Genomic DNA, 121,503 nt, shown 5'->3' with positions numbered 1-121,503 from the left:
TTGATTTTTTATTTTTATTTTTATTGCATCAATTCTTTAGGTTGATGAATTTTTTTGTTAATTAGAATTCTACTTTGGGTTGATGCAATTTAATTTTGTGTTTTAAGTTGTTATCTTTTATATTCTCTTTGTTTAAATATTATCCTACCGCATTATACATATAGTATATAATAATATAATGTTATTATATTATATAAAATGACTTGGATAATTTGATATTTATTGCTATATATATTTTTTTTTACTCTTTTTTCCTCTCATATTATTTTATTCAACATTTAAACCCAATCACATCCTCCATACTATTAAATTATGTAGCACAAATCAAGAAAATGGCTAGACACAAACTTGCCTTCCTTTACCATACATTGGGGGAATCAAAATATTTGTGTGATAAACGATCATATAGTTTATAATTTAGATAGCACCCTTTGAATGTGTCTAGGCCATAGATTGAGCAATTTGTAGACTTAAAAGGCTATTGAGAATGAACTTTTTGAATCAAGTCTAAAAAAAATATGAACTTCTATATATCATTTAGAAAAAAACTTTTATCATAGATACATTAATATATTTTTTGCCACAAATTTAAATCACGCAAACTTAATAATTTTATATTATGTGTTAGCATCATCTCTGCTTCTTCTTCTTCTTCTTCTCAAAAATCTTATGTATCATCTTTAAAGGATGCCAACAATATTGATCTTATGGGAAAAGTTACATAAATATTGAGAAAAGAAAATTTTATATTACAATCTACTAAAAATGTTTTTTAAATATTTAAACCTTTCTATTTTTCATATCACTGGCGTGTTTTACAACTACCACATGTGTTAACTTAAGTCTTAATATTCTTAAGTTGTTTCATCAAAAATTAAAAAATAAAATAAAACAAAGGTTGTCACAAAAGAGGAGTTCATGTACAGTTTTTTGCAAAATGAAATATTTGTTTTGTAAGGCCACCAAACTTGATAATTTGCACTTTCTCAAAAAAAAAAACTTGATAATTTGCAAATGATGGAACCACTCACAATAATATTGGCAAAGTTATATAGAATCATGTATACTTTTAGTTTTCAAAAAACACACATCTACAAGCGGTTAAACGTTCATCTTGGGTAGTTTTAACTTTTCATATAATTTTATCTTTACATATTCATCTATTTTAATTTAGATTTTTTTTAAAAAAAACTTTAATTTAGATATTTATAAGTAAACAATGAAATAATGATTCATGAATTAAAATAAAAAAATTATCTATACATATTTATCTTGTGCAGTTGTAACTTTACATATAATTTTACATTTATATATTCATCTACTTTAATTTAGATGTTTATAACTTAATAATGAAATCTATAAACAAGGTAATTAAAGCAGTCATATTTCTACAATTCAAAAAGTCACAATTTCTTTTTTCTAAAAAAGGCCTTTTACATTTCCTTGGAATTATTTTTAATTTTTTTTATAAAACCTTTGACATGCCAATAACCTAACCACTTCATACATTAAAAAAAAATTTAAGGCTCATTATTATTTTCGTTAATATATTATGGATATCTTAATTAATTGAGACCAAACTAGAGAAATGCCTTTTATATTTCCTTGAAAATTCATCAAAAAAAAAAAAAACCTTTAACATACCACTAACGTAACTACATTTATAACTATTTAAGCCATCCATGATATTTATTTTTTACTGATAGCCATAAAATTTACAACAAACAAGGGAAGAAAAAAAGAAATGAAATCAAACGTCAAGTAATAACCATTATTTGGAAAATAAAAAGGTGGTCAAGAGGAATAAAAAATAAAATAGAGATGGCTATATAAAAGACATTGAAAACTTTTTAGTGCAGTAAAATCAACTATTACATTCACTTTATTAAATCAATAATTAACAATTAAATATAATAATACAAAATTTAAACTTAAAACTAATCAAACTCTAACTAGGGAAGTTATATATATATATATATATATATATATACAATCATAATCTTCATAATGACTTAAAAAAAATTTAATGAATAGTTCTACATCTTATTTAATGTCTATGTTATACAAATTATCAACCAATAAATATACGATAATGGTAAATAATATTATAGACAAAATTATGAAAAATATGATATAACTATTAAAAAAAACTCTTTATAAAGTCTAGGGACTAAAATAATATTTTATTTCAAAAATTATCACGCGTAATGCGCGGATCTGCAAATAGTGTATTATTAATTAGTCACCAAGCAAGGTTAAAGTCATCTCTCTTATATGCTGGTCATTTTAACTGAAACTGAAATTACTAGATTTCTAGAAATAGTTTTGCTGTTTGCTCCGCCTGAGCCATTTTTTAATTGTGTCGAAGAAAAAGTCATTTGAAGGATGAATCTAAACAATATGCAAGATAACTTTCAAGTAAACGAATAAGATAATATTGACTAAATTTAATGTTTCTTTTCTTAAAAAAAAAAAAGAAAAAGAAATGAAAAATCTAGGATGAACAATTTACTGATCTGTTTATAATAAACTTTAAAAAAAAAAAAGAAAAAAAAAAAAAGAAGGTGTTTATACTAAAGTTAGATTTGCGTTCTGTAGACGTGCAATTTGCATGACGTTGACAGCCGTGTCGGATTGATTGTGATCGATATGTTTTTTTTCAAGTCAGTACCCAAGTGTGATAATGTTGATAGTTGGTCTTAGTCAACAAATTTAAGCAAATAAAATTTAGACACATGTCAAGTCCCTTGCATTGTCCTGAACTCACAAAAATGATACGTGTCACAAGCCAGTTGAAGCCATATAGTGGTATGAGATTTACATAGAAAGTTTTAATTAAATCCAAGACCAAATTCAGAAAAAAAAAAAAGAAAAAAAGAAAAGAAAAGAAAAAGAAAAAAAAAAGTGCAAGACCAAATTCTAATTCAAAATTCATTATTAAATCTCATTAAATATTGGAAAATTCTATATAAAGTGCCCTTAACTTGTTTATAAATAGTTGTTTATAAATAGAGATTTCTTATATAAGAAAAACACACACGTACACTAAGAGAGAGAGAGGAAAAAAAAAATATTGGCATTTTGAGAATCATCTCTAAGCCCAAAAGAAAATTTTGATCATTCAAAATCAAAGCATATTCCTATATACTTCAAATCAAAATAGGAATTTTTCCTTCAATTTTCATTTGATTTAATTTCAAATCAAGTTAGCAGACCTCAATATTAAAGCAATTACTTCAAGATACACATTCAACCTCGGAAACATTAAAGCAGGATTCAAGATCAAGTTTATAGCCCTTTGGATCTTAAAGTGATGCAAAGATTGAATAAGAGGAATTCATTGTATGCTCTTCTTGTAAATGATCATACAGAGAAATCTAACATATATCAACACAAATTGATTATTTGTTACATATTTTCAAGAATGTGTGATTTATTAGTGTGAAATTTGTGTGTACAAAGAAAAATTTTCTACCATGATGTTCAATAGGGAATTTATAAAAAAGAAAAGAAAAAAAAGATATGCATGACAAGAGATACAGAGTATGAAAACACTTTCCTAAAAAAAGAGAGAGTATGCAAACAGTTATATTTTAAATGTAAATGAGTGTTTTAAGAACATAAGTTCAAAGATAATAAATATTCAATTATGAATTGTAATACAAATTTTGTAAAGAAAAATATACTTGTCAAATAATTTGGTAGTTTGTATGCAAGATTACTAATGATTGTGTACATTTTTCTTGATATATGTGGCAATTTGCTTTATATTTTTGGACAATATATAAAAGCATCATTTGAAATATTAAATTCAACTTAATGACGTAGGGCATCCAATGCATTGACTTCAACTAATATTAGGTGTTGAACTTGATTCCTAAAATTTTAAAATTTAGAGTAGTGATATAGGTAAAGTATTTTTACAAAAAATTCTAATTAAAATGCATTTACTACTTCTCATTTGAGCACATCATTAACATTATTATTATTTTATTTATCGTTAATATATAGCTTGCGACTTAAACTTTATTTTAAAATTATTAAAATATGATGGCGTAGCTTTATTGAAGTTTTTATCCTACTTGGTACTAATAGCCTAATTCCAAGCAATCCTAAGCACGGATACTGAGGTTTATTCTATTTTTCCTGTTCTTGATTTTGTTTTTCATTGTTCTTCTCTAGGTTTGCCTGGTAGAGAGAGAACTGGATAGTGTCCTGTGCTATAATCTTCTCTAGTTCTCAATCTGTAATCATGGCTTAAGTTCAATAATCAAATGTCACTTTTGATGATGCAATAAGAACTTCTCAGGGCACTACATGTTGTGCCATGTGCTTTTCTATCTCCTTCTTCATCTCCCTTTTGACATCTTCAGAATCGAATCGAAGCTTTGCTTTAGAATTGGTCACAACTGATTTATTTTCCTTTCATTAAAAAAAAAAAAAAACTGATTTATTTTGCTTACAACATATTTTTGCACAAAGAATAAAGAATTCATATTGATACAGAGGAATCAACAATTGAATATACAGGCCAATTTAGCCTCTCTAGAGGAACCTTGATCGCTTGCATTCGGCTGGGAGACCTTGAGGGAAACGTTTAAAGTCATTGCAATAGTTGTAAATCATGTACTTCTGTTGCACCCATCTGATTCTGTTCCTTTCAGCTGCATTAGGAGCTCGATTCTTCCATTCACTGGTCTGCAAAGAATTGGTGGACAAGGAGACACAGGATGACTCCGAGGACCAAACACAAGCATTGGCTTTGAAGTTTCTGTAAGAAGCTGTAAATGGAGCTTTTGTCCAGTCAGTCTTTACAAGCCCACCTCTTGTTGCCCAGTCATCAGCATTCCAGAGGCTTGAGTAAATCCTCATGGGTTGGCTTTTGGGAAATGGAATACCAATTGATTCCAAGTTGTTAAACACTCTTATAGGAATGTTATCCACCAAGAACCTGGAAAGCAAGAAGTTGCAAATATATTATTAATTTACTCATTCTAAATGAAGTTATATGAAAGTTTAATGGATATAGTGTCTATTATATATTACATGATGCGTTGAGTGTTCCAGACGATGGAGTATGTGTGGAATGCCATTGTGGGATCAAACCAGAGATAGAATTGTTGCTCCCTATTGCCTTTTCCCTGTGAGAACACATTGGTATGGAGTATATATGGATCCCCAGACACGTTTCCCAAGAACTCGAAGTCAATCTCATCGTGTGTAGGTCCTTGAGAAGATAACTGCAAAGAAGTTCAATAAAATGAGCTATGAAACCTTAAATAATAGGGTTAGTGTTTGCTTGATACAACTTATTTCTCAACTTTTTGATTAGGATTGTTTGAAAAAGTTATCGTAGGTAAATGTGAAATGTACTTTGAAATAGTGCGATTTGAAAACACTTCACAAATTTGGAACTAAGTGATGTTGAAGAGGAAGCCAGACTTACGTAATAAGCAGTGACAGTGCCTGCTGAATTACCAGCTACGAGCTTGATTTGCATGTCAATCCTTCCAAATAGGTACTCATTCTTGGACTGGAAACCTGAGCCGGAAATCTTATCTAGGGAAAGAGTAAGAAGATTGCCTCCATTAAGTATCTTAGCACGGTTATCTCCCCAAGTGATGTCAAAGTCTTGATAGAAGTTGCCAGCTGAGACAGCCACTAGAGAAGTAAGAATGAACAACGAAAGCAGCAATGAAACTTGGAGAGAAGAAGAGGTTGTAGTAGACATTGTTGTCACTTTAAGAGCTCTAGAGAGGAGGAGATAAGTTGCTTGTGAGAGAGATGAGGTTGTGATGAAACTAGTTCAAGTTTGAAGCCTATATATAGGTGCAATTGGAGCTTTAAGCCGTCGAGTAGTGCTGGCAAAGCCAGGTTGTTATCAATTAAACTAAAGGCGCTTTGGCAAAAGTCAGCTCAAAACTGGAGACAGGTTTGCATAATGATGAAATAAAGAAGAAGAAGCATAGGAAACCAGGAAGTTGGTGTGATGGTTGAGATGGGATATTTTAGCGATAGAATTATTATTAAATTCATAATTTCTTATTATTTTAAGTTTTTGAAATAATTTGTAATTTATCACGGTAAAGAATATGATATTTTGAGTTCAATCATGGCCTTCAATTTATCTCTCACTTTCCCCACAAATCAACACTCTACTTCTAATTTAAAATGTTAAAAAGCTTCACTTATTAAAAAAGAGTTTAGGCTCACACATTAGAATTATGGTTAAAATATTAAATTTACAATTGTTTAAGAGTAGTGTTATTACATACAAACTGTTTTACAAAGTTTTATAAGTAACAAATTTATCCAATTTTCTAATAGTTTAAGCTTTTGGAATAATTGGTAATTTATCGTATATAATTGATCACGTATTCAAAACTATAATCAGTCAACTAAAGGAAATTCAAAGCTATAATCCGTTGACAGAAAGGAACACCAGACCAGGGTGTGTGAAAGAGGGCATGGTGGTTGGAGTACCAAACAGGCTGCATAGAGCTGGCAAAGTTGAGTCCCCCCGCAATTTTTGAACTGAAAAGATGATATACGCGTTTGGTGGTGATATACATATACTTGGTCCTACCCCTGCTGGAACGATGTATGCTGGTTGCACTTAGCCTATGTTATTTTATTTAAATTTAAGAATATATTTCTAACTTTTTATTAAAAAAAATTAAGAATATAAATACTGATGTTCTATGCAGTTTCCCATTAGCATAATGATAGTGAGTGATTTTTTTTTTTTGGGGATTTTATTTAGCATATTACAGCCTTTTAATTAGAGCTGGACATCATTTATTTTTAGGTACAAGCGTGTATTTTTATTCCAAACACCTAGCAATTCTTTGTGTGTTTGGATCAGTATTTTGTCGAAAATTGGAAAAATTACAAGTACCTAAAAAAAAGGTGTAAGTTTTAAAAAATTATACACAAGCTTAGAAAAATTTTCATATAATAAGAAAATGGAAATAACAAAACATAAGTAATCAACTTATCACTACAAAATATTTTTTAGGTGCCGTGTACTTGATTCTTGGCAATGCTAAGTTAATAGTGTACTTTTTATTCCTTTAAGGTTTTTTTAATTTTTTTAAAGGACTTCTACTTATAATGCTAATTATACTTCTTCAACCTCGTAGTCTCACATTCCACTCCAATACGGTGAGTGTAGACTGAAATAGAACTGTGCTCCTGTTTTGGGATGTCAATAGATTTTTGGATTAGTTTTGGGACGTCACTAGATTTTTGGATTATAAGTAGGCTTATAAAGGATTTGAGCAGAACCGAGTATTAAATTTTCAAGTTTGTTCATTTATTGTTTTTTCGAACATGAGCTGAGCGCAAGCTTATTATCATACAAGATTTTATGTTCAAGTTTGACTCACTTTCTTGTCAAGAAAGATCGAACTTGTTCACGAGCTACCTAATTTATTTATTCTTTTCCTATATAGTATGAAACCATGGCTGTGGGGACTGTGGCCCAAAATAATGTATTGGGCCTTGGGCCTTATCCGAGGACACTAATAAGTCTGAGGAAAGAAACATGACTTAGGTGATCTACTTTACAAGCCTCATCATTGGGAGACAAAAGGAAGAAAGTCCGAGGAGGAACTTCTCCTCGGACATGGCAAACCCGGACCAAGTGTATATTTAAGCGGTTGAAGTACGCCCCCTGAACACGTGAAAGAGAAGAAAACTCAAAATATCTAAGGAAAAGCTGCCACCATTATATTAAATGCACTGCAGCTACTTTTCTGGTCGCATTAATGTGGAGAAGACCCCTGAACAGTGTTGCCTTGGCTACCGCAACTCACAAAGGACTGAAAGGGGTGTCTGATGGGATGGGTGCTCAAGTGGGGGTCCAGATGATCAACAAGTGTAAGGTCCAGATGATCAGGAAGAGCCTATATAACGTAGAGAAGCCCCCATGAAGAAGGGGGCAAAAAAAAGGAGAGGATAATACTGTAGCATGCAAAAGAACCCTAATGTAGTGATCTGTATTCATAAATAAAATTCCAAGTCTCCTCGGACAGAAGGTCCTTTGATCATAATAGCTTTTATTCTTGTATATTTGTTCCTTAATCCCATGTAAGCCATTGCTCAACTCATCTAAACCTAGTTCTTTGACCCATACTTTACAAAATTCATTGTATTGGACTTTTTGGACCAGGATTCCATACAGTTCGGGCTTAGACTCCAAACTTTGTCCTTAAAATTGGCGCTGTCTGTGGGAAAGAACTTGGGTGTTAGTGAGTGCGATGGTTAAACATGGTAAGGTCTAGAGGTGTGTGCGGTTCGGTAAGGGCGGTTGTTTTCCAAATTTATTACCGAACCGATAAAGATCGGTTTTTTCATAATTGAAACCGATGCACACCGTCTAGGGTCGGTTTTCCGACCTATAGCGGTGCGGTTTTTTGCGGTACAATTTAGCCGGTTTGGTCGGTTTGAAATATTAAAAAAAAAACAATTTTTTTAATAATAAAAAAATTGGGCTTTCAAGCCCAATATCAATATATCAACTTGTTCAAGAAACCTATGCCAAATAATGTATTTTTTCATTTCATAATGATCACATAATGATCCAAACAGCCAAGCCAACCTTAATAGTTTATATTATATTATTATATATATAAGCATCCGTGTATAATATATAATGCTACAAACTCTCAAACAGCCAACCTTACACTGTGTATTACTGTATTATATATAATATATAATATAATATTATATTACTTGGAGTTGGACATGAATATACTGTGTATCTAGCTTCGTGTAGCAGCCAACCTTACACTGTGTATTATATATAATATATATATAATATTAATATAATATTATATTACTTGGAGTTGGACATGATTACAATGTGTATCCAGCTTCGTGAATGATAAAACTTTCAGGCAGCTCACATTAGTCCAACTTGGACCCCCCACAAAATAGAAAGACACAATACAGACACAGTCACACTCACACAAGCTTTGCTTTGAGAGACACAGTCACACAGTCACACAGCAATGGCAATAAAATCATTCTTGCTTTCAGCTTTCCCAAACAAATGAAAATGAAAAAAACAGTAAAACACGAAGACAAACTACAAAACTGAAAACACGAAGAAGCTTACGGCTTACCGGTGTTCTGCGTCAGGCGAGACTTGAGTAGAGAGGCGAGAGCGAGAGAGAGAGTTAAAAGATACTGAGAGAAACATACGAACTTATATACCCCTGAGAATCTGAAAACCTAGCATAAAACGCACCGTTTTGCTTTTTTTTTTTTTTTTTTTTTTAATAACACCCATACATACGATGTCGTTTATCAGCTTCATTAAAAAAAAAAAAACAGAACGACAGAACAGATCTTGTATCGGTTCGGTTCGGCCACAGCTCGGTTTCGGATTTGTCAATTCGGTGATTTCACTGCACCGGCATCGGAATGGAGGACGAAGTTCGAATGCCGGCCTCGGCTCATTCGGTCGACGCAACAGTCGGGACGGTGTCGTCAGCGGCGGTCGGTTGGGTCGGTTCCGGTGAAGTTTTGCACACCCCTAGTAAGGTCAAGTCCACACCAAGAAAACCCACGCCAAACCGATCCCTAATGGACAGAACCCATTGGGCCTCAACGACAAAGTAATCCTCCTGACCCTGAGCGAAATCAGGGCAATGAAAGGAATCAAGAGGGGAGTGTGCATACTACCCAAACGAGCCAAAGCCATTCCCAAGTAGGCAGTCGCATATCCCAAAGACAAAGCAATCGTCAGGCCATGCAGCGAGAGATCCATGACTTGAAAAGGAGATTACGCCATACACAGCAAAGGCGGTCCCCTTCCAATTTCGATATATCCTCTAATGAGGAGGAGGACGTCAGTTACAGGTGGAGATCAAGAACTCCCCCAAGCGAAACCTTCTCTTATGAAAAAGAGCAGCGTCATAGACGGAGACATAAGAGCCCATCTGGTAAGGGCTTGGGTAATGATGCCATGAATAAAGCTCTGGATCAGATCTCTAAGTCACCCTTCACGCACAAGATAGAAGGGGCTAGACTACCTCGGCGTTTCCACCAACCTACGTTCACCATTTATAATGGCCGAACAGACCCTATGGAGCATGTGAGCCAGTTTAACCAAAGAATGACCATCTATTCTCGAAACGAGGCTTTGATGTGCAAAGTTTTCCCGTCCAGTCTAGGACCCGTGGCGATGAGGTGGTTCAACAGCTTGAAAACGAACTCCATAGATTCCTACAAGCAGCTCACCCAAGCCTTTGGCTTTCGTTTCATTACGAATAGCAGGGTTCCTCAACCTCTGAATTCATTGTTGTCATTGTCCATGCGCGAAAGGGAAACTTTAAAAGCGTACTCAGACAGATATTGGGAAATGTACAACGAGATGGACGGTAATTACGACAACGTTGCCATCAGCACGTTCAAAAGCGGTCTCCCCACCGAGCATTGTTTAAGGAAATCCCTAACTGGCAAACCTATTACCAGCGTTCATCAACTTATGGACCGGATTGACAAATACAAAAGGGTGGAAGAGGACCAACTACAAGGGAAAGGAAATGAGAAGATCATCCCTCACAAGAGGAATGATTTCAGGTTGGAATGATACAACAATAACCATCCGAGAAGAGATTTTATAGGGCAATCTGGATCAACCAACACGCAAACGGTTAACGTCGTATTCAGAGAACCGGTACAACAGGTTTTGGAGAAAGTCAAGAATGAGCCATTCTTCAAGTGGCCGAATAAAATGGCCGGAGACTCCTCAAAACATAACCAGAGTCTGTATTGTCAAGACCACCAAGACCAGAGACATACCACCGAAGACTGCAGGAACCTATGGAATCACTTGGATCAGTTGGTCCGAGAAGAAAAACTGCGGTACCTTTTACATCCTTCCAGCAGTCATCTGGGCCATGTAAACCAAGAACCCCGGAGAGACATATCTCTGAGACCTCCCATGAGTACGATAAATGTCATCCTTGCCGCTCCAGGAAGAACCGGCTCTTTTCCCTCCAAGGTAATGTCTGTGGCTCGGTTTTCCACCGAGGACAATGATTGGGAATCCAAAAGGTCTAAGAAGGGAGCTTCACCTGTGCTGGGATTCTCAGATGAGGATAAGATTGGAACCATCCAACCCCATGATGATGCTTTGGTAGTTACACTTAGGATTGGGGGGGTTTAACGTGAAGAGAGTACTGGTAGACCAGGGCAGTGATGTGAAAGTAATGTACCCTGATCTGTACAAGGGGCTGAACCTAAAGCCCGAGGACCTAACAGCATATGACTTTCCTTTGGTAAGTTTTGAAGGGAAGATTGTTACACCAAGGGGATAGATCAGACTGCCTATACAGATCGGTTCAGACGTGGTGGAGGTGGATTTCATTGTGGTCGACGCCTACTCACCGTACACAACCATAGTGGCCAGACCTTGGCTCCACGCCCTAGGAGCCGTTTCTTCTACACTTCACTAGAAGGTAAAATATCCGTCAGAAGGCTGAGTAGAGGAGATTGTAGGAAATCAAGCCATGGCTAGACAATGCATGGTGGCTACCATTTCATGCCAATCCAATGCAGAATCCTTAGACTCTATAAGAAAGGACTTATATCAATCAGCCACCTCGGCAATACTCGTTGATGAGTCAGCCGAGAAGGTAAAATGCGAAAGTCTAGAAAGGGTTACTATTGACAACGACCTAGAGAGATTCTTTCAAGTAGGCTCGGAACTACCCCTCCGAGAGAGAGAGAGAGAGAGAGAGAGAGAGAGAGAGAGAGAGAGAGAGAGAGAGAGAGAAATTGATTGGGTTTCTGAGGGAAAATGTTGATATATTTGCATGGGATGCCTACGATGCCCCAGGGGTTGATCCGAATCTCATTTACCACTACCTAAACGTTAACCCATCCTCTATTCCCAAAAAGCAACCATCCCGATGCCCATCAAAAGAGCATGCCGACGTTGTTAAGGATGAAGTAACAAAGCTGAAAAAAGTAGGGGTTATCAAAGAAGTATTTTACCCCGAGTGGTTGGCGAATACAGTGCTGGTAAAAAAGAAGACTGGGAAGTGGCGAGTCTGCGTAGATTTCACAGACTTGAACAAGGCGTGCCCAAAAGACCCGTTCCTGATGCCTTGGATAGACCAGTTGGTAGACGCAACTGTAGGCCACCCTCGGATGAGCTTCTTGGATGCCTTCCAGGGTTATCATCAAATACCACTAGCCTTGGGAGATCAGGAAAAAACGGCATTCATGACTCCTATCGGAAACTACCACTACAAAGTGATGCCTTTCGGTCTAAAGAATGCAGGGTCTACCTACTAAAAGATGATGACCAGAATGTTTGAATCACAACTAGGCAAGAGTATTGAAGTCTACATAGACGACATGGTAGTAAAAAGTAAAGTGGTATCCGAGCATGTGAGAGATCTCGAAGTCATCTTTGGCATCTTAAGAAAACAAAAACTGCGTTTCAATGCCTCTAAGTGCTCATTTGGTGTCGGATCTGGCAAATTTTTGGGCAACATGGTAACTCACAGAGGAATTGAGGTGAGCCCAGATCAAATCAAAGCAATTCATAATTTACAAGCTCCTCAGAACCCAAAAGAAGTCCAGAAACTCACTGGAATGATCGCGGCATTGAATTGGTTTATTTCCCGATCTGTAGATCGGTGCCGTCCTTTCTACCTCTTGATGAACAAATGGAAGGGATTTGAGTGATCCGAAGACTGTGCCTTAGCCTTTCGGCAACTTAAAAAGTACCTGTCACGGCCACCCATCATGTCTAGCCTTGAGGCTGACGAAGTTCTGTTCGCCTACATAGCAGTGGCCCCTCACGCTGTGAGCTTGGTGTTAATACGGGTTAACAACGGCGTATAACGGCCAGTTTACTATGTGAGTAAATCGTTACATGAGGCCGAGGTGCGTTACTTACCATTGGAGAAGACAATTCTTGCAGTAGTGCATGTTACACGGAAACTCCCCCACTATTTCCAGGCACACACAGTCATTGTCCTAACTCAACTTCCCCTCAGGTTGGTACTTCCGAGCACCGATTACACAGGAAGAATTGCCATGTGGAGCACGCTCCTAGGGGCTTTCGATATTAAATACATGCCTCGGACCTCCGTTAAGGGCCAAGTTCTCGTTGATTTAATAGCCGAATTTACCGAACCCCTAGTAGAAGCCATAGCAGAGGAGGAAAACATGGATGAAAAATCGGTTGGCATAATCTTTGCACAAGGAGCTTCACGGTGGAAAGTCTACGTTGATGGCGCGGCAAACCAAAGGGGATCCGAGGTAGGGTTGGTTCTAATATCCCCCGAGAAGATTACCATTGAAAAGTCATTGAGACTAGGGTTTTCGGCTACAAACAACGAAGCCGAGTATGAGGCTTTATTGCAAGGAATGACCATGGTGCAGAAAATGGGGGGGGAGGGGAAGGCATTAGAAGTGTTCTCGGATTCCAGATTGGTTGTAGGTCAGGTGAGGGGCGAGTTGGAAGTTAGGGATGTAAGAATGCAAGAATAACTTGGTCAGTCAAGTGCTTGCAGTCGGACTTTGAATTTTTCAACTTGACACACGTCTCTAGAAGTAGGAACACACATGCGGATTCATTAGCCACTCTTGCCACGTCCTCGGAGCAGGGTTTATCTCGAATCATCCTCGTCGCGGATTTGTACAAGGTAGATGCAATAAAAAAGGACATGGTTCAAATCCATCAAGTCAGAGTGAGTGTGAGCTGGATGGATCCCATAGTAAGTTTTCTCAAGGATGATGTATTGCCCGAAGAGAAATCAGAAGCCGAGAAAGTACGAAGAAAAACTCCTCGGTTCTGGTTGTCAGGGGATCACAAGCTGTACAAGCGCTCCTATTCTGGGCCATATCTATTGTGCGTGCACCCAGAAGTATCAGAGATGTTACTCGAAGAATTGCATGAGGGAATTTGCGGGAGTCACACAGGAGGAAGATCGCTGGCACACAGACCCCTCACTCAAGGGTACTGGTGGCCGGGCATGCAGAAAGAGGTCCAAGAATATGTCAAGAATTGCGACCCATGCCAGAGGTTTGCCCCATATATCCACCAACCGGTAGGAGTCCTTAATCCCCTCTTCAGTCCTTAGCTGTTCGCTCAATGGGGTCTGGATATTGTAGGCCCTTTCCCGAAAGCAGCAGGAAACAAGCGATACTTGATGGTCGGTACAGACTACTTCACCAAATGGGTCGAAGCTGAACCCCTGGCCAACATCAGGGACGTGGATGCAAAGAAATTCATCTGGAGGAACATCATTACATGCTTCGGAATTCCCCATACCCTTATCTCGGACAATGGCCTTCAATTTGATAGTAAGACCTTTAGGGAATACTGCTGCGACCTAGGAATTACGAACCGATATTCCACTTCGGCCTATCTTTAAGGAAACGGGCAAGCCGAGGCTGTAAATAAGGTCATAGTTAATGGGATAAAAAAGAGATTGGATGATTCAAAAGGAAGATGGGTGGAAGAACTGCCACACGTCTTATGGACCTATCGAACTACGCCACGACGATCAACGGGAGAGACTCCTTTTTCTATGACTTATGGGGCCGTGGCTGTACTCCCTTTGGAGACTAGCTTCCCAACGTTGAAAACAGGCACCTTTACCCTAAGCAACAACGACGAACTGCTAGAAAGGAGTTTAGATCTAATCGAGGAGAAAAGAGAAAAAGCAATGATCCAGTTGGCCTATTACCATCAGAAGCTCAAGCAGGGGTATGATGCCAATGTAAAACTACGACCACTAGGACCGGGAGACCTATTGCTGAGAAAAATTTTAGGTAATGCCAAGAACCCATCCTGGGGAAAGTTGGGACCCAACTGGGAAGACCCATACCACATCACTTCAGTAGCAGGAATAGGTGCATATTATTTGGAAGACTTTAGATGAGAAAGCTGTACCCCACCCATGGAATGTAAATAACCTAAGAAGATATTATTATTAATAAAAGCAGTTTTGCTTACACTATATTTCATGATAACTACGCATCTTCAGGCTTATTACTATCCAAGTTTTAAACAGAACCTAAGTTCTACATGGCTATTCGGACCACAGGTTTAGGGGAAATTAATAACTCGTGGCATCTATCCAGTTTTAAACAGAACCTAGGTCTTGCATGGCAGCCTTCACTGCCTAAAATTCATTGCACAGTCCTACTCTTAACAGTTGGTTGTATTGGTGAAATATTGTTGTAAACTTCAACAAAAGGCACAGTCACATTGACTTGGAACAATGCGATAAAATCCAATCAACATCAAGCGGAAGAACAAAGAATGAAAGAAAGAGCATTTATATTAAGAAACGAAGAAAATACAATACTATTGGATAAGAAATCTTTGAAAACAAAAATATAATACAACTCCTCTTCAAAATGATACAAAAAGGAGAAAGAGAAAAACCCTAGGTGCTAAGCCTCAGTAGGGGGATCTACTTTTTGCTCTGGCTGAGGAGGAGGAACATCCTTAGCTTTTGGGTCAACCCCATGACCCTCGGCCTCAGTAACTATCTCTTTAGAAGGATCCTTGGATTTGGAGGAGGGTTTCTTCCCTTTGCCTTTCTCCCTCTCAGCATCTTCACTTTGGACGGTGACCTGGCTAGAGCCCTTAGTAATTTTGGCTACGGGGATGGCATTAGGGATAGCCGTAGGCTGCTCAGAAGCTTCAGGGGCATCGGCAGGGACCTCCTGGATCTCTGGAGGATAGAAGACGTTTTCGGGCAGCCTCCAAGAAAAATTTGCAGGGACACTCACAGCATTGAGAGCCTTATCCCATGTAATGCTGCAGTAGTCCCTACATACTTTTGACAATTCCTCGGTTAGCCTTGCTTCCGTCTCCTCCATTCCAAGCTAATAAGCAACCTTCTTCTCGGCCTTGGCTGCTTCCTTGGCTAGCTGGACTTCTTCCTTAGCTTTCTGCAACGCGGCTTTGAGATCCAGAATGGCTTGTTTCTCGGTGGCAAGGTTGATCTCAGTCACATGCAGCAGCTGGTGTTGGTCCTTTGCTTGTTTCTCAATGTTTTTCAGGCCAGCCTCAGCACTCTTACGGCCTGACTCCACCTCCTTGAACTTCTCAACCAGTTCATGCTGCTCCTACTTGAGGGCCCCTAGTGTGTTCTCTACCTCGGCACGAGAGATGGCTTCAGCATCAGCCATCTTGCGAGCGTTGAGACATCACTCCTCGGCCATAAAGACCTGCTGAGTAATCTATCCAAAAATCACAAAATAACATGAGTTAGAGCAGAGTATGGCTCAATAATTATGCTTGTGAGAGGATAAGTTGCCTTACCATCGCAAGGTCCCTCTTCAGAGACAGGAAGAGTTCATGCTGCGAAAAGTGCCTGTAAGCTTCCATGTCCCTAGGAAGGAGCATGGGTTGCTCCAGGGCTTTAGCGATGTACCCTGCTCGGCCCCTTTTGGTACTTTCGGACTGAGGCATTGTAGGGAATTGATGCTCCGTCCACCTCGAGTCGAGGGCTCCAAGTACGCGGTGGGACGCGCACTTCAGCCCTTTCCAGCTCATCTCGGCTCTTCATCGATGGAGCCCTTTTGTCCCGAGGCTCTCGGGTTACTTTTTGTTGTTTTGCGCCCTGGCGAGGACCCACCTCGCCTTCCTCAAGGGACTCACCGACCTCTTCTTCTTCAAGTTGAGATTGACTTTCAGGCCAAGGTCGGCGGGGACCTGTGGAGGAGCAGGAGGAAGGTTGGAGAGAGCTTGGTACTTAGTAGGCGCCCTCGAGGTTTGCCCTTTACCCCGAGCGGCCATAAACTCTCGCAAACTTTTATTGCCTTTGTTTGAGGCCATGTTGTCCACCTCTTCGTCGGAGGAATCGTCTAAGCAGGCAAGAACAAGAGGAGGAACGCAAATTGCAGAGTTTTTATCCGGTTCGCCCTCGACGTTCAAGAGTTCAATTAGGGGAGCTTTTGGGTTATCCTCCTCAAAATAGAACTTGTCTATCTCCTCCTCTAGTGAAAGACGAGATGACTCAGTCTCCTCTTTAACAAATGTTGCAGCTCCGGGATTGTCTTGTGGAGGTAGCTGTGCAACTAGTTGAGGATTTTGAAGAATTGGCAAGGTAACCGGCGGAAGGTCCCTTCGAGCCAAGAATCCCGGCTTCGATACGTCGATTCGAGATAACCTCGTACTACCAGCTTTTATTGATTGGCCGACGTCCAAAAAAGCGCGGGACAAGGGCTCGTAACCCAAGATCAAGTGAGCGGCACGCAATTGTCCATCCTCGTGAACAAAGATCTTTGACCTCAGAAGGTAGTTGAGGGCTTGAACGTTTATATGGCTGAGTTGAGGAGCAATGTGGGCTCTATCTGCAAAATAGCCGAGAAGGGAATTGTAGTCAGATCGTTAAAAAGATATCTTCTTTAAAAAAAAAAAGTTTGAATTTCCAAGTGAAAGGGATAAAACTAAGGGGTTAAATCCCCTTCCCAAGGGATTGATCCTAAAGGTACCGCACCTAGATCTCCTGCCCAAGTTGGACAATGAAGACCGTCACTCCATTCCCCCGAGGCAATCAGGTAGTCATCCTTCATACCTTTATTGGACTTAGGAAGACAAGAGATTGGCCTAACAACCTCAGACCGAGATTTAAGGTAGTACCCCGCTTTGGCAAGATGGTGGCACTTGTACATGTGAACCACGTCGTGCCATGTGAGACCTAAGCCCATCTGCTTGTTCAGGGCATCTATGCTGCCCAAGACCCTAAATAGGTTGGGGGTGCACTGATTAGGTGTCAACCTATGGTTAAGCAAGTAATCCCGGGTGATCCTACGCATGGGAAGCGTCATTCCTCCCTCTATGAAAGCAATCATGGGAATGACGACTTCACCCACATTTCTATTGGTCAGTACTCGGTCCGGGGGACAATACTCCAAAACCACCCCCTGCAGAATGCGGTACCTAGCTCTTAAAGCCTCCATGGCAGCAGGTGTATCTACTAAATGCTTGAATTTACCCATCTAGATGAACTGAAGGGCTGAGGAGGAATGCCAAGATGAAAATGGGGAAATATAAAGGAATGAGAACTTACAGGTATTTGTCCAATAATCTCTGAAGCTTTCAGAGATCTTCTTAAGGAAAAACTTCTTATAGGAATGACTACGGAAACTCAAAGGTTTGGTACGTTTTATAAAGACTGGGCGCTGAAATTCTCTGAAGTTCTTGGATGTTCGTAAAAAAAGAAAGGCAAAAGAGTTTCTTCAAGGCTTTATATAGTAGGAGAGGAGGGGAAAGGTTGCTCCCGCTCAAAATTCTAGGAGGAATGCCAGCCGTTGGATCTACTCTTCGCCGTTGGATGTGGGGAACACAAGGCCACCTGGAGCAATTAATAGTGCCTCGTAATCTACGACGTGTCAGAAGCAACCACTCCTGCACGTGTGAAGTAAAAATTAATTTATCTTATCTCTCCAAAAAAATCAAAACCTCGCTTTTCTCCTCGGAGGGAGAGAAAAATCGGAGTTTTAAGGGGCTATTGTGGGAACTGTGGCCCAAAATAATGTATTGGGCCTTGGGCCTTATTCGAGGACACTAATAAGTCTGAGGAGAGAAACATGACTTAGGTGATCTACTTTACAAGTCTCATCATTGGGAGACAAAATGAAGAAAGTCTGAGGAGGAACTTCTCCTCGGACACGGCAAACCCGGACCAAGTGTATATTTAAGCGGTTGAAGTACGCCCCCTGAACACGTGAAAGAGAAGAAAACTCAAAATATCTAAGGAAAAGCTGCCACCATTACATTAAATGCACTGCAGCTACTTTTCTGGTCGCATTAATGTGGAGAAGACCCCTGAACAGTGTTGCCTTGGCTACCGCAACTCACAAAGGACTGAAAGGGGTGTCTGATGGGATGGGTGCTCAAGTGGGGGTCCAGATGATCAACAAGTGTAAGGCCCAGATGATCAGGAAGAGCTTATATAACGTAGAAAAGCCCCTATGAAGAAGGGGGCGAAAAAAAGGAGAGGATAATACTGTAGCATGCAAAAGAATCCTAATGTGGTGATCTGTATTCATAAATAAAGTTCCAAGTCTCCTCAGACAGAAGGCCCTTTGATCATAATAGCTTTTATTCTTGTATGTTTGTTCCTTAATCCCATGCAAGCCATTGCTTAACTCATTTAAACCTAGTTCTTTGACCTATACTCTACAAAATTCATTGTATTGGGCTTTTTGGACCAAGATTCCATACAGTTCGGGCTTGGGCTCTAAACTTTGTCATTACAATGGCTAAAATGTTTTACCTTTTCACAATTTTATAAATTTTGATTATGTATAGACTGTTTATATTATAATATTAATAAGCGATAAATAATTATTTAGACAAGTATATATAAAATCAAATTTTAGACAATGTATTCATAAATAATATTATATGAACCTATTAACAAACTTATAAATCAAATTTTAAGTCTATATAAATATATTTTTAGACAAGTATACATATAAAAATATAATATTATATATAGTTAAATCGAACCCCTATATTCACAAGCATGTTTACGAACACATTATTTTGTTTGAGTTTGGCTCGTTTAATAATCGAGTCTAAACTTAAGGCTCAAATTTGACTTATTTTCTAAATAAACGAACATAAACAAGTTTTTTCTTGAGCCGAGCTCAAGCTGTTCATAAACAGTTTAGTTCATTTATAGCCTTAATTATAAGTGGTAGCTCTTATGCTTTTATTTTTAATTGGAACTGATGAAATCAATTCTCAAGCTCTAGTGGTTTAGAGAGCATGACTTCAAATAGAATATGTTACAGAAAAAAAAATACCTGTTGCTTGTTTTTATTAGGTTGTTGAGACTATATAATCGAATCTATAATTAATTTTGAGACTAAAACTTAGTTGTTATTGTATTTATTAAGGACAAAGAATAAACATTCTTCATTATCATTAAATAACATGTTGCAAACTATAGAAAAAAAACAACTTTATTGATAGATAATACTTTACAAGTATTATTACACTCAAAAAAGGAAAAAAGAGTGAAATTTTTTTGTAAATTTTTTTTCTTATATCTATACATAAATCGACGTATAAAAATGATGAGATTGAGTTTTTAAGATAAAACAAACAAGCACTTTAATCCACGGATTTTGACTCTCTACAGGAAGCTTTATCTCTTGCATTCTGGTGGTAGACCTTTAGGGAATCGTTTGAGATCAGTGCAATAGTTGTAAATCATGTAATTCTTTTGCACCCATCTAAGTCTTTCCCTGCCCTTAGGACCAAGTATTGCTTTATCCTCAGCGAAAACGTTTTCCGCTGCATTGATGGACTTGTTGCGACATGGCTTCCCAGATGTCCAAACACAAGCATTGGCAATGTAGTTTCTATAAGTTGCTGTGAAAGGTGCTTTGCTCCAGTCAATCTTCACAAGTCCTCCTCTTGTAGCCCAGCTATCACCATTCCAGATAGTAGAGTAAACTCTCATTGGTTGGCTTTTGGGAAATGGAACACCAATGGATTCCAAGTTGCTGAACACTCTGATAGGTATGTTATCCACTAGGAATCTGAAAAAAGGCAAAAAGGAATTCACACATATATATATTAAAAATTAATCATCAGAATGAGAAGTCGGAAAGTTTTGAAAAGATTGAAGGTGAATATTTTATGTTACATTATCTTTCTGCGGTTCCAAATGGCTGAGTAAGTGTGGAAGTTCTTTGTGGGGTCAAACCATAGATAGAATTGTTGTTCCCTGTCTCCTTTTCCTTGAGAATATATATTTGTACTTAGTATATATGGTTGTCCAGACAAGTTCCCCAAGAACTCGAAGTCAATCTCATCGTGGGCTCCTCCTTGTGAAGATAACTGCATGCATTAATCATAAATCTAATAATTAGAGGCTTGTGTTATTTGCAAAAGAGTTGTGCACAAAATATTGTATATAAATTCTATCTCAATTGTATAAAGAAAAGTAGGTTACGTATATAGACAGACAGACAGGGTTTATATATATATCCTAGAATTATATTAGCTATCCAAGCCCTAGAAAAAAAAAAGGACAAATGAAATGCAAAGAGAGTTACACACATATAACGTTGTCACAGTGCCAGCTGAGTCCCCAGGCACTAGCTTCATTTGCATGTCGAATCTTCCAAATAGGTACTCATTCTTGGACTGGAAACCAGACCCAGATTCGTGGTCAAGAGAAAGCGTGAGAATTTGGCCGCCGTTGCGTATGTTCGCACGGTGATCACCCCATGTAAGATCAACGTCGTTATAGAAATTGCTGGCGAAGGTGACCATAACAACACTCATGAAGATGGAAAGCAAAAACCTCAATGAAGCCTGGGAAGAGGAAGACATTTTCTCTATTTTCACATAGAGCTGTAAAAAGGAAGAGATTTTTGCTTAAAGAGATATATGAGGTTGTTTGATGGTAGAAATTTGAGTTATGCAGCCTATATATATAGATATATGTATGTATGGTTGCCCTTGGAATAGATAGCCTTTGAATATTATTGCTGGCAAAAATCAAAGTTCAGAACTGGTAACAGGCTAGTAAAATTAAGACACGGTTTTGTGTGATCGATAAAATTAGTAAACAATGGAATGGATATTCTTGCTCCTAGTAATAATGTCTTTAAATAGGTTGTCCTTGAATTAGGAAGCTGTTAACTCTTAAATCCAAATCAATTTCTTTTAAAAATAAAAAATAAAAAAAAAATAACGAGAACTCGAACTAGAAATACAGGTTGTTAGTCTATGGTGGGTTGTTGCTAGCTTCACTGGCATTACAGCCTTTATGGCTATGTGAAATTGTGAACTCAATTCATTTGGGTTTCTGAATTAATATGACATAAGTGGGGGGAGAAGGAAATACATTGCTCTCAAATTTAAATGAGGCATGAGGAAGCAACATAGGAAATTAATTATTTATTTATTTATTTTTTTTGAAAATGCCAACATTACTATCAATTTTACCATAAAAAACTTACAAATTAATTGATATCATAATGAAAATGATTGAAGTGAAATCTAAAAACTAATAATAAATAAATGCCAGTTTTCTTAGTATTTCTTAATGTTTTTATTAAAGACGTCTAGAGTTCAAATCTTCCCAATTCCCTCTTGTAAATATCGAATTTTTTCAAAAAATAAAAATACTTATTATCTTTTATGTTTTGGGTTTAACAAATTTGATACATTAGTTTGGAAAAAGCAACCGAAACTTTAATAGGTTTGTCTTTAAATTTGAATGTTAATGAATGATCTAATTAAATTCACCATTAATGGTGTTTCCTCAAGGCTTACCGGTGGGCCAGGTTGCTTGCTGATCACAAAGGTGCCTTCAGGGGCCTGAATGCTTGCTGGTGGATCCACTATTAGCAAGGATCAGGTTGTTCTGAACTTGAATTCAAAACAAGAAACATCATATATAACATAGAGGCTACATCAAGAGGAAACTTACGTGTTGCATTTGACACACATCTTGGATCTTGTGACACTTGTTATATTGATTAGCCATAAGAATTTTCAAATCCCCTAAACCCCTACCTCTAAATAGGACATATATTGTATGATCCATCGTGTGGTAGTGGGAGCTTAGGACGAGGCCTTGGGCTGTGACCGTGCCAAATGCACTTCACAACCACGTCTTGTTTATGCGTGAGTTTTATTTCTGGTATGATATCGCTTGTCCATGTCTCGAATTCCCTCCTTGGTGCACAAAAATCTCTTTAAGTAACTATTCTGGTCTATTTACATTTGTTTGCGTACTCTTTTCTAGCATTAAAACATGTCTTCCTTCTGTACTCATTATAAAAATAAAATGCAACCTCATTTGACCTCCATCTCTTTAATTTAATGGCGTAAATTCAATGGACTTAATATTAAGAGGAACAAGTACTTTCATTGAGGCATCCATTGTTATCCCTAACAAAATACTCAAAATGAATTTGTTAAGAGTTCTATTTGTCAATTTTTTTAATATATTTTATTTGAAAAAGAAACGATATTTACCAAGTAAACAAAAACTCCAGTACTATAAACATGGTGTTGGATCTAGTTTGATAAGAACTATACAGGTAAGACATATGTATGAAATAATTCTTAAGGTGCACAGATCATAACTAGTTTGATAAGAATAAATTCTAGTTTGATGAGAACTATTTAGATTATAACTATACAGGAATGAATTTGATAAGAACTTTTTTTTTTTTGGGGAGGGTGGGTGTGGGGAATAAAGGTCGAAACCTTATTGATATCAGTATAAGTTAATTTACAAAGAAAGTTCACTATTAAGGAACTTTCCCTCATTAACTTAACTGCATAAATTTCATGCAACAATAGCATAGGCACTCAGCTACCCATGCTGTGTATTTCATGCAACAACAACATAAGAACTAATTTCTAATTTCATTCCCTCGATAATTTGACCCAATCCAAACGTCAACAATCCCACATTTCATATGTCAAAATCAAATCTTTATTACTCATTCATCTTTCCCCAAATATGATTTCTATGACATCTTTAATTAACCAATCCAAACATAAAGAGATTAAATTTTACAAGGACTTGGTGTAAATCCTTTGGTTCACAATCTTTAATGAGGACATGCCACATTATCATACTAAAACGTAGATACATATGATCACACAAAATAACATCATATAAGATGTTATTAGGTGTGGTAGGATATATTAAATTTTAAGTAAAAAACTGATGTGACAACTTTTGTAACAACTCTCCATATGGTTGATTGTGATTGGTAAAAAAAAAAAAAAAAAAAGACGTTGAACACCTATAAAAGTGACAAATAACTAGTCAGAGTCACCCTCACTAGTTAATATGTTTTAAACTTGTTTTTGAAATAATTGAAAACAATGTACAATTTGCGTAGATATGATAAAGATTGAAACTTTAGGCATTACCATTTTTATTATTATTCTTTACTATTAAATCAAGACATTGATGAATTTCATTTTTTGGTGTAAGCAAGATTCGAATTTAGATCACTTATTCGATTACAATAAACTTTATCAATTAAACTAATTGCCAATTGGAACTATTTTATCCTATATTATTTTATTTACAGTGTGATCTTGGCTACTAGTTTTTCAAAATTAAAATAAAAAACTCCCTACCAAATAGTGACTTCAAAACTGTTTTTTTTTTTTTTTTTTTAATATTTTTGAAAGCTTCTAGTTTTTATTTTTAAAACTAGAAAAAATTTTAAGAACTTACTATTAATTAGGCACTGACAGAACGAAATGGATAAAGTAATAAATTGTAATTAATTTACTGGTACATTTTCTTCTTGAATAGGTTTAAGATTCAAATTACTCTAAGAGCAAAATTTGTGAGATTTGTTGGATTATATGTGTGGGGTCCAATAATTTGTGGCCTTGGCCCATTTTTACATTGGAGCTCAAGGCCCGAGCCGAGGAAGGTTATAGCTGAGGATAGGTAATAAAAGTCCAAATAGTTTTGAGACACAGCCAAGGATGATTATGTCTTCGGCATATCCGAGGTTTCCCTGGAAGGAAGGGCAAAAACGGTATAGGAACAGTTTGGGAAAAAATCTAAAATATCTAGGTCAATAGAGAAGGGTACGCTGGATAGTATAACGACCAAGGACAAAGGGAAAGCTGCCATTACTGCCATTCAATACTCTGCACCTGACAGAGCCATACTCTTCAGCTTTTACAACCACCCCCAACCACTTTGGGTATGGGCTGATGGGACAAGTATCAGTCCTGAAAAATCGAACCCACACGTGGACGTTGGATAAGGGATACAAGCTAGTATAAAAGGAAAAGTAAGCAATCCGGGGAAAGGTGGCTGGGAAAAATGGCCAAAAACCAGAGCCTCTCAACCCGCTTCCTAGAGAAAAACTCATAGAGCGAACACGATTTAACTATGTATGAACACCATGAAAAAACCACCGTCTAGTGACCAAGACCTAGCCTTTTTAACCCACGCTCTATAAATGATATTGTTTGGGCCTTTTTACGTTCGAACCCAATATTATTATGGGTCGTTACAAATCGTGTCCTTACAATTGGCGCCGTCTGTGAGAAAGGCTTGTGTCTTGGCCCAGGTGATGGGTTGAGACAATCACTCGCATCATTTCAAACAACTGGTGTAGTTTTTTAGTGTAAAGTTCCACTAGGGGCTATGTTTCTTCACTAGGGGCTGCATTTCGTAGCGTCAGCAGCACGGATGGTTCTAGGGGCTTGGCAGAAGAGCTAACCCCCCAAAACTAAGGTCCCACGCCGTAGTCGAGGGGTTAATTCTCCCAACTACTTAGAAATCAAGTTTTGGACAGAACCAATGTATTGCATGGTCCTCGGACTCAAACCTATGGGGAAACCAACTACTTAGAAATCAAGTTTTGGATAGAACCAAGGTATTGCATAGTCCTCGGATTCAAACCTATGGGGAAACCAACTACTTAGAAATCAAGTTTTGGACAGAACCAAGGTATTGCATGGTCCTCGGACTCAAACCTATGGGGAAACCAACTACTTAGAAATCAAGTTTTGGACAGAACCAAGGTATTGCATGGTCCTCGGACTCAAACCTATGGGGAAACCAACTACTTATAAAAATCAAGTTTTGGACAGAACCAAGGTATTGCATGGTCCTAGGACTCAAACCTATGGGGAAACTAACTACTTATCAAAATCAAGTTTTGGACAGAACCAAGGTATTGCATGGTCCTCGGATTCAAACCTATGGGGAAACCAACTACTTAGAAATCAAGTTTTGGACAGAACCAAGGTATTGCATGGTCCTCGGACTCAAACCTATGGAGAAGTCAGCTACTTAAGAAGAATTCTAAGTCGCTCAGTTCTCGGACCAAATACCAGAAAAGGTTAAGGCTATGAAAGTTATTAGGAAGATGGCGAAACGCCTTATTACTCAGCAACCTACAAGGGCAGTACATTTTTGGGTTATATATCCTCAGATGATTACTTCCTACATGGCATCGAGCATTCAGCCATCACCTCGTTCAAATTTGGGGGATACAACCCATTTTCATGTCGGTCTTATCGTACACGATACCTCTAATAAGTTCATAATAACATCTTTTTTCTTAGTAAAGGATTTCGGCCCTAAGTATTGTATTCTCAGGTCGGCGTCATTATGCCAGACAGCCCTAATAAGCTCATCATAATGTCTTTTTCTTTTTCTTCTTAGTAAGGATTTCAGCCCTAAGTATTATTTGTTCGATTCGGTATTATTATGTCGGATAGTTTCAATAAGCACATAGCAAGATCTTTTTATTTAACTGGGATTTTGGCCCTAAGCATCATTCAGAGTATAGAAATAAAAAAAGAAGTCGCAAAGTAGTACGTCTATTTACGACATAACCATTTCAAAAAGAAGAGATAGAATATACGAAATAAAGCAATGATGACTTTTATTAATATAAAGAGGTATTACAGCGTACAATGAAGGGCTTAAACAAGCCTATATAGAAAACGAGTTACAAAAACAGTAAAAAAAAAAAAAAAAAACAAACAAATAGCCAGAAATCTTTTTAAGCTCTGCTCCCAAGTCTTTCCAAATTCTGCCCCAGTAGCACCCATATTGAGAGGAGGACCTTCCTTGATGGGAGAGGAGAAGAAGAGGAAGAAGGAAAAGCACCAGGATGGATCTGGTGATGGGAAAGAAGAAGAAGGAGAGGCAAAAGGAGGCACCAGTGAAGGAAGAGAGGAAAAAGCAGGGATACTTTGTCCCTGTGTCAGTCCTGACTCCTAACACGTTGGTGCCATGTTAGCTATGTTCATAAGAGAGCGGCTGGTATTGATAATGGGTGACCCCAGCTCAGTCGCGCCAAAATTTTGACGCGACGAGCCCTTGCTTCGGATTTTGGCTGAAAGGAGGATGAGAAGTATCTTGAGTCTCTGCCATCCCTGCCCTAACCGAGCCATTTTGAGCTTCACAAGAACGTAGCATTTCTGGGAAGGGTATGGTCTCTTCATTCCCGCTCCTATCTTGGACGTATCACAATTCAAGGTATAAGCGAGTGGATAAGGGAAACTCTAGGGGAGGCTAAGGGTTTTCAGACTTTAAAAGGATCGAAAGGTCTCTGTATAAGGGAGATAACCTCTTGCTTTCCTTCTTATATGAAGGGAAAAACATGAGGCATTTAATATGTCCAAATTTCCAAGAAAATCTGTAAACGAGAATATGCCCACTCCACTTCCCCACGCCATCAATAACCGTCGAATTTAAATGGTCTTGTAAAGGGAAATCATTAAAGGCGCGTTTCGGATAATGAAGCGGCAGGAACGCATCATGAATGAATTCAAAGGAATGTCTCGTAGTCCGGTATGTTTCCTGGATAGATGAAGAGACACCCACATTGATGAAGGGCAGATCTAAGCAGACCGCAATAAAGGCGTGGCATTACCGAAACCCTCCTCTCCGACCAAGAGGTCGGACAGTAGGATTTTGAGGGGCTATTGTGGGGTCCAATAATTTGTGGTCCTGGTCCATTTTTACATTGGAGCCCAAGGCCCGAGCCGAGGAAGGTTATAGCCGAGGATAGGTAATAAAAGTCCAAATAGTTTTGAGACACAGCCGAGGATGATTATGTCCTCGGCATATCCGAGGTCTCCTTGGAAGGAAGGGCAAAAACGGTATAGGAACAGTTTGGGAAAAAATCTAAAATATCTAGGTCAATAGAGAAGGGTACGCTGGATAGTATAACGACCAAGGACAAAGGGAAAGCTGCCCTTACTGCTATTCAATACTCTGCACCTGACAGAGCCATACTCTTCAGCTTTTACAACCATCCCCAACCACTCTGGGTATGAGCTGATGGGACAAGTATCAGTCCTGGAAAATCGAACCCACACATGGACGTTGGATAAGGGATACAGGCTAGTATAAAAGGAAAAGTAAGCAATCCGGGGAAAGGTGGCTGGGAAAAATGGCCAAAAACCAGAGCCTCCCAACCCGCCTCCTGGAGAAAAACTCCTAGAGCGAACATGATTTAACTATGTATGAACACCATGAAAAAATTACTGTCTAGTGACCAAGGCCTAGCCTTTCAAACCCACGCTCTATAAATGATATTGTTTGGACCTTTTTACGTGCGAACCCAATATTATTATGGGTCGTTACAAATCGTGTCCTTACAATATGCATACGGGATGAGTAGTTATTTAATGTTTCGGGAGCATAATAAATATGTGCTCTCTCTTCTCAACATAATATACACTAAGTTCTACCAATTAAATCTATAGTGAAATTCATTATTCATATGAAAGGGAAGAGTACACATCTATTGTATTCCAAAAGCACTAAATAATTGCATGTTCCAAATGCATCTATCATTTGACTATTTAATACAAACAATTACTTCTCATAAAAATGACATTGTTTTGTGGCATATTTGATGTTTGAGATTAATTTTGGCCTTTACACATCCCAGTTTAAATTAAAAGAATTTGGTTTATAATCACTTTTGAATTACTAAATAGTTTAATTCATGAGATCCGTTCTCAACCACTGTGCAGGGTACGTAGTGTTGGATCCACACTCAGTTGATCAGAGCCAAGAGTTTATAGAAATTCAAAATCCTTGGTGAGTGTACTTGGCCATGGAGGAAGATATTGAACCTTCGACCCAGGACTCGAGGAAATTTCAAATTTCGGGTTGGTTTGATAATTGATACCCACTTAGGTACTACGAAAGAAGAAAGGATCATTTACTGTTTGAGTAGAAACCAATTTCAATAAATTAATTCTTTGCCCCCAAATCTACAATTCTAATTCTCATGAAATGAAACGGTCTCATAAAATTATCTTCTTATAACAGGTGGCCGGGACTCACATTTTTGTAGTGTTAAATTATTATACAAATGAAATGTTATGTGGGTCTCAAATATGTGGTTAGATTTTGTATTTTTTTTAGTAAATATTTTGAATTATTAAGCTTTTATATATTATTTGTTTAAATTTAAAGTTTAAACTAAAATTCTTACTTGCAAATGGCGCGTTGACCAACAAAGATATAGGGCTATTAGGTTGTGTTGTTTAAATAAAGTTTTCGTTGTTCAACACAACGCGTATTTCTACAACACAATTTTATTCGCATGTATTTTTACAGCACTTAAATAACGTTATTAGAACAACATTACTAAACGGGCTCATAATAGTTAACAGGCAATTATAGAATTACTTCTGATGGTATCTATATTACTATTTAAGAAGTTTCCCTCTTTTTGAGATCCTCATTTTTTTGGTTAAAAAATGCCCTTACATCTCTATATTTAAGTAGAGACAAAATTAAAAAACAATCTGGTAAAAATACAACTCTAACTCTTACTAAAACATTACCTGAAAAATAGGGCCACTCTCCTGGTTTTTTTGTTACAAAATAAACGTGTAATATTTGTTCATTTTTTGAAGTTAACTTTATGACACTCTTAGTGGTATTAGTAGCTTTAAATGCGTAATATTAATGAAAAAAACGTGTAAACCTCAAATTGGAATGAATGAAAAATTATGACATTATAAAAAAAAAAAATCCTCATTGCATGCACGAAGTGCATGTGATGATGCTAGTTTGTTATTATGGAGGAGATATTTTTCATATTATTGTTGTTTTTATTTTCTTTCATAAATTATATGGGTAATTGTTAGTATACAATGAACTCACGGTATACACAATTTATCTTTTGAATTGAAATCGTGATTTACGTATACACGTTTCAATTTTGAATAAAAATTGTAATTTGAAGTCACGATTTTAGTTTAAAAATTGAAATATGTGTACGTTATGTGTAATAGACATTATTACTCTATAATTATTATGGAGTATTTCATTTTTATTTTGAAAATTATAAACTTATAATAGGGAAGGGGGGCATTTCACATTTGAAATATTTTAACCTTAGACCTCCATTAGAAACATTAAAAAAAGTACTACTATTAGAGATTAAAAAAAAAAAAAAAAACTCTTGGAGTATTTCCTTTTTATTAAGACAATGTTATCCTTTTTTTTTTTTTTTAAGAGGAAAAAAAGGCAATGTTATCCTGTTTAACATAAAAAGAAAAATTTCATCTCTAAACATACAATAGCAATTGCTAAAAAGAAGAGGAGAAAAAGAGGAAAAAGCTTAACTCAAAATATGTTTGAAGCCACTCACTAATAAAAAGAAAAAATATATACGGTCATATAATTATATAAGATAGTATTCATTTTATTTTTTCTTATAGGTGGTTGGAGGCTAGTGTCTAGAGCCAAACCTTAACTGAGAAAAAAAAAAAAAAAAAATCGAAAGAAAAAATTCACGCCAAACAAAAACACAGAAAACGAAAAAAGAAAAAGAAAAAAACACCGGGTGTGGATGTGTGGGCAAGTTAGCCCAGCCCAGGCCCGCCATCCACCCTTGATTGAGGAAGCCCATCAGTATTCAATAGCACTCCCAAAATGTCGGTGGTACCAAAATTAACAATGCACTTCTTTACCCCTAAAAATTAAAAAAAAAAAAGAAAAAAGAAAAAGACTTACTACTTTTTTTTTTTTTTTTTTTTTGCTAATAAAAGACTTACTACTTGCTTACTAGTAATAATTAGACAATATTAAAAATAAAAAAACAAAAACAAAAACAGAAAATGCAGGCAACCTCCTTTGCTCCAGTCCCCAACTGCTGTTACCCCATTATTCCAAACCAGTATTTACACTTCCAACCTCTCCATCTCAAGAGACCAAAACCCACTTACCTCTCCCTCTCAAATAACCAACACATCATCACTGCCCTTACTCTAATTCCAACAACAACTGCCACCAAACCACTACAAAATACTAATAACAACCCTGACCCAGATCTCAACTCTTCACTCTTTCCACAGTTTTACTCTTGCGTTGCCACTGACAAGGGAAATAACCAAAACCCAGATACCCAAAACCAAAGAAAAGAAGAGAACTACAGAGATAAAGTGACCAAAAAGGACTGGGGAATTTTCACAAACATGTGGTGGGCAGAATTAAAAGCAGCGATGGGCCAGAGAATTAACTTCGAAGGTATTGCTAGTTCAACTATGGTTGTAGTAAAGGACCATCACTTGGCTTTGCCGCACGTGGCGGTGCCCGATATAAGGTATATTGATTGGGCTGAGCTGCATAGGAAGGGTTTTAGGGGTGTTGTGTTTGATAAGGATAATACTATCACTGTACCTTACTCATTGACTTTGTGGGGGCCTCTTGGTTCGTCTCTGGAGCGGTGTAAATCAGTGTTTGGCCCGGATATTGCCGTGTTCAGCAACTCTGCTGGTAATTTGGGCATGACCCATTTGCAAATTTTTTGCTTATTTTACTGTTGGTGGTGTTGTTTTTGTCAATGTATTGTCTTATGTTCTTGTTGTTATGGTTTTAGGGCTGTGTGAATATGACCTTGATGGTTCGAAAGCTAGGGCACTCGAAGGGGCTATTGGAATTAAAGTAATACGGCATAGTGAGTGTTTCTTTCTTTTTGTTAAGTTTAAATTTTGCAAAAATGTTACAGTGACCACATTCTATAGCTTTATAAAATACTATGCTAATTGTGCAAAATAGTAGCAACTCCATGTCAAAGCATTAGGCGTATTTTTAGCTTTAAAACTTTAGTTCCCTGCTTATTACTTGCTGAATTCACTTAGTTAATGTGGCCTATTGATGTAAAGTCACTATTAATTTATGTGAAACGTGCCAAGTTTATATAGCATTGATTTCATGTTCTGTATGTTATGCTCTAGGGGTGAAGAAACCTGCTGGAACGGCTGAAGAAATTGAGAAGCACTTTGGTTGTAAATCCTCGCAACTTATCATGGTAGATAAGAATTCACTGAACTACTTGAATATATGGTTTTATTTTTTGTTGCAAAAATATTTGTATCATAATTATATTTGTGGCAGGTTGGTGATCGGCCGTTAACGGATATTGTGTACGGGAATAGAAATGGATTTCTGACTATTTTGACTGGACCTTTAAGTCTTGCCGAGGAGCCATTCATTGTTAGGCAGGTTGGTTATTTTTATAGTTTCATTTCCTCTTTGTTGCACTAAAGGCAATTGCTATGACACTCTTGAAAAAGAATATGGGATGTAAAGTTGGAATGTAGTGTCATTCTTGAGATATGCTCAACTGAGTTTTGACAGCTCGATACATTGCCTCACAGATGAGTGTAAGATGGGAATGGGCCTGCTGATTTATTCTATCCTGCTCTAGAAACCCCTGATTTCTTTCATTGTCTTTGGTATCAGCATGCCAGTAATTCTTGAATTTGCAGTGTCCTTGGCCACATTCCTTTACAAAACTCTTTTTCTTTGTAATTAATTTCCACTTGACTGTTTAATAGACTTATATTAGAGTTCCGTCTCCCTGTACTGCAGGGCAGCCTTGGAATTTTGATTTTATGCTCTCTCGCAAATGGAAGGTAGCAGTTATAAGGGTTTGTGGATGGGTTTTGAAGTAGATAGGTCATTGGAATTAGAAATAGGTATTTTAAAATTTTGTGCTGAAACAAGTTAGGACTGTCTGTTTGAGAGTTGCCCTGGAGGTGGAGAGATGTTTTAGGGTATCAAAATTGGATTTTCAAGTTTTAAAAATAAAGGAACTAGATATTTTGGAACAATTGGAGAGTGCAGAGAATTAAATGGGAATAGAGGATGAGAGAAGTAGAAGAAAGAGATGAGAAGAACATGAAAGAAGGAAATCATATACTCAAACAGAATACACATTCAATTGTGCTTCAAAAAGAGTTGTAAATGATACTGCCCTTGTCTATGCTTGATGTCTCCTATGCTTCCTGGCCTTCAGCATTTATTTCCTGTTTGTATTGTTTTTCCTCAACAAAGGGAGTATTAGAAAACCATTCGGACATATTTCCCTTCACTTTCGTTTCATCCTATTTTTGTTAAGTATATGTATTGCATCCTTTTGTGTTTGGTGTTCTGTTTTCACTAAATGAATTACCTTCAAAATATCTGAGGTTGATCTACTCCACATCTTCACAAATCACATGAAAGACTTCAAGTCAAAATTTTTGTGATGACTATTTTGATGGTAGTTTTTTTCCTCCTGAATACTAAACATCCCATCCAACCCCCACCTCCCCACCCCCCCCACCCAACACCCACACTGCCAGGGCAAAAGAAAAAGAAAGAAACATTATTAACAGCCTTGTTCTTTGTTCCCTTTTCAAATCTGCTATACAAAATATGGTTTTAAAATACTTATTAAAAAAAAAAGGTTTTAAAATGGCATTTTACATGAAAAGTAATACATGAATTTGGTTGTTCACTTAAAAAGTACAAAAGATATTGTTGGCTTGTTGTCAAGGGCGATTTGGATGACATTGGAATATAGAAATTTGGCTGGTGGTTCCACATTGTTTAATGCGGTGTCTTTGGCAGGAGAGGAATAATTGTCACTTTGAGGGCTGTGAAAGGACTAGTTCGAATCTGAAGTTGTTCATTAAATCATTGTATGAGTGGTTGCTAGATTTAGACTGCTTTTCCTTTCCACCATATTGGATATGCTTGATCATTGTACTCTTCGACCTGAAACTTGATGTATCTGTGGTATACACCTTGTGTACAAGGGATATATTTCTGATGAATAAATTTTGTTACTTACCAGAAATAAAAAGTAAGAAGATATTGACCATGAATGAGAAAGAGCAGTACGGAATTCTGGTTCAGTGGTTTATACAATCTTTTAGAGTGAGGTATTCTTAGCTTGAGGGTCTTCTTCACAATGCTTGGATTTTTTCAATGTGTAGAAAGTTGTCCAAATACTTACTCAGGACATGTTTTTTGGTTGAAATGCCAATTGGCAAACCATAGGAGCAAAAGAAACTGATATAATGTGTTGGAGAAATCGCCCTGCATGTGTAATGCATTGGCATGTTTGTATAATAAATCATGTGAATCAAGGACACGAACTTAGAAAGATATGTAGGTAGTTTCTTTGCATCAATAAAATTCTGTTACATAAAGAGAGAGAGAGAGAGAGAGAGAGAGAGAGAGAGAGAGAGAGAGATTTCCTTCCGATTTAGAGTGAATTCATTCCATTTTAGGTTCAATTTTGGAGAAAAATTGGTTTGTTAGTTTAATTTGATTACCTTCACACCAATTTTATTATACTTAGATACAATAACAACAGCAAGCCTTAATCCCAAATTTTTGGGGTTGGCTATTGATCCTCAACAAATTAGTCAGGGTTGGTCTCATGTATTTCCTCCATTCTATTCTATTTGAAGTCAAACTCCATTCATAATAAAGCGACTAAATTTTACGCTTGCTATCGGCCTATTGCAATTGTTCTTTTCTCGGGCGTGAGATTTGTTGTGAACAAATATATTACACTAAGCACGGACACAGGAGAAGTTTTTATTATAATCAGATAATAATATGTAAATTACAAGTATGCCCTCACAACAAGGGGAAAAAAATTACAAACATAGATAGTGTCTATACTATGTAATATGTATTCTAACACCCCCTTGAGTTGAGGTGAAGATATTGAACATGCTCAGCTTGCTTAAAATAGTATTAAAAACTCTACGTGAGACTCTTTTGCTTATGATCTGCTAGTTGCTCTCTGGTCTTCAAACTTGGAGTACAAATAATGCCACCATCTAGCTTCTAATGAAATGTCAATCAATTTCAACATGTGTAGTCCAATAATATTGTACAAGATTGTGAGAAACATTAATAGTTGCCTTGTTACCACAATATAATTGCATAGGTTCCTGCGTGTTAAACCCCAGCTCTTTCAACATCTTGTTCTTCCTGAGTTACAAATACCATGAGTCATTGCACAAAATTTGGCCTTTGCACTGGAGCTGGCTACAGCTGCCTGTTTCTTACATATCCAAGTGACTAAATTTCCTCACAAAGGTACAATACTCTAAGTTAGACCTTTTATGAGGAAATCTGCATAGTCTCCCATGGCACAATCTTTTGAAGTTCCAATGACTGTCCAGATCCTGTCAACATAAATTGAGAAGTTGGACTCTAGGTTTGATGCCTTGGATGCCCGACTAGGATCCATGGAGTATTCTATCGAAAGGTTGCTTAGTAACCTTGAAGGTAAAACTTTACATACTGGAGATGATAACATTGAACCACCAAAACCTTGTGTTGATAGAGAAATACAAGTGTCAGCATATGTTGCTTAAATGTTTTTGCAGCAAGAACATATTGTAGACCCTAAAAAACAAGTGAAATATTTGAACCATGTGTAGTAGATTTAATTTGGCCTGTTGAAGAGTCAAATATTTAGCTTACTTTTGATAAGCAAGATTTCACATTACCTGATAAGGAGAAAGTTCAACTACTGAGCAACAAATAAGAGGGTACACCTGTTGTGAAAAGTGACTTTAACGCATCTATTGATCCACCTCCTCTATGGTGCATGAAGTTAAAAAGGTTGATGAAGTGGAAAGGATTAATACAATGGTACTTTTTGTGGATCAAGATAAGGTTGTGTCATTTGTAAGATTAATTCCACACATTAAATTTGTTTTGTATTTTTTAGAATTATATATATATATATATATATATATTTATATATTATTATTTAAGTGGGGGAAGAGGGATTTGAATCCTAGACATCTCTGTTGGACATACTAGACCATGCTATTGAGCTACGAGGCTCTTGCTATTATTTTTGATCTTCAATTTGTTGGTCCATTCGTTTTGGTTTTGTCTTGCATCATGTACGTTGTGATGAATAGAAATAGAAGATTATTGAGACACAGAGGAATCATATATACGTAAAAGATTTTGATAAGAAATGTAATTTGATATGGGATATTGTGTGCAAGAACTAACTCCCTTATGAAGGGCAGTAGGAGTATTTACATTATCATACTTATCATGATTTGAGGTAGGAATGAGATTAGAGACAACTTGAACCTAAGGAAGTTGGTTGACGTGGAGTAGGCAGTGCGAGGAGAAAGATATTGCTATATAGATGTGAGATCATTCCATTTCCTTCTGTTTAAAGATGAGGGACGTTGATTTACCTTTTAATTTGTAATTACACACGCACTTGTTGGGTCTTTAACTTACAATCTCATCCTCCAACTTACACTCACAAGGGGAGGAGGTGTTCATTGGTAGATGAGGGACTTCTATTTGGTTTTGGCTAATATTATCTTGCTATATTTTGCTGTGTAAGTTCCTTAAAAATGCAATAGAGTTGAGCTCCTGAGGTGTCCTATTTTAACTAACATCTTTAGGATTTCATTAAATGAAATCATGCGCTCTATTGTTGAACCAGTGGCGAAGGATGCAATTTTTTGTGATGATTTTATATATTTCTCTGGCCCATGTTCTGAAGAATGGTATATGCCTTCCATTGTCACAGAAAACAAAGTGAAAATGTTAATGAGATGATTTTGACGCTTGATATATAGAACTCGTTGATGAGATGGTTTCTTTTACTTCTATCTAATACATTTCGATCCTAATTGCAGGTGAGGAAATTTGAAACATCCCTTGTCAATCGCTGGGTTAGGAGAGGGTTGAAGCCAATTAGTCATAGTTTATTGTCAGATCCCATGCTTTGTGTGAAAGATCTCCCACCTTTGTGAGAAAACAAGTGTGGATATATATAAAAGGGAGATTATTCTGGAGCAGCATGAAAAGTTATTGCTTTTGTCCAGTAAATTCGTATTATTATTATTATTAATTTTTTCCTTATAAAAGTTAATTTTGTATTATCTGGCGAAAGTCTATATTGAGAAAGGGGATGTTAAAAATGTGATGCAAAATGCCGTGGTACCAAAGAGGTTTTCATGTATAATGGGCAACTGGTATCGCAGAAAAGGATGTGCAATGCTGCAAGTCCAAAAGGAAAAATGATTCAGGATTTGAACCTTAATGTCTCTGTTGGAAATACTAAAATGTACCAATTGAGCTACTCTTGATGTAATAGGTATTGAAGCCCATTATAGCTAAAACATAAGTTAGTTTGCTTGGATTTTATAGTCTGGAAAGAGCCAAGATTTTGACACAATAAACATATGTTGAATCCTGTTCATAAGCTTTTGGTTGGCTCAATTGGATCCCTTGGGTGAGATTACTATTTTGTAATAAGAAAATCCGATGTTAATTCTTAAAAGGATCTAACAATCTGTTTTCCTTATTCTCAACACTAGCCTTAGCATTTACAATATGTGACTTGCTTTCTTTGAAAAAAATCCATTCTTGATTCTTGTTTCAAGAATTTTTGGAAGTAAAGGGTGTAGCAATTTAATTTGTTGCACATATACAAAACTTTGATAAGGCATGCACGCTGTTGCTAGAAGATAGTGATCCACACATTTGGACATTGAAAGTTAACGTCAAATTCTTTCCTTATAATAATAATTAATAAAAAAAGAACAAAACAAAGAATAAAAGGAAGTGGATATGTTATTTTGAAAGACAACATAGCTATCTATTGCTTAGGCATTACATTATATAAACATCAAGATTACAAGCCATTGTCGAGATACATGCCTTATACTTGCTGAATATGTCGAATGTACAAAATAAAAACCTTTTTACAAACCAAATATATTTAATTTTGGTAACATCTACATAAATCCCAACTCCAGCCTTATATTATATATAAAAATAAAAATAAAAATCTATTGTTGTTCATGATTTTTATTAACATTGGATTAATGACTAGCTTTGCTAAGGTATGTTGATACATTCATCGTTGTTGGTCTCTACATTGAATTTCATCTTTGTTTTGGCATATTTAGTAGATAAGCTATCTAAAATCTATGCTAGATTGTACTGTTCAATAAATTATTGTTCAAAAGATGACTATATTATATTAAATCCATCTATCCTAAATCTTTACTATCTTTGCTTGTTGAAACATATATTATTAAACAATGCGAACCAATGTGTTGAATGAAACACATCATTCTCGAGGCTCCCAAACAAAGCTTATATAAAGCTAACAACCACATTGCCAACTCTAGCTAAGAACTATTTAATGTGTTCAAAGAAATGGAGATTATCTCAATACAAAGTGCAAACAACTATTACCAATTCGTGTTTCACAACACCAAGGCGGGTTGGAGGGGTTAGGTGTTGGTGTATAAGTCAAGCGAGACATGAAGGATCCAACTTTGTAGCAAAAGGAATAAGAATTAAGTTGGAAATTGCACACAAACAGTGGTTTTGGAACTAGTTGGATATGTCACACGGCCAATTTAATAATTCAGTTGCCAAAGCTTTAATGCAATTTATTTTTCGAATGAGAAAAGTAAAAAGTTAAAAGAATACTTTAGGGGTATTGGTTTAAGAAGTATTTTTTTTTTTTTTTATAGAAAATTTTTATGGAAAAAGAAAAAATTAATTAATTTTTTTAATAGCTTTTTATATTCCTCTTTTCCTAAAATTGTCCATCAACAAATGCCCTAAGGGCACCCCTTAACTGGATTCATAAAAAAAAGACTTCCATCTTCTTATTTTTCCCAATAGAAAAAAAAAAAAAAAAAAAAAAAAAAAAAAAAAAAAAAGAAGAAGAAGAATGCAGGCACTAGTTTTGGAATTGTTTTTTTAAACTTTTTATGGAAAAAGAAAAAAAGTAATTAATTTTTAATAGCTTTTTATATTTCCCTTTTTCTAAAATGGTCCATTAACAAATGTTCTTAGGGCACCACTTGATCGGATTCATAAAAAAGGACTTTCATCTTCTTATTTTCCCCAATACAAAGAGAGCAAGAGAAGTTGTTAGTTTGGAATAATCAAACTAATATTTTTAGAGTCGTGATAATTTTTGTATAATTTTTAGAGCAGTGGGAATTTATTATTTCACTTCTCTCTCAATTTATTAAATATTACTAAATTTGTTATATCAACTCTCTTTCAATTTGTTATATTACTAAACTTATTATATCACCTCTCTCTCAATTTATTAAGTATTAGTAAATTTGTTTTCTTTGCTAAATTTACTTGTAATTTATGAATACTTCATTTGCATGGGAATTTACTAAAATAATTAAAAGTGATTTGTTATTTAATCAAAATGATTTCTACTTAAAGGATAATTATACAAGTTTTTTTTTCATGCTTATTTATGCTGTATTATTTCCTATTAACTTTATACTATCATGAAAATTTATTTCAACATTTTTTCAAATATTTTTAGTCAATTTTGTTAATATTTACAAATTTAATATACCTTTATTTTTAGTTTAATTAATTTCTAAATTAATTATGACATCATCATAATTCAATCTCGGTCAAATCTCGATTCAACCTTAAAAATCTTAAACCTCTCTATTTTTCGATTTTGTGAACAGTCCAGATTTAAAAACCATACTCTCTATAGTCTCAGTTCTCAAAAATCCTCAAAGAATACCAACAATTTATCTTTCTTTGATGTAGCTTGAGTAAAAAAAAAAAAATCTTCATTTTCTCTTTTTTAACTCTCACTCACTTCTTCAGTGTGGTTCTCTTTATTTTCGGATTTCCCTCTCACTAAAGCTTTCTATGTGTTTCTCTTACTCCTTCTCTCGGACTTCAAACAATGGCCGAATGGCCTAAATGTTTCTCAAAGCTCCGTTTTCTTCTTTAGCGCGTTTTACATGTTTAGAGCCTGTACCCAAGAAATAGCAGGAAACTTCTGTGTCTTGCCAACAACCTCATTTAATGTGGTCTCCTATAGAATGCGGGCTGGGCCATAACGGTGCCATACACTCAATAAGATGCAATAAAAATTTGTCAATTCAAATGTTTTTTTGAAAAATATTGTGAAAATTTTGTATATGTAACATTATTCTAATTGAAAAACCATCATTACATAGAAGATTATTGATATTAAATTCTTTAAGGCTTTAATGTAAAACTTCCCCATTTACATAAACCACCAAAATATTTTCACATAAAAATTTTCAAATAAGAAAGTATGGAGGAGTAACACTACCACACACAATAACAATCCTATTAAAATTTTATTCATTCTATGATTATAAATATTGTATGTCGTGCTCTATTTGTTTCGATATTAACATTTTCTGAAAAATGAATTATTTTTCAGAAAGCATCTTCTAGAAATTTATTTCATTTTCTTATGTTTGGTAGTAACATTAAAATGAGTTAGAAAATCATCTCTTATTTAGTTTCGTGTGAGATTTAATTATTTTTCTTATTTAGTTTCACGTGAGATGGAGTTATTTTTTAGAATTTTTAGCGAAAAACAACTTTATTTCATGCTTAACTAAATAAGAGAAGTTAAAAAATAAATTTCATCTAATCTATTTTTTATGATACGACCAAATATAGAAAAATACGGAAAATTATTTTCACATAAAATCTTTCGTGGAAACAAACGGAGTGATAGGAATAAAAAAACACGTCATTTATGAAGAAGAATAACATGTCATTGGTGCTGCTAACCCTATTGGAGAAGCCGCCCATACACCAACATCGTCAAATCATGGGATTTAAAGAGCATACCAACCTCGTCAAATCGCAAGTGCACCAAGCACCAAAGTGCAAAGCCCACAACGTGTTATCCTCTCTGCCTTCATCACTAATTCAGCAAGTGGATTTTTATTGTAAACCTGAAAAGATCGACAACAGTAATATGGTCAATAACAATACGTCAGTACCAAGTTACCAGCATGTCAAATACAATTTATCAAGCTTAGAAGATAGTACTGTGGAAGCAGGGGACATGGCCAATTGAATTGCCTAATCCTTCTAGGTAAATAACAATCTTGTGGTAGGAATCCTTGAGACAAGTGGAAGAAAATGGTGGTGATGCTTATAAGTTTAAAATCAATGTTGATTGTTCTTGGGATGTCAAGGGAAAGTTTATCTAGACCGTCTTATTAAACCCTTTTTTTTTTTTTTTTTTTTTTTTTTTTTTTAATGTGTGAGTCCCACACATATTGATCTCACATATTATGAGTGAGAAGTCTCATAAAATATCTTTTTGTGTCGAGAATGCTTCTTTAATAGATTCCTTTAAACCAAATTGTAGCTAAACTTTATTATTTTTATTTTATTTAATTTTCATTTTACATGTTGAACTTTTTTTTGGTTAAAATTTTACATGTTTAACTTGTTATCTTAAACATGGTAAATTGAAAATACCACCCTTGTACGTTATTCACGAGCACATATCTTTAATGAGAAGTAGGGTATAAAGTCTTTAGCCGTAATAAATCATTAAAATAAAATTCATAATTGTTGGAAAATAGTGAGGTCTAGTCAAACTGTAGAGGTGAAAGCAATTAAGTCACCACAAATATATAATTGTTGGTGAATAGTGAGTTCTAGTCAACCTGTAGAGGTGAATGGAAACAAGTCACTGCACATATCTATCATAAGGCATTTTGACTATGCTTAAAAATTGGGATTACACAAGATATCCACCTAAAGGGAGTAATAGCCACTAACCATAGTCTAGTTCTTAATCATGGTTATCACTATGACCCTATTTTGTGGCATAATTAATTGGTTTTTAATTGTAAATACTCTACCATGCACCAAAGTACTCAAGGCATGGTGGACATTATAAGTAGTTGTCTTGCCTATATACTACTTCCATCCTATATTATAGTTCTTGTTTAAGCTCATTTGGGGGGGGGGGGGGGGGGGGGTGTCCGTAGTTTCTTCCTTGAGTCCAAACATTTTCAGTTAGTTTTAGAGGAAGGGGGTCGTTATTTTAAGTTACAGATTTTTGAGAGGGGCAAATTCTTTATGAGATCAGTTTTTTTGGGCAAGAACGCAGCACTTTGGTTGATGTTTAACATGGAACACATTGTGGTTGGGGTGAGCCCCAAACAGTTTTTTACTCTTAGAGAAGGAGACACAGCTTTTACTCTCCAATGGAGTTCCAACTCCTCTGGCCAGTTCTTGCTGTTGACTGAGCTCAAAACAGGTGGGTCTAGGAGGTCGATTATTATACCGGAAGGTAAAGAGAGATATGGCTGGAGGGCTTTTGGCCTTGAACTTAGAAAAGTGTTGAATCCTTCTCATTATGCAGTGGGAGAAAATGGTCCCAAATTCATTCCTCAGGTGTGGAGGTTCAACCTGGAGGCTCATTCTAGAACTTTTGCTGAAGTTGTACAAGGCTTTCATGGAAGAACAGAGGATAGAAAGAAGCCTATGCAACCAGGAGTCTCAGCCAAGGGGAAGATACCACATAAAGGAGAGGAGAAGAAGGGGGAGAATTTGAGAATCATAGGTGCAAAAGTAGGGGATTTTCCGGTGAAGTTATCTGATAAGATGGAGGGGGTGGGAGGGGTTAGGAGGGAGAGCTGCATTCTTGAGGTGGCAGAGGGCGGTGAGCAAACTTTGGCAGACCCTAGGATCAGTGTCCCTAGCAGTAGTTTGAATTCAAAAGTTTATGACAAAAGGAAGAAGAGTGACGTTTGGAGTTCTGGCTGGTCAAGGAGACGTCTTGTCGTGGAAGTTGATGTGATAGGAAGGAGGCGGGTTTTTTGGGAGAGAAAGAGAGGGGGTGGTACGAAGCGCAGAGTTGTTTCTCGGGCAGTTGGAAGGGAGAGTATCACGGAAGTTTCTAAGTCTCTTAAATGGGTTCCTAAGGGCTTCAAACGGGCTGTTGTTAAGCCATATTTGGGCCTTGGAACAAGTCCAGAGCTGACTGACCCAAGTGTGGGTTTCCTTAAACCATTGTTCTCTAGCCCAAGTACTTTTGAAGTGGGCGAGGGCTCGTTGGCTGGTGGTGGAGGCTCAGCCCAGGCCTCGTTGATGGCTGTTCCTGAGATTGGAGTTACGGCCTGGTGCGCTAAGTATTTGGTTTATGGGTGTGGTTTATGGAGAAGTATCCAGAAAGGCTGGGAGGTGTTTAGCAAACACATTCGGTTTGAGGTAGGGGCGGGGGATAGGGTGAAGTTTTGGACGGATCAATGGTGTGGGGACTTAACCTCTCCATCTATCCTTCTCGGTAGTGTATGGGATTGCTATTAATAAGGAGGCATCTGTAGCCTCGTCTCTCGAGCGGCTGGGAACCGAGGCCTGGAGAAGTTGGAAGGTTCTCCTTCGTAGAAATCCGAATGATTGGGAGTCGGGTGTTGTGGATGATTTCCTTCATTCCCTGGGTTCTAATTTACCTCTTTCTGAGCAAAGAGATCGTATGATTTGGAAACTGTCAAAGAAGGGGGATTTTGATGTTCGATCGTTCTATGATAAGCTTTGATGTCCCTTGCCTATTATCTTTCTTTGGAAAGGTGTTTGGAAGGTTAAGGCTCCTACGCACGTCTCCTTTGTTTGGTCTGCAGCTTGGGAAAAGATTCTTACAGGGGACATTCTGCGGTGTAGAGGCTTCGATTTTGTTGATTGGTGCATTTTGTGCCACAGTAATGGGGAGACAGCAAATCACTTGCTTCTTCATTGTGGAAAAGCTTTTCAGTTGTGGAGCCTGGTGTTTAGATCTTTTGGGATTTCTTGGGTCTTGCCAAGATCGATTGCAGATACGCTTTTCGGTTGGTGGAACTGGCTCGGAAAGCACTCTTCTAGAGTTTGGAATCTAGCTCCGTTGTGCCTAATGTGGTGCATTTGGAGGGAGCGAAACTGGCGTACTTTTGAGGACAGGGACAAAACTGATGACCAACTGCTCGCTTACTTTAGTGGCTCTCTTTTTGATTGGTCTAGGGCTTGGGGACTCACCTTTAGTGATTCTATCCCTATGTTCCTTAGTTCTCTTCTTTGTATTTAGTTCTTTGTTGGCTTTGCTTGTTTTCTTGTTTTCTCCTTTTCTTCTCCCTTTTTATGTTTCCTTCTCTGTACTCTCTGTTCTTCCTTTTGTTTTCTTGAGGTTTTTTAATATAATTTTCTTACTTATCAAAAAAATATTATAGTTCTTGTTTAAAAATTCAATTTTTTTTTCAAAGAATATCATTTTTCGTGTTATATTTTATTTAAAAATTTAGAAGTTCCAAAAACTATTCTCATTAATTTAAACCCTAGTTTAGTGAAAGAATAATATTGAATTTTTAAATAAAGTTAAATGTAAATTAGAAAATTTATTGATTGACTTTTTGTTGGTGCAAATTCAATAATAATGGAAATAACATAAAAAGAAACTGAATAATACTTTTGAATATTATTGTAAGGACCAGATTTGTGGCTCGGTCCAGGATGAATGGACTTAGGCCCAAAAAGCCCAAAATAATGAATTTGTAGAGAGTGAGTCAAAGAACTAGACGCTAATGAATTGGACAATAGCTAATATGAAATTAGATGGCAATCATGCACAAATAAGAAGTATTGATATGAATGAACTTCTTGTCCGAGGAGGCAAGTGTTCATATAAATCAACTAAATAGAGTACAAGTGCAATTTTGATTGCTACAATGTTTTTTCTCTCTATTTTTCCGATTTTTTTCCTCATGGAGGGTCTCTTACATTATATAGCTCCTTTTGGACCATCTTGATCCTACACTTGTTGGTCATTTGAGCCCTTATCTGAGTACCTGTCCCATTAGACACCCTTTTTGGCTTTCTGTGAGTTGTGGTAACCAAGGTAGCACTGTTCAGAGGTCTTCTCCACATAAATATGGTTAGAAAAAATAGCTGTAGTGCATTCAATGCGGTGGTAGCAGCTTTCCTTTAGATATTTTTGAGTTCACCTCCTTCTTGTATGTTCATGATGCATGTCCCTATCACTGGAGTTTCATGGAAGGTCACTCTGATCATTGGAATAAATATTTGAGTTGTACTTATCGTATTCGAGGAGATATTTCTCTTTGGAAACCTTCCTATTTGTATCTTGCTCATTAAATCATGAGCCTGAACCATTCATTATCATTCGTTCCTCCTCAGATCACTCACGCACTCAGCCAAGGCCCAATATATAATTTGGGCCCTTAACCCTACAATTATTATATTTAAGAAAAAAACTACACAACACTATTTAGACTGAGGTGTGATACTCGCTCTCTTTAAAGAGATTCAAACCCTTAGTTGGCTAAACTTTGTAGCCAGTGTAGACGGATACAGCAGCCCAACAAATGTCTTATGATTAGAACAACTTCCGCACAAAGTGTTCAAGCCCAAAACTCCACAAGAAAGAACACCCTTCTTTACCAAGAACCTCTCTATTTTTTCGCAAGGCTCAATGAGCCTCACGAATTTACTACCAAAATTAATCTGATTAATTAGGTCCATTATTCTTATGTAGTGGGTATTACAACCTCCTCTCTTCACCTCCCCCTTGTGCACGTATCTAGCTTAATATCTGGATCAATACATATTAGCTCATTTATCACCACAATTAAAAGGAATAAAATAATCTCTCATTTTCAATGTGAGATTAAACATTTTCACTAACTCCTTATCTTCCATATCAACTCCCACATCTTTTCATTTATGTTGTAATATAGATCAATTTTAATTATATAATATTTGATATCGCTCAGAATCAGTAAGGTGGATGATCTAGCTTCGGTGGGCTACTGAAGCGGTTGAAGGCCTACAAAAAGCAAGCGCAATCAAAGAGGAGACCGGAGAAGACCGGCCGAACCCCCTCCGATGGCAAAGTTAGTCTCACAGAAATAATGAAGTTCAAAGTATTTGGGAGTAGTGTCTCAGAAAAGTTCTTACCTTTCACGGGTTTAGACCGGTCCTTTATATAGGGATCCTGGGGACGGTTATTTGTCCAATAACCTCCTCAAGATTTGTGGAAGCCAATGAGTCCGGAGTTAACGCGGTTACAACTTTAGTAGCCGTTGAGGAAGTTAACTCATTTGAGGGATTCATGGCGATAGATACGGTTTTAGAAACTGCTAAAGTTTTCTAAGTGTTGCATGTTCGTCCGTCTAGTGCAAGATGATCTGGTCGTCCATGGATATCTGATGATTGTCCATGGACGGCCTTCATGGACAAATTTTATTGTCCACGGGAGACTTGACTCATCGAGTACTATTATCGTCTATGAACATATATTCCTCTTCTGGGGTGATTCTTGGTCCAACCTGCTCTATTGGCTCTGGACGAGCCATTTGGACGAACTGGAGATAAATTATTTTCTACTTCTCCATCAATATTAAAATGATCCAACACTTTTCATAGAGGACACATTTTGGGGATATCCTAAAATGAAATACAGAACCAACAATATAAGATAAAAAAAAGTATATGTTTAGTATGCAAATACAAGCATCATTTTATGATGGTTAATATGATGCGTTAGTGCTATATGTTAGGATTGCCAGATAATAAAATAAAGTGAGTAGTACATCCATATGAAAGTAGATTAGGATCTTCTTCATTACTTAAAATGTGCCCTTTACGCTTAAAATTTCATTTTATACGTAACATTGTATGTATTATCACAATGTTATAGCTCTTATATATGTATATACATAAAAGTAATAAATTATTCACATTCATAATATTACATAGAGATAGAATATATTTGGATTGGTTTTTTCTTCTTCTAAATTTAGATACATGACTTTGCATGTAAATATAATTTACACATAATTAGTATATGATTAAAAGGATTGATATTTGACATAATATATATTGGAGTGTATTTAAAATCTAAAGAGTGGCATCAAATCATAAAACTATTAGAAGGAAGCTTGACTCGAAATTAGAGTGTAATTAGAATATAATTTAGATTCTTGACTAAGCATCCACTTTATTATTATATATGATGAGAAAGGGAATGCAATAGATAGCAGACACTTGACCCCACGATGTCTTCCTCTTGAGCTTCCATATACATTCCTCCATCACCGAAAGGTACTTTCGTCCACTACCAAAAGGACAGGGAGTGTACGTTTGAGGGTGGCTTCTGCAACAGTTTTTCTTCTTCACAAATGGTTTTTTTGCCCCCTAACATGGAATATTATAATCATAGAATAATAAGGTTATAATAGGATTTAAATGTTGTGTGGCAGTCCCTAATTTTTTATTTGAAAGTTTTGATGCGAGAATATCTTATTGGAGGGTGTAATAGGGAGTTTTATTTTGAATCCTAACATAATATAATTCTAAAGTGATATAAAATATATGGATTCAGTATAAAACTATTATAGTGTGAAGTCTATATTTTCCAATAGAAGATTAGATAGTAAAACACTTGCTTTTATTTATTTATTTATTCGATTACACTATTTTGCAAATATTTTATTTATGTGACCAAAATTGAAATATATTAGTTATGTGACCACTTTTAGAACTCAAGTTTTCTCTAAAACCTTGAGTTCCACTAGAAATTTTAAAACATATAATATTCATGATTTTCTCCATGGACTTGAGTTCTCCCCTTGGAACAACTCGAGTCTCAGAGACTCGAGTTTCAAAAGTGGTCATATAACAAAAATGTTTCAAAATCGGAGACATAACTAATATGTTTCGAAAATTAGCCTAATAGGCAAAAAATACCTAACGCACAATTGCAATCCTATTAAATGATAGGATTTTGGCTTATCTATGTACTAAATACTATAGGAAAGGTCTGGATCTAGTGTTTTGTGTATTGAAACCGTTTAGGATGTGAACATGTAAGAAGTGTTTGACACATGTCTTAATGAATTCAGTGCATAAGAATGCTGAACCCAAGCCATTTTCTACTATTACTGAGTGTACAGTCTCATGCTACCTAATTACAAGGAATAAGTAAAATAAAATAACGTTAAAGCCCTCATAAAAGATTCTCACAGTGAGGAGAATGTTTATAAATACTACTACCGTAGCCCTACGTAAACATAAAGCCAATCGTTTTCAGTCTCAGATCACCAAATTTCTTTGTTTTTGTTCTCTATCAACAATCCATATCATTGCAATGTCATGATATCCATTGCAGTGACACCGCTTTCCTATTGTATTTGTCTAAGTCGAGTCTTGTTGATCACCACTGTCTTTATCATCATTGCCTTCACTTCTTCTTTTGCAACTTCACCTTCCAATATAGGTAAAGAAGCAGAGGCTCTTTTGGAATGGAAAGCAAGCCTTGACAACCAAAGGCAGTTTCAGTTGTCTTCATGGGTTGGAAACATCACTTGCCAGTGGGTTGGAATTTCTTGCAACAACTTTAGCAGCATCTCTCATGTCAACCTCACAGGTGTTGGTTTAAAAGGTACACTCTACTCTTTCAGCTTCTCAACCTTACACAGCCTTATAAGTCTTAATCTCAGCTACAACTTACTCTACGGTACCATTCCTTCCCATTTGGGCAACATTTCTGAGCTAATCTACCTTGATTTATCTGCCAATCAACTCTCTGGAATAATTCCACCTGAATTATGCCAACTAACAAGCCTTGTAATACTAAATCTCAATGAAAATGACATCACTGGATCCATTCCTCATCAAATTGGAAAGCTACACTTGCTCAATGAGCTAAATTTGTTTAGTAACAGTCTCATAGGTTCAATCCTGTATCAATTGGAAACTTGACCAACTTAATCTTTCTACGCCTTTATGTTAACAGCCTTTCCGGTTCCATTCCTCATGAACTTGGAAATCTAACATCACTTAGGACACTCTCTTTGCACCGCAACATCCTCACGGGCTCAATACCCGTGTCAATTGGAAGCTTGGGCAACTTAACCATTTTAGCTCTTAGTGAAAACAAACTTTCTGGATCTATTTGTCATGAAATTGGGATGCTTGCATCTCTTACTTGGCTTAATTTTTATAACAACAATCTCTCAGGTTCAATTCCTACTTCGATAGGAAATTTAGGCAACTTGAATGTTTTATGCCTTGACAGTAACAAACTTTCTGGATCCATACCTCAAGAAATTGGAATGTTGGGATCTCTTCTTGTATTTTCCTTGACTGACAACAATCTCTCTGGTCAAATCCCTGCATCTGTAGGAAACTTGACTAAGCTCACCAGATTGAGGCTTCGCATAAATAAGTTATATGGCTATATCCCACAAGAAATAGGAAAGCTCAAATTTCTTACCAATCTATACCTGTCCATGAATGATCTAAATGGCTCAATCCCTTATGAATTTAATAATCTTACATATCTCGAGCATTTCGAACTGTCTTAAAACATGTTGTCTGGCTATCTTCCACAAAATGTTTGTAATGGTAGATCACTCCAAAACTTCATCGCATTTGACAACTATCTCATAGGCTCCATTCCAAAAAGTTTGAGAAACTGCACCAGCTTAATAAGAGTGAGGCTTGAGAGAAACCAATTAAGAGGAAATATATCGGAAGACTTCGGCATTTACCCGAATTTGAAGTACATCGATTTGAGTGATAACAATTTCTATGGAGAAATTTCTACAAAGTGGGGGCATTTCCAAAATTTGCAAAGCATGAAAATCTCCAATAACAAAATTTCTGGTGTAATACCTCCTGAGCTTGGAAGATCCACTCAGCTACGCTTACTTGATCTCTCATTCAATCATCTAGTTGGGCATATTCCAAAGGAGTTAGGAAGGTTGGCATCATTGTTTCACCTTAATCTAGGTGATAATAAACTTTTCCTTTGGAAATTGGAATGCTATCCGAACTACAATATCTTATTCTCTCAGCCAACAATATAACCAAATCAATTCCTGAACAGATAAAAGGGTGCTCGAAATTGTTAAACTTGAGCCTAAGCAAAAATAAACTTAGGGGGAGTGTTCCCTTGGAGATTGGCAACCTACACTTTCTTGAAATGCTCGATTTAAGTGGGAATTCACTGATGGGGAAAATACTAACAGAACTTGGAGGACTGCAAAGCTTGGAAATATTGAATCTCTCCCACAATGAGCTCTCTAATTCTATTCCAACCACTTTTGATGAAATGTCAAGCTTGATCATTGTCGATATATCATATAATCAATTGGATGGTCCTCTCCCAAACAATAAAGCCTTTCGTGAGGCTCCATTTGGAGCATTGAGAAATAATAAAGGTTTGTGTGGTAATGCTTCTAGTTTGAAGGCCTGCCCTTCCTCCGTTACTTGGAACAAGAATCCTAGCGAGACAAAGAGAAATAAAGTGTTGATTTTCTTTATTATTCCCATCTTAGGAACAATGTTTCTCTCATTGATTGTAGCTGGGATTCTTTACACTCTTCTCAAGCGCCCCGGGCTGAGGAAGAAGCTAAACAATCAAAGAGAAGTACAAAATGGTAACATGTTGGCAATTTGGAGCTGTGATGAGAAAATGCTATATGAAAACATCATTGAAGCAACTGAGGAATTTGACTCCAAACATTGTGTTGGAGTGGGAGGGTGTGGAAGTGTTTACAAAGCAGAGTTGCAAGCAGGTCAAGTTATTGCTGTAAAAAAGCTTCATTCAGTAGAAGACGGTGGAAGTTCCAATGCAAAAGCTTTCGAGAATGAGATTCATGCTCTACTAGAAATTAGGCATCGCAATGTGGTAAAGCTTTACGGTTTTTGCTCACATCCACGACACTCATTCTTGGTTTATCAGTTCTTAGAAGGGGGAAACCTGAAAGAGACACTGAGCAATAAAGAAGAGGCAGTTAATTTTGAATGGATCCGAAGGGCAAATGTTATTAGAGGCGTGGCTGATGCTCTATCCTACATGCATCATGATTGCACACCTCCAATAGTTCATCGAGACATTTCAAGCAAGAACATCATGTTGGATTTGGAATATGAAGCTCACATCTCTGATTTTGACACAACTAAGTTTTTAAAGCCTGAATCGTCCAACTGGACTTCATTTGCTGGAACATTTGGATACACCGCTCTAGGTATTCACCCACCCCCCCTGCCCTCCCCCTTTTGGCATGCTTTTCCCTCTTGAAATACTTGTCTATCTCTAGCAACTCTCTAGTTCGTGTAATTAAGTGCCCATCATAGTTCATAGTGGTAAAATAGGTTTATCATCCGTTGCCATTTCATTCTCCAAATTTTCATTTCTGTTGAAGTATTACCATAAAGGAAAACAAAAAAATCACTGTTAACTCTAAATATTTCTGTGTTTAGTTCCAGGTTTTTTTTTTTAATGTTTTTTTGTTTAAATATTAATTTTATCAGATTGTTAATTGCTAAGTGATAATTGTTTGAACTTTGAATACCATATAACATGATAAATCAAACCATTTTATGATAATTAAGCTTTACTATGAATTTAGTTTATTGAATGAGTACCAGAGTCACAATTCTTTTTCTGGAAGACCAAATGAAATATATCAATAATTTAAAAATCTACAAATAATACACATTAATATATATATATATATATATATTAATTAAACATTAAGTATGTTTATTCAGCAAAAAAATAAAAAAAATTAAGTATTACTTTTATATGTTTTAACATCTACAATGTAATATAAAATAAAGGGTAAAAACATAAAATGCTTTGACACCCTGCGCTTTGGGATAGTTATAGTTAGACTCTCTGAAATTTTCTCTTAAATAATTTAGTACATATATTTTAGTATTCTAACAAACAGACCCCCCTTACATTTTTTAGCTAGTTTAATACATAAATTTTGGTATTGTAATCAATAGACCCCCTAAAAGGGTGAAAAATAAAGTTAAGTACAGTACCAAAGTTTATGTATTAAATGACTAAAATAAAAAGTTCAAGGGTGTACGTTGAACCATCATAAAGTACAAGGGGATGTTAGGAAATTTTTTCCTGAAAGAAATATAACAACAAAATGAAATCTTTTCTTTCGTTAATAGATGACAAAGAAGAAGATGTTAAAAACTTTTAACTATCATAGCATCTATTCCTCTAATGGAAAGAGATTAAAAAAAAAAAAAGAATCAACATTAAATCAATGACTCTCTAAATACAAAATAAAAAAGAGTTGGACAAAACACAATATTCGTTTCTAAGCTTTACTTTTAACTATTATAGCATCTATTCTTCTAATGGGAAAAGATAAAAATTTTAAATAATAAATAATAAATATTAAATTAATGACTCTCTAAACACAAAATAAAAAAGAGTTGGAAAAAATACACTATTTGTTTCTAAGCTTTATTTTATGATTGGTTCAATCCCTTAAAGATTAAAGTGATCTCTTTTATTCTCTTAATTATGTGGCCAAACTCAAAACTAACATGTGATCACTTTGCTATACACAATAGGAATTAAAAGCAATCACTTTAAATTAGCGAAAGGCGATTAACAATGTCTTTAAAGTTTGTTTGGGACTAAAATGATCATTTTAAGTTTGTAAGGGAGTGAAAGGCATCATGTTAAACTTAATGGACTAAAATCAGTCATATGCTAACGTTTCGAAAACATATGCTTAAAATGTCTCTAATTTATATATAGCCAAAAAAAAAAATGATTATTAAAGAAAAAAAAAATTGAGACATTAGTATTAAAATGAGTATTTGTACCTTTTAAATTTCCTCTCTCTCTCTCTCTCTCTCTCTCTAGATACACACATACACAAAGGAGGAATGGAGGAATTTGAAAAGCCAGGGGCCATTGCACCCCACTTCCACTCGTGCACCAAAAATATTTGTGTTTAAATATGAGCTTAAAAGGGTGTCTTAGCCTAAAAAGGAAAAAAAAAAAAAAAAAAAAAAAAAAGGTTAAATAGGTATGCATTGTAAATTATATATGCATTATGCATCATAAACTTCAAAATTTTACGATCAAAACTGCATTTCAATGTTAATACGCAATTTCCATTCCATTGGCTAAATTAGTGTTAAAAAAAAAAACCTTTATCGGGCAACTATTCACCCTAAACTATGATAGCACTATTAGATATGTGTAACCTTATGTGACCATTTGCAATGTGTAACCCTAAACTATGCAGCCATTTTCAATATGCACCAATAACTTGGACTCTAATTTGAATGGTGGGTGGATATCACAAATTATTCTCAAATCAAGGTGTTGATTGCAAAATTGTGAAGTTTAGAGTACTCGTTTCAAATTTGGTATAGTTTGGGATATATGGATACTTGCAATTAAAAAGGCGGAAAAAAAATTTACGAAGGTAATTATGTTGAACAACACCCAAGATTTCCATGGTACGACACCAAGTGTTGGATATATAAGATTCTTCTATTTTGCAGAGTTTGCATACACAATGGAAGTGAACGAGTAATGTGATGTTTACAGTTTTGGAGTGTTAGCATTGGAAGTGATCATGGGAAAGCATCCAGGAGAACTCATCTCGTTTCTGTCATCATTATCAACAATAGCTTCAACTACCCATAATATACTGTTGAAGGACATGTTGGACCAACGCCTTGAAACACCTAGAAATCAAGTTGCATTGAAGGTGGTCTCTATTGCAAAGCTTGCATTTTCATGCTTGGAGACCAATCCAAAATCTAGGCCAACCATGCAGGAGGTTTCCCATGAGTTATCTATTGAAAGAGCACCTACGTCAGAGGTGTTCGACACGCTTACCGTGGGTTCACTGTTTAACGGTGCTTGATGTAGCAATTATGTGCTTCTCTTATTTGTTTTTTGTTTTTTGTGATCTTACCTTCTTCACAGTCCGTCAGTTTGCTTAAGTGTATTGCATTTTAATCCAAAAAAAACCAATCTGAATCTAATTTTATTTGTTTTGCATCAGAAAGTAATACTGAATAGCTTATTTTTGGAGCAAATATATTCAATTTATAACTTTAAGAGGTATACGCGTGTACACTTCTTTGCACTGACTCCAAGCTCTTATATATACATGGATATTGGATACACTAAGTAGTGACACCCACTCTCCTTTTGTGTGCCTGACTAGAGAATTTGGCAAAAATAAATTCTTTTATCTAGTCATGTTGTAAGAGTGATCTTTTTGGGTGCACAGAGGTTTGAATTTTTTATTTTTATTTTTGGTTATTATAATCTTCTTATTTTCTAAGTCAAAACTTTTTCCTTGACTCAACTAGTATATGTAGGCGCGCGTTAGGGATATGAAATCAGGGATTTTTGTTTGAGGAACAAGTTTGTTTGTTTGTTTTTTTTTTTGATGAAGAGGAACAAGTTATTGTAATAAAGAGAAACCACACACATATGTACATTAATTTTATAATTATAGAGTAAGCCATAATTCATAAATATATATATATATATATATATATATATAATAACATAATATTGGTTATTGGTAGTTTTATCCTTGATGCATTGAAGGCAAGATGAGCAACATTTAAGTCTGAGGGCAACGCACGTGTACCCTAATGTTGTAACCGCCTGTTTTCTTGAAATTTTCAAGAAAAATGTATTTATTTTTGTATTTAAAATTTCATATTCAGCAATGACATATTCATATTTCTTAAAGTATCACATTACGAACTTAATATAAACTAGTCGCTAATCTGTGCAATGCACGGGAAAACTATTGAGTATATGAAATATTATTTAATTTCGGTTTATTTACAACAATCATCATATCATAAATGCATAGTATACTTAGAAACATGAGGTAACATTAATAATATACAAATTATTTTATATAATTTTATTATATAATTATTTTATAAAATTTTATATAATAAATTAAGTTCTATCTAGCAAATATTTTAACTCTTTAAGTACTATCCGGCAAATATTGTAACTTTTTTGGGAATGAACGTTATATGAGCACAATTTTTAATTTATTTTTCTAAGATGTATATGAATGTTTTGCAAACATAACTTTCGTTGATTTTTGTAAGAATATTTAAACAATTAATTTTTTCTTCTTCTTTGATTGCAAAGTAGGATTTCAATCTCAAAAATTCCTAACCTCAATATAAAAAATTCAGTTGCTAAATAAAAAATATCAATTAATAAAAATTATGATTCTAGTCCTTAGTATCCTCAATTATCCAATAGATGTTGCATTGTTAAAATAACAATTTGTTTTTTCAACAATTATTGTGATTTTGTTGCATGACATACCTAAACGCAAGGCATTAATGATGGAAGATATGTAGCATGCAAGCTATAGAGATATAAAGATTTATTAGAAAGTCTCTTTAGAAGAAGTTTATGTTTTTATTTTTGATTACTTGCCTTCGATAAAGATAAAAATAAAATCAATCATCAAAAAGATTTTTTTTTTTTTTAAAGTGAATAAGAGAGAAATATATAAATACAAAATTTTTAATATAATTACATATTACAAAGTTATAATTTATAATCTATATATATATATATATATATAAGCCAAAAAATAGCTAATGAAATAATCTCTGAAATTAATATGAACAAAACTCATCACCATGATCATTTAACAATATGAAAGAAAGAACACAAATAAACACATAGGCTATAAAAGTAAAAATATAAAAGACAAAAGAAAGAAAAGCTACGAAGAGAAATTTACATACCTAGAAGACAAAGAGTTTGTAGAAACAAAAGAAAGGGCATAGAGGGTTTTCGTGTGGTGCCATCGGTCAAACCAATTAATAATTAAATAATTTTAAAAATAAAGCAAAAATAAAATAACTCATAATATTTATTAAAAATTTATCCAAGGCACATAAATAAGTTTAAGTGAGTATTCAAACCTCATAATACTAAAAAGATTATAAATAATCATATTAACATTATGAAAAAATTTATTTTTATGACAACTTTTTTTTTTATATGTTTTACAATGTAATCAAAAGGAATTAATTGGTCTCCAAGATTGAATTGAAGCTTTTTTATTTTAATAAGAAATTCAAGCTATTTTAATGTTTAGATACAAATTGTTCTATGTTTAGAGTAAATATATATTTAATATAATTGATTGCTTTTTACTAACATCATACAAATTACAAAGTTTTACAAACACAATATGAGAGAGGGAGAGAGAGAGAGTGAGAGAGAGGAAATGATAAAAAGAAAAACACCAAAACCAAAGTGTGGCAGACAATGTACATGTGGTAAAATTTTATTATTTTATAATATTTTTACCACTCATTAGAGAAAGAGAAAGTGAGAAACCTCTTTGTAAAATAAAAAAAAAAAAAAAAAAAAAAAAAAAAAAACCATAAGAGAAAGAGAAAGTGAGAAACCCATTACAATCGGTGAAGACAACACGGTGTGCATCAATCAGTGAGCTCCACGTCCAGTTTTTTGTGGCCTCTGTCATTGTAGTTGATGCTGACTTAACAAATTTGACTTAAAAACCAAGTGAGGTGTGAAGAAACTTCTTATCATGTTTCCTGAGCTTTTTTTTTTTTTTTTTTTTTTTTTTTTTTTTTTTTTTTTTTTTTTTTTTTTTTTTTTTTTTTCGCACAATCCTTATGGCTGTCATAGGTAAACAAATCAATATTATATATATAATTTGTTTTTTCCTCATGTTTTCCGCGGGGAAACAATGGAGAAGCTGAGAGAGTGGGACTTGGACTACTTTGCTTTATATGTATAAGAGAGTGTCCTAATGATAATGATAATGAAGAGTTTTAGTTTAAGTTGGATTTGTTAGAGAGATAGAGTTTCACCCCTTATTAAGTTTGGTTTTATTTTTTTTGTTTTATTATTTTTTTTTTAATATTGTGCTGACGTGGAAGATTGTGAGAGCTTCAAAAGTTTCGGTTTTATATACATATATAGATAATAAAAAAAAATATATGACACAATTTGACCACACATGATCCATCTGAGAGAAACCAAATAAAAAGACTTGTTCAACTTTAAGCAAAGATATATTTTGACTATTCTTTATTTGATTCTCATACTGTAACTATAAAGTAATTGGTTAGTTGCTAAAATCTTAGGTCACTTAGATAAGATAAACATGCATATATAGTTTTATATTTAGTGTAAGTTGAAACAGTTATGCTTCCCTCAAGAAAAAGAGTGCTTAAATTTTGTGTTACAATCAGATGACGTGGTACATAGGATAGTAATTGCCTAATAGCTCAAGGTCATAAAAGAGTTATTATTATAGGTGTATATATCCACTGGAATTAGACACGACTTTTCTTTTCTTTCTGCTAAAAAATGTATGAGGGAAAGGCTTTTCTATTTAGAATATAACGAAGAATGTGGCAATCAATTCTCCTTGTGTCGTTGTAAATGCTATCAAGCCAACCCAGTAATTCCATGTCAGCTCGAAGACATTGATCCACAAAGTGGGCACTAATAAGGATGTCAAAGATTTAAGTAGGGTGTTTGTGATGCCTTAAATTGATTAGATATTGATTGAAAATAATGTATTATGTGTGTGTGTGCTGAGTCTTATATTTGACATATGTTGGGTTTTAAGACTTTAGGTTTAAATGTATTAGAACTTCATTTTGTAATGTTGGCAAACCATGATCAAAATGTTTAGTCTTGTTTTAGGCTTGCTCAAAGTATGTTTTATGTGTAAAGTTGGAATGGAGTGTACTGCAGGTTTTACTGTGTAAATCTGCCTAACTCAATCGATCAAGAATTAGACTCGATCAATTGAAACTCATGCAAATTGTTTTTCTGCAGAATTTTCCAACTCAGTCCAAGCCGTTTGACGTGTAGGGTTTTATGTTTTGCCTTAAGTATAAAAAGAAAAACCCTAGCCACGTTTTGTTGTGGTTGTTTATGCTGTGTATGTGAATCTCTTGTGAGATCTAGAGGTATTTGCCTTCACATATACTTAGGGTTATCAAGAATCAAGATTATGTCAAGAACTTGATGATCAGTTCGGTTGCTACATAAAGAACTTAAAGATACACAAGCGAGAGTGCTTGTACTTGCTGTGAATCCAAGAAAGAAGTAGTCCGTGGACTCGGAGCTATCATGTGATCGTAGTAGTAAGTTTCCTACTCGAGGTAGCAATCGGATGTTAGCGGTCTAAGTCGCTATTGTGTAAACTTCAATTCTTTCATAGTGGATTTTTTTTACCTTGAGGATAGTTATGTTAAATCCTCCCCAGACTTTTTTACCGGTTTGGTTCTCCTGAGTCATCATATTGTTGTGTTCTTTATTTTCCGCATTTTATAGTGATATAATATATTTGTGTTAAACTAAATTTGAATAATTTGACTAAGTAATCACTTGACTAATTAACTAGATTAATCTGGTTGTGTCTTAAGAGATCTAAAAATGTACAACATATACTAGGTTGATCTAGGCTTATTAACAACTATAATAAACCTTAATTTTGACTAAATTAGTCCTTTTGGGATATCGCACAAATATGCTCAGCTGTTTTTCTTGTGTTGTTATTTAAATTAAGCAATTTGGGCTAGAAAGTCGTGATCATAATATCGGTGCCTTCCTCAAATCCATTATTTCTTTTACACTCAATTTTTATGTGTTGTGTTGTTATTTAAATTAAGCAATCTGGGCTAGAAGGTTATAAGGTATTAATTCTTGCAAATCGGTGCCTTCTCCAAATCCTTCATTTCTTTTACACTCAATTTTTATTGTGAAGTAGTCATGGGAACCAAAAATGGTGATGGCGAGATGGTTCCTACTCCTTACGGAGGAGAGAAAAGTTGATGATAGTGTGCGATATCGATGTTCTAGCTACTAAAGAAGACCAATTGGAGGATGTTGTACCATAAGTGTAGGTCCAATTCGATTTATCTCGGATCAATTGGCTCTCTCTCTCTCTCTCTCTCTCTCTCTCTCAAACTAGATTTGGGAAAATGATTTTCATTGAATAATTAGAATTACAGAGAAGTTAATCTATATATACAAGCCTGAGTAAGTAACTAACTAGCCGAAAAGGTGCTAACAGAAAAATTAACACAAAACTAACTCTAACACATGTGTCACGTGTGAACACTAAGTGTCTGCTTGGGATTTGCTTATTTTGCTAAAACTTTTTTTTTTTTTACTAAAAGTACTATAGTTAAAGGTAAGAGTTGGCTGAAATAGTATAGTCGACCCATAAATAGTATCAAAAAGTATAGTGAGACCCATGAATAGTAGCAAAAATAAATTGAATAGTAAAATAAGTTGGTAAAAATATTTTTTGCCAAACACACACTAAGTAAGTATATACAAAGAAGCTAAACTACAAGTTGTTTTCATTGAGCTAAACTACTTGCCGTTCTGTCTAGATTTGGGAAAATGATTTCATTGAATAATTAGGAGTGTGTTTGGATACCGCTTATTTTGCTGAAACTGAAAACTTATTGTTGAAAGTACTGTAGATAAAGGTAAAAGTTAGTTGAAATAATACAGTGGGACCCATGAATAATACCAAAAAATACAATGGAGCCTATGAATAGTAGCAAAAATAAGCCGAATAGTAGAATAATTTTAATTTTTAATCGGTTTAGACTCACACTATAATTACAGAGAAGCTAATCTATATATACAAGCTTGAGCAAGTAACTAACTAGTAGCAAAGGTGCTAACAGGAAAACTAACACTAACACATGTGCCACGTGTGAACACTACAAGTTTTTCACTAAGCTAAACTACTTGTCGTTCTGTCCACTTCTTCTTCTTGCTTACCTCTGTTTCCTTACATGAATAGCTTCATCTTCAGTAGCTGTTCTAGCTTAAAAATTTCTATGGAGAACTTTCTCAAAAGTGGGGGTAGTGCCAAAGTCTACAGAGCTTAAAAATTTCCAATAATAGAATTTCTGGTGTAATACCTCTTGAGCTTGGAAGATCCACCAAGCTACAAGTACTTGATCTCTCCTTCAATCATCTAGTTGGGAAGATTCCAAAGGAATTAGGAAAGTTGACATCGCTGTTTCTCCTTCATTTGGGTGATAATCAACTTTCTGGTAGTATTCCATCATAAATTGGAATGCTATCCAATCTGCAATTTCTTATTCTTTCAGCCAACAATTTAACAAGATCAATTCCCAAACAAATATTGGTGTGCGAAAAATTATTGAATTTGAACTTAAGCAAAAATAAAATTAGATGGAGTATTCCTACTAAGTGTGCATTTAGATACTACTTATTTTGTTGAAAACTGAAAACAATAAAAAAAATATATTTCGGTTATTGTTCATTAATGAAATCACTGTTCATTTGCCTGTTTGTGCTGTTCATGTCTCATGAATAGTGCAAGAGGCGCTGGACTTAAAAAAAAAAAAAAAAAAACACAGCTTACCAAAACGTAAATGTAAACGGAGCTTTAGATTGACAATATACAGTTATTCAAATGCTTGATTTGAGTGAGAATTTGTTGATTGGAAAAATACCACCACAGCTTGGAGAATCGCAAAGCTTAGAAACATTGAATCTCTCCCATAATGAGCTATTTGGTTCCATTCTAGCCACTTTTGGTGAAATGTAAAGCTTGACCAATGTTGATATATCATAAAATTGCTTGGAAGGTCCTCTACCTAACAATAAAGCATTTAGTGAGGCTCCATTCGAAGCATTAAGAAATAATAAAGGTTTTTGTGATAATTCGTCAAATTTAAAGGCTTGTCCCTCTTCCATTACTTGGAGCAAGAATTCTAGTGAGAAAAGGCAAAATAAAGTTGTGATTATCTTTATTGTTCCAATCTTCAACACAACGTTTCTCTCAATGATTGTATTTGGGATTCTTTATGTAGGTCTGAAGCGCCCAAGACTAAGGAACAAGCTAAACAATACTAGAGAAGCACAAAATGGTAATATGTTTGCAATCTAGAGCTACGATGAAAATAGTGTATGAAAGCATCATTGAAGCAACAGAGGAATTTGACTCCAAACATTGTGTTGGAGCAGGAGGGTGTGGAAGTGTTTACAAAGCAGATCTACAATCAAGACAAGTTGTTGCTGTGAAAAAACTTCATTCAATACAAGATGGCAAGATTGCCAACACAAACGCTTTCGAAAATGAGATTCATGCTCATCTAGAAATTAGGCATCGAAATGTGGTAAAGCTTTTTGGCTTTTGCTCACATCCATGACAATCATTTCTGTTTTACGAGTTTTTAGAAAGGGCAATATGAAAGATTTATTGAGCAATAAAGAAGAGGTAGTTAGTTTTGATTGGATCAAAAGGGTAAATGTTGTTAGATTTGTGGCTGATGCTTCATCCTATAAGCATCACAATTGCTCACCTCCCATAGTTCATCGAGACATATCTAGCAAGAACATCTTGTTGGATTCAAAATATGAGTCACATATCTCTGATTTTGGCACAACTAAGTTTTTCAAGCCTGACTCATCCAATTGGACTTTATTTGCTAGAACATTTGGATACACAGCTCCAGGTAATATAATTTTTTCCTTATTGACATGCTTATCCAATATGCCTTTCATTTTGCAACAGTACAAAGTTTGACTACAAACTTGGTTGTAACTAATGGTTACAACTCCCAATATAAAAATTAATATGGTTACATATTTGGAAAATCTAATTGATAGATTGTATATTCTTTATGTTCTTATCATGCATGTTAAATTTTGTGCCAATTGGATATTATTTATTATTGATCTTTAAACTTAATTCTTTATGCATAATTTTATATTACAAAAACTTGAATAGTTCTTTATGTTCTAATCATGCATGTTAAATTTCGTGTCAATCGGATATTATTTACTATCGATCTTTAAACTTATTTCTTTATGTGTAATTTTATATTACAAAAACTTGAATTTAACAATTTAATTGATAACATAGCTATTAATTTTTGATCTTCTGGAAATTTTGCAACTATGGAGGATGTAAGAAGAAAGTGTAATCAAGTTTGTAGCTAAACTTTTTCTTTTACTATATTCTATGTTGTAGCCATTTCATTCTCCATATTTTCATTTTTGTTGAAGCATTGTCATGAAGGTAAACATGAGGATCATAGTACACTCTAAATATTTATCGCTTATTTAATAGCTAAGTGATCAATTTATGAATACTTTACCAACATTTTCAATATGAAATGATAACTCAAAATAATTTTTTAATAATTACAAATTACTATGAAATAAATAATTTACAAAACAGTAACGAAGTCATAAATTTTATCATGGGGTCAAGTTGTATGTATCAATAATTTTTAAATCAACAAAATAATATATATTTATATATATATATATATTAATTTATTAATGTATAATCTATATTTAAAGCATATCTTTAATATGATTTCTTTTAATTATATATAATATTACTTATATAAAATAAATTTCATCCAATCAACTCTATATATTGCAAGACAAATATATTTATCTCACTAGTTATGAATAATTTTCCTTTAATTAAATGTATTCACAATTAATATTCTTTGAATATTATAGATTAATTATTTTTAGTTAAATAAATTAAAGATTACATATTATAATAATATTTTCAGAAAACACAAAATGTATAAACATCAAATAATTGCAAATAAATTAAATAATAAGTGTGTCTTTTAAATGTCTTCACACTTATCCAACACAATATAAGATTTTTTTTTTTTTTTTTAAAGGGAGTTTTAACTTATGATGCCCACTTCATCAGATCAAGACACCAATCTGTTTTTGGTGTGGGCAGAATTAAACCTCAATTTTTTTAAACGTCATTACATATATTGTTTTAATGGAAAAAGATAAAAGAATTAGTTCATACATACCCCTAAGTCTTTAAATACAAAAGGAAAAAAGACTTGGACAAAAAGTACATTATTGTTCTAAACTTGGCTGTTTGGTAATGTTGTTCTAGTAAAGTTGTTTGTATTTTTTGGAAATATTTATGGGTGAAAAAGTGTGTGGAAATAAGTATAATGTTATTTAAACACTGAAAATTGTTGCTCAAAACACCTTACCAAATAGCCATGATAATTAGTCATTGAAATTTTAAACTAATCTCTTTTAGTCCCTTAGATGGCATGGCTGACTTAAAATTGACATGTCATCACTCCAATAAACATTAGGAACTTAGTCAATCACTTATATAGAAAATAGAAAAGATTACTTATAAATTTGTTACAAAAAATAGTAATTTTAAAGTATATGGAACTAAAAGTGTTCAATTTAAGTTTTAAGAACTAAAATAGGCTAAGAGTTAAGGACTAACAATATATTTTGAAAATTAAAAAGTTCATTGTTGTAAACTCCATGGTTTTAAAAACCGGACCAGACTAGCTGGTTCAACCAATTTAACCAGGAACCTGACCTTAATTCAATTCGGTTATTATTAAAAACAGAAAAAATAGAAAAATCGCCAGTTTAACTGGAAATCGATACAGTTAAACTGGTTTTAAGCTACACTTTAGCCACTGTGTTTCTGACCAAAAATAAATAAATAAATAAGAGATTTTGTTTCAAATTTAAGAAGAAGAGAAATTTTGACTTTGAAGATGCTGTTAAGTCTAAAGCTGTGAAGCCTAAGACACCTACATTGACACCAAAAGTATCAAATTTACTATTTATGACTTGACACAGTTGAAAAATAACCGAGGAAACCCAAACCAAAGAGATGCAGATATGCAGGTACAATTTGTCCTCTTTAGTTCAAGAGCTTTTCTTGCTGCTCTTGTATTTTTTTTTTAATTTTTTTTTTTACTGAATAAAAAGAATGAGAAAAATCTTGTTGCTGCTCTTATAGACTTGCACATGCACTTAAACGTGGCAAAATGGGCGTGTCGGGTCAGGTCAATCGGGTTTGCAGGTTAAATGGGTCATAAGTCAAAACGGGTCATTTTTAAACAGGTTAATTGGGTTGCGGGTCGGGTCGGGTTTACCCGTATTTTTCAAACTTTTTTTTTTTTCCAATTACAAAAACAAATCAATGACAACCTGTTTAGTGAGAATGAATAAAATCAATTAAGCAAATGAATTGCACTTAATGCCAATTGTTAATATCCTTCCAATTCTAATAGTTTTGAGCATGACAAAAATTATTTATAGTCATAAATTCATAATGGAAAAAGTCTTTAATGTTAATAGTTCACTGTCAAAATGCATATAATTACAAGTTTACATTTTCAAAAAGAGTTAGATCTTAAAACAAACAAAACAAGTAAGCCAGCAAAGTAGCAAGTTATCGGTCTTCAATAGTGCACATGTTCTGTTGCATTTAAAATAATAGTAAAGTTAGATTACTTAGAAAGATAAACTAAACAAAAAAAAAAATTTAAAAATAAACATAACATATTAAGTAAAGAAGAATAAGTAAATATTTTATAAGAATTACACCTCAATCTCAATCTATTCAACGTTAGTAGTAGATTCAACATTGCAAATATTCATACTTGCAAATTGTAGCTCAAATTTGCCAATTTCGTTAGCATCTTTATCTATAATACAATATTTTAATATAACTTAATGTACCATGAAAGTAAATCAATAAAGAATTAAAATTATATAATTATGACTACAAAAAATTAAATTACCTTCAAATCCATATAGCCAACTTTTAGTACACAACATAGCTTTCACATTCTCAGGTAAAAGACTTGATCAATACGGAGTAAGAATTTTTTTCTTAGTGCTAAAACTTGATTTAGAAGCAACAATGATTATCAGAATGCTCATGAGATCCTGTGCGCAAGAGAAAGACTGAAAGAGTAGAGAAACTGGGAAAGGAAGCTTTGTGGGTTTCATTGGTTTGGTTTAACTCAACTTTCATCTTTGCCATTTGTGGCTTTGTGGCTTTGGTCCTTTGGAGTTTGGACAATGCACTACAGCTCAGCTGAATCCTGAATGATATATATATATATATATATATATATTTTAATGGCTGTCTTGATTGATGAGTGATGACTCTTGACAATCTTGGCCCTTGTGTAACGTGTTGTAGGCAATTGGCATTGGCAAGTACAGATGCTAGGCTAGCTAGCTCTTATTGGTACTTTTGATGATTTTTTTTTTATTTTTTTTTTGCTTGGTGGTACTTTTGATTAATTAAATAGTCATTCTCTAAAATATATTAATTATTAGTTTTGGTATTTTGTGCTTTATGCACCTAGTATCTGAACGTAATTAAAATTTTTTTTTAGCGAACTTTTTTAACAGGTCGAGTCACGGGTTATCCGGGTCAGGTCGGGTTGACTCGCAAAAAAATCAGGTCGGGTCACGGGTCAACCTATTTTTGCTTCAGGTCAAAAAAATCAAGTTTGGGTCATGTATTTTTCAGGTCGGGTCGGGTCGAGTCAAAAAATTCTGACTTGTATTGCCATGTCTACATGCATTGATGCTCATATATTGACGAGAGAGAGAGAGAGAGAGAAAGAGAGAGGGATGAAAAATTAGAAAAAAGTAAAAGAAGAAACTAGTACAGAACTTTTACTTAACCAAGGTGTGGATGTAAGATTTCAAAATATTTTAGACCAAAAAAAAAAGATTTCAAAATATGTGGTAGGTGGAGTATCAATGTGTAAAGGACTAAAGGTAGGATATGTGGTGGAAAAGAAATATAAGTGGGTAAAGATATTGTTACTCAAGGGTGACTTTTTGTTATTCGAAAAATGAAAGAATAACTAAAATAAATTTTGTAGTGGGCTTGAGTTTGGCTGTCTAATATATAAATAAAGAGAGATGTTATGTCCACAATATTTTTATAATATTTTCACAATAAATTATAAGTAGTTAGTTATTATTGATTCAAATTTTAACTTAGTACTAAGATTATTCTTTTGCCCTAACAATAACAACTAGTAATAACTTGCCACTTAGGATTTGTTGTAAAAATGTTGTAAAAATATTGTGGACATATCATTTCTTATAAATTAAAGTTAAGGTTTAATGTTTTATTGTTATTTAATTTATTTTTTTAGTTAAAATATTAGTTATAAAATTATTTATTTATTTATATTTTATAATTATTAATTAATTATTTATGACATCATCGGTTCGACCATCGGTCTGACCTCGGTCCGATCATAAAGTTGAGAACCACTCTTCATTCCAGTTCTTTGACCGTACCGGTTTTTAAAACCATGGTAAACTCACATCAACCGGCTTTGTGACTCAGAGAGAGAGAGAGAGAGAGTTGGAGGTTTTTTTTTATAGTTGATTTTAGACTTTGCAAAATATAATATTTTAGGACTCAGAAGATTTTATTAGAATTAATAGAGTAATGGAATTGAGGTATTTGCTCATTTCTTACTCAATATCTTTTCATTACACTACAATCATATGGTAAAAATTTAACTACAAAAATTGGTTGTAATCTTACACTACAATTTTATTCAATATCTTTTTATTAGATGTGAATTTTGACAAATCCACCATTAGATTACATCTTTTTTTTATATTCTCCATGCTTGTAAAATTTCTAAAAAATTAAAGATCAATAGTTATGTTATCAATAAATTGTTTTTTATTTTTTTATTTTTCTTATTGGAGTTATCAATAAATTGTTTAAATTGCAAATTCTTGTAGTTTAAAATTATGCATAAAATATAAGTTTATAAATCATATAGTAAATAATATTTAATTGACACAAAATTTGATAAGTATATTAAGAGCGTAAAGAATTTGCAATTTAACAGTTAGAATTTCAAAATATGTAGTAATGTTTATTTCATTGAGTAAGATTGTAAGTTTAAGCTACATCCAATTTTGTAGTTAAACTTTGTCAAAATAAAAATAAGGGTTAATTATAAGCATCCACATAAATTATATGAGTATATGCATCCTAACTTTCAAAATTTTACAATCAACACTGTTTCACTGAAAGTAATTTTGTATAAATATATAGTAAAAAGGGTGTGTTAGCTCAAAAGGAAAGATAAAAATAAGGGTTAATTAAAAGCATCCACATAAATTATATGAATATATGCATCCTAAATTTCAAAATTTTACAATTAACACTGTTTCGACATTAAAATGCATTTTCCACCAAATTGTCTAAATTAAAACACTATTGGGTAATATCCACGCCAGACTTTAATAGCATTAGAAATGTGCACCCTAAACAATGAGACCATTAGTTTACACCACTAAACTAATTTGGATGGTTGATGAATATCACAAATTATTCTTGAATGAAGGTGTTGGTTGAAATATTATGATTTTTAGGGTACACATCACAAATAGTGTTTTAATTTAGGGTGGATAGCTACAATTAAAAAAAAAAAAAAAAAGTTTACATGGGAAGGAAAAATGAACTACACTTGAGGTTCACATGGTATCATACAAAGTGTTGAATAAGTTAGACTTCAACCACCCAATTGAAGGACATTTTAGATCGATGCCTCATATCTCCTAGAAATCTAGTCGCATTCAAAGTGGTCTTGATTGCAAAGCTTACATTGGCATGCTTGGCAACCAATCCAAAATCTAGGCCAACCATGCAAGAGGTTTCCAAGAAGCTATCTATTGAAAAAGCACCTACATTGGAGGTGGTCGACATACTTACCTTTGGTTTACGATTTAAAAATGCTTGATGTAGTAATTATGTGCATCTTTTCTCCTTTGTTTTTTTTGTTTTTTGTTTTTTGTTTTTGTTTTTGGGTAATCTGTTAAGGTTAATTGCGTGTTGGAAAATTTGGTGTCAATGTTTCTAATCTACACTCTGTTTGTTTCAATGTAAAATATTTTCAGGAAAATATTTTCCAATTTTATAGTGTTTTTTTTGCAATAAAATATTTGATCAAAAGTAAAATTTTTCAGTCAACCAAATCAATCTAAAGCAAATTTATGTAAAATATTTTACACTTAAAATTTTGGGAAAACATTTTACATTTGCTCAATCCTTCATACCCCGATACTTATCACTCCTGCCCTTTCGCGCTAAAACTCTCCTCTCGTATATCTCTCCAAAAAAATCCAGCCACCCTCTCAGATTTCTCTCCAAAAAACCCAGCCACCTTCGGTCCCCTCTCCCGCCAATCTCCGGCTCCAAGGTCCAAGGCACCATCGGCTAGCTCCAGCTTCCGCCGGCACCGCCCATCGCCGGCAAAACCAGATACTTTTTTGCCTTTTTAGATTAGATTTCTCATTTTCTTTTTGTTTTTCTTCATCTCTAACCCTTCTCTGGGTTTTCTTAGGTTCGATATGGTGTGTCGTATGGTTTTGTTTCATTTTGGCTTTTGTGCTTGCTTCTTGTTACTGGGTTTGTGGTTTTTGATTTTTAGTTAATACCATGTGTGTGCCTATTTGAATTTTGCCTGTTTAATTCTTTAATACAATATGTGCGTGCACTTTTAGTTAATATTTTCCTGTGTTCATTTTATTTAACTTGTAATTGTATTGTGTCTTTGAGGTTAAGCTGAAAGAAGTTCAAAGTGCTACGTTGAGAAACTTGATTGACCAAGCTTTAAGGGAACATGTGAGAAGACAAGCGAGATTATCGTGATTTGAAATTCAGTTATCAATAACATTGGTAGAGCGAGATTTACCATAACTTTCCATATCAAGTTTTCCCGTTTATATTAGCAGCCAACCAACCCATAATTGTACTCAACATAGAAACGGCAATAAAACCTATATTTAGTTAGCAAATTTTGAGAATACCAAAACCCATCCGTTTCTCTTCATAGTTTCCAAGACGGAATAAATTTGAGACACTAATCACCAATGTGATCTCTTTCTACACTTAACGTCACTTGAAATATTTGATCAAGGTCTCTGCGCCATATCATTCTATTAGAAATAGGATGGAAGTAAGGCGGAAATTTTTTCTTTATATAAGGTCGTGGTTTGTGTGGTGTAATGTGAGATGAGGATATTCAACTGGGCCAGTTGGTACGATGCGCGCTCGTACTCTTGGGCCTCCTCCGAAGGGAATAAAAACAACGGTGGATGGGCTCTTTAAATCTACTTGGATTGAAACTTAGTGGATCTTGAAAACAATCACCATTATAATGGGTTCTATATGTTGTCCACCAACCACAGCCAAATGTCAATTAACTTGTTATGGGAATTTCAAATTTTTAGGTCCCTGATTTTTGTTATGATTCAAGTTTTCAGAGATTTGCCAATTTGTTCATGTCACATAGAAACTTGACAAGATTAGATTGTACCAACATATATACGCACTATTCTTGGATATATTGTTTGAGTTATGTGTTGTGGATGTGTGATGAGTTCTATATTGGGTTGATTTACTTTTTATTAATAACTAGTCGCTAACCCGTGCGATGCACGGGAAAACTATTAGAAAATAATAAAGCATGCATATATTAAAAGACAATTTAAGTTCATGTGTGCTTGTAAGGGATACATACTTAAATAGTTCTTGCGGTAGAAATAAAAGCCTTATCTTTGAGATAAAGATAAAAACATAAAACAAATTAAAAAAAAAAAAACATAAAACTGATGTCACATGAAATTCAGCCACATAGTAGTAATATATAAATCTCTTAAAACCTAAATCTAAACATAAGGACTAAATATATAAACAAACTAACCTTACAAAGCTGAACTTTATAAGCTAAAATCTATACCGTGCATTGTAGATCTTGAATGCTTTAGGGCTTCCTACGTCTGGAGAGAGAGAGTTTGCAAAAACCGTGGTTTTATATTTCTTAACTTGAGAGAGGGGTAAGGTTGCTAGGGTTTTGTAGATCTTGAATGCTTTAGGGCTTCCTACGTCTGGAGAAAGAGAGAGTTTGCAGAAACCGTGACTTTATATTTCTTAACTTGAGAGAGGGGTAAGGTTGTTAGGGTTTTGAGGAGTTATAATTTTTATTTATTTTTATTTTTTATGCTGACGTGGAAAATTGTGGTGCCAGCAAAAGTTTCGGTTTTATATATATATATATATAGATTACAATGAGTTTCAATTGTGATCACTAAAATAATTATTTTGAGGTATAACATTGATTTGACTAACGCTTTTCCTGGACGCCCAAGATTTGATTGGATATATTGTTTAACTGTGTTCTCTCTTGAGCACATACCATTTCTGCAATTTCAATCGTTACCAAGGAGTCATCCTGTTCCATAATTCCATTTAGAATCTAGATCCATTTCACATTTTGTTCAAGCTTTCCTATTTCTTTTCACAAACATATATATCAATCATTATCTAATGGGTAGAAGATATGCATGGGGCATCAAGCATTTCTTTTAAGTGGAAGTCTAACTTAAAGCTTAGGTAAGCTAAAAAGTCCAACTATTCCACGTGATTTGACGACGACGACCACCTGAAAATTTTGCCTTTAGAATTTTAATATTTCTGTTTCCTTGAGGGATACCGTTTTGAATATTTTTTGTTCTTTATGTGTAACTTCACTGTAATAGAAACATTGTGATTACTACCGCTCATTCACTATATAAGTATAAGTACTTATAGGGTGTGAGTTGTGAGAGGGACAAAGACTCGATGTTTAAGTTTTTAGAAGAGAGCTTCACATATATATACACTTGGATTATACTAAAGTAAAATTTATATGTTGTAAAAATACAAAATTTAAATATAAACAAAAACATTGTGACCATGTTTTTTGCTTCGACATTGTAGATTTTATTATTATTGTAAGGACCTAATTTAGACTTCTAGCCCAACGGATATATGGACTTAAACCCAAAACAGTCCAAAACAATAAATTTGTAGAGAGTGGAGTAGAAAACTGGGCTCTTGTGAATTAGGTAACAGAAAAATAGGTTTTGATGCTAAAAAGAGAAAGATAACAAAAGTTTATTAAGGAATAACGTTCTCGGATTAGTCCGAGGACACTGATTCTTAAATATTTACTCTTAAAGCTTTATTATAGATTTGTTTACAGTTTTTCCTCCTATTTTCCCTTTACATCATCCAACCTCTTCTTGAGTCCATTCACTATGACCTTGTTAACAACCTCAACTACTCCATTCCCTTGGGGATAGGCTGGGGTAGAGTATCTGTTCTTGATTCCCAAGTCACATTAGTATCTCCTAAAAGATTTGCTATCGAATTGAAGGTCGTTGTCCAAGATGAGGGTATGAGAGACTCTGAATCGGGTGACAATATTTTTCCAAACAAACTTCTTGGCGTCCACGTCCTTGATGTTTGTCAAAGGCTCGGCTTCAACCCATTTGGTGAAGTAGTCCGTACTGACTAGCAAGTATCTCTTGTTTCCTGCTGCTTTGGGGAAAAAGCCTACAATGTCTAAGCCCCATTGCGCGAATGGCCAATGGTTGGACAGAGGATTGAGGAGTCCTCCTGGTTGGTGCATGTTTGGCGCGAACCTTTGACATTGATCACATTTCCTTCCATATTCCTGTGCTTCCTCTTGCATTTTTGGCCACCAGTAGCCTTGAGTGATGGCCTTGTGTGCCAAAGATCTACCTTCGATATGGCTCCCGCAGATCCCTTCGTGTAACTCCTCCAGTAGTAATTCAGTTGCCTCGGGGTGTATGCATAGCGAGTATGGCCCGGAAAATGAGTGTTTATATAACTTTTGGTCCTCGGACAACCAAAATCGACAAGCCTTCCTTCGTACCTTCACTGCTTCTGATTTTTCCTTAGGCAGGATGTCGTTCTTCAAGAATGATATTATGGGGTCCATCCAGCTAGGCCCTACCCTGACTTGGTAAACATGGACCATTTCTCTTTCCACCCTTGCGGTTTTGTACAAATCTTCTATAAGGATGACCTGAGGCAGGCCCTGTGTCGAAGAGGTCGCAAGCGTGGCCAGGGAATCAGCATGGGTGTTTCCATTTCTAGGGATGTGCAAAAGGTTGAAAGATTCGAATCCTGATCTAGGTGTCCCACTTGACTCAAGTACCTCTGCATTCTTTCGTCCTTCGCCTTAAATTCTCCTTTTACTTGGCCAACAACTAATCTTGAATCTGAGAGCATCTCTATTGCCTTCTCACCCATTTTTTAAACCATGGTCATTCCCATTAGCAGGGCCTCATATTCAGTCTCGTTATTTGTGGCCAAGAAGTCCAGTCTTAGTGACTTCTCAATAGTGATTTTCTCAAGGGATACTAATACTATCCCCACTACAGACCCCTTTTAGTTTGCTGCACCATCGACGTACACTCTCAAAGATAGGGGTCTTATTGGGAGATTAGGCCAACCGATTTTTCATCTATATGTTGTGCTTCTGTCACTTCTTCTAATGGGGGTTCAACAAACTCGGGTACAAGGTCCGCGAGGACCTGGCCCTTGACAGAGGTACGAGGCATGTATTTGATATCAAATGCTCCTAGGATTGTGCCCCATTTAGTAATCCACCCCGTGTAATCAGCACTTCGAAGTATAGCTTTTAGTGGAAGTTGAATAAGGATGACAATTATATGTGCTTGGAAGTAATGGGGAAGCTTTCGTGTACCAAGCATCACCGCCAAGACGGCCTTCTCTAGTGGTAGATAACGAACCTCGGCCTCATGTAATGATTTGCTTACATAGTAAACTGGTCGTTGTACGCCATTGTCAACCCGAATCAACACCAAACTTACAGCGTGAGGGGCCATGACGATGTAAGCAAACAAGACCTCATCCACCTTAGGACTAGAAATGATAGGTGGTCGCGATAGATATTCTTTAAGTTGTTAGAAAGCCAACACACACTCTTCGGTCCATTCAAATCCCTTCCACTTTTTCATCAAGAAAAAGAAAGGTCTGCACCTATTTACTGACCGAGAAATAAATCAATTCAGGGTGTCAGCCATTCCGGTAAGTTTCTGGATCTCTTTGGGATTTTGGGGTGGTTGTAAACTGTTAATGGTTTTGATTCGATCAGGGTTGACCTCGATACCCCTGTGAGTCACCATGTATCCCAAGAACTTGTCTGATCCAACACCAAACGAGCACTTGGAAGCATTTAGGCGCAACCTATGTTTCCTTAGGATTTCAAAGATGTTTCTGAGGTCTCTAAAGGACACCACCTTGCTCTTTACCACCATGTCGTCTATGTAGACCTCAATACTTTTGCCCAACTGGGGTTCAAACATTCTTATCATCATCCTTTGATAAGTTGACCCTGTGTTTTTTATGCCAAATGGAATCACCTTATAGTGGTAGTTTCCAGTGGGAGTCACAAATGCTGTCTTTTCTTGATTGTCCAAGGCAAGTGGTATCTGATGATACCCTTGAAAGGCATCTAAGAAACTCATCCAAGGATGGCCCACCGTTGCATCCACCAATTGGTTTTTCGAGGCATAGGGAAGGGATCTTTTAGGCAGGCCTTACTCAAATCCGTGAAGTCCACACACACTCGTCACTTTTTGCTCTTCTTCTTCACTACTACGGTATTGGCCAACCATTTAGGGTAGAAGACCTCCTTGATAGCCCCTGCCTTTTTGAGCTTCATAACCTCTTCCCTAACAACATCTGCATGTTCTTTAGATGGGCACCGAGGTGGTTGCTTCTTGGGAGTGATGGATGGGTTAACGTTCAAATGATGACAGATGAAATTCGAGTCCACCTCCGGGCCCTCATAAGCATCCCATGCAAACATATCAATGTTTCTTTTGAGGAGTACTAATAGCTCTTCCTTCTCTTGAGGAGGCAGCTAAGCCCCGACTTGAAAGAACTTCTCCGGATCATCATCTATGACAAATTTTTCCAAATCCATGCATTTCGGCTCTTCGGCTGGTCCATGGCATGGCAACTCCAGAGTTTTTGATTGCTATAAGTCCCTTTCGGCAGTGGCTGAGGAGCTAGCTTGGTATCGATGTGAGATGGCGAAAACAAGGCATTGCCGAGCCATAGTTTGATTCCCCACAATCTCTTTGATGCGGCCCCCCGAGGGGTATTTCACTTTTTGGTGTAGGGTAGATGAGACAGCTTCCAGAGCATGGAGCTAAGGTCTGGCCACAATAGCCATGTAGAGGGAATAGGCATCCACCACGATGAAGTCTATCTCCATCACTTCTGAACCAATCTGTATAGGTAGTCTAATCTGGCCTTTTGGAATAACAGTTTTCCCTTCGAAACTAACCAGAAGGGAATTGTAGGTTGTCAGGTTCTCGGGTTTTAACCTCAGCCTCTTGTATAGGTTGGGGTACATGATCTTGACAGCGCTACCCTGATCTACTAACACTCTCTTCACATCATATCTCCCTATCCTAAGTGTGACCACCAAAGTATCATTATGGTGTTGGATGGTTCCGATCTTATCCTCGTTTGAGAAGCCCAGGACGGGTTGGATTTCTATTCTGGCTCTTTTAGGCTCCAAATTATTTCTTTCGGAGGGAAATCGAGTTACAGACATCACTCTAGAAGGACAAGAACGGGTCCTACCGAGAGCAATGAAGATGACATTGATCATTCCCAAGGGCAGTCTTGAAGAATCATCCTTCCTGGGTTTTGAATTTGTTTGGCCCCCCCGGCCATTGGAATGGTGCAACAGCTGTTTCAGCTTCCTTTCTCGGACTAGCTGGTCCAAATGGTCCCACAAATTCTTGCAATCCTCCGTAGTGTGCCCCTGGTCCTGATGGTACTGGTAATAAAGGTTCTGGTTGTGCCTCAGGGGGTTTCCAGCCATCTCGTTTGGTTATTTGAAGAATGGTTCACTCTTAATCTTCTCTAGAACCTGGTGCATCGGTTCTCGGAACACTGCATTGATCGCTTGAGTATTGGTAGATCCTGACTAACCAACAAAATCTCTCCGTGGCCGGTTGTTATTGTATCGGTCCAACCTGAAATCCCTCCTTTCCTGAGGGATAATCTTATCCTTTCCTTTACCCAGTTACTGGTCTTCCTCGACCCTCTTATACTTGTCAATCCGATCCATGAGTTGGCACAGATTGGTGATATGTTTTCCCATTAGGGACTTTCTTAACCATGCTCGGTTGGGGCTCTTGAAGGTACTGATGGATACATCTTCAAAGTTACCGTCCATCTCATTGTACATCTCCCAATATCTATTTGATTATGTTTTCAGGGTTTCTCCCTCTCTCATACTCAAGGATAGTAGGGAAGATAGGGGTCGAGGGACTTTGCTACAAGTGACGAAGCGAGAACCAAATGCCTGGGTGAGCTCCTTAAAGGAGTTTATGGAATTGGCCTTTAGACTATCAAACCATCTTATTGCTACAGGTCCTAGGCTGGATGGGAAGACCTTGCACATTAGGGCTTCATCTCTAGAATGGACGGTCATTCTCTAATTAAAGTGGCTCACATGTTCTATGGGGTTTGTCTTGCCATTATACATGGTAAACGCGGGTTGAGTGAACCGTCGGGGGAGTTCTGCTCACTCAATTCTACGTGTGAAAGGTGACTTGGAGATTTGATCCAATGCCTTGCCTATAGCATCGTTTCCCACACCTTTTCGAAGGGGGCTCTTATGCCTACGTTTGTGGTGATGCTTCTCTTCGTAGGAGAAAGACTTGTTGGGTTGTCTGTAGCTACCATCCTCTTCACCATCAGGGGAGGCGTCCGGGCTGGAGGAGGCTCGCCTTCGCTGTGCATGGCACAGCTTTCTCTTCAGCTGGTCGATTTCCAATTGCAGTGCTCTGGCATTCTCTTTTTGAGAGAGATGACCCTTTCCTCGTGACTGGCTTCTTCCGGTCCGGGCATTATGTGCACTCCCCTCTCGATCTCTTCTTCACTCAAGATTGACAATAGGATTTTGACGATAGGATCCTATGGATTTTTCCTGTCGTGGATCTGAACCTACCATAGTTGAACGTTGCGCTCACTAACACCCAAGTATTCCTTCCCATAGTCGGCGCCAATTGTAAGGACTAGATTAACAAGTATAAGAGGGTCGAGGAAGACCAACAACTAGGTAAAGGAAGGGATAAGGTTATCTCTCAAGAAAAGAGGGATTTCAGGTCGAACTGATATAATAACAATCGGCCACGGAGAGATTTTGCTGGTCAGTCAGGATCTACCAATACTCAGGCAATCAATGCAGTGTTCCGAGAACCGGTGCACTAGGTTTTGGAGAAGATTAAGAATAAACCGTTCTTCAAATGGCCAAACAAGATGGCTGGAAACCCCTTGAGGTGCAATTAGAAACTTTATTGCCAGTACCATAAGGACCAGGGGTGCACTATGTAGGATTGCAAGAATTTGTGGGACCATTTGGACCAGCTGGTCCAAGAAGGGAAGCTAAAACAACAATTGCACCATTCCAATGGCTGGGGAGGCCAAACAAATTTAGAACCCAAGAGGGATGATTCTTCAAGACTGCCTTTGGGAACGATCAATGTCATCTTCGCTGCTCCCGGTAGGACCGATTCTTATCCCTCTAGAGTGATGTCTATAGCTCGGTTTCCCGCCGAGAGCAATAATTCGAAGCCTAAAAGAGCTAGAATAGAAATCCAACCCGACCTAGGCTTCTCGGATGAGGACAAGATCATCCAACCCCACGACAATGCTCTGGTGGTCACACTCAGGATAGGGGAATATGATGTGAAGAGAGTGTTAGTAGACCAGGATAGCGCTGTCGAGATCATGTACCCCGACCTATATAAGGGGCTGAGGTTAAAACCCAAGGACCTGACAACCTACAATTCCTCTCTGGTTAGTTTCGAAAGGAAGACTATTATTTCAAAAGGTCAGATTAGACTACCCATATAGACTGGTTCGGAAGTGGTGGAGGTAGACTTCATCATGGTGGATGCTTATTCCCCCTACACGGCTATTGTGGCCAGACCCTAGCTCCATGCTCTGGAAGCCGTTTCATCTACCCTACACTAGAAAGTGAAATACCCCTTGGGAGGCCGCGTCAAAGAGATTGTGGGGAATCAACCTGTGGCTCGACAATGCCTTGTTGCCGCCATCTCACATCGATATGAAGCTAGCACCTCGACCACTGCCGAAAGGGACTTATAGTAATCAAAAACTCTGGAGTTGCCACCCTATGGACCAGCCGAAGAGCCGAAATGCGAGGATTTGGAAAAATTTGTTATAGGTGATGATCCGGAGAAGTTCTTTCAGGTCGAGGCTCAATGACCTCCTCAAGAGAAGGAAGAGCTGTTGGTATTCCTCAAAAGAAACATTGATGTGTTTGCATGGGACGCTTTTGAGGCCCCGGAGGTGGACCCGAATTTCATCTGCCATCATTTGAACGTTAATCCATCCATCACTCCCAAGAAGCAATCGCATCTGCGCCCATCTAAAGAACATGCAGACGCTATTAGGGAAGAGGGGATGAAGTTCAAAAAGGCAGGGGCTATCAAGGAGGTCTTCTACCCCTAATGGTTGGCCAATACTGTAGTAGTGAAGAAGAAAAGTGGGAAGTGGAGAGTATGTGTGGACTTCGCGAATTTGAATAAGGCCTGCCCAAAAGACCCCTTCCCTATGCCTCGAATAAACCAATTAGTGAATGTCACGGTGGGCCATCCTCGAATGAATTTCTTAGACGCCTTTAAAGGGTATCATCAGATACCACTTGCCTTGGACGATCAAGAAAAGACAGCATTTGTCACTCCCACTGGAAACTACCACTATAAGGTGATGCTATTTGGCTTAAAAAACGTAGGGTCAACCTAACAAAGGATGATGACAAGAATGTTTAAACCCCAGTTGGACAAAAGTATTGAAGTCTACATAGACGACATGGTGGTAAAGCGTAAGATGGTATCCGAGCAAGTTAGAGACCTCAGAAACATCTTTGAAATCCTCAGAAAACATAGGTTGCACCTAAACGCTTCCAAGTGCTCATTTGGTGTCGGATCAGGCAAGTTCTTGGGATACATGGTGACTCACAGGGGTATTGAGGTCAACCTCGATCAAATCAAAGCCATTAACAGTTTACAACCACCCCAAAATCCCAAAGAGGTTTGAAAGCTTACCAGAATGGCTACTGCCCTGAACCGGTTTATTTCTCGATCAACGGATAGGTGCAAACCTTTCTTCCTCTTGATGATAAAGTGGAAGGGATTTGAATGGATCGAGGAGTGTTCGTTGGCTTTCCAATAACTTAAAGAATATCTATCGCAGCCACCTATCATGTCCAGTCCTGAGGTGGATGAAGTCATGTTTGCTTACATCACCGTAGCCCTTCATGCTGTAAGTTTGGTGTTGATATGAGTTGACAATGGCATACAACGGCCAATTTACTATGTAAGCAAATCATTACATGAGGCTGAGATTCGTTATCTACCACTAGAGATGGCCGTCTTGGCGGTGGTGCTTGGTACACGAAAGCTTCCCCATTACTTCCAAGCACATACAGTTGTCATCCTGACTCAACTTCCACTAAAAGCTATACTTCGAAGTGCTGATTAGACGGTGAGGATTGCTAAATGGGGCACGATCCGAGGGGCTTTTCATATCAAATACATGCCTCGTACCTCTGTCAAGGGCCAGGTCCTCGCGGACCTTGTAGCCGAGTTCCCCTAACCCCCATTAGAAGAAGTGACAGAAGCACAGTATATGGGTGAAAAATCGGTTGGCCTGATCTCCTAACAGGACCCCCTATCTTGGAGAGTGTATGTCGATGGTGCAGCAAACCAAAAGGGGTCTGGAGTGGGGATAGTATTAGTATCCCCCGAAAAAATCATTATTGAGAAGTCGCTAAGGCTGGACTTCTTGGCCACAAATAACGAGGTTGAATATGAGGCCCTGCTAATGAGAATGACCATGGTTTAAAAAATGGGTGGGAAGTAAAAGGAGAATTTGAGGTGAGGGACCAAAGAATGCAGAGGTACTTGAGTCTGGTGGGACACCTACAATCAGGATTCGAATCTTTCAACCTGTTGCACATCCCTAGAACTGGAAACACCTATGTTGATTCCTTGGCCACGCTTGCAACCTCCTCGACACAAGGCCTGCCTCGGGTCTCCTTGTAGAAGATTTGTACAAACCTGTAGGAGTGAAAAGAGTAATGGTCCATGTTCACCTGTAGGACTAAAAGTTATATAAATGCTCATTTTTCAGGCCATAATTGCTAGGCATACACCTCGAGGCAACAAAATTACTACTGGATAAGTTACACGAAAGGATCTGCGGGAGCCATGCTGAAGGTAGATCTTTGGCACACAAGGCCATCACTCAAGGCTACTGGTGGCCAAAAATGCAAGAGGAAGCATGGGAATACACAAGGAAATGCGATTAATGTCAAAGATTCGCGCCAAACATGCATCAACTGGGAGGAGTCCTTAATCCTCTGTCCAACCCTTGGCCATTCGTGCAATGGGGCTTAGACATTGTAGGCCCTTTCCCTAAAGCAGCAGGGAACAAGAGATACCTGCTAGTTGGCACGGACTACTTCACTAAATGGGTTGAAGTCGAGCCCTTGGCAAACGTCTGGGACGTGGATGCCAAGAAGTTTGTTTGGAAAAACATTGTCACCTGATTTGGAGTCCCTCATACCCTCATCTCGGACAACAGCCTTCAATTCGATAGCGAATCTTTTAGGAGATACTATTGTGACTTGGGAATTAAGAACAGATACTTTACCCCAGCCTATCCCCAAGGGAATGGACAAGCCAAGACTGTTAACAAGGTCATAGTGAATGGACTCAAGAAGTGGTTGGATGATGCAAAGGGAAAATGGGAGGAAAAACTGTAAACAAATCTGTAATAAAGCTTTAAGAGTAAATATTTAAGAATCAGTGTCCTTGGACTAATCCGAGAACGTTATTCCTTAATAAATTTCTATTATCTTTCTCTTTTTAGCATCAAAACCTATTTTTCTGTTACCTGATTCACGAGAGCCCAGTTTTCCAATCCACTCTCTACTAATTTATTGTTTTGGGACTATTTTGGGCTTAAGTCCATATACTCGTTGGGCTAGAAGTCTAAATCAGATCCTTACAATTATTATTATTATTATTATTATTATTATTAATGATAGTGTGTAAAAATATTAAATATGTTTCATCTTTCTATAAAATTTTCTACCGTTTAGCCCGGGCGAGTGACTAGTAGATTTATTATTATTATTATTATTATTATTATTAATGATAGTGTGTAAAAATGTTAAATATGTTTCATCTTTCTATAAGGCTTGAATAGTGGTGTTTGGTGTGTCAAATGCCAAATATTTGGCATTTGACACACCTGATAGTAGTGCTCTTACAAACCAAAATCGTAAGGTCATTTCTACTCTAATTTTGATGACATTTTAGCATGTTGTTCCTGACGAAGATAGTTTCGTGTTAAATGGTATTGCTCATTGAAATTCTTGGACATTTACTCAGATTTCAAGACAAATTTAGTGAGAGTTAGGGAGGAATATTGTTGTAAACCCATTACTTGCGTTGTCTTGATGTTATCAATGAAAAACGACTTGTGTAGTCTGTTGTTAATATCAGGGCCAGCCCTAGACATTTTGGGGCCTAAGGCGACAACTAAAATGGTGTCTTTTTTATATTTATGTATTAATTAAATTAATATTTATTTAATATTTATAAATTATAATCTATTTCATTTAAAATATATTTTTCTTGCCTTTTAAAATATAAATTGACTAATTAAATTTTTGTATTCAGTTTCTTTTAACATCTTTTTTTCTATCGATAGTATAGCTAATTTACTTTTTTTTTTGGAACATTGTCAATCTTAGATATGATTTTATTAATTTTAATTTTGAAAACTTCTTTCTGAAGAAGCAATTGCATAAATAAAGACATATTTATTATATCATTCAATGAATTAACATTAATAAAAATTATATATACTAAGTTATAACTTACAAGTTTTGTTTTCTAGATTGAAATTTTTTTAAATTATTTTTTTCTTGCTTTATGTCACACTAGTCTATATTATATATATATATATATATATATAATCGAAACCTCTGAAACTCCCACAATTTTCCATGTTTGCACAATATTAAAAAAAAAAAAAACAATGTAATTTAACTTTTCTAAAACCCGACTCTTCCTTTCCCTTTCACGAAGAGTCTGCCTTTACCTTTCACTATACTGTGCCTCTATTCCCTGCCTTCCCATACCAGCTCCTCCTCGATCAAACCCACGGCAAGCCAACTGCAAAGCATCGCATTGCATCTGAAAACCCACCATACCCACCAACATACATCTTCTTCCTCAGAATCGATCTCCTTCCTCAGACCACCCATTTGCCACACCCACATCCAACCTTTACAACCCAGAAATGGCACCCCATTTGTCGTGGGTCTCATCTAGCCCATGGCCCATCAACTATGTTGGTCGGCGATACACCTAACTCAACCCGTCAAAACTGGGCTAAACGTATTGAGAACTCTCTCTCTCTCTCTCTCTATATATATATATATATATTTTGTGGCTATTGAATTTCTAGGTTTATTCTTATTGCCCTTCTTTTCATTCTTTTCCTCCATTTGAATTAGGGTTAAAGGTATGGAATTCATTTAGTTTGGATTTCTTAGCTTTTAGTTTAGCTTTTTTTGTTAGCCTTTTTGGGATTTTTTACCCCAGCTTCATTGATTTCTGTTCTGTATTCTAGAGTTAATTAAATTGTAGTTTTAACTGTGTTTCTCTTTGTATATGTAATTGATTTTGGGTTTGGAACTCTATAACTGAGTTTAGTACTGTGTTTTGACGATAATTAATTAAATTTTTTTTTTTTTTTTTGGTGTGGAAACTGAGCTATGGGTTTGAATTTGTTTAGTGGTAGTCTATGGTTGGTTTGCATTTATTCTTGCTTTCAATCAATTTGATGATAGAATTATGACTTAGGATCTGATCTGCTTTTGTTTACTTCAAATTAATTTACTTCGAATTAGTTCACTTCGATGTAGTTTACTTTGATTAAGTGCACTTTGAGTTAGTTTGTTTAGGAACAGCTCACTTCAAGTCAGTTTGTTTTGAATCAAGGTATTTTGAATCAATAGCATTGGAATATGAGTTAAACTTGTGGTTTTTGCTTCGATTTACTATATTGTAAATTGTTGGTCACATGATGTACTTTGTTTTAAACCTTAGGGAACATTTCTAAATGCCAAGCAAAACCAAGTTCAAAATAAAGCCTTGGTTGTAATCACATAATATCCCTTATTCTGATCAAGAATTGTATGGACTGTCTTCTTGTAGTGTTTGCCTATAACAATTGATGTGGGGACAAACAATTAACAGTTGTTGAAAAACGAGTTCTACATTGGTCTTAGACAGAGGAGGGCAACTGGTAAGGTTTCATAATTTACATTTGCACCTTGCTCCAATTTTGGTTCATAAATTTTTACAAGTGATAGTATAATATACATTCCCTGAGGTGATTTTGACAATTCTTTTCAAGCATATTATGAACTTCTGCATGAGTTCATGTCTGCTGTCAAGCCGAACTATGGTGAATTTTCAATAGTACTTAAATTTTAAATAGGTATATATTTTTTTAATTAAGATATAATTATGTGGATGAGTTTAAAATTGATTATTACCAAAATATAATTGATTGAATGCTCTACATCATATCATCAAGAATATATTGTATTTACTTTTTTTCACTTTAGCTGGATTAATACATAATATTGCATACTAAACCAAATTAAACAACTTCAATACGACCAAAATAAATAAGGACAATGAAGTGCTTTGTCATAGCATGGGCAAACGTACCTTTCAAATTGGTGAAGAAACGTTAGGCACATATCTTTTTTTTTTTTTTTTTTTTTTTTTTTGGGGGGGGGGGGGGGGGGGGGTTTCTTTTAGGTTGAAGATTTAAATAAATGTCTGAACTTAAGTTCCTATTTGCATGGGAAAAATTTTGGTAGTTCCACTGGCTGCTGAAATCGCTGTCTTTTTTGGACAGACATGCAATATGTTTGATAAATCCCAAAGTTCAAATACTTAGAGATCATTGAAAATATCAGTATGGCATGGCCCTTTAGCTGCCCAATAAATATCAGGATGTCTATTTGATAGCATGGCATGATAAGATAATACGGTGATTTTAACAATGCCTTCAATATTATAACTAATTTCTCTCAAGATGCTAATTAAATTATATTAAAGACTGAAAGGATGAAGTTCTTTTTCTCATTCATTACTATTAGCAACAACATCACCAAGCTGCATTTTTATTCTAAGTTTTTTAGATGAATCAATATACGAACCAGAGGTTGGATGACCCAGAGTTCGTGCTTGATTTTGAGGAGATTTATGTTATTGATTCCAAAACAAAATCAATTACCAAAGCTAATTTTTTTGAGGATATTTGTTTGTGAATATTAGTTTTAAAACTACAATGACTATTCTTCTTCTGCTTCTTGTGGATGTGAACTGGCTATTTGCTTCACTTTGCTTAAGCAGTTTAGTTATAGGACCATGTTTCCAAAATGAAATGGTGATGCTTTAGGTTATTGTTGAAAGATTTTAGGTTCTTCTCCTCCCTGCCCTCCCAAAAAGAAGGATCCTTGAAAAGGAAGTGGAGATTTCTTACGATAGAGATTTATGTAATAGCCATCAATCAAGGAGTTCCACTTCCTTTTTTTTTTTTTTTGTAAAATCTTTTTGTTGAGAAAAATATACTTAATTATATGTAACTCAATCTCCAATTTTCCAATTTATGATGGCAATTGGAGAGCCTCTAAAATGGGAAAATTTTAATGAGTGTAATATAAGATTTTAGCAGCATAATAGTGCTTAATACATAAATTTATTGCTTTCCATATTTTCATCTTTTCACATCTTAAGCAAAATCATCACATGGAGCTCACTGTTATTACTTGGAAGAAGATATTATCTGTATTGTCGCAAGATTTTGATGTTTGACGCAAGATTTTGTTATTACCAAAAGAAGATTTAAATTGTTGTTTTAAATTATAGGAAAGAGCCATTAATTTTCATATTGTGTGGTGTATGTGTGTATTTTCATATTGTTTTAATCATTAAGGGTGTTTTTTTTTTTTCTAAATTTTTACTTAAATTTTAGGCCTACTACATTTCAACATGTTTTGTTTTAGTGTCTAATTCCTCAAGGTGAGAACCTTAAAAAGTTTTTCTCTGTATTTCATTGGTTATTCATTTGTAATTTTGACTTTCATGTTGCTTTAAACATTTGTTAAGGATTGTGAGAAGGTTTTCTTGGAGGTAGCAACTGAGAGAGTTCTCACTGAGATGATGACCACTGAGCTCCATTGTTTGCTGTATATGAAGATACATATAAGGCAATGTCATACTCAATTTGATTGATTTTACTGTTATTATTATTTATTTTTTTAATAAATATTTATAATTTTTGTTTAACTATCATGTGCATTGCACCGGTTAACGACTAGAATATATAGTATATTAAGTATAGTACCACTATTCTACTAGTACATAATAAAAGTTAAACGGATCCAATAACAAAACATAATATAAAAACTAAAAATGCAAGATTTAAAAAAAAAAAAAAAAAAAAAAAAACTTCACAAGCCTATAAGTAAACCCACAGCACAGCCATAGCCTACAAAAGCCCACCATGATGAAACAAAAACAAAAAGCACACATGAAGATTCACAGTGCATTGAGGAAAATTGAAAAAACATATTTTAAAGAGGGAAAGAGTGAAACAAACTATACCTCAGGTTAGGAGAGAGAGAGAGAGAGAGAGAGAGAGAGAGAGAGAGAGAGAGAGAGAGAGAGAGAGAGAGAGAGAGAGAGCAATAGTGTGTAAATTTTAGGGATTTGAGATTTTTTATTTGTGATTGTTGTGTGTAATATTTTTAGACTAGATTTGTATTTTATCTAGTTGAATTTTGGTTTGTCTAGAGTTTAATGATGTCATTTTTGGGACATTTGATTTTTTTTAGACCAAATAATTTTGTTCTTTGGTCAAAAGAATGTAACAGTCTTTTGGAGTTTCATCTGCCAATCAAAATTTGTTTTTCTTGCTAGTCCCTTCTTTTCTAATTTTTTTTTCCTACTAACCCCTTTTTTTCCATAATTTTGGGGCGCCTTCCACTTGGGGGCCTTAGGCAATGGCCTAATTGGCTTAGTGGAAGGGTCGGCCTTGGTTAATAGGAACTTAGAGCTCAGATGCAAGAACTTTTTCAAAGACTAGAGGCTTTGTAAGTAGTATTGTATTGCAACTATCTTGATGGTGAAATTGGTTTTTATTCTAATGTTAAAACTTCAACTACCAATTAATGTCTTTCAAAAAATACAATTTTTGCAATACCTGTTAGGAGATATGTGGAACATGTTAAGAACATATGTCATATAGAATTGGCTAATCCTTTGAAAAAACACATTTTAATTGTATTTTGGTAGATCTAGGATATGTTTAATACTTCAAAGAATAAGAGATCAAGTCCAAGTATTGAAGTCATGCAAATCTGTCCAAGAAACAAGTAAAGAAGGGCTATTCATTAAAGCTGGATAGATTCCCAAAAAATATCTCAACAAATGTATCTATCAAGGTTTCAACAGCTGTCGATAGATACTATATCTATCGAGGTTTAATGAAGAAAGCTCAATAGAAGCTTGACAGAAGCTCGACAGAAATCTTGAAGAGTTTTTCTTGTATTTTAACTATTTTCTATTCGTCAATATATGCCGGTCTCTATGTGGGTGTGGTGGTGCTTTGTTTACGATACAAATTATCCAGTTTATATTTTTTTGAATATTGACTAAATAACTACTTGGTTTAAGTCTTTATCCAATAAAATCAGTAGTAACCCATGCTAGGTTCTAAACATGTGACTTTCAACTAGCTATAAACCAAAGGCCCTTATACTTAGTCCAAGGGGGACCGAAATAGTGACTATGAGTTAACATTGAAAATTGCCCATGTATCGTAACAAATAATAGGATAGGAGCCATATTAATTGTATTGACGATGTCAAGCACATGGTTGTCTCAATTGTCACGATCACTGACAAAGTTGAACTAGCTAGAAAATAGCTTTGTGCAATGTATTTAATTAAAATTTTTTTTTAAATTTTTGTATGGAAAAAAATATTATTTCTGATAACATTATATTTAATGTTAACAATTCTTACTACTACATGCTTTTTTTTTTTTTTTTTAATTGACGAAGTATTTTTTACATATAGCGTGGTTGTAGGAAAAACATGCAGCCACTTTGTGCATTTTTGCCCAAAAGTTGATAGTTTAGCCACTCAATTATTTCTATGGACACCACTAAAAAAAAAAAAAAAAAAAAAATTCCATAAACAGAAATTATGTCAAAGTTCTTCTACAACTACCCTCTAAGCAATATATTAAATTTTGAACAAATTATTCATGTTGGAGTCTCTAATCTATAGCGTGGTACAAAACCTTTGTCTCAACAATTTGATGAGCTGCTTTACTTTCATACAAAGAGAGAAGGTAACATTGTAACTTATATACAGTCTTGCTAAATATGTCACTGGCATTCTAGATTTTCTAATATGGAAGAAGAATATTTCACCGTATCTTCACTCCGTTTTATGAGCCAATTTATTAGGCTTATTTTAATAAAAGAATTTTCGATGCCCCCCTCCCAAAAAAAAAAAAAAAACTCTAAAGGATGGTAAAATTCTGGGTTTATATTCAGCAATGAATATGACATTAATTAGTCTCTACAGGTCTATGACTCTATGTATCGTAACAAATGCGTTATGTATAGGGCCCAGACTTTATTGACTTTAAATGTGACTATCCTGATTGATCACGATTATTGACTACTACGTAAACCAAATAGTTGTTGTGATATAAATGGGATAGCTAAGTGGATGCCCAGACTTACTGACTTTAAGCGTGCTATCCCGATTGATCACGATTATTGACTACCACGTAAACCAAATAGTTGTTGTGATATAAATGGGATAGCTAGGTGGATGATGTAAAACAGACAACAAACTCTTCTTTTCTTTTCTTTTTTGAAATTTTTTTGAAAACGACAATACGGACTTTTCTTAAACAGAAAATTCTTTAGAGCTAAGGAGTTCAAAAACTAGAAAAGTACTAGATAAATCATTGAAGAAAACGATGGAAACCTGTGAAATTTAGTAATATGAAGGAAATTGCCATGAACATCAAAACTTATTAACCTACTTCGCCTTTTCAAGCAAATTGGTTTCATTAGGGTTCTGTTTAGTCGAATTTGTTATTTATAATAAGTTTTCTTCCTATATCTTGGGAGAATTGATTTTGTAATTTTTCTCAAAATTTTTTTTTTTTTGGAGCTTTTTCTTATTCTCTAGCATAATTTTGTGTCTAACATGAATTAGGGTTTATTATGGTTTCCTAAGGGTCTCATAGTCACCCTATGATTTCCTTAAAATTTATATTGTAGTCGTAACTTATAAGATATATAATTCAGAAATTATCCTTGTGAATTAAAATGCTATTATTTTAAGACAGTTATGTTCTATTTCTTTCAACTTTTCTATCATCTGTATATAATGGATATAAATTATTTTATAAAGAGTTCAAATTTCGTAAGCATGAGGTGTAAAACTCATGTTTTACACCATCTAATAAAAGATTACCATATTAGCAATTTACTTAAAATTCAGTATATCCTACCACGTACACTTAATAACATCTCAATAAACTCTCAATTTGGTTGGATTTATATATGGATATTGAAATTGATTGAGTGTTGTGGGGTCAGAGAATTTATGACCCCGGCCCATTTTATATTAAGGCCCAAGGCCTGGGCCGAGGAGAGATATTGCCGAGGACGCACAATGGAAGTCCAGAACGGCTTAAGGATATGGCCGAGGACGATCTTGTACTCGGCATCCCATAGTGCCCCTAAAAGAAAGAGCGAGCACAGTGCAGGAGCGGCTCAAGTAAAAGGTGCCAATACTGCAATAAAGCACTCTGCACCTGACAGGACCATGCTCTTTAGCTTTTACAACCACCCCCAACCACTTTGGGTATGAGCTGATGGGACAAGTATCAGTCCTCGAAAGTCGAACCTACACGTGGACATTGGATGACGGGTACAGGCTAATATAAAAGGAGAAGTAAGCAATCCAAAAAAGGGGCTGGGAAAAAAAGGCTAAGAACTAGAGCCGCCCAGGCCGTACCGAGGAGAGAGACTTCTCGAGCGAACATAGTTTACCGAGGATCTTGGTTTGCTCAAAATATTTATCGCTTAGTTAATAGCTAAGTGATCAATTTATGAATACAACGTTTTCAATATGAAATGATAAATTAAAATAATTTTTTGATAATTAAAAATTACTATGAAATTAATAATTCAAGAAAAAATAATTAAGGGTATGTTTGGAATACTGAATGTAGATTACATTAGGAATAGTAATCTTTATTACTGGAAATAGAAAGACATTGTAATGGAATAACTATTACTATTTATAAGTTTTGTTGTTGCATATGGAAAGCTTGTAAAAGATGATGTATAAGGAAACTTTATATTTTTGGAAATATATTAATTTTGAAACCTATTATATGTACTAAGGAATAATTATTACATCCATTTTAAAGAGGAATAGCTATTCTTCAATTTAAAGAATAGTTATTCCAATGTAATAACTAATCTATGTAATAAAGATGCAACCAAATGACCGAATTGATTTTACACGTAAATAACTATTCCATTACAAGAGCTATTACAGCGTACCAAACATACCCTAAGTCATAATTTTTTTTTTTTTTTTTTCATGGGGTCAAGCTGAATATATCAATGATTTTGAAATCAATAAAATAAAACACATAAATTAGGCAAAAAATGTAAATGACACCCTCTAAGTTTAGTTAAAATTCATTTCGGTCCTCTAACTTCACTTTCATTCAATTGAGTCTTCTAAATTTTAAATTTATTCAATTTAGATCTTCTGTCCAATTTTGTTGAAAAATTGTCCTTAAAAAAATTATTTTCACATGAAAAAAATATATAAAATTAATAAAAATATTTTCAATATTTTTTATGTAAGAATTTTTTTTCAATGTATATTTAAAGCATATCTTTAATATGATTTCTTATAATGTTACTTTTCAAGAATAAATTTCATCTATCAATTCTATATATTGCAAGACAAACTCACTAGTTATGTATAATTTTATTTTAATTTATTCTAATCACAATTAATATTCTTTGAATGTTTTAAATTAATTATTTTTTGTTAAATAATTTAAAGATGACATATTATAATAAAATTTTCAAAAAATATAAAATGTATACAAATCAAGTAATTTCAGAAAAATTAAATAATAAATGTGTCTTTTAAATGTCTTCACTTATGCAACAAAATATAAGAGAAATAGAATACTAAAAATACTAAATAAAATTTTTTTTTTCCTGTGGATGGATGACAAATAGCTATAATTCTACTCAACATCTTATTATTGGATATAAATTTTGATAAATTCACCAATGGATTAAATTTTCTTCGTATATCCTTCATGCTTACAAAATTTCCATAAGATCAAAGATCAATAACTATGTCATCAATCAAATGTTAAAATTTCAAATTTCTGTAATATAAAATTATTTATAAAAAATAAGTTTATGGATTGAATGATAAATAATAACCGATTGACATGAAATTTGACATGTGAGTAAAAAAAAAAATGCAATCCAATAATTTAATTTTCAGAGTATGTAACAATGTTAATTTTTATTATAGGAGTCCTAGCCATCAACAACATTCAAGTTGTTAGTCAAACTTTGTCCAAAGATAAAAGGAATTAATGAATACGTATCTCTAACTCTCTAATTAAATACAAAACAAAAAAAGACTTGGCCAAAATACACCGTTGGTCTAAACTTTAATTAATGAGAGATTTTAGTTCCTAGTGTTTAAAGTAATCTCTTTTAGTCCCATAGATAATGGCATGGCTAAACTTGAAATTGACATGTCATCACTCCACTACACATTAAGAACATAAAATAATCAATTATCTAAGCAACTTGGCGCTAAAGTTTCCCTTTGTTGGAGCCCATTTTTCAGATCACAATAGCGATGAAATTTATTTTTCGTCGCTAAATGTTATAATTTTTTTATTATTAGTGACGAAATTCATATTTCGTTGCTAAAGTTGTATTTTTAGCGACGAAAAATATTTCCTCACTAATTTTCGTCGCTAAAAATACATTTTGTTGTAGTGCAACCTGCTTAATATTAAACAGGTTGAGTTGACACAAATTCAATCCATTTAACTAGCTTCAAAAAAAGCACTTGATTAATATTGTTATAAATTTTAATAAACAACTAATTTAATACAATCTCATTACATCAAAATACCTATTAAGCATTCAATTTGAAGTTTACTAATAACATCAATACTTAAAACACATCGTCCAAAAGTTCAAAATAACATCAAAGCACTTTATAAATAATAAGTCTATAATGCAGTACCATCTATCTAAATATAAGTTCTTTACATTCCATAAGAAGTGCATACACTTTAACTCAAATTCAAAATAACATAGTTCCACAAAATATAACATTCATCTAGAAATACGTTTTTTACATCCCAAAATAAGTGCATACACTTCGGCCCAAATTCAAAACAACATAGTTCAACTTGTTATGTATAAAAACTATAACATAGTTTATGTATTTCTTATTTTCTTTCTAAGTTTAAAATATAGGTTGGATATAATAGGTATTTAAAAAATCTATAAAAAAATGAATATTAATTTATTTATTATACGAGTTAAATGGATCATTTCAAGTTGACACAAATAAATTGGTTGTCAAATATGCCAATTACGGGTCATGTGAGTTAACTCGCTTATGACACATTTCTTATCATATTGCTTTTGGGTCTACCTATTTTTGGTCCAAACCCACTAAGGTATTAAGTTTAACTCGTAAAAATCTGTGTCGTGTTCGCAAATCGTGTCAAACATTGACACCCCTAACATGTTGTGCCTTAAGTTTTTCAAAAAAATGTTGTATTATCTTATCTATGTACGGTACCTGTATAGGTAACCGTGCAACTTTGTAAACAACTTTCAACAAATCAGTAAAAAGCTCTTCTAAATGCACAAACTTTTTAATTTCTTTAGCAACAAACTTTAAAAGCAATATCTTGACAAAAAAAAAAAAAAATTGTAGTTCAATTGGTAGTACTTTTTATGTCTTCAACATTTAGGGTTCTTGATGTTTTCAATATTTAGGGTTCAAATCCTTCATTTTCTAAATATTAATTTTTAAAAAAAAAGGAAAAAGAAAAAAAAAAGGAACATCATTCTCGTAAGTACCGTATACGTCGGTTGTGCCATGAGTTGTGGGAGTAAAATTATTGAAGTTGTCAAGCTGATGAGAGTAAACATCAAAGAGTCATTCCACTAGAGAGGACAACGGTGCACCTATATTTTGAAACTTTCTTTTCATGAAAGATGGCTGTATCGTTTGATCCCAAGATGTGCTGTGTGATGATGGTGATTTTGCCAGTCAATGAAAGACTGTGTGTGAAGAATAGTCACTACAAGGACAAGCCATGTATGTATCGTCACAAATGGCTTTTATAGGGATTGATTTTATTGGTGTAGTCAAGCCATGGTTGTACTTGTCCCAATTGTCACGAATATTGACAGATAGTTGAAAGCTTGTGCAATGCATGGAATAAAAAATCATAATAACCTGAGATTTTATGGGAAAATGTTATTTCTGATAATATTTCCAAACTAAAAGAACTTATATTTAATGTTAACCATTAATTATTACTACCTCACCATTTTTGCTTTTTTTTTTTTTTTCAAATAAATTTTTTGGTTAGATGTGATTATGTGAAGATACCCTTGTATAAGTATTGACTTTTTAAAACCCTTGTAGTTTATAAAATAAGGTAACTCATCTTTATGATAGATGTCTATCTCTTTTTCAATTATTTTTTTTATAGATATAATATAAATTTAATTTATAAGGCTCGTTTCATGATATTTCTTTTTTATCATTAAATCAATATATAAATTAAATTTTAGTATAGGCGAGTTTCGAACTTAAAATTTTTTATTTGACTAAAAAAGATTTTACCAATTAAATTAATTAAAACTCAAGATTTTTATCTCTTTTATTGGATGAAAAACTGACCATATGGGTAGCACGTGACCAAAAAAAAAAAAAATTTTGCATAGTAAGGCCTAATTCATTTATTCACGTGCTTTTTTCGGCCCTTTAAAGTGACATAAGAAGTTACATGTCAAAAGGATATTACTTTTTTTTCATAAGTAATATAAACATAATTATTAACTATTTTAATAATTAAGAAGTTACATGTCAAAAGGATATTACTTTTTTGATAATAATATAAGCATATATTGAGCTAGTTGGTTCAAACACAGTGTGTACGTAGCATGTAAATCAATATTAAAACACAAATTATATTATATTATATAATCAAACTAATTAAAATAAATATTAAATTTTATTTTAAATTACTTGAAGGTTTTGATAATAAAATTCGGTTGATGTACAATTTAGATTTCTTAAAACTTTAGCTATAACGTTTTCAAAATTATTCAATATTTGTGAAACTCTCTTCTAACATGTAAGTATTAAGTCTCATCATTAATTTAATTAGTGAAATATATACTTAGAGTCTATTTGGGATCCACTTATTTTACTGAAACTAATAACTTTTTACTGAAAGTACTGTAGATAAAAGTAAAAGTTAGCTGAAATAATACAATAGGACCATAAATGGTACCAAAAAGTGTAGTGAAATCCATAAATAATAGTAAAAATAAGCTAAATAGTAAAATAAGTTAACAAAAATAATTTTTGCCAAACATACACTTAGTGTTCGTTTGGGACAAGCTGAAAATTTCATCTTATTTGCGATTTCAACTTATTTTTACTACTATTTATGGGTCCCAATGTACTTTTTGGTATTATTCATAAGTCCCACTAAACTATTCAGCTAACTTTTACCTTTATGTACAATAGTTTCAAGAAAAAATTTTCAGTTTTAACTAAAAATTATCATCACAAGGTATGCATACATTTTAGCCATGACTTAATTTTTTGAAGATTTTCCTTATATGTCTCTTTATATTACATAAGTCATAAGGTACAATTAGAATTTTGAAGTAATTTACCAAAAAAGTAATTTAGAAGTAATTGTAAGGGGGAAGGCATTAATTTTCCTAAAATTGAGTTACAAGTTTTATTAAGTAATAATGAATATAAGAACATTCACATCAATTTTCTCAAAAAGATTTTCAAAAAGTTAGGGCCATGACCCCCTGATCTACAAGTGGTTCCACCTGGGGTGCAACTTATTTTTTAATCTAATGAATGTAAACAATCATAAGCCACTAAGCAAACTGGTACAAAAAAATAATTTGATTTAAAATAATAGCTATCACAAACCATCACTAAGAAATATGCTTATATGCTAAAAAAATTAGGCAAAATAGGTGGTAGAAATAAAATTTATTTAACTATGTTGGTCAAGGTTTTGTTTGTCTATATGTTTCTTCTTTTTCTCCCATTTCAATTTTCAAACTATAAGTTTCCACCCAATAAAAACCATATAGCACTTCCCCATATACAAAATGTTTGGAAATTTAAAGAGAAAAATATTCGAACTGCGTGTTAACAATATATTGTAATTATCTCTAAAAATAAATAAAAAATAAAAAATAAAAACTTTATACACCACTAATAATTAAGGATGGAAATTTTTGTTTGACTCGCAAGTACCCGGTTCGATAAAAAATAGAGTCGGGTTTGGCTTAAAAAAAAAAAACCCAAAACGGGTCCGGGTCAGTTTCGGATTTTATTAAAAACCCGGCCCGAACCTGGACCTGACCCAGTTATATCCTAAATTACTAAAATACCCTCAATATATATAGTTATAAACCCTAATGCTTCAGCCCACACCTCACTCACTCACAGCCGCCTCTCATCTCAAACTTGGTTTTCACCAAACTCTCCTCTCCCACTCTCACTCACTCTCAATCCCACTCACTCTCAATCTCACCGCCGGTCCAAGCTGTCACTCACTCTCATTCATTCTCCGCCGGCCAGTCTAAGTCTGTCACCAGCCACAATCAAGCGATCAAGCGCTTCGTCCGTTACAGATCCACCGTGAACACACCCATTAGTCTCCGCCGGTGTGGTTTGGGTTTTTTTCTTTTCGTGTTTATGTGAGCAAAATTTGGGTTTGGTTTTTTTTTTTTTTTTTTTTTTTTTGTGAGCCAAATTTGTTGGGTTTTTTTGGTGTTTTGTTGTTGGGATCTTCAGATTTACTAATTTTATTTCTGGGATTTGTTGGATTTTTTGTACAGATTGGTTTGTTAGATCTTGGCATCCGTTTGGATGGCAAGAAAATTTCCAATAAAATGCAGAACAAAATTTCCAAGAAAATGCAGTGATTGACAAGAAAATTACTTGTATATTATGTGATTTTTGATTTTGGGTTTGTGGGTTTGTAACTGATTTCTGGGTTTGTATATTCGTTTGATGACTGATTTCTGGGTTTCTTCTGGGTTTGTGATTTTGGGCCGGAGCCCGCGGGCCGGGTTTGGGTGCCAAGAAACCCGTTTTATTAAACGGACCGAATTCGGATAAGCCTGCGGGTCGTCTCCAGATATAAAGAAATCCGATCCGAATATGACCCGTTGCCATCCTTACTAATAATACCTTGCCGCATATTCATTTTTCTATTTTTTTATGAAATAATTAAAGTTAAAAATTTTTTTAAAAAATCATTCAGACGACAACGACATACAGTAATTATGTTACACCTGGCAAAAACAAATAAAATTACGTTAAAGCCCTCAGAGGATTCTCCTAATTAATGTGGAGAATGTCTATATATACTACTTCATGCACCTACTGACCTACGTAACCATAAAGCCATTTGTTCTCTGATCACCCAATTCCTTTCTGCCATCTACCAACAATCTATATCCTCGCATGCAACTTATAAAAGTCATGATCTCCTTAATAGAGAGACCGATTTCCCATTGCTTATTCACCGCGCCTTTCATTATCATTCTTGCCTTGGCTTCTTCTTCTTTCCATGTTGCTATTTCTTCTTCTCCTGCAACTTCACCTTCCAATATAGTAACAATCATGGGACGAGAAGCAGAGGCTCTTTTGGAATGGAAAGCCAGCCTTGACAACCAAAGCCAGTTTCGGTTGTCTTCTTGGGTTGGAAACATCACTTGCCATTGGGTTGGAATTTCTTGCAACAACTTTAGCAGCATCTCTCATGTCAACCTCCCAGGTGCTGGTTTAAAAGGTACACTCCACACTTTCAGCTTCTCATTCTTACACAGTCTCATAAGTCTTAATCTCACCAACAATTCACTCTACGGTACCATTCCTTCCCAATTGGGAAACCTTTCTAAGCTGATATACCTTGATTTATCTACCAACCAACTCTCTGGTCCAATTCCTGCTTCTATAGGGAACTTGAGCAACCTGAGTGTTTTATGGCTCGACAATAACACACTTTCTGGACCTATACCTGAAGAAATTGGAAAGTTGGGATTTCTTAGTACTCTTTCTCTTTACAGGAACAATCTCTCTGGTCCAATCCCTGCTTCTATAGGGAACTTGAGCCACTTGTCTACTCTTTTATTATGGAGGAACAATCTTTGTGGATCTATCCCTTCTTCTATAGGAAACTTGAGCAATTTAGCCGGTTTAGACCTTAGCGAAAACAAACTTTCAGGATCCATTTGTCAAGAGATTGTGATGCTTGGATCTCTTAGTTATCTTTCTCTTTTCAAGAACAATCTCTCTGGTCCAATACCTGCTTCTATAGGAAACTTGAGCCACTTGTCTACTCTTTATCTATGGGATAACAGTCTTTGTGGATCTATCCCTTCTTCTATAGGAAACTTGAGCAATTTAGCCAATTTAGACCTCAGCAATAACACACTTTCTGGACCTATACCTGAAGAAATTGGAAAGTTGGGATTTCTTAGTGAGCTTGCTTTGTACATGAACAATCTCTCTGGTCCAATACCTGCTTCTATAGGAAACTTGAGCAACTTGTCTATTCTTGTATTATCGGAGAACAGTCTTTGTGGATCTATCCCTTCCTCTATGGGAAACTTAGGAAATTTAGACAATTTCGACCTTGCCAAAAACAAACTCACTGGTTCAATCCCTGCTTCAATTGGAAACTTGACAAAGCTCACTGTGTTGAGTTTGTACATAAATAAATTATCTGGCTCCATCCCTTTTCAATTTAATAATCTAACATATTTGAAGTACTTGACATTTTCTGAAAACATGTTGTCCGGGTATCTTCCTCAAAATGTTTGTTATGGTGGATCACTTCAAAACTTTTCAGCATATGACAACTATTTCATAGGTTCCATTCCAAAAAGTTTGAGAAACTGCACCAGTTTAATGAGAGTGAACTTGCATGGAAACCATTTAGGAGGAAATATATCAGAAGATTTAGGCATTTACCCGAATTTGATATATATTGATTTGAGATATAATAATTTCTATGGAGAACTTTCTCAAAAGTGGGGGAAGTGCCAAAGTTTGCAAAGCTTGAAATTCTCCAATAATAGAATTTCCGGTGTAATTCCTCCTCAGCTTGGAGGATCCATCCAGCTACATTTGCTTGATCTCTCCTTCAATCATATAGTCGGGCAGATTCCAAAGGAATTAGGAAGTTTGACGTCATTGTTTCTACTTAATCTGGGTGGTAATAAACTTTCAGGTAGTATTCCATTGGAAATTGGAATGCTATCCAATCTACAACATCTTATTCTCTCAGCCAACAATTTAACCGGATCAATCCCTAAACAAATAGAAGGGTGCTCAATATTGTTGAACTTAAGTTTAAGCAAAAATAAACTTAGGGGGGCTATTCCCTCTGAGATTGGAAATTTAAACTCTCTTGAAATGCTCGATTTAAGTGAGAATTCACTTATCGGGAAAATACCACCTCAACTTGGAGATATGCAAAGGTTAGAAACAATGAATCTCTCCCACAATGATCTGTCTGGCTCCATTCCCTCCACCTTTGGTGAAATGTCTGGAATGTCAAGCTTGATCAGTGTTGATATATCATACAATCGATTGGAGGGTCCTCTTCCCAACAATAAAGCCTTTTGTGAGGCTCCGTTTGGAGCATTAAGAAATAATAGTGGTTTGAAGGCCTGCCCCACTTCTATTACCAGGAGCAAGAATTATGGAGAGAAAAGGAAAAATAAAGTTGTGATTTTCTTTATTGTTCCTATCTTAGGCGCGATGTTTCTATCATTGATTGTATTTGGGATTCTTTACCATGTTCTCAAGCGCCAAGGTAAGAGGAACAAGCTAAACAGTCTAAGAGAAGCTCAAAATGGTAATATGTTTGAAGTTTGGAGCTATGATGGGAAAATGGTTTATGAAAGTATCATTGAAGCAACGGAGGGATTTGACTCCAAACATTGTGTTGGAGTGGGAGGGTGTGGAAGTGTTTATAAAACGGAGCTACGAACAGGTCAAGTTGTTGCTGTGAAAAAATTTCATTCAATACAAGATGATAGGATTGCTAATGCAAAGGCTTTTGAAAATGAGATTCATGCTCTGCTAGAAATTAGGCATCGCAACGTAGTAAAGCTTTATGGCTTCTGCTCACATCCACGACACTCATTTTTAGTTTACGAGTTTTTAGAAGGGGGAAGCTTGAAAGAGATATTGAGCAATAAAAAAGAGGTAGTTAATTTTGAATGGGTCAAAAGGGTGAATGTAGTAAAAGGCGTGGTTGATGCTTTATCCTACATGCATCATGATTGCTCACCTCCGATAGTTCATCGAGACATATCAAGCAAGAACATCATGTTGGATTTGGAATATGAGGCCCACATCTCGGATTTTGGCACAGTTAAGTTTTTAAATCCTGGCTCATTGAATCGGACTTCATTTGCTGGAACATTTGGATACACTGCCCCAGGTAATTCATTTGTACCTTTTCCTAATTTTTCCCTACTAGCATGCATATTCCTCTTGAAATATTTGCCTCTAGTTCATGTAATCATGTGCCAATCAAAGTGCATAGTGGTTGTTAAATTATGGTTTACTCCAAATATGGCTATGTTTAGTTTATGGGCCAGTTAATAGCTAAGTGATCAATTTATGAATACCTTACAACATCTTCAATATGTATGAAAAATGAACCCATTTTATGATAATTAAACTTTACTATAAAATTAATTAGTCACTAAAACAATAGAAGAGTCACAAAATTTTTCACAGCAATAAACTAAATATCTCACAAATTTTTAAAAATACAAAATAACACACACACATGTATGTATGTATGTATGTAGAATTTAGAGTTAAATCATGTTTTTAATATTATTATTATTATTATTATTATCTCATATATAAAAAACTCCATCCACTTACTTCTATATAATTAAAGATAAACATTTTTTTTTCTCATTAGTTATTTGTAATTTTCCCTTAAATTACATTAATAACAATTAATATATTCTTTGAACATTTTAGATTAAGCCTTTTTTGTTAAATAAATTATAATTTACATATTTGAGTATAACATTTTTGAAAACATAAAATGTGTACAAATCAAATAATTTCTGATAAATTAAATAATAAATGTCATTCTTTTTTTGGGCTTAATTTCTTCAATGTAATATAAGATATACATAAGAATAACAATACTATATATATATATATATATATATTTGTTTATTGATAACAGCGTAGAACATGTTGCAAACTTATAAGATCATAGCATCAATTCTTCTAATGAAAAATAAAATCCATGCATGCATATCCCTAAGGTTTAAAGTAATCTTTTATAGTCACTTAGATGATGTAACCATACTAAAACATGGCAGGTCATCTCCACGTTATACATTAAGAACTAAAACAATCATGTTAAATTTAAAGACTAAAAAGTTTGTTAGAGACAAAAATTATCATTTTAAAGTTTATAGAGAGTTAAAAATTATCACTTTCGGACTAAAATAGGCTAAAGTTTAGGGACTAATAGTGTGTTTTAGCAAAGAGTCTGTTTTCATTAAGAAAAGAGTATTTATTGAAGACAATAGTTGGGTTTAAATGTGCCTTGTTCCCTAGACTTGCATTTTGCAGGAATATAGGTACCACCATTTTAGTCCAAAAAATGAGGAAAACTGTTGCTGAGATAAATTTTTTATTTTCAACTTATCCACCATCATAGTAAATGAAGAAGTTAAAGGGATGCAATCCAACAATAAGATATATAGCAACTAGAGGTTACCTTCTAACCATACTCGAAATGGATGAGCTAATTTCTTTGGTTTTGCAGAACTTGCATATACGATGGAAGTGAATGAGAAATGCGATGTTTATAGTTTTGGAGTGGTGACATTGGAAGTGATCATGGGAAAGCATCCAGGAGATCTCATCTCACTTCTCTCATCATCATCGTCATCATCAGCAACAACTTCAACTGCCTGTGGTATACTATTGAAGGATGTGTTGGATCAACGACTTGAACCTCCTAGAAATCGAGTCGCAAGGATAGTGGTGTCTGTTGCAAAGCTTGCATTTGCATGCCTGGAAACTAATCCTCAATCTCGTCCGACCATGCAGCAAATTTCCCGGGAGCTATCTATCGAAAGATCTCCTCTGTCAGAGATGTTTGGCGAGATTACCTTGGGACAATTGTTGGTGTGATCATGCTCACGTGTATTCCGCACCTTTTTTTTTTTTTTATTGTACTGCATTAGGATGAGTCATGCAAATTAGAATATTGTTCATTTGGATCAAATTTATAATATAATAAAAATATATATATAAAAAAAAAACTCTCAATATATGTTGAGATGATTAGTCTGGAATAGAATTGAATTGAATAACAAAACGAATTTGAGGCAATAATTAGATAAAAATTAACAAAGAGATTTATTCTTTGGGAGATATTCTTCTTTGTGTCATAATAATTGTTGTACTTGTATCAGTGGCGGAGCCAATAAATTTTTCAAAGGGGGCCAAACTAACTATAACAAAACTCTTGTGTGTGTGTATATATATTCATGACCTAATCTCTAATTATGTTTTAATGTGAAGGAAGCAATATCTATTTCTTTAGGTTTACATCTTTGAGCATTTTTAAGGGTTCAAAAAGTTTTAACATTTGTGATAAAGGATTAAGAATACTTTTTCTTTATTAATATTCATCAAGTGTGAATATTTTCCACTTTAATTACTCATATTTTGAAATATAAACTATTAAAAATTATAAATTACTTATATAGCAATTTTTTGTTTTTACAAAAGAAAGTGTTAACAGTGAAGTGTATGCAATCAAACAAAATTAAACAAGTAAATTGAATTCATCTTTACAAAACCATAAAGCCATTCCTATATAAACTTGTTCATTCCATGCATCTCTACAAAACCATAAAGCCATTCCTTCTCTGATCACCCAATTTGTTTCTGTTCTAGCATGCAGCTTATAAAAGTCATGATCTACTTACTAGAGAAACCACTTCCCAATTGCATCAATAATCTAATTCAAGCTATGTTCACCACTGTCCTAATTATCATTCTTGTGTTGGCTTCTTCTTCCCAATTTGCTATTTCTTCCTTTGCAACTTCTCCTTCCAATATGGGACGAGAAACAGAGGCTCTACTGGAATGGAAAGTGAGCCTTGAGAACCAAAGCCAGTTTCGGTTGTCTTCATGGGTTGGAAACATCCCTTGCCAATGGGTTGGAATTTCTTGCAACAACTTTAGCAGCATCTCTCATATCAGCCTCACTCGTTCTGCTTTAAAAGGTACGCTCCACACTTTCAGCTTCTCATGCTTACACAGTCCCGTAAGTCTTGATCTCAGCCACAACCTACTCTTTGTTACCGTTCCTTCCCACTTGGGCAACCTTTCTAAGCTAATCTACCTTAATTTATCAGTCAATCATCTCTCTAGAAGAATTCCATCTGAATTATGCCAACTAACAAGCCTTCACATATTAGATCTCCATGAAAATAACATCACTGGATCCATTCCTCATCAACTTGGAAAACTCAACTTGTTCAATGAGCTATCTTTGTATAGTAACAATCTCACAGGTTTAATCCCTATGTCAATAGGAAACTTCAGAAACTTAATCATTCTAGATCTTTTTGAAAACAAACTTTCTAGTTCCATTCCTCAAGAACTCTAAAGGCTAACATCTCTTAGGAGTCTCCTTTGAATGGAAGCATCCTTGCGGGCATGATACCTATATCATTTGGAAACCTGAGCTCCTTAATTAGATCTTAGTGAAAACAAACTTTTTGGATCTATTTGTAATGAGATTGGGATGCTTGGATCTCTTACTTGGCTTTGTATGCATAACAACAATCTCTCAGGTTCAATTCCTACTTCTATAGTAAATTTAGGCAACCTAAGTGTTCTCTACCTCAACGACAACAAACTCTCTGGACCCATACCTCAAGAAATTGAAAAGTCGGGATCTCTTCATCAGTTGGGTCTGTATACGAACAATCTTTTTGGCCCAATTCCTACTTCTATTGGAAACTTGACCAACCGGTATATGCTATCCCTTTGTCTCAACAATCTTTGGGGATCTATCCCATCCTCAATCGGGAACATGAAGAATCTTACAATCGGGATTCAGCCGCGTTTCTAAACGCAGCCCAAAGATAGTCTATAGCTGTGTTTTAAAAAACACAGCGCGTTTGAAATGCAGCCCAAACCAGCCCTATAGCTGCGTTTTCTACAAAACGCAACTATAGGTCCCAAACCTATGGGTGTGAAAAACGTGGCTATAGGGCAAAATAAACGCAGTTATAGAACGGTCTAGAGCCGCGTTTTTAGAAACGCAGCTCTAGGTCCCCGCAGGGAGCTATAGCCTCGCCACATAAGCCGTGTTTGGAAATGCGGCTATAAAAACGCAGCTATAGCCTATAGTTGCGTTTTTATTGGCTATAGCTGCATTTTTCAAATGCGGCTATAGCCCTCTTTTTTTGTAGTGATTGCATAATGCAATTATCAAAATTAATCAAAACCCATTAACCAATATCATTAAAAAAAAAACAAAAAAAAAAACAAAACAAAACAAAAGGAAATAAAAGCATGGCAAAGATAAAATTATTATCTTTTAGAACATTGGATGCAAATGCTCTTCTTTGATTTACTCTTCATTTAGGGTTCCATTGATTCTTGATACTAGCATTATTAGTATTGTAAGAACCAAGTACAAGACTTCTGGGCCTTAGGTCACTTGGGCTCACAATTTATTTGTAGTGGGCTTAAGGATTTCCTACAATGGGTCGTTCTCGGCAGAGAGACTCAAAGTAACACTCAATTGATACTCTCTCCTTGACTGTTTTCTCTCAATTTTTCTGAACCACTTTTTCTCCCAACTTTCTTCTATTTATAGCTAAGGTTAGTGGGGAGATTATGATTACAGCCACCGTTAGTGCTACTGGAGGTCCAATATTATCTGATTGAAGTGGATGTTTAGGTGAAAGGGCGGTGCAGCATTTATGATCTTGGAACTTGGCTCCATTTTGACCGACTATGTTCGGCAACTCAGTTCCCTGGGAATATCACAATTTCCCGAGAACAGTTCGTATATTTGACCGGGAACGTTTGTCCGATCACCTCTCGGAATTCAATACCCTACGCTTGTTCGCACACGAAGGAAGCTCCAAGAAGGGCGCAGGACAACTGGACCTTTCTGCTGGACCTTTGCCCAAGGCTGGTATGGGACTCGGCCCAGGGCCTGTGTGGGATTGGGCCCAGGGCCTGTATGGGACTGGGCCCAGGGCCTGTGTGGGCCTAGGATCTCAGTGCCGTACAATAGCCCCTCCTTGATTCATACTCGGTCGCCGAGAAGAATCAAGGAGCTGTTTGGGCCTCTTGACCTCGGGAACCTTCTTGTCTGGGACTTATGACTGTTACTTTTTACTAATATTCTCAAAAGACGCGCCGTCTCGCGGCGCCAGGCGCAGTCGTCATTATTGCCTGACGGTTCGTGAACCGAAGCGGCGCGCGAATCGGTTACGTTTGGCAGTCGCTGGGTCGCTCGTAAATTGTGCCCATTTATTGCTTGAATAAACGTTTCTTCTCCCCCCACTTCTTTTTGGCTTTATAAATAGTCCCTCTCTGAACACCATTCCATTTTTCCTTCGCCTCTGATCTTTAGTGCTTACTCTCTGCCGACCACATTTCTGTGTGCTTGCTTGCTCAGTGTTCTTTTCCTCCTTAGAACCCAAAGTAAGTCTTTCTTCCCCTTCCTGTTCCTTCAGCTTTGTTTCTTTGAGTTCACTTTTGTAGTTTTAGGCTTTATAGATGGGTTACTCTTACCTTCTAGAATCCCCGGCTGCTTTGGCCACCTTTAGGAGTAAATTTAGTATTCCCGATGACGTGGACGTGGCTTACTGCCATGAGAGTGATATGGAACTCCACCGAGGGCAAGGTACAGCCTTCTTTCCTTTGATGTCCATTTTAGAAGGTGGGGTCAGGTTCCCCGTAGATCCCCTCTTGATAAGCACACTCACTTACTATGGGCTGTGCCCTGACCAGCTTCCCCCCAATTTTTACCAGGTAGTTAGTTGTGTCAGTAAGTTGAACCACACCTTTAACTTACAGTTAGACCACCATGATATTAACCAAATGTACAGCCTCTGTGGGAGCAAATCCACCAATTATTACCTAAAGACAAGGGATGCTCGGGTACGGCTGATATCGTGCCTACCCGATTCGAACAGGAACTCCGCCGGGGAGTTCGTCAGGGTGCGCGGCAATTGGTTTTCCGGGGAGATCCCTTGCCCCCTTACACGGCGTGAAGTGGGTTCGTACCATCCCCTTCATATAATTGTTTTCCCCCGCCTTTTCTTTTCTTCTTATTGGAGTAAAAATTTTTTATAAAGAGTTAAAAATTATCACTTACGAACTAAAATACGCTAAAGTTTAGGGACTGATAGTGTGTTTTAGCAAAGAGTCTATTTTCATTAAGAAAAGAGTATTTATTGAAGACAATGGTTGGGTTTAAATGTGCTTTGTTCCCTAGATTTGCATGGTGCAAGAATATAGGTACCACCATTTTAGTCCAAAAGATGAGGAAAATTGTTACTGAGATAAATTTTTTATTTTCAACTTATCCACCATCATAGTAAATGAAGAAGTTAAAGGGATGCAATCCAACAATAAGATATATAGCAACTAGAGGTTACATTCTAACCATACTTGAAATGGATGAGCTGATTTCTTTGGTTTTGTAGAACTTGCATATATGATGGAAGTGAATGAGAATTGCGATGTTTATAGCTTTGGAGTGGTGACATTGGAAGTGATCATGGGAAAGCATCCAGGAGATCTCATCTCACTTCTCTCATCATCATCCTCGTCATCAGCAACAACTTCAACTGCCCATGGTATACTATTGAAGGATGTGTTGGATCAACGACTTGAACCTCCTAGAAATCAAGTCGCAAGGATAGTGGCATCTGTTGCAAAGCTTGCATTTGCATGCCTGGAAACTAATCCTCAATCTCGTCCGATCATGCAGCAAATTTCTCGGGAGCTATCTATCAAAAGATCACCTCTATCCGAGATGTTTGGTGAGATTACCTTGGGACAATTGTTGGTGTGATCATGCTCAAGTGTATTCCACACTTTTTATTTTTTTTATTTATTGTACTGTATTAGGATGAGTTATGTAAATTAGAATATTGTTCGTTTGGATCAAATTTATAATATAATAAAAAAAAAATTTTAAAAATCTCAATATATGTTGAGATGATTAGTCTAGAATAGAATTGAATTGAATAACAAAACAAATTTGAGGCAATAATTAAATAAAAATTAACAAAGAGATTCATTATTCTTTGGCCGGGAGATTGTCTTCTTTGTGTCATAATAATTGTTGTACTTGTATCAGTGGCGGAGCCAATAAATTTTTCAAAGGGGACCAAACTAACTATAACAAAATTCTTGTGTGTGTGTGTTTATATTCATGTCCTAATCTTCAACCATGTTTTAAGGTGAAGGAAGCAATATCTATTTCTTTAGGTTTACATCTTTGAGCATTTTTAAGGGTTCAAAAAGTTTTAACATTTGTGATAAAGGATTAAGAATACTTTTTCTTTATTAATATTCATCACGTGTGAATATTTTCCACTTTAATTACTCATATTTTGAAATATAAACTATTAAAATTTATAAATTACTTATATAGCAATTTTTTGTTTTTACAAAAGAAAGTGTTAACAGTGAAGTGTATGCAATCAAACAAAATTAAACAAGTAAATTGAATTCATCTTTATCTCTCAATACCTCAATACAATAGTTACACATATTACAATTATTAAAACCTAAAATAAAATAAAATGAAGAGATTTAGCTGTAAAAGTAAAACATAAATGGTTACAAAACATATACACAGGTAACACAACTTGGTTAACAAAACACCATACACAAAATAAAATAATTGAAAAATTAATATCATCAAAGCATTTAAGTGCAAGCAAGCTGTAAAGCACAAACCAAACAGTTATCGAAGTCTTTTATGTGCGGTTTTATTTACAAATAAAACCACACAGTTGATTGCTTAGAGAGAGAGAGAGAGAGAGAGAGAGAGAGAGAGAGAGAACATAGCAAAAAAAAAAAAAAAAAAAAAAAAAAGAAAAGAAAAGAGAGAGTAAGAGAGACAGACCAAACTGTAATTACTGAATTGGACGGAGGTGGGCTAGAAGTCAAAATGGTGACCACCGACTAAGGATTTTCCCTTTATTATGGAAGAGGAGTCCTTGAAACAAAGGTTTTTTTTTTATTTTTTTATATATAGGTTTTTTCTAAATCAATTTGAAATTTGAGCCCACATGAATTTCAAGGAACAACTAAACAATTTTGAGAGAAAACTAACTAGACGAATAGTATATTTTACATTCTAAAGGGATATGTATAACTTAGCGTTTACTACATATAAGTTTTTGCTAGGTAATACTACGGTCATAAACTATTTTATAACATTTTTCCAAACTGTTGATGTGGGGCCCAATAGTTTATGGGCCCGACCCGCTCGCTTATGGGGAGTCCACAGGTCCACACTGAAGGAGGCCAGGGCCCAAGCTCAAAAATAGGAAGTCCAAAGTGGCCCGAAGATACAGCCGAGGACAGCTTAGTCCTTGGCAGGCCCGAAGTCTCATGGATGAGAGTGGCCTACAAGCTAACTTAAAAGATCAGAAAATATCTTGGGGGAAGTTGTCCTTAATACCCTTCACTGATATGATACTGCACCTAACAGAGCCGGATTCTTAGGCTTTATTGATCATCTCCCACAATTTCGGGATTAGATTGATGGGACAGATATCTGTCCTGGAAAGGTCGACCCTACACGTGGACGAGGGACAACGAACGTAGGCTAGTATAAAAGAAAACGTTGGGTAGCGAAGTAAAGGATCCCCATCTCACTTCCTGAAAAAACTCCAGGAATGAGAATGCCCGGGTAGTATATGTGCTCCACCGTGGAAAACCCATCGACGGGTAACCGGAGAAAAACACTAGTGCTCCTCGGACAGGATTTGAGGAGCCCAATCCCTCAATTTATAAAGTTAATGGGCTTAGATATCCGGACTAAAGTCTTTTCTAGTCTAGGTTTATCTAAGGTCCGGCCTGTACTAACGCCCCGTGACCCAACTCTAGCCTTTCAAGCCCATTCTCTACAAAATTTATTGTGAGGGATCCATCACGCGCGAGCCCAACGTCATTGTTGGGCCGCTTGAGAATCGTGTCCCTACAATTGGCGCCGTCTGTGGGAAGACTTGCACGTTGGCGCAGGTGGCGCATGAGTTAACCCTCTAGCAAGCAGAGATTCGCGAGTTTTTTCCCATCTCCGGTGACCTGAAGTTATCGCTCTGATATAAACTTGCACTAGGGCTTACATCCTGTAGCGCCAACGGCGCGGGCTTCTCTAGGGGCTTCCGACCTCAAGCCAACTCCCCCCTTCATGGCCAAGGGGCTGACCTACAAAAGAAAAACAAAAAAAAAGTTTTGGACAGAACCAAGGCCTTGCATGGTCCTCGGACCCAAGCCTATGGGGAAACCAAGTACAAAAAAGAAATCTTACAAGTTTTGGACAGAACCAAGGCCTTGCATGGTCCTCGGACCCAAGCCTATGGGGAAACCAAGTACAAACAAGAGATCTTACAAGTTTTGGACAGAACCAAGGCCTTGCATGGTCCTCGGACCCAAGCCTATGGGGAAACCAAGTACAAACAAGAGATCTTACAAGTTTTGGACAGAACCAAGGCCTTGCATGGTCCTCGGACCCAAGCCTATGGGGAAACCAAGTACAAACAAGAGATCTTACAAGTTTTGGACAGAACCAAGACCTTGCATGGTCCTCGGACCCAAGCCTATGGGGAAACCAAGTACAAAAAAGAGATCTTACAAGTTTTGGACAGAACCAAGGCCTTGCATGGTCCTCGGACCCAAGCCTATGGGGAAACCAAGTACAAAAAAGAGATCTTACAAGTTTTGGACAGAACCAAGGCCTTGCATGGTCCTCGGACCCAAGCCTATGGGGAAACCAAGTACAAACAAGAGATCTTACAAGTTTTGGACAGAACCAAGGCCTTGCATGGTCCTCGGACCCAAGCCTATGGGGAAACCAAGTACAAACAAGACATCTTACAAGTTTTGGACAGAACCAAGGCCTTGCATGGTCCTCGGACCCAAGCCTATGGGGAAACCAAGTACAAACAAGAAATCTTACAAGTTTTGGACAGAACCAAGACCTTGCATGGTCCTCGGACCCAAGCCTATGGGGAAACCAAGTACAAACAAGAAATCTTACAAGTTTTGGACAGAACCAAGGCCTTGCATGGTCCTCGGACCCAAGCCTATGGGGAAACCAAGTACAAACAAGAAATCTTACAAGTTTTGGACAGAACCAAGGCCTTGCATGGTCCTCGGACCCAAGCCTATGGGGAAACCAAGTACACAAAATAAAAACCGTAAGTTTTGGACAGAACCTAGGCCTTGTATGGTCCTCGGACTCAAGCCTATGGGGAAACCAAATACACAAAAGCACCATCGGAGTTCCCTACTTCCCAGTCGATTGCTCGGATGGATTATTTAGAGATTATCAGCCTTAGATGGTGTTCACGCGCTTATCACAGAATATTCAACCGTTATCCCGGTTAGTTCCCTAAGTTTGATTTACTATGAATTATCGATATAATGCCTGGTAGTGTTGATAAATTGGAGTTAGTTAGATTATGTTTCAAGCTTTTTTGCTCTAAATATTCTGAAAGAAACACACGCATGGGGCACACTCACTCACAAAGTAGTGTTATCAAAGGAACCGTATCCAAGACAAGTAAAGAAATCTCCATTATCACTAAAACAAAGAAATAGTACAGCGTACAATGAAAAGCTGGAATCATTTTGCGTCAAAGCTCATTACATAACCGAAAAGAAAGGAAGATACAAGAGAATAAAATGAAGCTGAGGAAGTAGGTCAGAGGAGAGGTTGGCTACAGCCCCAAGACCTTGTCCTTCCTCAATGCTTTCACATGCCCACAACTCAAACAGCAAAAGAGACCCAACTTGAGCCTGACACCGTTGAAGGAAAGGTGCAGGGAGTTGGAGGTTGAGGGGCTTTCTCTAAATATCCGCCTGCCGCAAAGCAGAGGCGCTGATGGCGGAAAATCTTTCTTCTGACATACCAAAATTCTGGCATGAACAGAACCTGCTTCGGATTTTGACTGAAAGAGGGAGAGACACCCTTCCCCCCCGGTCAAAATGGAGTACTCTCCTGAACTTATGCTTCCTGTGCCCATACCGTACTATTCTGAGTCTCATGAAGGCATGGCGTATCTGCGGCGGAGAAAATTCTTTCTTCCCAACCCCTGCCTTAGACATGTTATGCTAAGGGAGGAGAGCTCCAGATATGGAAGTTGTGATGTGGGAGAAAACTGAGGGATTTGTGCGTATATAAAGCAACTTTCTCTCCCTCCCATTTATTTGAAAAGACAAGGTGATGGCAGTCAACTCATGCGGTGTCCCAAGGAACGCTACAGACAAAAGGGTTCTGGCTCAACTTCCAACGTCAACTGCAGCCCCAAGATTAAAGAAGTCTCGTAAAGGCGCACCTCGATCATTGTGACGACAGAGATTACCGCATGGCCAGAGGTTGCAGAAATATCTCTTAATTCGTGGGCTAAGTGAATTCGCGGCCCAGGCCCGCTCTGCGTGAGGGCCCAGGGACTGCGGCCCACACTGAGAAATAGCCGTTGCCGAGGACAACCCCTGCTCGGTGCCTTATGAAATGCCTGATGAAAGGGATAATCTGAACTCGAAGAGTTTCGGACAGAACCTAGGACTTGTATGATCCTCGGACTCAAGCCTATGGGGAAACCAAGGGCATAAAAGTCTTGGACAGAACCTGGGGCTTGTATGGTCCTCGGACTCAGGCCTATGGGGAAACCAAGGACATAAAAGTCTTGGACAGAACCTGGGGTTTGTATGGTCCTCGGACTCAGGCCTATGGGGAAACCAAGGACATAAAAGTCTTGGACAGAACCTGGGACTTGTATGATCCTCGGACTCAAGTCTATGGGGAAGCCAAGTACATAAAAGAAAAAGCGTAAGTTTTAAGTAAAACCCAGGCTTTGCGAAGTTCTCGGACTCAGGCCTTTTGGGAAATCAACTGCTCGGATGGAGAAGTTTCTCGTCTCAAATACGGGAAAAAGTTAAGGCCAGTGTGTTAAGAAGATGGCGAAACGAACTAATGATCGTTAGCCTAAGGAAATTGTTCATTGGGAAGGTGACATGTCCTCGGATAACTACTTCTTACACCTTATCGAACACTTAGTCCCCATCTCGACTAATTTTAAGGTAAGTCCCGTTCCTCACTGGTCGGATTGTTATGTCGAATAATAATTTTGTTAAGGTTATTATGGCGTCTTTTTATTAGCGAGTATTTTGGCCTTAGTTGTCATTGGTTCAAATGCTATACTACTGTGCCGAGCAGAACTTGCAAATTTATTAAAACATATAAACAGAACATGCGAAATAGAATAACAATAACTTTTATTAATATAAAAATTATTACAACGTACAAAGAAGGGCTTAAGCAAGCCTATACAAAAAATGAACTGCCGAAGCAGTAATAACATCCGTAATACAGATAAGTAAACCACCAGGTGTCCTTTAAACTCGCCTTCAAAGTCTCTTTGAAATCTCTACCTCAGTACTGTTCATATCAGAAGAAGAACCTTGTATAGAAAAAGAGAAGGAGAAGGAAGAAGAATTGGAACACATGGAAGCACTTCAGCAAGCTCTTGTCGTTGAGGAGAGCAAAGGGAAAAGAAGATGGAGGACATTAGCAGGAAGGAGGAGAAGAAGAGGGAAGAGATGAAGAAAATAGAAAGGAGCAAAAGAGAGAGAAGGGGAATCAAAGGATGGCGCTAGTGAACAAAGAGAGGAAGAAGCAAGGGCATTTAGTCCCTGCCTCAATCCTAACTCTTAGCACACTGGAGCCATATTAGGTATGCTCATGAGAGAGCAGATGGAGATGACAAGGGAGGTTTTCGACTCAGTCACACCGGAAGTGGGGTGTGACGAGTCCCTGCTTCGAATTTTGGCTAAAAGAGGAAGGAGGCAAATCTTGAGTCTCCGCCACCCTTGCCCCGACCGAGCCATCTCAAGTTTTGTTAGGGCATGGCGTTTCTGGAAAAGGAAGGATTTATTCATGGCTGACTACTATGGTGGATGTATTATTGGATAAGGAATAACCAGACGGAAGAAGTGAACTATGAGAAGGGCCTAAGGGATTCAGATATGAGAGAATCACCTCTTGTCTTCTCTCTTTATATAAGGGAGTAAGACAAGGGCACGTAACACGTTCTGATCCCCAAGGAAATCTGCGAATAAATGTGCATCCGTTTCGCTCCCCCACGCTATCAGTAACCGTTAGATTTGGGAGGTCTCGTAAAAGGAAGATATTAAAGGCGTGCTACGGATAACCAAACGGTATAAGCGCATCACGCGTAAATCGAGGGAAACATCTTGTAGACCGGCGCATTCCTCGGGGAGGTGAAGAGTCGCCAACGTTGATCAAGGGCCGAATTAAATGAGCCGCAATAAAGGCTCGGTATTACCAAAACCCACCTTTCCAACCAAGACGTTGGACAGCAGGGTTTTGAGGGGCTATTGTGGGGCCCAATAGTTTATGGGCCCGGCCCGCTCGCTTATGGGGAGTCCACAGGTCCACACTGAAGGAGGCCAGGGCCCAAGCTCAAAAATAGGAAGTCCAAAGTGGCCCGAAGATACAGCCGAGGACAGCTTAGTCCTCGGCAGGCCCGAAGTCTCATGGATGAGAGTGGCCTACAAGCTAACTTAAAAGATCAGAAAATATCTTGGGGGAAGTTGTCCTTAATACCCTTCACTGATATGACACTGCACCTAACAGAGCCGGATTCTTAGGCTTTATTGATCATCTCCCACAATTTCGGGATTAGATTGATGGGACAGATATCTGTCCTGGAAATGTCGACCCTACACGTGGACGAGGGACAACGAACGTAGGCTAGTATAAAAGAAAACGTTGGGTAGCGAAGTAAAGGATCCCCATCTCACTTCCTGAAAAAACTCCAGGAATGAGAATGCCCGGGTAGTATATGTGCTCCACCGTGGAAAACCCATCGACAGGTAACCGGAGAAAAACACTAGTGCTCCTCGAACAGGATCCGAGGAGCCCAATCCCTCAATTTATAAAGTTAATGGGCTTAGATATCCGGACTAAAGTCTTTTCTAGTCTAGGTTTATCTAAGGTCCGGCCTGTACTAACGCCCCGTGACCCAACTCTAGCCTTTCAAGCCCACTCTCTACAAAATTTATTGTGAGGGATCCATCACGCGCGAGCCCAACGTCATTGTTGGGCCGCTTGAGAATCGTGTCCCTACAGTTGATATAACTAACTTATTATTGATTTTCATATAAGTCCACCATTAACATCAGTTTTTTATTTACCAATAGGGTAATAACTATTCACCACATTAACAGTTTGTAAAAAAATTATAAAAAAGTTTCTATCTCTAGCATTATTTTTTCTTATTTGAACAAAGTTTAGTTACAAACTTTGTTGTAACCTTAGGCTATAATTTAGTGTTTACTAAGTATAATTTTTTATTGAGTAACATTACAATTACAAACTACTTTATAACATTTTTACAAACTATTGATGTGGTCAACTTATTACTGGTTTTTATATAGGCCTACCATTAACATCATTTTTTAATTTACCAATAATTAATCACTACATCAGTCATTTGTAAATTTTTTTTTTTTTTTAAATTATATCTCTAGCATTATTCTTTCTTGTTTAGACAAAGTTTAACTTCAATATTAATTGTTACAAAGTAGTCACGGTAGGGTTGTTACAAAGTAGCTACAAAATTAGTTTGTATCTCAAGCTCATTAGTTGTTACAAAATTAGTTGTTAAAAAAATGGTTGTTACAAAATTAGTACCCTTCACGATACTAAAGGTCAAGCTCATGGTCCATGGCTACTTAAAGTCAAGCTTTAATTTAATTTCCCCACAATTTCAGGCTTTATTGACATAAGGTCAAGTTTTAATAGTGTGGCCTTACTGACAAAACGGTTCCCCTTTTTCCCTTTATCCATAGAATAATATCGTATTAGTATATATAGAGGAAGAGTAATCTTATCGTAGATAGTAATTGAGAGATAAAAATGTAAAATAGAGTGAAAACTGAAAAGGCAGGAAAAATGGAAAAAGTATAACAATAATTTGGAAATTAAAAAGAAGAAAAAGAGTTAAAAAAATAATAATAATAATAAGAGAGTTGAAAATATGTAGATAATATGACTCAATAGAAGTATAATAAAAATAAATTGTCTCAGTATATATATTAGTCTTGATCTCAGCCACAACTTACTCTACGGTACCATGCCTTCCCACTTGGGCAACCTTTCGAAGCTAATCTACCTTAATTTATCAGAAAATCATCTCTCTGGAAGAATTCCATCTGAATTATGCCAACTAACAAGCCTTCACATATTAGATCTTTATTCAAATTACATCACAGGTTCAATTCCTTTATCAATAGGAAACTTAAGCAACTTAATCTATATGGATCTTGGTCTGAACAAACTTTCTGGTTCCCTTCCTCAAGAACTTGGAAATCTAACCTCTCTTAGGGGACTCTTTTTGGATGGTAACATCCTCACGTGCATGATACCTATATCTATAGGAAACTTGGGCAACTTAACCAGTTTATATCTCAGTGATAACAAGCTTTCTGGATCCATTTGTAATGAAATTGGGATGCTTAAATCTCTTACTCGGCTTGCTCTGCAAGACAACAATCTCTCAGGTTCAATTCCTACTTCTATAGGAAATTTAGGCAACCTGAGTGCTCTCTTCCTCAATGACAATAAACTTTCTGGACCCATACCTCAAGAAATTGGCAAGTTGGGATCTCTTTTTCAGTTGGGCCTGTATACTAACAATCTTTCTGGTCCGATTCCTACTTCTATAGGAAACCTGACCAACTTGTATCTGCTATCCCTTGCTGAAAACAATCTTTGGGGATCTATCCCATCCTCTCTTGGGAACATGAAGAATCTCAAAACCTTGGAACTTTTTATGAATAAGTTATCAGGCAATATCCCACTAGAAATAGGAAAGCTCAAACTTCTTACCGCTTTAGAGTTGTTTACGAATGAGCTTAATGGCTCCATCTCATTCGAATTTAATAATCTTACAAACCTGAAGTATTTGGGATTGGAGGAAAACATGTTGACTGGTTATCTTCCACGAAATGTTTGTAATGGTGGGTCCCTTCAAAACTTCACAGCATTTGACAATAATTTCGTAGGTTCCATTCCAATAAGTTTGAGAAATTACACTAGCTTAGTACGAGTAAGGCTTGAGAGGAACCAGTTAAGAGGAAATTTATCAGAAGACTTTGGCATATACCCAAATTTGATGTATATCGATTTGAGTTATAACCATTTCTATGGGGAACTTTCTCAAAAGTGGGGGCAGTGCCAAAGTCTGCAAAGCTTAAAAATCTCCAATAATAGAATTTCTGGTGTAATACCTCTTGAGCTTGGAAGATCCACTGAGATACACATACTTGATCTCTCGTTCAATCATCTAGTTGGGCAGATTCCAAAGGAATTAGGAAAGTTGACATCATTGTTTCTCCTTCATTTGGGTGATAATCAACTTTCTGGTAGTATTCCATCAGAAATTGGGATGCTATCCAATCTGCAATTTCTTATTCTTTCATCCAACAATTTAACAGGATCATTTCCCAAACAAATATTGGAGTGTGAAAAATTATTGAACTTGAACTTAAGCAAAAATAAAATTAGGGGAGTGTTCCCACTGAGATTGGCAACATACAGTTTATTCAAATGCTTGATTTGAGTGAGAATTTTTTGATTGGAAAAATACCACCACAGCTTGGAGAATTGCAAAGTTTAGAAACATTGAATCTCTCCTATAATGAGCTCTTTGGTTCCATTCCAGCCACTTTTGGTGAAATGTCAAGCTTGACCAATGTTGATATATCATACAATTGCTTGGAAGGTCCTCTACCCAACAATAAGGCCTTTAGCGAGGCTCCATTTGAAGCATTAAGAAATAATAAAGGTTTGTGTGGTAATGCATCTAGTTTAAAGGCTTGTCCCTCTTCCATTACTTGGAGCAAGAATCCCAGTGAAAAAAGGCAAAATAAAGTTGTGATTATCTTTATTGTTCCTATCCTAAGCATAATGTTTCTTTCAATTATTGTATTTTGAATTCTTTACGCTGTTTTGAAGCGCCGACTAAGGAACAAGCTAAATAATACAAGAGAAGCACAAAATGGTAATATGTTTGCAATCTGGAGTTATGATGGGAAAATGGTGTATGAAAGTATCATTAAAGCAATAGAGGAATTTGACTCTAAACATTGTGTTGGAGTGGGAGGGTGTGGAAGTGTTTACAAAGCAAAGTTACAATTAGGTCAAGTTGTTGCTGTGAAAAAATTTCATTCAATACAAGATGGTGATATTACCAATGCAAAGGGTTTCAAAAATGAGATTCATGCTCTTCTAGAAATTAGGCATCAGAACGTGGTAAAGTTTTTTGGCTTTTGCTCACATCACGACAATCATTTCTAGTTTACGAGTTTTTAGAAGGGGGTAGTATGAAAGATTTATTGAGTAATAAAGAAGAGGTAGTTAGTTTTGATTGGATGAAAAGGGCAAATGTTGTTAGAGGCATGGCTGAAGCTTTATCTTATATGCATCACAATTGCTCACCTCCCATAGTTCATCGAAACATATCTAGCAAGAACATCTTGTTGGATTCAAAATATGAGGCACATATCTCTGATTTTGGCACAACTAAGTTTTTGAAGCCTGATTCATCCAATTGGACTTCATTTGCTGGAACATTTGGATACACAGCTCCAGTTAATATAATTTTTTCCTTGTTGGCATGCTTAGCCCTCTAGAAATACTTGTCTCCAATTTATTTAATGTAGTGACAATCATAATAAATAGTGGTAAAATATGCTTTTCATTTCGCAATAGGACAAAGTTTGGCTACAAACATGGTTGTAGCTAATGGTTACAACTCCCACTATAAAAATTAATATGGTTACACATTTTTTGAAAATCTAATTAATAGATTGTATGTTCTTTATGTCCTTATCATGCATGTCAAATTTTATGTCAATCGGATATTATTCACTATCAATCTTTAAACTTATTTCTTTATGCATAATTTTAGACTACAAAAATTTGAATATAAACATTTGATTGATGATATAATTATTAATTTTTTATATTCTGAAAATTTTACAACTATGGAGAATGTAAGAAGAATGTGTAATCAAGTTTGTTGCTAAACTATTTCTCAAAAAAAAAAAAAAAAAAAAGTTTGTTTCTAAACTTTATCCTTCACTATATTCAATGTTGTAGCCATTTCATTATCCAAATTTTCATTTTTGTTGAAGCTTCGTCATGAAGGTAAACATGAGTATCATGGCTCGCTCTAAATATTTATCTCTTAGGTAATAGCTAAGTGATCAATTTATGAATACTTTACAACATTTTCAATATGAAATGATAACTCAAAATAATTTTTTTATAATTACAAATTACTATGAAATTAATAATTCACGAAACAGTAGTCATAAATTTTATAATGGGGTCAAGTTGTATGTATCAATAGTTTTTAAAACAACAAAATTACTTTTATATATATATATATATATATATTAATGTACAATCTATATTGAAAGCATATCTTTAATATGAATTCTTTTAAATATATATAATAATACTTATTATCTATATATAACATAAAAGCAAAATATTTGACTTTTTATTGATTATTCCTCATTGCGCCACATGATTACATAAATTTGTGTCACATGTATATTTAAAAACACCGAACAATAGTACCTTTTTTATTTTACCCGTTAAGTTTCACTATACACTCACTATTTCACATAAGATGTATATGTTAAAACAAAAAATTGTCATTGAGAGAGAAGTATTTGTAAGATGTAAGGAAGAGAATGAGAAATATGAGAAGAAAACCCGCAAGTTTCTTATGTTTCTAAGAAAGATAAAGAGGAAGAAGTTAAGAAGAAGTTATCAAATAAATATGAATTACTATTTATATCCAAAGGATTATGACCCTTCAATAGGCACATTTTCATTCAATAGGCACGTTTTGATCAATAGACACATTTTCATTTAATAGACATATTTTCAGTCAATAGATACATTTTTATTCAATTCAATAGACACCTTTTGCGTCAATAGGCACCTTTAATATATATCTAATATGAAGGGTTATAACTTTTCAATAGGCACATTTTAGTATATCTAATATGAAAGTTATGACATTTCAATAAGCACTTTTTGGTACATTAAATTTAAAGGGTTATAACACTTCAATAAGCACCTTTTGGTATATCCAATTTAAAAGGTTATAACCTTTCAATAGGCTTATTTTGGTATATATATATATATATTACAACCTATCTTGTATATAACACAAACTAAACTAGAGATGCAATATTCTATCTCTCCTACAAAAAACTAATAAATAAAATAACATTACTTTCTTCTACTTAACTAATAAAACTTTGTGTTATTATTTCGATATCTTTTTATTTAATTTTGTGCATTTTTGCTCACTACTCCAACTAAAAAATTATAGTTTTTTTTTCCTAAAACTAATCTAGTAGTTATTCCGGTGCATCCACAGATTAGCAACTAGTATGAAATAAATTTCATTCAATCAACTCTATATATTGCAAGACAAAAATATTTATCTCACTAGTTATGAATAATTTTCCTTTAATTAATTGTAATCACAATTAATATTCTTTGAATATTTTAAATTAATTATTTTTAGTTAAATAAATTATAGATTACATATTATAATAATATTTTCAGAAAATACAAAATGTATACACATCAAATAATTTCAAATAAATTAAACAATAAGTGTGTCTTTTAAATGTCTTCACTTATACAACGCAAAATAAGATAAATGTAATATTAACAATACTAAATAAAACTTTTTATCTACCGGTGGATGACAACTTTAGAACATGTTTCAACTTGTTTAATGGAAAAAGATAAAAGAATTAATGCATACATACCCCTAAGGCTTCATTTGGGAGGAGGGAATAGAATGAAATAGAAAGGAATTAAAAGAACCATTTTAGAATATTCTTACTTTCTCTTGTTTGGGAGTTTTAATGGAGGGAATGGAAAGTCTATTCTTTTATTTGGGAGTTTAAGTATGAGGGAATGGAATGGGTGGGAGGGAATACTCATTCCTCTTTATTCCCTTAAAACCTCAAATTTTCATTCCCCCGAAATTAGAAGGAATGCGAGGGAATGAAATTAGATTTAATGATTTTTTTACTAAAACTCTCAAAATACCCTTGTATATTTAACTCTTTATTTTAAAATAAGGGTCTAATAGTAATATTGTTATAAAATGATTCCATTTAATTCCCTCTATGTTGCTCCCAAATAAGATTATTTACATTCTATTTATTTTCATTCCTTTATTTTAAAACATCCAATCAAGGTTACTTAATTCCATTCCATTCCATTCTTTTCCATTCATTTCCCTTGCTTAAATACATTTCATTCTATTCCATTTTTTTTCATTCCCTTATGATCATTCCATTCCCTTCTCTTATGAACTCCCAAACAAAGCCTAAGTCTTTAAATACACAAAAAATTTATTGGTGTCTTGGTCTGATAATAGAGCTATTATTAAGAGTAAACGCTAAAAGTTAAAACTCCTGTTTATAACCTCAGTTTGCAACTATAAAAGTTAAGCCCTTTTGTAGTTGTACTCTGGTTAAATAATATATTATAAACCTAGTTTAAAATACTAATATCACTATTTTCGTGTGTGTTCTAATAAATATTACTGTTTACTCACCAAAAAAAAAAATCTTTAAATACAAAAAAAAAAAGGACAAAAATGCATCGTTGTTCTAAACTTTAGTTTAGGAGTGATTTTGGTCATTGAGATTTTAAACTAATCTCTTTTAGTCCTTTAGATGGCATGGCTAACTTAAAATTGACATGTCATCACTCCAATAGACAAATTAAGAACTTCTAACAATCACTTATGGAAACTAAAAAAGATTGCTTATAAGTTTGTTACAGACTAAAACAGTAATTTAAAGTTTATATGGAATTAAAAGTGATCAATTTAAGTTTGGAGAACTAAATAGGCTAAGGGTTAATGACTAACAATGTATCTTGAAAAACAAAAGTTCATTTTTGTAAACTCACATCACCCAGCTTTGTGACACTAAACTCTTTGAATGTCTTCAACTATTGTAAAACAACTCCGCCCACGCCGGGGACATATTCAACAAAACAAATTGTATAACTTGGCGTTGAGATTGGCATTGGTCCTCCGATGGACTGTGTTGAACCTCATCATAATCCAAACTCTATTCCCCCAAAACCCAGGCATATTAAACAAAATGAATTGAATAATGTTTCCCATGCCCATTTAGCAAACAGATCAAGCTTCTGTATTTTTTGGCTTTACTATATCCGGATTTGGAGGGAAGAGAGAGAGCATTGGAGGTTTTTTTTTTTTTTTTTTTTTTTTTTAGTTTAGAGTATTTTAGACTTTGCATAATATAAAATTTTAGGAATCAGACGATTCCATTAGAATTAATAGAGAGAGTAACAAAATTGGGGTTGCTCATTTCTGAAACATAGAGAGAAAAATTGGGTAGTTCCAAACATAAATGGGGGAAATGTGAACTAGTCAAAACATAAAAGGGGAATATTGCTTTTCCCCTATATTTTTTGAAAGTTATGCTTTAACATTTCATTTAACATGTACCATAAATGAATTTTTATCCATTTGAGAAAAAAAAAGAAAAAAGATGAAGGGCTTAATAAGTGATATATATATATATATATATATAATATTATTAAAATATAAAAAAGAGATAAAAGGGAGGAATTTGAAAAGCCCCCTGCTTTAACCCCATGCACTGAAAGTAATTGTATATAAATATAAAGTAAAAAGGGTTTGTTAGCCCGAAAGGAAAAATAAAAATAAAAATGAGGGATAATTATAAGCATTCACATAAATTATATGAATATATGCATCCTAACTTTCAAAATTTTACAATCAACACTGTTTCATTGAAAGTAATTGTGTATAAAAATAAAGTAAAAAGGGTGAGTTAACCCAAAAGAAAAAATAAAAATAAGGGTTAATTATAAGCATATGCATAAATTATATGAATATATGCATCCGAAATTTTAAAATTTTACAATCAACATTGTTTTGACATTAAAATGTATTTTTCACCACACTGTCTTAATTAAAACTCTATTGGGTAATATCCAATCCAAACTTTGATTGCATTAGAAATGTGCACCCTGTACAATGAGACCATTAGTTTACACCACTAATTTGGATGGTTGGCGAATATCACAAATTATATTCCTGAATCAAGGTGTTGGTTGAAATGTTATGATTTTTATGGTACACATTATAAATACTGTTTTAATTTAGGGTGAAAAAAATAAGTTTACATGGGAAGGAACACTAAACTACACTTTAGGTTTACACAGTACCATACCAAGTTAGATTCTTATATTTTGCAGAGCTTGCATATACAATGGAAGTGAATGAAAAATGTGATGTTTATAGATTAGGAGTGTTAACATTGGAAGTGATCATGGGAAATCATCCAGGAGACCTCATTTCATTTCTCTCATCATCATTTTCATCATCAGCAACAACTTCAACCACCCATGATATACAATTGAAGGACATTTTAGATCAATGCCTCAAATCTCCTAGAAATCAAGTCGCATTCAAAGTGGTCTTGATTGCAAAGCTTGCATTGGCATGCTTGGCAACCAATCCAAAATCTAGGCCAACCATGCAAGAGGTTTCCAAGAAGCTATCTATTGAAAAAGCACCTACACTGGAGGTGGTCGACATGCTTACCTTCAGTTTACGATTGAACAATGCTTGATGTAGAAATTATGTGCATCTTTTCTCCCTTTTTTTTTTTTTTTTTTTTTTTTTTTTAAGTAATCTATTTAGGTTAATAGTGCGTTGGAAAATTTGGTGTAAATGTTTCTAATGTAATTGCAATATTTTCCTGTATTCATTTTATTTAAGTTTAAAGAGCTGAAAGAAGAGGTTCAAAGCGCTATGTTGAGGAACTTGATCAAGCAACTTTTAAGGGAACATGTGAGAAGACAAGCGAGATTATCGTGATTTGAAATTCAGTTATCAAGTTTTCCATAACATTGGTTGAGCGAGATTTACCATGACTACGCATATCAATTTTTCCAGTTTATATTAGTAGCCAACCGACTCATGATTGTACTCAATATAAGAACGACAATAAAACCTATATTTAGTTAGCAAATTTTTAGAATGCCAAAACCGGAGATAGAATTCCTTCTAGCCTCCATAGTCTCCATAGCGGTTTCTCTTCATAGTTTCCAAAACGGAAGTTGAGACACTAATCACCAATGTGATCTCTTCAACACTTCAAGGTCACTTGAAAGCTTGATCAAGGTCTCTGTTGTTTTTCTAATCCAAAAGCCATATTATTCTATTAGAAATAGGATGGAAGTAAGGTGGCAACTTTTTTCTTTATATAAAGTCGTGGTGTGTGTGGTGTAATGTGAGAACACTACAAAACCTCAAGAGAGTCCAATGCAGCAAGTCAGAGAGCGTTGCCACAGAGAGAGAGAGAGAGAAAGAGAGAGAGAGTCTCAAATATAACTACATCAGATTCCATTTTTTGCGATGACATTGTTTTAATTTTCCTGTATTTTTCCAATTTATTATGACGTTGCGATATCTATTTTATTATAGGTATTGATCAATCTTGTCCCATGTTTTTTATCTAGGTAAATTTGGCACGTTGGTCTGAATTTTTTTTCTTGGTGCTTATGTAATTTTTTTTTTATTTCACTATTACTTAAGAGCCATTTAATTCAATTCACACGATGGGACGACTGAAAACGAAAAAATTCAATAGTAGACGTATTAGATTATAGACTTGGCCTTACTGCTTGATGAATTGATTAGAAGTAGCCCAACCTAAATTTTATGAAGACTTGATCTTCCAATAACCATGATTGTTAATATAAACTGAAGTAATTTACTGGTGTGCGCTAAATCGAACTGCATAATTACACTATATGAATCCCCAGTATCCTTGGTTGCTTTATAGCAACTTAGGAGAAATCTTTATGGGCATTCCATGCGAAGGAAATGGAAGGGGGTCCATGGTGATTGTCTCGTCTGGATATAGTAAGGACCAATCATAATGGGTTACAATAAAATTAACAAAGATGAGGATATTCAATTTGGCTAGTTGGTACCCTGCACACACTCTTGGGCCTCCTCCGAAGGGAACAAATACATATGGTGGTATGGGCTCCTCAAATCTACTTGGATTGAAACTCAGTGGGTCTTGAAAATAATCATCATCATAATGAGTTCCATATGTTGTCCACAGTACCTGCAGAGAACCACAACCAAATGTCAAAAACATTTTAGGGAGAATTTCAAAATTTTATGTGGTTAATTTTGTCTTATTTTCATTATGTCTCAAGTTTTCATAGATTCACCGATTTGTCCATATCACATTGAAACTTGAATAGATTAGATTGAACCAACATATATACACTTCCCACTTAAAAGCTCATAGCTCATATTACATCCACTATTTT

The 121,503-nt window shown here is 35.3% G+C and overlaps 9 protein-coding genes and 1 pseudogene across 9 annotated transcripts in view; 6 read left to right on the top strand and 4 right to left on the bottom strand.

Moving 5' to 3' along the window:
• Positions 1 to 4,387: 4,387 nt before the first annotated feature.
• LOC126696698 (xyloglucan endotransglucosylase protein 1-like) lies at positions 4,388 to 5,810 on the bottom strand. The gene is made up of 3 exons (XM_050393382.1): positions 5,447 to 5,810; positions 5,047 to 5,240; positions 4,388 to 4,951 (listed from the first exon to the last, which is right to left on the bottom strand). The coding sequence occupies exons 1-3, from the start codon at positions 5,729 to 5,731 to the stop codon at positions 4,546 to 4,548; spliced, it is 885 nt and encodes a 294-aa protein (XP_050249339.1). The 5' UTR covers positions 5,732 to 5,810; the 3' UTR covers positions 4,388 to 4,545.
• Positions 5,811 to 9,757: 3,947 nt separating this feature from the next.
• On the top strand, positions 9,758 to 10,600 carry LOC126696383 (uncharacterized). Its single transcript, XM_050393136.1, has one exon. The coding sequence runs from the start codon at positions 9,758 to 9,760 to the stop codon at positions 10,598 to 10,600; it is 843 nt and encodes a 280-aa protein (XP_050249093.1).
• Positions 10,601 to 20,150: 9,550 nt separating this feature from the next.
• Positions 20,151 to 21,354, bottom strand: LOC126694007 (xyloglucan endotransglucosylase protein 1-like). The gene is made up of 3 exons (XM_050390038.1): positions 21,071 to 21,354; positions 20,655 to 20,848; positions 20,151 to 20,547 (listed from the first exon to the last, which is right to left on the bottom strand). Exons 1-3 carry the CDS (start codon positions 21,344 to 21,346, stop codon positions 20,151 to 20,153), a joined length of 867 nt encoding a protein of 288 aa, XP_050245995.1. The 5' UTR covers positions 21,347 to 21,354.
• A 9,224-nt stretch (positions 21,355 to 30,578) lies between these two features.
• LOC126696697 (phosphatidylglycerophosphate phosphatase 1, chloroplastic/mitochondrial) lies at positions 30,579 to 36,715 on the top strand. The gene is made up of 5 exons (XM_050393381.1): positions 30,579 to 31,277; positions 31,381 to 31,458; positions 31,739 to 31,812; positions 31,899 to 32,006; positions 36,470 to 36,715. The coding sequence occupies exons 1-5, from the start codon at positions 30,620 to 30,622 to the stop codon at positions 36,584 to 36,586; spliced, it is 1,035 nt and encodes a 344-aa protein (XP_050249338.1). The 5' UTR covers positions 30,579 to 30,619; the 3' UTR covers positions 36,587 to 36,715.
• Positions 36,716 to 47,771: 11,056 nt separating this feature from the next.
• Positions 47,772 to 48,985, top strand: LOC126696382 (probable leucine-rich repeat receptor-like protein kinase At1g35710). Its single transcript, XM_050393135.1, has 2 exons — positions 47,772 to 48,361; positions 48,415 to 48,985. Exons 1-2 carry the CDS (start codon positions 47,772 to 47,774, stop codon positions 48,983 to 48,985), a joined length of 1,161 nt encoding a protein of 386 aa, XP_050249092.1.
• Positions 48,986 to 48,988: 3 nt separating this feature from the next.
• LOC126696381 (MDIS1-interacting receptor like kinase 2-like) lies at positions 48,989 to 53,323 on the top strand (annotated as a pseudogene).
• A 20,023-nt stretch (positions 53,324 to 73,346) lies between these two features.
• LOC126696380 (uncharacterized) lies at positions 73,347 to 74,030 on the bottom strand. The gene has a single exon (XM_050393133.1). It carries the CDS (start codon positions 74,028 to 74,030, stop codon positions 73,347 to 73,349), a length of 684 nt encoding a protein of 227 aa, XP_050249090.1.
• Positions 74,031 to 94,809: 20,779 nt separating this feature from the next.
• On the top strand, positions 94,810 to 103,977 carry LOC126696696 (MDIS1-interacting receptor like kinase 2-like). The gene is made up of 3 exons (XM_050393380.1): positions 94,810 to 97,188; positions 98,551 to 98,899; positions 103,827 to 103,977. Exons 1-3 carry the CDS (start codon positions 94,983 to 94,985, stop codon positions 103,846 to 103,848), a joined length of 2,577 nt encoding a protein of 858 aa, XP_050249337.1. The 5' UTR covers positions 94,810 to 94,982; the 3' UTR covers positions 103,849 to 103,977.
• An 8,380-nt stretch (positions 103,978 to 112,357) lies between these two features.
• Positions 112,358 to 119,783, top strand: LOC126696379 (MDIS1-interacting receptor like kinase 2-like). Its single transcript, XM_050393132.1, has 3 exons — positions 112,358 to 113,564; positions 113,765 to 113,887; positions 119,407 to 119,783. The coding sequence occupies exons 1-3, from the start codon at positions 112,358 to 112,360 to the stop codon at positions 119,781 to 119,783; spliced, it is 1,707 nt and encodes a 568-aa protein (XP_050249089.1).
• A 1,124-nt stretch (positions 119,784 to 120,907) lies between these two features.
• LOC126694006 (taxadiene 5-alpha hydroxylase) overlaps positions 120,908 to 121,503 on the bottom strand; it is a 2,273-nt gene continuing 1,677 nt past the window's right edge. Inside the window, exon 3 of the mRNA XM_050390037.1 lies at positions 120,908 to 121,292. Coding sequence (XP_050245994.1) covers positions 120,996 to 121,292 — 297 coding nt within the window. The 3' untranslated portion in view covers positions 120,908 to 120,995. The remainder of the gene's footprint in view (positions 121,293 to 121,503) is intronic.

The sequence above is a fragment of the Quercus robur genome, chromosome 8 (assembly GCF_932294415.1).
Source record: "Quercus robur chromosome 8, dhQueRobu3.1, whole genome shotgun sequence".
NCBI lineage: Eukaryota > Viridiplantae > Streptophyta > Magnoliopsida > Fagales > Fagaceae > Quercus > Quercus robur.
Note: the sequence above shows the minus strand (reverse complement) of the source record. Positions and strands in the feature narration are given on the sequence as shown.

What these genes read in the sequence shown, in the direction of transcription:
- LOC126696382 (XM_050393135.1), top strand. Translation starts at nt 47,772, where the DNA reads ATGATATCCATTGCAGTGACACCGCTTTCCTATTGTATTTGTCTAAGT. An exon ending in AGTCTCATAGGTTCAATCCT is followed by an intron (nt 48,362 to 48,414) that starts GTATCAATTGGA and finishes TTATGTTAACAG; the next exon opens with CCTTTCCGGTTCCATTCCTC.
- LOC126694007 (XM_050390038.1), bottom strand. Translation starts at nt 21,346, where the DNA reads ATGTCTTCCTCTTCCCAGGCTTCATTGAGGTTTTTGCTTTCCATCTTC. An exon ending in GCACTGTGACAACGTTATAT is followed by an intron (nt 20,849 to 21,070) that starts GTGTGTAACTCT and finishes TAATGCATGCAG; the next exon opens with TTATCTTCACAAGGAGGAGC. An exon ending in TGGAACCGCAGAAAGATAAT is followed by an intron (nt 20,548 to 20,654) that starts GTAACATAAAAT and finishes GCCTTTTTTCAG; the next exon opens with ATTCCTAGTGGATAACATAC.
- LOC126696380 (XM_050393133.1), bottom strand. Translation starts at nt 74,030, where the DNA reads ATGGCTGGAAACCCCCTGAGGCACAACCAGAACCTTTATTACCAGTAC.
- LOC126696379 (XM_050393132.1), top strand. Translation starts at nt 112,358, where the DNA reads ATGGATCTTGGTCTGAACAAACTTTCTGGTTCCCTTCCTCAAGAACTT. An exon ending in TCCCAAACAAATATTGGAGT is followed by an intron (nt 113,565 to 113,764) that starts GTGAAAAATTAT and finishes GTTCCATTCCAG; the next exon opens with CCACTTTTGGTGAAATGTCA. An exon ending in AGCATTAAGAAATAATAAAG is followed by an intron (nt 113,888 to 119,406) that starts GTTTGTGTGGTA and finishes TATATTTTGCAG; the next exon opens with AGCTTGCATATACAATGGAA.
- LOC126696698 (XM_050393382.1), bottom strand. Translation starts at nt 5,731, where the DNA reads ATGTCTACTACAACCTCTTCTTCTCTCCAAGTTTCATTGCTGCTTTCG. An exon ending in GCACTGTCACTGCTTATTAC is followed by an intron (nt 5,241 to 5,446) that starts GTAAGTCTGGCT and finishes ACTTCTTTGCAG; the next exon opens with TTATCTTCTCAAGGACCTAC. An exon ending in TGGAACACTCAACGCATCAT is followed by an intron (nt 4,952 to 5,046) that starts GTAATATATAAT and finishes CTTGCTTTCCAG; the next exon opens with GTTCTTGGTGGATAACATTC.
- LOC126696697 (XM_050393381.1), top strand. Translation starts at nt 30,620, where the DNA reads ATGCAGGCAACCTCCTTTGCTCCAGTCCCCAACTGCTGTTACCCCATT. An exon ending in AATTAAAGTAATACGGCATA is followed by an intron (nt 31,459 to 31,738) that starts GTGAGTGTTTCT and finishes GTTATGCTCTAG; the next exon opens with GGGTGAAGAAACCTGCTGGA. An exon ending in AATCCTCGCAACTTATCATG is followed by an intron (nt 31,813 to 31,898) that starts GTAGATAAGAAT and finishes TATTTGTGGCAG; the next exon opens with GTTGGTGATCGGCCGTTAAC.
- LOC126696696 (XM_050393380.1), top strand. Translation starts at nt 94,983, where the DNA reads ATGCTTGGATCTCTTAGTTATCTTTCTCTTTTCAAGAACAATCTCTCT. An exon ending in ATTTGGATACACTGCCCCAG is followed by an intron (nt 97,189 to 98,550) that starts GTAATTCATTTG and finishes TTGGTTTTGCAG; the next exon opens with AACTTGCATATACGATGGAA. An exon ending in GAGATGTTTGGCGAGATTAC is followed by an intron (nt 98,900 to 103,826) that starts CTTGGGACAATT and finishes TGGTGAGATTAC; the next exon opens with CTTGGGACAATTGTTGGTGT.
- LOC126696383 (XM_050393136.1), top strand. Translation starts at nt 9,758, where the DNA reads ATGCAGCGAGAGATCCATGACTTGAAAAGGAGATTACGCCATACACAG.